Source organism: Sinohyriopsis cumingii, chromosome 3 (genome assembly GCF_028554795.1).
Source record: "Sinohyriopsis cumingii isolate HCF-2022 chromosome 3, ASM2855479v2, whole genome shotgun sequence".
Lineage (NCBI taxonomy): Eukaryota > Metazoa > Mollusca > Bivalvia > Unionida > Unionidae > Sinohyriopsis > Sinohyriopsis cumingii.
Window position 1 is genome coordinate 38,905,128 of NC_142963.1, and position 111,164 is coordinate 39,016,291.

General features: G+C 35.2%; 2 protein-coding genes across 2 annotated transcripts; one reads left to right on the top strand and one right to left on the bottom strand.

Annotated features, from left to right (window-relative positions):
* Positions 1 to 8,211: 8,211 nt before the first annotated feature.
* Positions 8,212 to 29,568, bottom strand: LOC149802727 (uncharacterized). The gene is made up of 6 exons (XM_089952133.1): positions 29,439 to 29,568; positions 24,507 to 24,605; positions 19,386 to 19,532; positions 15,122 to 15,288; positions 11,692 to 11,773; positions 8,212 to 8,809 (listed from the first exon to the last, which is right to left on the bottom strand). The coding sequence occupies exons 1-6, from the start codon at positions 29,535 to 29,537 to the stop codon at positions 8,729 to 8,731; spliced, it is 675 nt and encodes a 224-aa protein (XP_089808259.1). The 5' UTR covers positions 29,538 to 29,568; the 3' UTR covers positions 8,212 to 8,728.
* Positions 29,569 to 29,754: 186 nt separating this feature from the next.
* On the top strand, positions 29,755 to 62,744 carry LOC149802728 (uncharacterized). Its single transcript, XM_089952134.1, has 2 exons — positions 29,755 to 29,842; positions 44,617 to 62,744. Exon 2 carries the CDS (start codon positions 44,798 to 44,800, stop codon positions 48,161 to 48,163), a length of 3,366 nt encoding a protein of 1,121 aa, XP_089808260.1. The 5' UTR covers positions 29,755 to 29,842; positions 44,617 to 44,797; the 3' UTR covers positions 48,164 to 62,744.
* The last annotated feature ends 48,420 nt before the right edge of the window (positions 62,745 to 111,164 follow it).

Genomic DNA, 111,164 nt, shown 5'->3' on the forward strand with positions numbered 1-111,164 from the left:
ACTGTAGGTCTATATTGCATAGCAAATGAGACTCAATGACTGCTGTACTGTGTTTGATTGATAATCATTCCAAAGAAGTGGCCATTACAGTCATGCAATCTTTATGCACAAATATTGAGTTTCAACTAGAAGACACTCAAGAATTCCAAGATGACAAAATAATGTTAATACTACATTATTTGTATTTAGCATTGTCCAGCATCATTATAATGCATATACACACCTTCTTTTGAGAGCTTTTTAAATTTATTGATATATATATTTCTGAAATTGTCAAAATCTAAATAGTTTTATATCATGGTAACTTTGAATTTTCCAAGAACAACCATTAACAGTGCTCCTTCCAAAATATCTAAATAATGTCAGTTTCACTCATATCAAGAAACCCAATCAATAGGTCGTTTCGTTTCTCAAATGCTGGTCATTTCTTGGTCAATGTATGTACAGGTTGAAGCACATAAAGCATGATAATATCTTTGGGTATATTAAATGTATATGAACAGTAAATGGAAATAATATAAGGCTAAATGCACATTATAAGCAACATTGATGGAGACAATGGTCATTATTAGACTATATAATTTATTGAACATTCACAAAGGCATTTATCAAAGCAGTTTAATTACAAATATATAAAAGCTGACATAAACCTAGTGGAAAAAACATTCACACATCAATATGAATTTGAGAAAAGAAAATTGGTTCCATTGCAGCTGTCTTTGTTCCATATATGTTTCATCACTATGATGGCTACCATATTTTGAAACTGTTATGTGATAAGCCCTAAGAATGACCATCAGCATCTTCAAAAAGATCAAACAAATCAAAATGTCATCTGTATAAACAGTTAGCATCTCTTGATACTTTTCATTTGTGTCTAAATGAATTGATACAACTCTTTGTACTTCCGTATATGACATAAAGAAGCCAAAGTAATAAGTTTAGTAAATTCAATAATCAAAATAAATTTGTCTAACATAAAAAGTAAAAGAGCAAAATGAACACTTACCCTATTTTGAAATAAATCCCACCATAATCCAAAATGCTCTATCACAAGTCGAAGCAGAGAGCATAGAGAATGATCCGAATGAATTAAAATAATCCTGAATGTGATGGTGTACCATAAGTCTTGATGTATCATAATCCACTACATCTTTAAATGAATTCACAGTAAGTCCAAAAAGTCAATAAGCTTATTTAATTACAAAAAATGATATAATTCCTCTCAAAATATCTCTGTACATAACTATTAACTCCGATCTTTTATTATCAAAGACTCAAGGACTGATATTAAAAAGAGGAATAAAGACTTTGTTTTCAAAACCTGTATATACTGCTTTACTCGACCTAATTACACTGCAGAATTATCCAGCAAAATCATCTGGTCTCTATCTCAATTCGAAGTAAACATCTTTTCTAAAATGACAAACGACAGCTAGGACAAAACTCTGCTTGCAAGTACGGAGAAAGGTAAAAAATACTATAAATTAAATGTACAGAATAGATGGTTAAGAAGCTACACTTTGAGGATGCTGAATATTTCAGCTTTAGGTAATAATAACAAAACAATACTCAGACAGTCGATGGAATAATATAGTTTATTTATAACAAAGAAGCAGCTGGCAATGATGGTAATTTATATGAAATATCTGACTATGAATGTCAAAAAAAGAAAATGGTCATTATTTGAATTCTGAAAAGAGTTGGTCAAAGGGGTACAAGAACGAAGTCAATTGTTTGAAAATCTGTTAGCAAAATATTCTTTGGATGTATGCAAGAAATGGAATTAAGATTAATCCATAACGTAACCATCAACCGGGGATAATAAACAACAGATACATATAATGCATTAAATGATATACCTGAGCTTCAGTTTCAAAATAAATGTTTTGAGTATAAAAATGTGTTAAAATGAAGCAGGAAATACATATTGGCACCAAGGTTCGAAGTTACTACATAATGGTGAAACATGTGATGGCACATCTATGATAGTTTATCTCAATGAACACAAGCCACCATGTCCCTATCACACTTTTTTGCTAAAGGGTGTCTTCTCCCTGGTAAGAGTTGCCTTGCAGGACAGCTTGTAAAATCTGGAAAACTCGTGCCACATTTTATCTCCATTTAATCTTGGTCGGGTGGCCAAGATCTTCCAGAAGAATGCAGAATGCATGGCTCCATTTCATTTTCAATATTTTAAGAGGATAAACGTTGACATGTTGACCCTTTAGCTGTGAATCACTTTAAAACAATGATGCCTTACAAGTTTCTTTACTATTACAGTGTTTTTTGAAGCAATACTAATGAATAAAGGCAGCCCCAAGTGTTGATCATCAGATGATTTCTACACCTCAAAAGTGTCCTCTTTATATTGCCACTTAGAGTCAAAACTGAACAAAACAGAAATTACGTAGGACTCATAAAAGATATAACAAATTTGTTGTTCATCATCTACCATGTCATAACATCAGCTACCAATATAAGCCAAAGTCTGTAAAATGAACACAGATATCTCAAGAAAGCAGCTGTTCCAAAACTTGGTCAATTTCAAGCGGATTAATAAACAAGATCCACTATGCTATGTAAAAGCAAATGACATCACATCTACTGAACAGTCTCTACAGTTTTAGAGATTGCTATCTTGTATTTTTCATGATCAATTATGTGCCTATCATCAAAATAAAAAAAAGAGCTTCAACATAGAGAAAGAAAAAGAAATCAACTATGCACACTGCCTGTCACAAGTGAAGGCTGTAAAATAGAACTCTGAACATGTATTATTATGGCAACCTCCACTGTCTGAACAACAACAAAAAAAGGCATATGAAAAGAACCGCCACAATTGACGCGCGATCTGGAATGGGTGCTACAAATGATGACACCAGATAAAGAGTGTGCTTTTGCACGCTTTGAAAAGCAAACCATATGGGGCTTAAAAAGAACTAACTAAATATACGTGATTGGTATACCGGTCTACCGTTATAGCAGCGGTAAAAATGATGGCATAGAAAATGTTTTGTTTTTCATAAATGTCTGTGTATACCATGTTAGTGTTTCTACAACTGTCATGTATTCATTTGGTTCTACAATGCACATCCTTTGAAATTTTGTAAAATATAATTACATCATTCTAAGAGACCAAAACATTAGAAACCGGAAGGAGAAAGCACCATTTTAATGGATTGTTCCTAAAGCCATTTGAAATGTGGCTGGAAATTACATGAGGTAACATTACCTTTGCAGAAGCTTCATATGCATAAAAACGACACTCATCCTTAAGTTATAGACACCATCATCAATCGTGTGTCGCAAGGTCACTATGTGAACTGATAACCGAAGGTATACAGTAGATAGTACCAGACAGCAAGAATCCATCAGGTTCTCAGATTCATATTGATAGCAAATGGCCATTCAAAAGGGGGTGTCATATTACCATGGATACAAATTTTTTCGGCCTTGTCATAACAATGTATTTTAGAAATCCTTTGTGCGGCTTAACATATAGTCTTAGCTTTTTTTCTATGGCATTTAATCTCAATAGATACAATTTCTACTATACCACGTAAAATGTATATTTACAACATACATCATCTTAGATGTAATACTTCCATTCTCTTCCTTTATTCATTTTGTAAGATATTGTCCTTTTTGTAACAAATGAATGTAGAAGGTGTTATATTTGCACAGTTTTTGTTATCTTTCATACAACTTCAAAACGTCTGTATTATTTACTGCACATACATTATATAATTCGATCAGCAGACATTATATAGTCAAAGAGGCTTCAACATAATACCGAATGTATATAAAGATTTTATTTCCCAATATTGATTTCTTATAATTTTTTTCATAAGTTGTCAAATTTCATTGAGAAGGAAATCATTGTAAGATAAGCATCATTCGTTCTTTTCCTTTTATACCAGTGCTTGTGTATTATGTTTGCGTAATATTACGCAATAATCTGAAAGCAAGGACAAGTACAAAGAAAAGAGTTGTTGTTGTTTTTGTTGTTGTGGGGTTTAACACCATTTTTCAGCATACAAGAGGCGATGCATGGCGGCCAGTATTAATGGTGGAGGAAGAACCCAGGAAAACAACAGGAAGAACCACCGGCCCACGAGAAGCTACTGGCAAGCTTTCTCACATACCCACATCAGCCAAATCCTAGACTCGAACCCACGCAGACAGAGGTGAGATGGCAGTGATCTGTAACGGAGAGTGCTTTAGACCACTCGGCCACTCGGGGCCCCCAAAGAAGAGGGATGTGTATCAATATAAGACGTTTTTTTATTCATTCGAAAGAATGGACTCTTCTGTTTGATGATAAAGTAATCATTAATTCAGCAGTCGTTTGTCAATACATTCCATTGTGACAGACTCAGATCCACGTAGGCAAATCCTAAGCAAACATGTTTATGTCTCTATTGTTTAAATCGCAATCCACATTAGAGGATCAGGTTAGTTGTATTGTGCTCGTGCCAAAACTCTGCTCTCCATTATACAAAACTCTCTGAGGGATTAAACATACTTTATCGTAAATTGACCACTGTATAAACATGGGTTCATTGTTATCTAAAAATCATGTTTTATATTCCACCTTAAAATTCCGTCGAAACCCTACATGGACACCCTTCACTCACTAAATGTTGGAACATCTAATACAATATATAACTGTTGTTTCTGGTTATATTGATCAAATTAGTTGCAATATCAACTTGTGGTTCAACGTAAGGTAAAATTACTCTTTAATTTGCTAAGGAGATGAAATACTTGACATTACTCAGAAGTAAGACTATACAGTATAATGATGCACAAGACCTTTCTTTTTCCTGTATTTTGTATCAGCAATGTGTTATCTTAGACTGAAGCATAGGGTCATTCAGAACCCTCTACCAGCCGACTCCCTACAATCAAATGATTCTACTACGCTGGTGAATGATTCCTTGTTTTTACTCCTTAAATGTAGATATCGCTATCCGTTTAAAGGCAAAATGTGTGCAACTATTTCCTTTCAAGATAAGATGTTGCAGAAAAGCTAAGAGGCTAAAGATTATATATATATATATATATATATATATAGAGAGAGAGAGAGAGAGAGAGAGAGCAATCAGGGATAGAACCCACGACCTCGCGCATCTGAGGCGAAAGCTCTATAGTAAAGAGGAAGTAGAGAGAAGGCAAGCATTAAATAGAATGCAACTGGCACAGCTCAAAGAAAAAAGACAACTAGAAGGTCAAGAGCATCAGTTTAGCACATGATAATCATTAAAAGTCAACTAATTCACTTACATGGGCTGAAAATTAAGAAATAAAGTGAATGGAAAATAAATCCACCAGCAAACCCGTCTGAACCAAAGGACGGAAATATTAGAGGAAAAAAACATCTACATTATGCTGCAAGAAAGGCAGAGTTGCAGTCAGAAGATTGGTACACTCAAATGCCAATTATACCATCTCTGGGAAAATGTCATTTACAGTCCCAATTATCTCCAAGTGCAATAAAGCAGCAATCATATAGACCCAAGAAAGCTCTACTAAGATCCCCTGGAAAGTTCACAGGCAATTTAACTAAAATCTGAACATCAAAATATTTGGCAGATTTGAAACGCTCCCTTGCATCACATGCAACCAAGTGATGCCTAAGATGAGACAAGTGCCTCATATGCAAGACGGCAAAAGCTGCGGGCAGATTTTGTTGTTGTTGGGTTTAACGCCATTTTTCAGCACAAGATAGGCTATACATGGCGGCCAGTATAAATGGTGGAGGAAGAACCCTGGAAAACTCAGGGAAGAACCACCAACCCACGAGAAGCTACTGGCAGGCTTTCCCACGTACCCACGCTAGCCGAGCCTTGGACTCGAACCCACGCAGACAGAGGTGAGATGGCAGTGATCCGGAACGGTGAGCGCTTTAGACCACTCGGCCACTCGGGGCCCGCTGCGGGCAGAAACGCACTGGAGTGTAAGAAGGTATTGTTTGAACCAGTTTCAAAACTATGTGACACTTGAAGAAACCATGTAGTGCTCAGCATTAAGTGGTTAGTATTGGGACTGGTTGGCCCCTGGTGTCATGATAATGTGACTGAATGGAACATGATGCTACATGTCTGCAGCATGATGACCCATTGCTAGACATCACTATAAACTGCCACACTGTAGACATCGTAACAATGATTAAAACTGTTAATGCTATGTTAAAAATCTAACTCACATACACACACAGGAAGAGATTCCCTGGTGTCAGCATCTCTGAGCCAAAGTTTCCACAAATGGACGTCCAAAGTTATGCAAAAAATCTCAGCATCAAGCAACACTGAAAATGGCAGTATTTGTTTTGTTCAACATACCACCGTCATCAAGAAAACATACTGGAAATTGTCAGAAAATTTGTTGTTGATATGTCTTCACAAATAAGCATTACAGATATAGCCCAAACATGAAAAATAAAAGCGTAATACAATATAAAACTAATGGTGATTAATGTATATCAAAGTTGAATAATAAACGTAATTCCAAATTGCTGCATATCAAGATATAAAAACACGTATCCCAACTGCTCTGAAGAAAATAATATATTACTTCAGCTTGTTCTCAATAGAGATGTCATCCTTCTCTTGCTCTGGTGGAGAGTGAGTTCAATCTTTCACAACGACAAAGGGATGCAACTGGATGCTTGAAGAGAAATTATTTATTTTTCTCTTTGTGACACTATCCAAAAAGTTAATATGCCAACTATGACAGCTGTTGGATCAAGGCTGTACTGCACACTTTAATACCAATCAATGGACTACTGAAGGTCCTGAAATGTTCCTAAATTTTGTTATGATTGATAATTCATTTATTAGTGAAATGTTAATTTACTTATGCACTTATTTAATAACATATTTATGAGACCTTTTCCGAATCCTGGTCCATCTATGCTACTATACTCAAGTGTCAAAATCATAAGCAGGTCTATATTTTGAATTCGTTCTCAAAAATGCATCATTTGCAATAGCTGAAATGAGTTTTGCAGGTAAAACCATGTCAAACCATAATGCCCATCACACTATTTGTCTCTTAAAAACATTTTAATTATTTCCTCAAGAGAAACAATCTTCTCCACATAGTTCCATTGGATTATTTTACTTCTGATAAAGGCTCTTTTCATGTGAGTATTAAACAGTGAATGAGAAACATACCTTCAAGTCAAAGAGCAGAAATCTATTATTTTTTCTTCATTTTTAATGCTGACATTGAACCTATTTATGTCTCCTCTCTGCAATTGATTGTTTGGACTATTTACAGAATATAAAATAAAATTGCCATAATTTTTTTAAAAACTGGCAATGACTCAAGCCAAATGTCATTTTTGTTTTAGAAGTATTGATCCGATTAATATAGTTTTAGGTTTAACATATCCCCACAAAATGAACCTGATGCAGCGGGTGTCGGTACAGATCTCGGATTACTAAATTCTAGCAGTTAGGAGCTCTGATGAGCACTTGTGTTTTGAACACTCATGTCAATATTTTCTTCGGTGTCATTATAAGCAATCATTCCCTCTTGACTTGGTTCCTGTGCATCTTAATGCATACAGTCAATCTGTAATTTTAATCCCGACTATGCAGTATGAACAAAATTAAACAATTTAAATCTGAACTGTTCTATACGCAAAAGGTGCATATGAATGGACACTTTACAGCACATGTCAATAAATAAAGAGAAACCATAAGGGTCTTTACCTTCATTACTGCACAGTGGTAGTGACTGTGTTATGACAATGGCACTGTATCTCATCTGTATTAAAATTTATACAACAGCAGAGACATTGCCATCAAATATTGAAAATGCAATTTCAGCCATTCGACAGCCTTACCAAGATCTGTTGATAACATCCTTTCTTATAACTAAATATTAAATGGAAGTAGAACTTTGCAGAACTGCAAAAGGCCACATAATAAACACAACTATGGCAATTGATTGAGAAGTCATGCACAGAGATTATGAGATAGAGTTTGCTAATATGAATGAATAATACAAGTTTCCTGATGCTCACATTACATTGCATGTAAATTCATTTTAAAGGGTAGCGGGATTCAATAACTTAGTGATGACTGGTGCATTTGCTTGACTGGCAAACAAAAGCTGTTACACAAAAAATTCAATAAGAAATGTCAGGTGAAAATAGTCTCTGCCTATTGCATAAAAGTAACATAATGACAAGCAGAATAAAGTTTTAAAACCTTTAATTAACAGAAATTAGAAATGTTTAATGAACTTGTTTAAGTATAGTTTTTACTTTATTTAAAGCAGTAAATGTCAAGAACATGCCATTCTAAGACTTTTGGAATTGCCAACCATTTTCAGCAAACTAGAGGAAGCAAACTTACACAATATTTATTTGGCTCATCATAAAAGAGATTACTTTTCAAAATAATGAGCAGTCGTTGTAAAGAAAACATACAAATTCCTGCTATATTTTGTTTTTGATACAGCAATTTAAAATGCAGTAAAACAGTAACATCTTCTTGGAAGAATCCATTAATTCTGTAAATTCTGTTTTGAGAAACATATCTTGGAATGACACTTGAATTCAGTATCAGATATAACCTTTGTTCTGAGACTGGAAAGATTAAAGAATCCTTGCCATATCTGAGTTAACTGCCATGGAAGGATCTGAATTATCTTTGGCAAAATGAAAACCTGCTTAGTAGTAAACCAGCAGCCCATCTGCACCAAAAGAGTGTCATCTCCCTGCTCTTTCACTAATTGTCTCCAGGGCCTGCTTAAGTCCTAGGGGAGCTAAATCAAGGGGTGTCTTCTCATCCTGAAAAAAATGAAAAGCCATTCTTAATTTAATTTAATTTTATTAAATTTAATTGACTTCATTTCATTTCATTAATCAAATGTTATTTCCTATGTTTTTAACTCCAGCTTGAATGAGTTTGAATGGAGATTCCAACTATCAGGAATAATATGTTGAATGTACAGTAAAGTCAGCCAACTATGAAGTCTTACCTAAATGGGTGCCAATAACCTTTGAGTTTCTTCATGAGAAAAGTCCATGAGTTTGTTAGCAAAACAATATTTCAAATAAGCATGTTTAAGAGTCAGCTAGATTGGGTCATGACAGTAAAAATAGCAACAGCTAAACAGAGCAAGAATCAAGTAAAATATCACAATTAAAAAAAATGAAAAGGCAATGAAATGAAGTCTTATTCATAAGAAAAGAATTTCTAATCAATTGTTAAATATCAGTACAAAACACTGTTAAAATACCTAAAACCTGACTTTTTCTCCATCTTTCAATGAAAAGAAATAACACATATCTAAATATTTAACTGATAATGGTTGTAAAATGATAACTAAAGTTACTAACAAAGCAATCAACACAGTGTATACCTGTCAACTTTCCAGGCAGTGATGTGTGCGTCTGTGTGGAAGACGTGGTAGTTAGGGACAAAACAAGTGTTTTGTTGTCCCAGTGGGGTAGAGTGTGCACAATCAATAGAAGTGACATTGCACAATTGAGAATATATCTACTATATATCTATCAACAGAAGTGACATTGTACAATTGAGAATATATCTACTCATATGTGCCTCAAGAAAATGACCCAAATTCAATTCCAATACAGAAAATCAAATGATTTATATGGGGCATTTTATGCTGTCCCCCCAAAAAGCTGGTGGACTATGCACACACACAAAAACATGAAAATTGGGTCACAATGACCTAGTTTCTGCACAAGTTACTGTTATTAACATATATCCACATGGCAATTTACATATGTACATGAACAAGGGTTCAGGATATTGTGGATGCGAGTAACATGTTGGTGAAAACACAAAGTCGTTCATGCGTAGAACGTTTGTCACACTGACCTAGTTTTTGTATGGAAGATTGCCTTACAGACTGCTAGAGGTGAAATGATACTCCTCTGCCATGTATCAATATGATTCAAGATATTTAGCCTACAAAATGATACATTATCAAGACACGTATCAACTATATGGCTTTTTCATCTTTAGAAGGTCTGCCAGTGGTAGGCTGGTGTCATTTTACATATTGGCGTATTTCCAGTGTGCACATTACAGACAAATGTATCATCTGTTTATATACTATTCTCAACCCTGACAAGTTAACAAAAATACCTCCAAACAGACTACCTGTTAATTGTCAGTGATATTAAGTCAACCTTTCTGGTCATTTCAGGCAGTCCCATTTAATCAGATGCATGACTCATCATGGTCACTATGCCATTTGCTTTGTGTGAATGCTTACAAATATCTTATAACCTATTTCAAAACAGAAGAAAACAAATGCATAATTTTCAGCTGACAAATAATAATTTGTTTTCAAGTCATGTAATTTAAAGTCAGACGCTTCTAGTTCTGGGTCTGATTCTTGGAAGTTTGCCTTGGGGATCCCTGACTCCCTGTTCTGAATTATGACCAAAGGTACTGCTCTGGGATACATTCTGATACCATTTTTTCATCATTCAAAGTTAGAAAGGGATCCAAGATATTCAAAGCATAACGAATGACTAAACAAACATACAAAAAATTATACCATTTGAAATAGATAATTGAACCAGACACAGAATGCTCTCCTTTCAACTTCATTGGTTTTGGGATAATAACACTTCTTTACTGAGTACACTTCATTTTACTACCCTTGCTCTGTGTGTGTGTGTGTGTGTGTGTGTTTGCACATGTGCGCATAGGGTTTAACTGCACCTCAGCACAATCCCTGCTATACAGTGCTGATTAAAACAAGTTTAAAAATGTAATAATAACAATGCAATAAACTTGAAGAAGATAACCCTTTCCAAATAAATGCAAACATTTAGTCCTACAAAACATAAAGATGTAAAGAAGTTTTAAAATATATAAAAATAGGATAAAGATGAAAAATATAAAATCCTTAAAACAATGACTTGAAATTTGTCACAAAAACCAAATTCATTCTTTTAAAAATATAATGTCCAAAATAGTGATCTTAAATTTATAAAATCATTTTCTCTTGCTAAACAACAAATCATTTATCTGAATGAGAATCATATAAAAATTTCAAGCAAAAATTTACAATTTATTATTTATCCATAGGATATCCTGCACAAAGTCAATTTGTCCTGCAAATGTCAGGGGCCTTTTCAAACTACATCAATGAAAGCGAAGTTATTTCTAAAGCTCAAATGTTAATATGACCAATTTAGTAACATGCATTTTGGGCCCTGCAAATCTTTCTGGGAATAAATATACATGGTAACCCCTTATATGTCATCACCAATTTTATATCCATGGACTTCAGATGATCCTCATACATTCTAGTAAAATATTGTATACTTTACATCTTTATTTTATTCAATCTGATTAAACATACAATAAAATATTCGTTATCAGCAATAGTCCTAATGTTCAACTGCCACATCCAACAGATATTCAGTTTGTAGGAAACTTAATGATTTATTACGTTTTACAAAACATTTTAACTTTGTATCTTGTGGTTATGAGTTCAGTTGTGTTTTAGGCATGTGCAAATGCAAGTAGTTACCAATAAAATGGTCTGGAGTGTCCTCACAATCATCTGGTAACCATTACCTCAGTGCATAACTTATGCCAACGTCTGAGTTGTCACGAGTGCATTATGAAAATTATGCAAAATGAACAGACAATAAATTACATTTTAAAACTGTATACTACTTACTTTGTTGAGCGTTGCTATGCAGGCGCCATGTTCTACTAAAAGACGGGCAGCTTCTGCTCGTTCCTCCTCACACGCCAAGTGTCTGTATGATACAATAGCTTCAGTTATGTATTGTAAAGCACATATGTCTAAAAATACAGTATTTTATTTTAAATAAGTGGCATTCATGCAATGTACATTAACGTTCAATAAAATACCATCACTCCATCAAAATCAGGTTTATTGCTGTGCACAAACTTAATAAGGTCATTAACATGAAATGAAGATGAAAGTTTCAAAATGATTCATTTACAAACCAAATCATAATGCACCAGACTTGCTCCTGTATAACACACATATTGCAATGAAAAATTGTGAATGCAGATCATAGTGAAGCAGTGGAAATGAAGCATCAATAAAATAAAGTTTTAAAAGACTTAACATAATATGCTCTTTTGGAAATCTGCCACAGTTTTGCAATCGACCACTTTTTTTTAATTCAGTGGAAATTAAGTGGACCAAAGGAAATTTTGGTATAAGAAATGCAAACGAGGTTATTCAGCCATACATGTGTGGCACATTGTTTCTGAGTGACTGTACCTGAGAAATCTTGGGATGAACTAAGAGAGCAACTTGGTAGTCCATACACATGGTATTACTGTTTATCACCCATGAGTACCTGTGCTACAATTTCCTTGTTTCACATCAATATGCACAAACTTGCGTAATCAAAGACTGTCAGCACAAGTCAAATTTTCTTGCCACTGTGACCCAATATGACTTTTCATGCTGTTAAAATTAGCCAATCAAAGTTTCTCTTTCAGAATCACCTTTCGATTGATACAACAGGTGCTCCCACTGATGTCCAGAAGATTGTTACATTGTGCAATTGATGACATATTTTTGTTTATGCATACTCATACAAAATACAAAGAAACCTAAGCACAGGCAGCCATGGGTGATACAGGAATGTAGCAGATTGTCACCCATCCTTATGATAATGTATTTGAAAGAATCTTTTGAAACTATTTCTTACCACAAAGAAAACTTTTAGTAATTTGTAAGTTTTTCTTTCAAATAAACACAACTGTACAAAATATTTTTTAAGTACTGTATACAAACATAATATGTGTACTGTGTGCCTGAACAATTATTATTTTGGGGCAAATTCTGTGAAATTAATATAATTACACCCACACAGTGTCATAAACAATGGCGCAGTCATATGAACATATTAAAGAGTTTGCTCCCTTTGACTATAGTGTATAAGGAGCTCTCATCATTAGAGATACATTCTCTCCCTCCTGATACAGTTGTGCTAAACAAAGCACGTGTAAGATAAATTTTTGGCTAATTTAGTCCACCAAGTTAAGTGGCGATGAGACAAGGCATAATAATAAGTACCATGAAAACCATGTTTTGTATAGGTTGTAACAGTATCTGCGTTCTTTGTGCCAGTGATCAAGACACAAGTTAAAGATGACACTTTTATTGTAAGTGCTCAACAACATGAGAATGCATTTATTAATGTATGTACAGGTATTATATACAATACATTAGTTGACTTTTATTATTTGTGAAAAGGAACTTACTACACTGTTACCCAAGAGATGCCATCTCCAGTCCCCTAAGGTATGTGAGACAGCTTCTAGGTGAGATGACTGGAGAAGACTCCATCTGGGGAGCTTCAAAAAGCTTACTTTACTTGTTGAAGAGCCAGAAGCAAATTATTTCAGGTATAGATGCCTGATGTGGCATAATGTGTTGATATGTACACCACTGTGTGAAGATTTTCCCTTGACCTTCTTGCCCGAGTGATTCTCTCCAGGACTGCTTGACAGAAATGACAACCTATAGGATGCTACTGGCAAGTTTTTTCACAAACCCACATTGGCCAAGACTTGAAACCACATGGACAAAGATGATATGGCAGTGGTTGCTCAAGTCGAGAACTTTGGACCACTCAGCCACCTGAGGACCGGTCCAGGTATGTGACAAAACTAATGTTATTGTGGGAAACCATTTTCTTGTTAGAGTGACTCTGATGTTAAAATTTGAACTTTTGACACTGATTCATGTGGTAGGCAAACAATCAATTGTACAAAGCAAGCAGCCATAGTTAACTGAATATGGAAGTCTCCTGTGGCACTGAACATGTGTCTAATTCACAGCTAGATCACTGCGAAAAATTAATGCTTTGCTAGCTAGGGCTTTGATTCCAACATGCACTGACAGATAACTCAGGAAATGTTGCTAACAAAATAGGTCTGGGTTATGAAAGAGGCAAATACAATTCAAGTCAAAACTTTGATTGCCTTTAACACAAAAATTATTTATATCAAACACAAAGTATAATACAAAAATACGGGTTATTTTGGCTAAAATGAAAATCAAAGCAATACACTAACTAGTGAATATATTATTTTTGCAGTTGTCTTTCTTATTTTCATTTCTTTCCTTTGTTGCTCAGTATGTTTTCTATTCACCTGTCAAGTATAGAACTTGATTAGTTGCAGGAAAATGATTACCCTTAATCTACTACACATAATACCAACAACAAGGATAACCTTGTTTCGCTTATGATTCCCTTTGAATTTACTAGGCCATACCAACATTTTCATGTATTGTTTAGTGATATAAAATTGGAGATCATGACTGGTATTTACAGATATTAATGTTAATTGTCTTTAATCAAAACCATCAGTGTCACATCTAACAGCAACAATATCTACAAACACAATCAATCAAATCTTTGTTAACTGAGTAAAGCTATTAAAGAAATGATAAATAATCTTCCCAAAAATTTATATATAAAAAAATACAATAAAATTCAGCACAATAACATGTGCACTGAAAATTTCCTAACATTGTCATGCATTTACAATCACAAAATAAACATACACATATATAATCCCTGTAAAAGACCTCTTTACATGGAGATGTAGCAGTCTACACAAATTGGTAACTGATATAAAAAGACAATTGGGCCAATTTTTCATGACAAGTAACACAAAAGGCTTAAAATTATTGTTATTGTAAGGTTCATTATCATAATAAATATTTTATGCTAAGTAAGCAAAATTTCTGAAATAATAATAATGTTCAGGTGTTATTGAATCAGCCTTTCCACAAATAATGTGCTTGAAAAGTAACCTGCATATAAAAAATGACATTGTCAAAAGGTGTCAGAAAATATTTTCTGCCACAAGATGTCACAATTGATTGACATTTCTGTAAAGTATGGAGATCTGGAGTTTGTGTCTGTGGGGTGGGGCAATGAGTTGAAAAGCTTTGACTAGTCTGTTGAACTACAAAAATTATAGCACCCACTAGTCCAGTGCGAAATTTACTATGATCTCAGATTAACTGACTGCCTTGTTGCTCTAAATGTGATATCTTACTGATCTAGGAATTTTTCTAGCATTAATGGCAAATCTTCAGGCAATCTTACAGTGGTGTATTGCCAACTGAGTCCTTATGGTTGACATCAACATTGTACTGCAACAAAAGCTTTATAAATTTGACATGTCCTAGGGATGCCGCTCTGTGTAATGGTGTGTTCTCCATCCAGTCTCCAATATTTGGGTCTGCTCCCATCTGCAACAATACTTCTGCTATCTGATTTTAAAAAAATCATAAAAACGTAAGCAATTACAACTTGATGATACAACTTTTATCCTTTAAATGCTAAAACTACAAGAACACAAACAGATAAAGAAACATATGCATTAAAAGTTTCCTTACATATCTGCACAAGAACTATTTTAAATCCCCCTGAATATTTAAGATTCTTTTCCATTATGATCACAAAATTCATCCAAACTTTAAGTATTTTTTACCTTTATCTTTTGTTTTAACAGTTTGTAAATTACTGTTATCCTTATATCTTGTTGGACAACAGTAAAACCTGTATATAATGGACATTCAAGAGACATGATAAAACTGTCCTTTAAATACTGATGTCCTCTATATGCAGCACTAGTATTCTCAACATTTTACAGCTCATACAGCTCTAAGTGTTGGATAAAAGCAGAGATTCTTTGGGATAATAAGATTCCTTCTGAAACAAAAGTGCCTTTAATGACACATAATACACTCACCTTATATTTAATTCTCCTCTAAGTATACCTATTAATTCAGAAACCATTTTCTTGTTTCAGTCACAGTGACCTTATCTTTGGCCCAAAGAGCAATAGACTTCACTCTCACCATAAGTGCAAACCATCTACAAAGTACAGTCCAGATATGTTATTGTGCAGAAACCTTATGTATTGTTTTAGCCAGTGATCTTGATCTTTGAATTCTGACCCCAAATCAATAGGCTTCTTCCTAACTGCAAGTCATCCACAAAGTTGGGTCCAGGTATATGATGATTTACTAATGCAATTGTGCAGAAACTATTTTTATTCCCTCAGTCACATGGACCCTGACCTTTGAACTCGACAGCATTTTTCATTAAATTGTGCAAGCCATTCACAATCAGTAACCATATATGATGGAATAGAAGTCATTGTATGGATACTATTTTTCTTTTTTTCAGTCAGAGTGACCTTCAACAATGACCTTTCCAGCCTGAAATTAACAGGGTTCTCTGCCTTGTCCCCAGCGCAAGCAATCCACAAAGTTTGGTAAACAATGATGATGGAAAAGTAAAGTAATTGTGCAGAAATAATTTTGTTTTGTTTCAGACTGTGTGATGTTTGACATTTTGAGGCCATACTAAGATCACAAGCCATCCAAAGTATGGTAAATGTAGATGGAAAACTTCTCTTCTTCCAGACATGGTGACCTTGAACCTTTAAGGTTTTGACACAAAGATTGAAGGGGATCTTCCTTACCAAACCATCCATAAAAGTTTGACGACTGTAGATGGTTGACAACAAGAGTCATTATATGGAAATGAAATTGATAACAGACATATGGATGGATGAATGGACAGACAGACAGACAGGCATCATCATAAGATAATACATTCTGCCTTATGTTAGGCTTATACAAAATTACTGTCCTATACATTCAGCAAGAACATGAATGAAAATCGATCAAATGTCAGAATCAAGCAGAAGCATCATCATTTTCAATTACATGCTCTTTTTTGTAACCTAAATTCTTCCGCTGTTAAGCTAAGATTACAACCATAGACCTAATGCTAATTGATCTGATTAAAAAAAACACTAGCTTGTATGCGTTAATGACCATTAAAAGTTTTCCTCACTAAAGTAAAATCAATGTTGCAACTATGTCTCATGTTCCAAAATCCCCAGACAGTGGTCACCATGGTGTCTATATTACATCCATCATCCATTTATCAATATCTGTTTTATGTCTTCAAATGTTTTATATGGCTGTAACTCTGGTTTGCATTACTAAAATGTCACATGACAGTACAATACAGCCTCATCATATAATCATATTTCAAATATCATAATAGTACAGCCAGCGATTAATGAATATAAAGTTTCTGGTTAATTAACATTATAAGGCCTATATTTTCTATCCTCATGCTATCTCAGCTTCACAAAGAAAAATTTATTACATGTATACAAATGTTACATGCTATCTAATTGGTCAAACATTATCTGAAGCAGTAACATCCACAATACATTGTTGGAAAAGTTTTGGTATTGCAAGTTATGGATGTAATGATGGCTGTAATGTTGTAAATATGTTTTAAAGAATCCACTGATGTGTTGCTTGAAAAACTCAATCTGGTTCCAATTCAAACACACATAACTCAAAGCTAAACAATCTGGACCAGAACAGCAATATTCCTAATACCTGGCAAAATGTTCTCTAAACAATGAATAGAAGGACATTGGAATGGACAATGGACAACAAGCCATCCCATATGACTAGTAGAGCTAAAACTGGTCATAATTTCATAGATTTGTATAATAGGAAATACTGCCATAATGTCATAGAGCATGATCACATGGGGAGTTCCGGAGTCTGGTTGGCAAAATGACCATAGGCCTAATCCACATTTGACAGAATATGCTTGTTTACCAAAAGTTTCATATATATATATATATATATATATATATATATATATATATATATATATATATATAACACTGTTTAACAGTGAAATTTATTTGCAGTAACCATTGATCATGATAGGTCTTTATACAAAGACATACAAATAAAGCACTTCAAAACCAATACACATTTAAAAGAAACAAAAAAGTTTCCACGATGGAACCACAATAAAATGTATTGGTTTGTCATTGACAATCAGTAAAACAACAGTAAACAATTCTGTCTCAAGCTCTTCATGCACATAATCTTTTATAAACCAAAAAAATGTAAAGTTCAATTATAAAACCTGGCAACAAATTGCATCACCTTCTCATTATGCTGCACGATGAGGAACGGATAATTGTTTATAGCTATTACACACTGTCTTTCCGATGAAACTGTCATGGCAGACAAATTTGTATTATGAAAATTAATATGTATCAAATAGCGCTCTCTCTCTCTCTCTCTCTATATATATATATGTGTAATATGCTGTATCTATGATACACTATGAGATTTTAAAAAATTCATTCACAGGAAGCGAGGCTTGGCAAGTTTCCTCTTGAGAAAAAATGTATGTGAGTGGCATATCAATCATACAGCATACATACTATACATATATTTTATTTATATCACATGCTAAAACACATATTTGCCCTTTGAATGGAAAGCAGAATGGATTGCGATGAAATTGTGTATCATGTTAAATTCATTTAGAAAATAGGGATGATTTATAATTGTTATCATTCTTCTCATACTCAATAATGATTAATGAGTGGGAAATAATGCATTATTAATCTATAGACCTAGAATTAACAGCACACAGTTCCAATGTTTATATCACTGCACATGGGCGGATCACAATTTGATATACCAATAGTATACCAAATTGCTTTACACCAAAACTTTAAAAGCCACGTTATTTTTACAAAAAAAAAAATATATATATATATATATATATATATATATATATATATATAAGGAAAGTGACAGTCTTAATTCCCTATATATAAAATACCCAGGGGCCCCGAGTGACCGATTGGTCTAAAGCGCTCTCCGTTATGGATCACTACCATCTCACCTGTCTGCGTGGGTTCAAGTCTCAGATTCGGCCAATGGGGGTATGTGAGAAAGCTTGCCAGTAGCTTCTTGAGGGTCGGTGGTTCTTTCCCGTGATTTTCTGGGTTCTTCCTCCACCAATAATACTGGCTGCCATGTATAGCCTATCGTGTGCTGAAAAATGGCGTTAAATGCTACAACAACATTAAATACCCAACAATAATATGGGGTATACAATTAGCACTGCTGATTCAATGGCTTAAGCTGACCATCTTCCTTCATTGCCATGGCGGTTCTGCCAACCAGAGCTTTGCCAATGCCAAATTGTGACATCATACAGGGAATCTCTCATGTTCACTATACCCTGGTAATATTACCTATACAAAGTTGACAGGAAAATTGTAATGTTGAGCGAAGTGGCCTCTAAATAAATTATATCAGTTTTTAGACATATATTTCATTGTATGGTTTAAATTTGACAATTACAAATCTGAAACTATGCATCACAAGAATGCTGTAGATAGAAAGATAAATCAATAAATATGCCGCTATAGTAATGTTGAGAAAAAAAATGATCCTGCAAGCCCAAAATTAACAAGGTGGGCAAATACAGTCTTGAAAATACAAGAAAACTGTACCTCATATCTGTTCTTTGAGGCAGCATAATGGAGTGGACATTGCCCTGTCTTGTTTACAGCATTAACTTGAGCTCCCTTTGCTATTAAGTCTGCCACTATTTGACTGCGTCCTGCTGACACAGCAATCATCAATGGGGTCCAATTAGACTAAAAGTTAGAATGAAAAAAAAATAATAGAAAATAAGTAATATAGCGATCATTAATCGGGTCTAATTGGACTGAAAATAAGAAAATAAGTGGAGGTAATGCATGCCTTCAGTTTCTTGTATCAACTAAAAATACATGTAAAAAAAGAATTGCATCTGTATGTTCATGAATCAGAATAGGTATGTTGCCTGAATAAATATTTGATAGATGATATCCTAAGCTGCTTTAACAATTTTTCAGTTATATCGCTACGATGTCTGCAGTGTGGCAGTTTATTAGTGATGTTAGCACTGGGGCATCATGCCGCAGACAAGTGGGATGATGTTCCACCCAGTCACATTATCCTGACACCAGGTCGACCAGAGTCCTAACACTAACCTCTTGATGCTGAGCACCAAGCGAGGCTGCTGTTGTACCATTTTTATAAGACTTTGGTATGACTCAGCCATGGATCGAACCCATGACTTCCCATATCTGAAGCGGAAACTGTAACCACTAGGCCACCGGAGCGGTTTTGATACATGTGAAATATCATCATGATAAATATGCCTATAAAAGCACAAGATAGGATACAGGCTGACGTATTCTCAAACTGTATTCATATGAAACTGATAGAGATAAAAGATGTCACCCTCTCTTCCTTAAATATGTATTTAACTGTATCCAAGATCTCTTTTAATAAAGGTGAGTAACATTTAAAAAGCCATTGGTTTTCTCCACCACTGTGGTACCTATTTTGGCACATTACAGACAAGATGGATAAAAAGCCACTATCAAACTGATGGCTGGACTAGATGCATCTTATAGCAAACAAAATACAATAGCACATTTATCTATAAAACTTAATTTTTGTTTGAAACATTGTTCCAATGATGTGTATATTTCCACTGAGTGGCAGAGTGGTCTAAAGCGCTCTCCGTTACGGATCATTGCCATCTCACCTCTGTCTGTGTGGGTTCGAGTCTTGGATTCAGCCATTGTGGGTATGTGAGAAAGCTTGCCAGTAGCTTCTCATGGGTTGGTGGTTCTTTCCAGGGTTTTCCCAGGTTCTTCCTCCACCATTAATACTGGCCGCCATGTATAGCCAGCCTATCATGTGCTGATAAATGGCGTTAAACCATACAACAACAACAACAATTTCCACTGAGTACAGCTAAATACTGATACCATTTGTTTTCATTAAAATAGTTTGCACATTTTATGTTTAGCACTGACTTGTGTATCAAGATATTACAAGAATTGCCCCCAAAAGACAATTTGTGTATTTCTTAAGCAGGGATGGTCCTGGCTTTTAAAAAGTTGTCGCCAAAAAAATCGCCAACCTCAATATTTTGTCGCCAATTTTCAAAAAGTGTCGCCAGAACAAGTAGTGTACATTTTTTCAAGTGTTAATTTGGTCTATTAATGTAACAGGCAATGAAAATTACAAAAGATGGGTTAGTTAATACTCTAATTACAACAAGCATTAACAAAATGTTACAAAGTGTTACATGAAGATCCGTCGCAATTTTAGGGCTGCCCACTTGTTGAATGTAGTTTCAAAGTCTAAATTTTCACATCTGTACATGCTGATTCTCATTAAATTCTCAAGAGATGAGATGCAGAGTTTATTTCTGATGTCAGTTTTTATGAGGTTCATCTTACTGAATCCACGTTCACAGTCTACAGTGCTGACAGGTGACACCAGTAGTCTCTCAGCAGCCCCCCCCCCCCCCGGCTAGCTTCACAAAACTTGTAGTGAATTGCTTCCTAAATCCCAAGAATGATCACTGAATGCTGTATAAATTTTCTCGACAAGCAAAACAGGATCTCCATTCCCACGAATGAAACTTACACGAGTCAACACCTGGCAATATTGGACCATATATATAAGCATAAATTCACACCCAATTTAGGGATTCTCTCACTCCTGTATTTTGAGAAATAAATAATTATTATTAATTATGCCAAACCTTTTTTTTTTTTTTTGCTGTTTCTTGTTGCGGAGTTTAAGTCTCTGCAGTTGTAACATAGATTGATGGCAAAAGGAAAAGATCAATGAGTAAAATGCTGTACTGGCGACAGATATAATTGTGATTGAGATTTTTTCCATTTGCTTTGTATTTATACACAGTAGTCGGTACTTCAAAGGTTATCAGTTTTCTATGAAGGTTCAGCAAAACTATTGTATTGGTATATGTAAAAAAAACAAAAAAAAAACAAAAAAACAGAAGGATTAGCCATTCAGTTAATTGTATCTGTTCTATTCGCGTCTTCAGAAGTCGTTCAGTTGTAGGCATAGTTCGGTAGCATGATTGACTGTATCACAGCATACAGTACTCAGCCCAGATGTCAGCATAAGCAGATTATGATGTAACAATGCACTGTAAAGATGGGGTTGTCAATACGAACAAAAGGATCGTTTGTGTAACAGATTGATTCCAATGCATTGCTTAGTCAAGCCTGTGGCTTCCTTTCATTCTCCCTTTTAATTTATCCAGTCCAAATCCATGATTGTATGTACAAATTAAATAACCAAAAAGTATGTCGCCAAAAAAATCGCCAGATGGGATATTTTTGTCGCCAATAAGGAAAAAAAATCGCGACATTGGCAAAGCCCAGGACGATCCCTGTTAAGTATTTTCTTTACAAAAAACAAAATAAAACAACAAATTCAGACCTTTTGTACAACAGAAATAGTCACATATATCGCGACAGTGTATAGTGAAGAAAGAAGTCAGTGACCTAAGCTGTTTTGTGTATGTATCACAAACAAAACAGCTTAATCAATTTTATTAAGAATTCAATAAAATTATTCCTTATTTTGATGTCATAATTTTAAGCAAGTTTTAAAGGGGAGAGAGTAAAATATCTGCAAAGCATAAGGTATTTGAGGCACTTAATCAACATGTGTATCACAGAATGGTTTTGTTACTACACCAACTGAAGACAACAGTTCTGATATATTCATTGTCAAAAGGACAAGCCCTTAGATCATTGATTTCTAAATTTTTGAAATAACATATTAAGACTAATTAATACAAATTTATCCATTTTAGTGCTCACTCTCCCTCCCCTCCATGATTTTATCATCTAACCAATTAGAAACCAACATCATCTCCTCACAGAAAATACAAGGTATTTATTCCAGTAAAAAGCTCCTCTACGTTCAGTAGTCAATGTAATCATGCAAAAGCACCAGATTTTATTTTTTCAGGAATTTTTTGTCATTACATACATTTTATATTCAATTTTTGCAACTATACGTTAGAGGACTTGGAAATTAAGGATTATCAATGGTGAACATCTGGGTATAACCACAGCAATTTCTCTTTGTAGCATGTAGTTTCAATATTGCTATACCCTCGAGTTTCCAGCAGAAATGGCTTATTGGCACTGAATTTCACACTGCCATGGTAGGATTTGTCATCTTAAAAACATTTGAACAAAGCCCTGGTGTGGTGTACATCACTTTTAATAATGTTTGACATGTATACTCTGAATCTTGGGATAACATAACTTTATTTTAAAAGGGCAGCTTACCCTGGGATTAAGAGAAGTTTGTACCTAAGCTGAGGTAGACAATCAGTCTATTCCTTTATAATTTGATTTAAAAAAAGAAATGAATCAGCTGTGGTTGACAAGGTTGCCCAGTTATAATGAGCATTCAGTTTGTGTGCACAGCTACATGGGCAATTGTGCAAGCCATTATTTTTGTATGGAGACCACTCTTTTTTCCAAATGCCCATCTTATCCTACTTTTTGCAAAGGCTCATCTGTCTGCTTGCAGTTCATACTGGTTTGCCTTAGATCTGAGACCAAAAAGTCTAAAATCGACACAAAATCTGATTCCGACCACGGGCAAATTTTGGGTAGAAAAAAGTCGGGTAAAAAATGAGGTTTTTTATCTGTATTTTTTAGTGCAACTAGATATTCCAGATTATTTGGTATCATTGTAGAGCTACATCTGTCTACCTTTCTATAATACCACCCACTTTAGTGTATCATGCATGACCATGACGCTACAGAGCTCGGCAGTAGGCTACTACCTCCTGTCCCGTTAAGTCGTCGCTATCAGAAGAACATGTCACCTTTATTCAAACAGAAAACTGTTCAAATCACACTCTTCATGTTAAAAGTGTTGTTTAACACTTGTATAATGAATAATACCATATTACAAAATAAAAACCTAGCACAAAACAGATTCTCATTCCTTGTGTTTAATGTCATGTACTGGTATGAATGTACAAAATAGGATTTGTTCAATGGTTCTGAATGTAACATTTAAAACTAACTTTCTACTCTTGGACCCATTACTGAAATACACAAGTGCTTGAAATATCTGTAAAATCAGAGTCAAAATTTGTCCAGTTGCATCCATTTTCATGTTTTAATTCAGTGATGAACCCTGCAACAACTGTGAATTAATTTCTGCACATATTCATGAATAGCTGATGAAGGTAACATAAAAACATGGCAGATTTGTTTGGTTCATGTGTGATGATGTTTTCTAATATCACTGCATTTTCTTCTGGACTAAAATAAACTAGACAAAACTAGGCAAGTCACAACAGCTCTAATTAATTAATATACAAAGAAAGTGTGATTGCTTTGCAAAACATGCAAAAAATATGGCATTCATCAAATCTGCACCTCTAATTTTTCTGTCTAATTTGATATTTTTTGTTTAGACAAATTTGCCCAATAGGCCTGTTGATTTTGCTCTGATGAATGCACAGAAAAACTCTTCAGGGCAAGAATAGTTTTACAATGATCAAGTGAGTCTTCAAATGCTGATTGCTCGTTACCAGTGTATGTAAAAACAAATGTTCTGGATCACAGTTCACTAGAAAAGGTACAAAGCTACATCCCTATCTAAATGCTTTCTATACATTATCATAAACCAGAACTGACAGGTCAATAATCCCTGTAAGTCTTGTAGTCTTCATAAGATGCTCATTTTGCAGTCAAAACCTATGAATTGCAACAACTTACCTCATCTCTGGCATCAATTGGCACATTTAATGTCAGTAAGAACTCTGCTATCGCTGTGTGACCAGCAGAAGCTGCCCAATGTAATGGCATCCTTAGACTCTGAAAAATTGAAAATTTACTTCAACATAAACCAAGATAATATGCTAAAATTTCCATTGCAAGTCCAAGTGATAATCAGTATCTAACACCTGGGCACCTCCACACAAGAAATTATTCTTCAGCTCTCTGAACTGTTAAAACTGTGTAGCAGAAGCAATAGTCAAGCAATAAATTGGTCTGCCACTCCCATACAAGGGTTTTTCAATATAAAGCCCTAAGTAACACTTCTATCATGTAGTATTGGTATGCCACTCATATGAAGGTAATGCTGGTATTCTTCTCCTATGAAGGTAATGTTGTTATTCTCCTCCTATGAAGGTAATGCTGGTATTCTTCTCCTATGAAGGTAATGCTGTTATTCTCCTCCTATGAAGGTAATGCTTGTATGCCCTCCTATGAAGGTAATGCTGGTATGTCCCTTTTATGAAGGTAATGCTGGTATTATCCTCATATGATGGTAATACTGTTATGCCCCTCCCATGAAGGTAATGCTGGTATTTCCCTCCTACGAAGGTGATGCTGGTAATACATTGGATAGCAGAAAGATTACAGTCCTTACCCTCCTTGATTTGTCTGCAGCATTTGACACAATAGACCATGATATATTACTTCACCGTCTCCAGCATATATTTGGCATTCAAGATACAGCCTTACTGTGGTTCAAGTCCTACTTGGTCAACAGAACACAAATTGTATCTGCAAATGGAATACACTCCAGCCCAGTTGATCTAAGTTGTGGTGTTCCACAGGGGTCTGTTCTTGGACATGTTCTCTTCATTCTGTACACTCAATGGCTCTCAAGTGTCATAGATCATCATCCAGTGTCTCACCAACTGTATGCTGATGACACCCAAATTTACAAATCTAGCCACCCAATTGAAGTTGATGCTACCAGCCAAGGTGTAGAGAGGTACATTTCTGATGTGAAATCATGGATGACTTGTAACAAGCTGCAGATGAATGATGATAAAACTGAGGCCATTCTGATCACAACACAAAGACTTTCTCATTCACATCCTTTACCTCAAACAATAAATATCAACAACAACAGCATTAAATTCACACAACCAGTATGAAACCTAGGTGTTACTCTGGACAGTACTCTCACACTGCACCAACATGTCATGAACATATGCAAGGCTGCATATCTTGAGCTGAGACTCATCAGCTCATTTCGCAAATATGTTTCAGTTGATGCCACTAAAACACTTGTGTGTTCATTAGTACTTTCAAGACTGGACTATTATAGCTCAATTCTGTCTGGATCATCTCAATATCTACTCCAGAAACTTCAAAAAGTTCAAAACACAGCTGCTCGGATCATACTTAGAGTACTATGATCAGAGCACACCTCCCCGCTGCTCTGTACTCTACACTGGCTATCCATTTGATCCAGAATCAAACACAAAATTTGTTCTCTGTGCTACATTTCACTGTCGGACTCTAGTCCAACATACCTATCTGACCTCACCCATGTGTGCACACCAGCAAGATACTTATGCATCTCTTCTGACAATCGAATTATCATTATTCCCACTATGAAAACAAAGTCATATAGACAGCGTTCTTTTGCATACCAGGGCCCAGCAACATGAAATGAATTGACCACTGAACTTAGGCACAAACACACTGTGATCACATTCAAGAGGGCTCTCAAAACTCAATTATTTTGACTGCAAGAACAAACTTAAAGACCTAATAATGTTTCCTATCTGAAATATTCTCAGCATGTTTTTTATTTTTTAATGTTTTTCTAATTTTGTGTTGGTTTTTTTTGTAATAGTAATATTATATTTCTTATCTTATAGATGTTGTCTAATGTTGTAAAGCGCTTAGACCTTCTAAAGATTAGGCGCTATACAAAGTCCTCATTATTATTATTATTATTATCCTCCTATGATGATAATAATGGTATTATCTTCCTATGATGGCAATGCTGTTATTATCCTCTTATGATGGCAATGCTGGTATTATCCTGCTATGATGGTAATGCTGGTATGCCCCTCTAAGATGGTAATACTGGTATACCCCTCCTATGAAGGTAATGCTGGTATTCTCCTCATATGATGGTAATGCTGGTATGCCCCTCCTATGAAGGTTATGCTGGTATGCCCCTCCAATGAAGGTAATGATGGTAATAACCTCATATGATGGTAATGCTGGTATTATCCTCCTATGATGATAATGCTGGTATGCCCCTCCTATGAAGTTAATGCTTGTATTCCCCTTCTATGAAGGTAATGCTTTTATTCCCCTTCTATGAAGGTAATGTTGGTATTACCTCCTATGAAGGGAATGATGGTATGCCCTCCAATGAAATTAATGCTTGCATTCCCCTTGTATGAAGGTAATGCTGGTATGTCCCTTTTATGAAGGTAATGGTGGTATTATCCTCCTATGATGGTAATGCTGGTATGCCTCTCTTATGAAGGTAATGCTGGTATTCCCCACCACATTAGTTACAATGTGCTCTTTCATATACATTTACACGCTTCGAGCAACAAAGATTTTTAATAGGAATAGAAAGAAGGAATGTTAAAGAAACTTTAAAATTATAATTAAGCAGCAATAGTTAAACAGTTTTAATATGTTCTCATAATAGCATAATGTACCGTGACAATTCAGTAGCAACAGGGGACGCCAGTAGAGGGCACTGGCGATCAAGATTAACGTTTTCTCAAAATGTCAACCTCATTACACCCAGTACTTTCTCCGCTTTAATATGTAAAAATCTGAAATTATTACATCCGAATGTATTCATGGTTGAAAGGTCAAATGTCTATATTTAGCATATACGACACTGGGCCATTTCTACAACTTATTCAGCAGGAAAAAAACTGAAAAATGAATTTTTCAAAACACTGAAAAATTTAATAAACGAACATATACGCACACCTATGCCTACTTTTTAAATACTTTGGAGTTCTTTTTACGAGAATAATGGTAAAATGTGTGCGAATATTTGTGGAAAACCCACGAATTACGTATTTTGCAAAGGTCACCTATGCCATCAAGAGCAGTAACTCTTCCCGGCACATGGGTACGTATAAATGTAAACAATGACAACAATACAACATAATTTGGGTTAAAAAACACAAGAAAACTTGACTGTACAAAAAGGCAGACGTTTATAGCAAGGAATCGTATTATACAGACGTACTGCCATTCATTATACCAAACTTATTACAAAATATTTGTACAATTTTTGCTGTGTAATATATTTTTGAGGTTACAGACTCAACGGGAGTATCACTCACTGACTCAATGATACTAGATGTATTGACAATATGTATGTGATTGTGATCACTGAGATATTATCAATGTCAGGTCATCTATTCTACATATGATTCTTATCTAGAGACATTGGTATTAAAATTAAAATGTTAATGTTTAGAAGGGACGGAAAAGAGGTAAAACTATTTTTCAAAAGTCTGAAGAATGAAAACAAATTCATTTAAAATTGTCATGCCATTTTTTGTGAATATCAATATGAATATTGTCATCATAAGCCAAGGAATAGAGAACAGATCTGTAGTATTTCTCCATTTAAACAAATACATAATCATAAATATTTCTTGAGAACCAACTCAGTGCCAGTTTCTTCTCTATCTCTGATACCACAGTTGTCTTTACTTCATGAACTATGTAATATTGCTCAAAACAATGGTCAGAATTATTATGACAATATCGCAAATTTAGGACATCCAAAATTTAATGTTGCACCATCCTAAGCTGATACTATAGAAATCCTGACTTACTGTAATGAAAACTTACTGGAAAACCTTTTGTCATTAATTTTATTTTATAGATATGAAAACTGACCAAATATATTTTAAGATAACTAAATTCTAAAATAGCAATTGTTATTTACTAAATCGTGATTTCAGATAAATGTATATATGTATAAGAACCTGTAATGAATATGCACTATTGGTTTTAAGAGTAACATACAATTTCAACTTGGTATGACTCATGATTATGCTATTTCATACAAAAATGTTAGGGGGCGTGTGATAAAAAGGCACAGAAAGTCTTCAGAAGTACCTGAACATAGAAAAAGAAAATTTATTCTGGAAGCTGAATGTTCACAACACATTTATATATAACCATATGTAAAAAATATGCGACTTTCAGCATGAAGTAACATGAGGTCAAGAATTTTCAAAAAGTGACCAAAGACCAATATTAAAAATGGTGGACGGTACATGTGTTTGAATGCTTCCTGTGAACTTATTTGAAAAGATATAATAAAGATGGGATCATTTTTTAAATCTGGACACTCAAATTAAGCAGAAAACATCCCATTTTAAAAGCAACATATAGTTTCAACTTGTGTGTGAATCAAAATTATAGCGTTTCATGCAAACAAGTTTTGTTTGGGGGGGGGGATAAAAAGGCACAGGTGGGCTTCTTATTTACCTGGAACATATAAAAATTCAATTTACTCTTAAAGCTGAATGTTCACAAAACGTTTCTATATAAAATATAAGTAAGAAATACGCAAATTTCAGCTTGAAACAACATGAGGTCAAGAATTTTCAAAAATTGCCAAAGACCAATATTAAAAATGGTGGATGGTACATGTGTTTGAATGCTTCCTGTGAATTTATTTGAAAAGATATCATAAGATGGGTTCAGATTTGAAATATGCACACTCAAATTATGCAGAAAACATTATATTTTTATATATTCTGTAATTATGAAAAAAATCATCCCCTGTTGCTTAATACAGCGTTCCATGTTACTGAAATAATAGGCTATGAACGCCTACATGACCTGTATGACTTTTACTGTAAACATTTACATTGTGAATCATAATTTGACTTTTCTTACATCATCGGATATGGTTGCCAACTGAGGATTCTCCTTTAAACGCAACTTGATAAGTTCGAAGTTCCCTTCGTACGCCAATTTACACACGTTGTCGGCCATTGTTTCGATTATCCAGACACTTGGAGCAAAAAAAAATGATAAACGAAATAGGTTTACTAAGCGTTCATAGAATGTTGATCGTGTCAGTTGGATACCTTTCGGAGTCTACCAACTCTTTATATAGAATATTGAAAATTATGATAAGAAAGTAACTGTGATTAGTCAATCTTCATATATTTAACCAATGGAATATCTTGATTCATATATCGCACATGTTGTTTGCATCTGAACAGCGATGGAGAACAATATTTAATCGAAGTTGAAGTTTGAAACATAATTAAGCTAATTTACATTTATTTACTTATGTAAGTACATTATTACAGATTAATTTGCAAACAGAAATATTCGATTGGTGTTGAAGTTAATGTAGAAGATATTCCTATGCAAAATATCATAGTAGAACCTACAATGTAACACTCATTCCCTGATATTTTGTGTTTAGGGCGATCTAAAAATATGAAAATGTCAGGGAATGCGTCTGACGTTGTTGGTATGCGCCTTTACTTTATTATCACACCCTTCCGTTTGTTTGCCCGCACCCCCGCCCCCCACTTTTAAAAACGTTTCGAACCGAATGGAGGCTTTCGATGTAAACAAACTTCTTGGTCCTCTTCTGAATTCATTTCAGTAAAATCTGTCGTATACAATCCAATATTTGCACTGTCTAGTTTTAATAATGTGGTAAGAAAGGAACAAATAAAACGGTTCAGATTGTTAGTACATGTGTTCAAGTAGATGTAACTATAAACTTGACATAATTATTGAGATTATGAAAGACAATGAGCTACAGGGCATCTGCTTGAAAACGCTCGCCCATACAAATATGGTGACCAAGTAGACCAGCAAGTTGTTTTCGACCTTTTTTCTTTTTCTTTGACTGGCGGCAGAGACCAATGTTATTATGCACTACTCGTGCAGAAGCCTTTCGCACTATGTATCTTCGGATCATCGGACTGCACGCTATTAATTAATAAATTTATTTAGACTAACCTTTGTATCCACATGGTAAGTATAATCCCTCTTCTAATGATCCACGGTGTTAAATCCTTTAGAACACACACTTTTTTAGTATAAATTCCTGTCAGAACAGAACACCTGTGTATTCATCGGCTGTTGACCTCAGATTTGAATTACCCACGCATGCGTGTAAAGCAGCATCACCGCATGTTAAGAGTAACATTGAAAACCATCTTGCAAGGCATATATCATTGGGAACTTGCTGATGCTTGAATGGGAGAAATGTGTCGTTATGGCAGAGATTTAGGAGAGAGACAGAGAGAGACGTCATGTCAAAAATGTGAGGTAGAGTGAATGATAAATAAATTGTAAAAAGACCACAAACTGTATTCAGATGTGAAAATAAGCTACACAATAATAATAATAATAAAAATATTAATTTATTATTATTACTAGTGGTAGTACCTTCAATCATATTTAATAACATTTACAATGGTAATAATGGATTTTATGACATACATACATATCTACATATTAATACTTTACATTACTTATAAGAAGAACATGATTATTATGATGAACATTATTAATAACATTTACAATGGTATTTATGAATACATACATACATGTTAATACTTAACATTACTTATAACATGATTAGTATGATGAACTTTATTAATAATATTTACAGTGGTATTTATGAATACAAACATACATGCATACATACATATATATGTATGTTATAAAAAAAATTTCTCAACATTCCTATAGCAGCGGTCTGATCATCTGAAGATACATAGTGCAGACAGCTTCAGCACGAGCAGTGCATAATAACGTTGGTCTCCGCCGCCTGTCAAACAAAAAAAAGAAAAGGTGGAGAACAACTTGCTGGTCTAGGTGACCAAGTTACTAAAGAAACTCCTGTTAAATTGGAAATGCCAACAAGTTGATAGAGTCTGGGACCTCCTGGCGAAAATCAGGTTAGAAGTTATAAATTGATGAATGAAATGACTCTTTTGTGCATTAAAAAAAAAGACTGTCTTTTGTGCATTTTTTTATATCATTGATGCATTTTCTTTTTAAAATCAATTGGGGTGTGAGTGTAAACAAACAGAAGGGTGTGCAAAATACTATAGTATAGAGGTATGCATTTGTTAAACTAAAGATACCTACTACAAAATAGCAAGAAGCAGCTATAATATTCAAGATAATACATATTTAAGTAATACTTGCTAACACATTAAACAAGAGGTGCATATTATATAGGTATAAAACAAGACATGTTCAATAAATTCTTAAGAGAACAAAAAAGTAGTATTGCAAAAATAAAATCATTACATTAGAGTACTTGCATTGCTGATTTTGGAAAATCCATTTGGTAGAAATTAATCCATCCACAGAGGTCTCATAAATGCTTAATCACGAGTATTTGGATGCAGCTTTTTGTCTGGGATGCAGAAAATCACTTACTCAGGAGTCCTCTATATGCAAGCAATGGCTGGGTGGCAAATTCAAAGGCTTGCCAGTCCTGCTATAACCACCTTATCAGTGGGAAAATAAGTTGATCAATTAATCATTTAGCTGTGCTGAATTTAGTAGCTTTATGGCCCCCAGATGTACATTTTGTCCTTATAAAAGTACTTCAAAGAACTTGATGCAGTAATAGCTGAATGGCTAGTTAAAAGACTTCAACTAGCTGTGGAGTGGTGGGGAAAATGTACTGATATTTTTAATGGCTGAATTCAGGGACAGAAGACCTAGATGTCTTTATAAGAGTACATGAAAAGAATATGACAACAACTGGTGGTGGGGGCCCCAAGTGGCCAAGTTGTCTAAAGTGCTCACCGTTACAGATCACTGCCATATCATCTCTGCATCAGTTCGAGTCTCGGCTAATGTAGGTATGTGAGAAAGCTTGCCTGTAACTTCTCGTAGGTCGCTGGTTCTTTCCAGGGTTTTCCCAGGTTCTTCCTCCACCATCAATACTGGCCACCATGTATAGGCTATCTTGTGCTGAAAAATGACGTTAAACCCCAGTACAACAACAACAACTGGCTGATGAGTGGTGGGGAAATGTACTGATATTTGCAATGACAGAATTCAGAGAAAGAAATACTCAGAGATGTACATGTGGTCATTATAAGAGTACTGTATGAAGAACTTTTAGCTTTTATTATTCCTATTGTAGCTGAATACGATTTGAGTTTGACCTCAAAATCAAGCCATGTTGAGACTTACACAAAATGCTGTTTGTATTAGAGTAGAAGTGGTACTTTTCCTTTCTTTAAAGGAGACTAGAAATCAAAATGTTCCTTTTACGTATGTAATTCTCTACAGATTTTAATTCGACTGCAATGTTTATAAATTAAATATCATAAGCGGGTAGTGATTATATTGTGTGGAAGATACCACGATTCCGTAAATTGCCGAGTTTTTCCGAGTTTTGATGAGACGACAGATCACGTGGTACCGTGACGCTATACTAGCCAGTCCTCGAATACAAACATAAACATTGGCGAGCGAGGCAGACAGGAGACCACATTTGGGTTGCACATTCAAAAGTTGAATCTGCAGTCTGATATAATAGTTTATGTACTGTACTGGTAAGTGCTAAAAGAAATTTGTTAGGCACAGGCCCGGGCTGGTGACTTAAATAAACTAAAGTCCTGAATGAAATTCCACAAGCCCGGACAGTTCATACCTGTCAACTCTCAAGCCAGGAGAAAAACCTCCCGATTTTGGGGGTATTTCCTCATTTACATCCCGAACTCATAATATCTCTCAATTTTGCGCAGCGAAGTCCCGATTATTACATTATGTCTGTCAATTTTCATTTGTCAGAAGAAAAAAACCCAACCCAAACCATTTTTAAACATAATGTATGCAATCCACAGTCTAAACTGCCACACTGCTGACATCGTAGCGATATGACTGAAAAATTGTTAAAGCTACGTTAAAAATTCAAATCACACGCACACACGTCTAAACCCGGCACTGGACGAAATAATTAATATCATACAACAGTTTTTTTCTTCTTTTTTTTCTTCTTCAGTAAATAGAACTTGAAGATTAAACATTATTCAAGTAAATTTCAGATTTTTTAAACAACTACAACAGTACTATATTAAAAAAATAATTAAAAGAATAAAATTGTCACCAATTAGCTTAAATGAATGATCACGTTGAAATTTTCTCTGCAAACAAAATCGCATCTCCATTTCCGCCAAAGAAACTCGGCCAGTTAACACCTGACATTCCTCTACCGTATATGAAAAGTTTAATTACCATGATTAAATTACAAGGAATAAAACAAAATATACCATGCAGTATATGTGGCCCTAAAGAACTAATTCTGATTAAATATTTTATTCAGCAAACAGTGTTACATGCATTAAGACTTAAACCTAAGGAAAAAAAGTGGGGCATAAAACTGAGAAAAACAGTTGCCACATGTACGGTAACTTGTGACTGCAAATTTGAACTGTTAAAATGAAGTCCATGGCATCGTAAGTAACAACAAAATAGGCATCGTTTATTTGGTATTGCTGATTGCTGATGCTTACACATACACACACTGTCGAACATGGTTTCTTTGAAGTATGTCCGATCACAAGATCAATGCAAGGATAAGGAGTATGTTCATTAGTCACACCGGCTGTATTGTTTGCGTACTTAAATCAAAACTTTAGCTATCTTGCAATTTAGCCAGAACTGACCAGAATATGCAAAAGGGGCTTGTCATGGGGGAATAATAAGGCGTATCACAGCGAGAAAAGGCACGTCAAATGGGCGGTCACACATTGGGGCAAGGGGGGGGGGCATAGCCCCCCCCCCCCGTTCTATTGTCAGACAGTTAATGTGAAACTTTGACCTTTTTTTTTAATCGCTGCTTTTTAAACTGCCCAAGGAATAGTTTTATATCAGTTCCAATTAATACAGATTACCGTTTATGCAAACTACATGTATACAATGCATTTTTTTAAAATTATTTTTTATAAGATTACTGAAAATTGTGTTTTCTCGAAACACGACAGGTTTAGAATCTTTTTTTTAGCAAAGCTTCCATTTGATTAAAATCAAATCTAAATTTTCACCTAGGACAGTGGTGATTTGATTTAGATTGTGCCGTGTTAAGGCATGTATGTCAACATCTTGAAAATACATTTACTCATTTCACCAGCGCGATCAAAGTTTCCTCAGGCAAACAATTTTTGTTTCGACAAGCCTGACGGGCACCTCACTTTGAATACAGGATGGGCCGGAACTAAAACCAGAAGGGGCCCAGGGTGTCGGGCTATCAGATTTGTTTTTAGCACTGCTGTTTTAGATAAAAGATATGTGGATTGATTGTTGCATTTTGTGGTCACTTACTCGTCTTTCTGCCTATTTTCGTAACTCACACGTTTAACTCTTTTCCCAGGATTTAAAGTGTCCAAAGGTATGTCTGGAACAGCGCCAACTTTTAGTCTAGGCCTAGCATTTACGTATCTTTGAGCTGCTATTTTTTCATGATCCCTCTTGTAACATTCCTTTGAGAAATGTAACGAGCACATAGTGCTGTATGGTGTTGCTTTGAAATCGACTCGTTTGTAATAATGCACCTATTCTTTCATGATGCCTTTATCTTTCGGAAAAGAAAAAACAAATATGTCCACAGGCTTTTCTTAATGTTCCATTACACCCGTAAGCAACGCAAAACGTTATTGTCTTTTACTCTGGCAACTTCCACTTGGGCTGCTGGAGTCGCTACTATGACGTCACATCCCGAAAGTAACCGAATAGGCGTGGAAATTTTGCATACGAGGTCACGGAAATTCAGCTCCTAGAAGATAGGCCAATATTTAAATATTGGCATTACGGTCGCAGATGATACTTCAGAATAAGGTTTTCTGCTATAGTACTTTTATTATTATTCTATATTTCCATTGGTTTCTGGTCTCCTTTAACTTTGTTTTGGGGTTAAACTTTAAATTGATGAAGATTGTAATGAGATTCAGAAGTGTGTTGAAGTTTGAAGTTTTTGCTAGAACTGATAGTTTTGATGGAACAGTTGCCAAGTGTAAGTGTGTGATGTCTGGCTTAGTATTTGGAATAAGTTCTTTCCTTGAATTTACAAAATTCACTCTGACTTTAATGGACAAACAAGAGCTATATGTCAGTGGTGTAAAGAATTTGGAAAATTAAACTCTATGACAACCACTGGTTCTTCTCATCTGGACATTTAGCCACTTCAGATATGTCCAGTATACATATTGGTACTGCAACTTTTCCTGGTGGGAGTCCTGAACTCCTAGTTTTAAAATCCTAGTGAGACCTCTGATCCAGTGTGTTTTTCCATAATGGATAGGAATAGTGGTCATCACTGATGTAATTCATAGTAGACAGTTTAAGTTCTATTTTCCCAATAATAAAGTCACAGCAATCAGTGTATCCCCTTGGGGTGCAAGATTGGAGTTCAAATTCCCATTGTTGACAGAAATGGGGGTCAGACTGAGTGAAAAACACAAACTTTGATATCAAAACTTGGGGTCAAATAAAAAATGTGGGTATCTTTTGAAGCGCAAATGAGTGTAAAGGGAAACACTGGCAATGTAATAATGTAATGGTTTATATCCACTGCATTGTGTGGAACTCAACCTGCCAGGATAGCCACAGTAGCAAAGATGCTACCAGGACATGCTGTTGTGTGAATCATGCAAAATTTGTATGAATTCATGCACTTTGAAAGCAGTGATGCGAGAGAACTCAAACAAATTAGTTTAGAATTCGCACATATAAAACTGTACTCTGTGCATTATACAACTCTTTTTAACTGTTTATCCTTAAAGTGATTGTCATAACACAAATCACACAACATTAGCCTTTTTTCAGTTAGGCAAATGTTTACATACCTGGGTTATTGAGCTTGATATGAATGGCTGTTAAGCTAAATTTGATTGGCACATAGGGCCCATTCTATCGTGGTTTGAACTTTGCACCATGTAAGTTATACAAATTTGCATTTAAAATATAGGCTACCTAATAAAAAAAACTGGCTGATTCGCAGTGTGGTTCACACAGAGTGACCCTGATTAGAGGTGCCAAACGTTCAGGAAACTTCTTTTGGGTACCCATCGATCCTAGCGATCAGTTACCCGGGTACCCAGTCAAAGGGAATTTGTATTAAATGTAAACCTGAACTGCTTTGTTATAGGTTCACATGTGCCAACCCACAAGAGAAGTATAAGCATAATTATTATTAATTTAAGTGGCAAAAAATGTCTTATATGAGAATAAAAAGAACAGTCTATATCTTACATGCCATAATTACAGAAAACTATATAAAAGCTTGCATTTATTTTTGCTACATACCCAGATATGCAATTATAACATGTGTCACGAATTGGCTAAATCCATGTGGATTATTAGTTATTACAATAGTAGGCAAATTGTAAAATTATTTAATATGCATAACACTCACTTTAACTAGTCAAAATGTCTACAGTAATTTTTGCAAATAGTCATAAAGTCTACAAATGATAACTGTTATATTACATCCCCGTCAAATTCTTATTTCAAAATCTTTAAAGTGCTATTGATTTGTCCTTTTCCAGATGCAGATGTAGCCAGTTCTTAAGTTAAACAAAAGCTCTCCCTCCTGACATTTTTAAGTCATATTACATCCATCAGTCACATCAATAAACCCTGTTTAAAACAATATCTGGTGCTATTTATTTTCACTTTAGACTGGCCTGCTACATAAACCACTGCCTCCTGCCCTGATAACTTGCAAACCCACTTATGATGCTGGGTTTTTCGTGGATGCCATTAATTTTTTTACTACAAAATACTAAAACTTGGACTTTATTTGTTAAACATGAAGAAAATTGCAGTCAAAATTGGTAACTGAAACCTTTATATATTGCTCATTTTATAATCGTAAACAGTTGATATGACCTGGAAATTTGAATCAACATTATAAAAATACCAACTTTTAATAAGAAGTAATATATTTTATTAAAATTCTTTCCAAACAATATTCTTGGTACACCATAAATAATAGTATGAAACGAAATTTTGATCAATGAAATTGTCACTAACACCTAGTTGAGGCAGTACTTTAATAAATAAGTACCTATTAAATAGTTTCTTTTTATCAAGTGCAATGCTTGTTTTAGTCATATCTTTTAGTGTGGTTTAATTATAATGATCATAAATATAATTTTCCCTGTTTTATTAAAACGTGAAATATGTCAGCCTGCCATAACAACTATGTGCGCGAGCATTTATGTGAGAACCTAATTAAGTGCCGACGGTGTTTTGATGCCTAATTTGCATAAGTAATTGTTGTATTGTTGCACTGATTTAAATGCTGTCTTCTCCTTTTATTACTGCATTAATTACGTCTTTTGTATCGAGGGCCCCGAGTGGTTTAAAACACTGTCTGTTATGGATCACTGCCATCTCACCTCTGTCTGCGTGGGTTCGAGTCTTGGATTTGGCCAATGTGGGTATGTGAGAAAGCTTGCCAGTAGCTTATCGAGGGTCGGTGGTTCTTTCCGGGGATATCCAGGGTTCTTACTCCACCAATAATACTGGCTGCCATGTATAGCCTATCATGTGCTGAAAAATGGTGTTAAACCCTACAACAACAACGTCTTTTGTATCAAATAAAGCAGGTTGACTAATTGAACAGTTAAAAGGCATGCAAATCCAACCTCTGGAGGAGCTATATAGTTTCAATGTTTGTAGTTAATTTGTGATTTCTGAATTGGCACTTGGAGATTTCTCATGGATGAGTTGAAGTTTCACTTCTACTTGCAGTGAAATCATGGCATCAGTATTTCATTACAGAACAATGAAAAATATTGACTTTTGATGATGACGACTGTTTCACAAACTAAACATTCCCTTTATTGAGGAATTTAATAATTTCTAACATGATTTTAAAATGAGTATTCAGCAATTGAACAGATCAGTTTGCTCATCACTTCCCTATGGTTTTCTCAATGTCATGCAAGGATGGTATCATTTCATAATGTTATTAAGGTCACTCGATAACTTACACCCTCATTATTGTGCGGTATATGTTTTTGGACCCATTTGTGCACAAGTTGTCAAGGAGAGATGTATCTGGTAACAAAATATAATGAATCGATGACATGGTTTCACATTCAAGAAACCTTTCTGGGGTTTTTTAAAACTGTTTCATATACATAATATAAATAGAAAATAAGGAATTTTTATAAAAAATTTAATGATCATTCATATATTTAATATATAATAAAACAAAATTAAGTAAATGGGTGTAGTATTCCATTTATCTGGTTGCATGTCACATATTAAGCGGGTGCAATCATGTCAGTCAGTAGCAGTTGCAGCAATATGTGACAAATAATGTCTAAAAGGGAAATTTTAGGCATATAGTAGTCCAGGCATGTGGAATTTCCTTCAGGGCTTGTGACTTTTTGAAAGTCACCAGCCTTGGGCCTGTGTCTAAAAATTTCTTTGAGAAATGGCGGTGTGAAGTGGTAGAATGGGAAATGGTCTAGCTCTCCTTAAAGGTATAATAGTAAGCTAAACTTTCGATAGGCACACATAGTAGAATGCCTAAACTAAGCATCGGTACCAAATTTATTAGATGCAAAATCTAGCTTGCAATATCAGCATTGATTCACAAATCAGTCATGAGAGTAAGGAGAGAAGTGTCATTCCTTTTATTGTTATATATAGTACATGTATGATAAGTAAACTGTAAGCAACAATACAAGCCCTGTGACGATGAAAAAAATCACAAATGACACAAGCCTTGAACTGTAATTGTTATTCTTTTTCTCAGTCTGAACTTGGAAACATTCTTTTTAAGGTGTGCTAGGTTATCCATTTTATTACCCAGGTTACTATCAGCGGATGAGTATTTGGGTACCCATTGGTATCTTTAATCCTGATATGGTATTCTTGATTATATCATGAATTTGGATATAACACAATTGTGGCATGACTCCCGAAATGTCGTGTAATTGTTTTCTTTGACATGGAAAAGTATTTGTCTTCTTTAAGTACAAAAAATAGCTTGTAAAAAGTTTATCCTTCTGGAGAAGAGATCATAATGAATTTGAATATAAGATGATCATGGAGTCGCTTCTGAAACTTTATACACATGTTTCTCATACATGAAAAAATATCTTTTTCTTTGTAAATGTACAAAAAATAAAGTGCAAAAAAAGTTTATTATTATTTTTGGGCATAGATGGCATATGAATATGAATATAAAACAATTGTGGCTTGGCTCCTGAAATTTTAAAATTGCACCAATGAATGTTTTGTGCCAAAATAAACATTAGAAATATGAGTATCTGAACAAATGGTGGGTCCTTTTGAGAACTTTGATCTTAGTTTATTGTTGAAATATGTAAGCTCATAAGTGTTAATCTTATTACTGTTCCATGAACAATAAAGACATTAGGTCTTTTTATTAGTCTTCAACGCATTCTCTATTAGTCATTGCACAAATAATATCTGACATGTTTGTTCTTTAAAGGAGATACACAGCCAAGCAACAAACAGTGTGTTGGCTGATGACAGATTCTCACCTAAATTTATAAATCAGTTAATTTGAGTAAATTGCTAATCATCAGTGCCATTTGCAGAGGAGCTACAAATTTTTCAAATTATTAGCCAATGATTTATGAAATTTATGAAACATAAAAATAAAAAAATGTCACCAACATGTACATGTGGCTGGGCAGTGTTGTTGGACACAATCAATTGACCAGTGAATAATGTCATCCATTCCCTATAAAAATGACCCCATTGTTTATTGATGCTGCAGTCATTAAGACAAAAAGGTGTAAAAGTGTTAATTTGAGTTCATTTATGTTGGACATCTATACAAAGAAACAAGAAACTTTTTCCGTTAAAGTGAAGATTGAAGCCTTTGATGGGATTAAGTCCAATGTTAAACAATCTCATTTAGGTAGAGAAGCAGTCCAAAGCTTAGAGTATGCTTTACAATTGACAAAGATGCAAGATAGTGACTGTGTTCAAATTCTTCAGTTGAGGAATATGACTGACTTTGCCAGAAGCAATTGTGACAATAACAGGGGTCCATAAAACCTGATCATGCTATAGATTGAACTGTGTTATAACCAAGCAAGTCAGTTAGCTGAAGAAAATTATGCATTTAATTTAAATACGGCAGGAGGGTGGGAGTAACAAAAATATATGCTTTTGATTAAATGAAGATATACTTGTCTGAAAAAGAATTATATATTGACAGCTTATATGTATGTTGTAGTACAATCCATAATCTGTTAAGTACTGTATTTGTATATAATAAATCCATGAATTCAACTATAGGTCACATGTTATAAACAAGGTTCCCATGCTATCGGAGAAAAAGTCGAGAGAAATTACAATTTTTCACGATTATGAAAATTTTGAAAATAATGACAAAAGTCGGGAAAACACTAAGAATTTTTCTCCACAACTTGATGCTCAAATTAATTACGTAAATGAATCGTAACTGAGCTGATCATGATATAATTTTATCGAGTTCTAACCAGAATATTAGGATGTTGCAGTATGGCTCATTTGGGTGCTTGCCATAAATATATTTGTTGAAACAATCCAAACGCGCAGTGGATTAGATTCATCTAATGTATGTTTTGTTTCACCAACAGCTCGAAATCCATATTTTTTTATTATATGGAAAGTATTAAAACCAGTCTAGCATCACAAGAGGCCAATATGTTGGCATTAAAGCATAGCTGCTTAGCAGATGGGCTGGCAAACTTAAATGTTGTTAATTTGAGTTATACCTGCATGAAATCGATATGAAAATTATTTCTTCAGAAATTGCTAGTATTAAAATCGTTATGTCTTTAATCTGTTGAAAGACGATAAAACTAATGCATTGATGAAATCGGAGCTGGTTTGGCACTTGTACTGAATTCAACTTTTTGCTAAAAATAGACCATGAGATCACTGACAAAGCACCGAGAGATGCTTAGAAACATGTCATAATTTATGAAATATAGGCAGATATAAAGTTGGTTTTATTTGCTCTTCCCTCACTATGTAATGTTTTTGTATTCTGCTATAATATATGAGTGTGTACAATAATAATTTTGTACATTTTATTACTTTGTCATTCTTTTGCATTGTTTTCAAATCTACGTCGAGTAAAGCTGTTGTGTGTACACATTAAAGTTATACATATATGTATGTGTCCCAAATGAATGTGTTCAAAGGATTAATATTCATTTATATCTACTTTGTTTCCTTTTCAGCTAGTATTTGTGTGTAAAATGTGTATCATTTTAAGGGTGGCTGTCATCATTAGTGACAGCAGTTTTTTTATTGCTGTTTTCATCAATACATACATACAAGTTTACTTCCTGACAAAATGTAATTGTATATAATTTTTAATTAAGGAAATGTATTATCCATGTAGTATAAATATAATCAACCAGTGATGCTCTTTTCAAAACCATAATTCTTAAAAATATAATGCATTCTTTTATCTTCTAAACTGTCATTCAAAATTATGATTTGTTTGTAAATCAGACATAGAAATAAACATAAATGTTCTCTCCTTATTTTCTTAATTTTATTACCGATTACTGTACCAGTAACACATAAGAATCAGGACTGTTTAATAAAATCACTAATGCATAATACAAAAAAAAACACAAACATTAATGCATTGTTTTTAAACTTATGGAATATGTATGCAACATTTCTAGGTTCTACATGCATAATATCACAACAACTAAACAGAGCGTAATTTTATGTGCTAAACAAAATATAAAAAATAGTCACTTTCCTACATGTATACATCCCTCTCTATTTATATGTTAAAGCATGAATCACATATAAAAATACCTCATCAACAATATTTAAGAGGGGAGACGGGCAGTTTCTTTGGAATTTTCATCTCAAAATATACAGGGTATATCTATCGGTGATGAAATACAAGGAATTTGTGTATTATACTGTTCTAGAAGATCCATCGAATTGGATTATATGATTTATACAGTCTGCAGGCTTAACCAGCAATGTAACCAAATATTGGAATGCACATCTATATTCAGTTGAACAAATTTAATGCCTGGTACTTGGTTTTGAGTAAGAACAATAATAAGAATAATAACACAGAAAAGAAGACTGAATGCCATTACGCTGGTTTGCCTTGTCCGAATGGCTATTTTTAGAAACTGATATCACTGTTGTGACATTTCACAGAGATAAAAAGTACAAGCGCCATAAGTGATTTTGATTGCAGTCGCACAAGAACACAATCTCACAACCGTCATTTTCAAATATTATAGAAAAAAATTAAATAAAATTTGTATACTGGTTGTAATAAAAATACAAAAACGAAAGAGCACAAAATTTTCTATATTTATTCTGAGGCCAACTTCTGGAGTTTTGTTGTATCATGTGATTACCACTTTGACATGTGCTCTCTCACGCATGGAGCATACAAAGCTGGAAACCAGACTACTCTGCTTGATGAATCAGGCTGGCCAAGTTTCTTGTAGTTGTTCTTGAAATAAATATGTTGAGAATTATAGGTTCTTTCTGGTTTTTACAAAAGGTATCAGACTTTAATTTAAAATAATTTATATTTTGCACAACAACACTGAAAAGGAGATTGTTGTTGATATCACATGACTATTGGACTTAACAAACTTTTTACATATTACTTTTTGTACTTTTAAGAAAAAGAATGTCATGTAAGGGAAAAGTACATATATGCAAAATTTCGGGACCCATGCCACAATTGTATTATATTCAAATCTGTGCTTTAAAAAAGTGTTATGGCAGGATCACAACATATATGTTCCTTCAGACACAGTACATGTACATTCAGCCTCATGACTGGGTCATTGCTTTTCAAGGACTAAATACATGGTTAGCATTTAAGTGTAAATTCAGTGTTTTGGTGGGGGGAGGTTGTTTTTTTCTTCTTTTAAAACAGAAGTAGCTGTAATCTGGAATAAAAAGTACATATACCTCAGAGGATTACTTTTCATGTTTAATTAGTAGAATAACTATGCACTATTTAAAAGAAGATCAACAATGTCTCGTCAAGTCTGTGCATAAGTTTTTTTAAAGATTTCTTTGAATAAAGTTAAAGCATAAACTTGCTGCAGAGTGTGTTAATCAGCCTTTTGTAAATGAAAAAAGAACAGTATTATTAGTGCAGTTTTTGAAGCATTACGACTATGCTAATATTATCTAACATTTGATTTTTGACGTCATATCTATTATGTAGTCATCATTAAAACTAGGAAAGTGTTTATAATGATCTGATAATGATGTAGATAAATTGGCATCTCTCTCTCTTTTATCTAAAGAGCATGGTTGCATGGTTCATACACAGTAAGCCACACCCATTTAATAAAGACCATGCCCACTCTGCAGTGGTTATCCCCAATGACTCTGCGAGAAAGCACGGTTTGCAAAGCAACTCCATCAGGATGCTTGAGGAGATGGTGGAGTTTTTTTCTTCATAATCCTATCCGCTTTCTCTCTGACACCACTGTTTTTCATGGGGTTCTGAAAATACACGAGTTGTACTGTATATGATGTTTCATTGTCAAATGAGGCCTCAATGATTATTTCCAACTGTCTGACTAGTTAAAGAGAATTACCTTCTTATGGGTACCTGAGCAGAATTGTGAATACTGTTTTTACTAGTTACATTTACCAAGAATCATAGAGATATGATTACTTGTTGTTGCCTTACTTTGCAGGTCATCTACTTTCTGATTTTCTTCTGCTTAAAATCAGTTGTAATTCTCTTCTGCTTCTTTCTTAAGTTAAGACTTGATTATAGTCCCTTTGTAAGCTCGATGTTGTAGAATAAGCTTGATGTACCTTCATGCTGTGGTGGCTTTGTGGTTAGCATGCCGGACTCATTGCTTAATGTATGCAGACTAAAATCATTACACTGGATCAAGTCGGGTCAGCTACCATTGTGCACAACTGGGCAGGGTACATTACTTCAATTTTGTTAGCACTAAATAACCTGGTTATGTGGCTGTGCCTTAAACATCAAATGAAACCAAAGTTGATTGTAAGAGAACAACATTGTCTCCTAACAGTTCCTTATCATATTCTTTTCTATTTACAGACTGAAAACACAATGACAGCTGAGGATGAACGTTTATCTTGTGGGGCCAGATACCATTGGATTTGTTAAAATGTAGACCTTTGATGCATCTAAATGGCAATTATGGGTTGAAATTCAGGATCTATGAACATTTATTTGTTAGCTTCACTTGGTGTTATTTCCAATTTCAAAAGGCATCAGAATGTCTCTCAGCGTGCAACTTATGTTTAAATTTCCACATCATATTGTCATGTCAATGGCAGCAGTGATGGCAGCATTTGGAATTGCCAGTATCACACTGGCCATCATGTCTCTCACTTTTGGAGTCTGGGGAAATTATTGGGGCACTGGCATCTGGTGTGGGACAGTGGTTTTCATCGGTGGACTTAATGGTGTGGTGGCAACTCATTTTAGAAATTCCTGCTGTATCAAGAGTTATCTCATCCTGTCGATAATTGGGGCAGTTACCTCCCTTGCCATGTTGGCCCTTTCAGCGGGTGGTCTTGATTACAATAGTGGATTCTATAAGATTCATCATTATGATCATTCACATTATGATTTGAGGACAAAAGTAATATATGGCTGCTCTTTAGGTTGTGCAATTGTGCAGCTTGTGTTATGTGTAGCATCAACAGGTGTTTGCACCTATTTCATTTTCATTGATAAGGAGACTGTGTCTTTTCCAATTGTTAAGAAGCAGAAGAATGGACATCATAAACGAAAGACAGGCATCAGAAATAGTCAGGGAAGTATTAGCAGTCATTCACCCCTAGTCAGTAAAAATAGTAAAAGTGAGGCAAAAAATGTCAGAAAGTCAAACAGAACATGTGTAGACATAACAGAGAATAGAAATGAAGTAAACTTAGTTTCACACGGCAGACATTCTCAAAGAAGGACAAGTCGTCGGTCTAATACTGGTGAGAGAAATCAACCTGATGTGAATGACAGATCATGTGGAAGGCCACCAACTTTCTCAACCTTTGGCCATATGCCAGAAGATGAAGATGCAAGAAATGGTACAAATACAGCTGAAGTTATTGCATCTGTGCCCGAGGAATCTCAAGCCATCCAAGCCCAGGCTCCAGAGTCCAGTAGAATTAACTCATTGGAGTGTCTCTGGGAACCTACTCTGCCTATTGAAGAGGATGAAGAGCTACCTCCATATGAAGTATTGAAAGCTGAGGATCATTGTGGCTTGTATGCTGACAGTCAGCCTCAGAGTGAAGATCATGAATTAAGCTCCTCATCCAGTGAATCCAATATCTCCCCTTTACATCGGACACATAAACCTTCACTAAGTCAAAAAGCGCAAGATGAATTTACTCACACAGATTTAAAAGAAAATTCAAACAAACAACACAGCTATAGATGCAAAATCATTGATGGCAGAATGACAATAAATGGTTTGGAACATGATGAAAATATCGGACACTGTGGCATTCATGTGCCATCACCAAGTTCTCAAGGGTCCAAAGACGCACCTGGACAGCTACAAAGTTCTGTAACTCTTAACTCACCATATATCCATAGACATGACAAACAACCTGTTCCTTATCTCCATCCACTGGGAGCATCATTTCATGGCTTTAAAAGAGATGAAGATCAGATAGGTTTTGAAGAAAGTAGAAAAGCTCCTGTTCGAAGTCGGAGCCTCAGGCTGCCATTAGAACATCATCATCATTATTTCAAAGTCCCATCAGAACAGAATTTGGACAACATTTCTGAAGTCAATGCCAGCAATTCTGTTCCTGCTCAAGATCTTGAATCTATTTGTGCAACCCAAGTTTCATGGAAAATTGCCAGTGATGACCCTTTCCCTCAAAAACATTCTGCAAAACAAGCTTTAATAGAGGTGCCTTTGCATAGTAGTTCATTGCTTACTTTTAAGTATCCATTGCCAGTAAAAACTGATGTTTCACCAAAGCCTCCAAGACTGAATCCCTTATCAAGATGCACTGCTATAATTAAACGTGCTGTGCCACAGGATGTGAACCTTGAAGAGTCAGATCAGTCTAAGAAACACCATCTTCCTTTGAATATTGTTGGGAAATCATTGTCACAAAATATTGATAAGGTTTTTAAGCAGAACACTGCAGAACTGCAGGAAAACAAGATTGAGAAGGATTACAACAATTGTGACAACTATTACAAAGCAAAAGAAACCAACAAGATGGGCATTTTCAACAAAGATAAAAGTAAAGATATTGATGAAACACAAGAAGCAATGCATCAGATGGATCCTTCTAGGTCTGTTATCAACAACAAGCCTTCCCAGATACAAACTAAAGACAATTCTAAGAGTGATCATATCCACATAAACTCCAAACAAGGTGGAATCAAGCAGGTTTCTCTTGACCAAACACTTCCCAGATCAAGTCCTGTATCACCTATCCTGCCATCCATACCAAAGGCATGTGTTACATTACCAAGGCATAGCAGTACTAGTTTGTTCAAACCAGTCCATCAACACAGTCATCAGGAGGTTATATCACCCATTCCCACACAATTTCATTGTATGCCCATATCTGTGGCTCAAGAATCAGGAAGGAAATCTAATCATGGCATGTCCGCCACTTCCCAGACACTGATTGCTTCATTGGCAGATGCTGATAAAGCTTTAGATAGTGATGTTTTTGAGAAAGATTCTTCACACCAAAAACTTAAGCAACACTGTAACATGGAACATGTTGGAAGCAAGGAAAGTAGGGTACAAGAGAAAATAAGTCATCCAGAGAAGGATCAGAGACCAGAGAGAATCCAAAGTTTTCAAAATGTTGTCTATGAATCAAGCAATGTATCTCCACCATCAGGTTCATCAGCATCATGCAGCACATCCTACAGTCATGAGGACAGCAATGACATAAATGATTTTCCAACAGCTGGTTTGAGTCCATGGTTAAGAGAATCAGCTGGTCCACACGAAGTAAGGAACTTCAATGGTGCAAGACCTAAAACCTCCAGAACCACTAATTCAAAAGATTTGCCTGTCCAAGTCCAGGCTGGGAAATCATATTTTTCCAGAAACACGAGGACTAATCAAAAAGATGATGTAACTGAGAATACATTTGTACTTCCTCAAGAAAATCTCAGTGCTCATGTTGTCATAGGAAGGCCTTTGTCCAGGGAGGAATTTCTGTCCAGTCAGTCTCAGCAGGGAGATTTAAATGTCAGGCTTCCTGTGCATTGTGAAGGAAGGATCTCTGCACCTCCTTCTGTTGTGAGACGAAATTCCACACCACTTGATAGACCTAGGGAACCAAAACAGAATTCAGGATCATCCCAGTTCAATATTGGGTTAAGTGACAGGTTTGGTACTCGTGTTTTTGCAGGTGCTCATAACCCTACACAGGGTGTTCTTCTCCTTCGTCGACAACAATCTTACCAGGAGTCTGTAAACAGGCAGCATGACAATGTAGGACACGTTAGTAGTATATATCCAGCACATACTGTTGTGGCAGGCAGAATTATGCAACATCCACATCAAGGACCACCACACCAACAACAACAACAGCCACCACCAGTTCAACAGCATAATGGAAGACAACCCCTGTACTCTGTCCTTTTGTAATCTAGCATAGTTATGTCATCAAATCACCTGTTGCTTTTACTATACTAATATATTGTTCTAGTCTGCAAGAGAAGCCAAACTGAGAGGAGGCTAGACTAAGGACTGATTTCAGTCGATGTACATTCCAATTACTTTTGATTAATTTTACTACAATATTCAGTGTTTCCCTTTACCCACATTTGAGCTTCAGAGACCCCCAAGTTTTTAATTTGAACCCTAGTTTTGATACCAAAGTTTTTTTGTTTTTGTTTTACTTGGTCTGACCCCCAGTTTCACACCAAGGAGATTTTTTGTTCTCTTGTACTCCTAGGGGATATGCTGATACAGTATGCATGCCTTGGTCTAACATTCCTTGATTCAATAGTGTTCTCTCTGTAGCTTCTTAATTTTTAAAAAAAATTCTCCCTCACTATATTATGTGGAGGGGATAGAGCTATGTTTGTCTGTCTTTCCATCATCTGTTTGTCTGTAAATAAACATTTTCACTTCCAAGGCATAGCTCTCAGACTGTTCAGATTATCTCCTTGTAACTTGGTACACATTGGACTGATGGTCCAGATTATCTCTTTGTAACTTGGTACACACATTTGACTGATGGTGCAGATTATCTCTCTAACTTGGTACACATTGGACTGATGGTCCAGATTATCTCTTTGTAACTTGGTACACACATTGGACTGATGGTCCAGATTATCTCTTTGTAACTTGGTACACACATTTGACTGATGGTGCAGATTATCTCTCTGTAACTTGGTACACATTGGACTGATGGTCCAGGTTATCTCTTTGTAACTTGGTACAGACATTGGACTGATGGTCCAGGTTATCTCTTTGTAACTTGATACACACATTGGACTAATGGTCCAGGTTATCTCTTTGTAACTTGATACACACATTGGACTGATGGTCCAGGTTATCTCTTTGTAACTTGGTACAGACATTGGACTGATCGTCCAGGTTATCTCCTTGTAACTTGGTACACACGTTGGACTGATGGTCCAGATTATCTCTTTGTAACTTGGTACACACGTTGGACTGATGGTGCAGATTATCTCTCTGTAACTTGGTACACACATTGGACTGATGGTCCAGGTTATCTCTAATAACTTGGTACACACATTGGACTGATGGTCCAGGTTATCTCTGTGTAACTTGGTACACACATTTGACTGATGGTCCAGGTTATCTCTATGTAACTTGGTACACACAGTGGACTGATGGTCCAGATTATCTCTTTGTAACTTGGTACACACATTGGACTGATGGTCCAGATGAGCCTTTTGCTATTCACAGTTATTTGGTGTCAGATTAATTTTTTAAAATAATTTTTGGGGTCAATAAATCAATCCATTGCCCACGTTTTGTTACAGTGCAAAACTGCAGAACCATTTAAGATGTGATATACATATTATACTAGCCCATCCATCACTTCCTTTTGTTTCTGGAGTATAACTCCAGAACCATTTAACATATCTTAGTGAAAGTTGGTACACATCAGACTAGTTTGCCTCTTGCCATTCACAATTCTTTGCTTTCATTATGTTAAGTGTTATTATCTGTCAGTCTGTCCATCGATCTACACTTTTCATTTCTGTGGCTCAGACCACTCCAGTGGTCTAAGTGGTTAGAGCGTCTGCCTCAATTGTGGGAGGTTGTGGGTTTGAACTCCGGCCAATTCATACCAAAGACTTGTAAAAATGGTACTTCAGTCTAACAGCTGCCTTGCTTGGTGCTCATCATTAAGAGGTTAGTGCTTGAACTTGTCAGCCTGGTGTTAGGATAATGTGACTGGGTAGGACATGATGGTATATATCTGCAGCATGATGCCCCAGTGCTAGATATCACTATAAACCTAAAATTGTTAAAGATTAAAAATCCAAATCAGATGCACATACAAACACACGCGCGCACAAATTTCTGTGTCTCAGCTATAACCCTTTTTATGATACATTTGGTAAGCATTTTAAACCATTAATGTAGATGTACATTTTTCTATTCATTGTTCTTCAGTTTCAACTTTTTGTGCTGATCCATTTCATTGTCAATCCATCCATTATGCATACTTTAGTTTCTATGGCATAACTCCAGAAAAAATTAAAATATCTTTATGAAATTTGGTATACTTATTTGACTAGTGATGTAGATTTGAATTTTTCCTTTTTTTCATTTCTTCATTTTCATTATTTAACAGTGTCATTCATCCATCATTCACTTTATGACTGCTCCGGTGGCCTAGTGGTTAGAGCATCCACCTTGGAAGCGGGAGATCATGGATTCAAACCCTGGCCGAGTCATACCAAAGATGTACAAAAATGGTACTGACAGCTGCCTCACTAGGTGCTTAGCATTAAGAGGTTAGTGTTAGGACTGGTTGGCCTGGTGTCAGGTTAATGTGACTGGGTGGGACATCATGCTAAATGTCTGCGGCATGATGCCCCTGTGCTAGACATCACCATAAACTGCCACACTGCAGACATCATAGCGTTATGACTGAAAAATTGTTAAAGCTACTTTAAAATAACTAATCAAACACATACACATTCACTTTATTTTTGGAGTTAGCTCCAAGACTGAAATACATATTGAATCTGAGTACACGAACAAGATTTATGTGCCTTTTGCTGTTCACAATTCTTCTGTTTCCATATTTCAGTTGTTTTTATATATGTTTGCCTCTTTCCAACCATTGCCACAATTTGTTTTCAAAGACATTGGTTAGAACTTTTCAAGATATGTCACTGAGATTTGGTACACATATTCCGGTAGCTCAGAATCAAAATTTGTTATATTGTGGCCAAAGGGAGACAAGTCTTATATTTTCACATAAATAAACCAATGAAGTGCTTTCCAAAATTACCTGTACAGGTTTGATCCCTTAGTGTTGCTGCATTTTTGATGTTTTTGTCAATTTGTTCATCATTCATCGACCATTCAGTTTTATTTCTAGAGCAAAACTTATGTTGCCTATCACTTGCCTTTACTGTATTTTACCCACACCTTTTTGCATGATCAGTCTGTTTCAGCTCCATGGCAACTTTTAGATGTTTGTTACAGCTTCCTACTACTGCTGCAGCTTTGTCAACATTTAGTTGCAGCTTCTTGCCTCAGCTACAGCTTTATGTCAGCTTTTAGATGTTGTATACAGCTTCCAACCTCTGCTACAGCTCCATGTCAACTTTTGTTTTTGTTACAGCTTCCTAATACTAGTACCATGGCTTTGTCAACTTTCAGAGACAGCTTCTTACCCCTGCTTCAGCTTTGTCAGCTTCCTACCCTGCTGTAGCTCCATTTCAACTTTTCAATTGTTTGTTACAGCTTGTTAAAACTTTTCATTGTTTGTTACAGCTTTGTCAACTGTTAAATACAGCTTCCTATCCCTACTACTGCAACATCTTTGTCGATTTTTGATGTTTGTTACAGCTTCCGGCCATTGCTGTAGCTTTATATCAGCTTTTAGTTATTTGATACAGCTTCCTACTACTCCTACAGCTCCATGTCAATTTTTAGATGTTTGATACAGCTTTCTACCCTTGATACAGCTTTCTACCCCTGCTACAACTCCATTTCCACTTCAGATGCTTGATACAACTTCATACCCACCACAACAGATTTTTGTCAACGTTTAGATATTTGATACACTACTCTACAGATACATGTCAGCTTTTAGATAGTTGATAGTTTACTGCCCCTTCTACAGCCTTATGATAAGAGATACTTGTTGATAAAAATTCATAAGCTGATTTAAGCATATCAAAAAACCCTCTTTGGTAAGTACTGGGTTCAGTTTCCATACCAGTTGCCATGTTGTGTCTTTAGGAGGAAAGATGCTTTACTCTCATTGCCATTACAACAAAAACAAATTAAAGTCATTATAATTGAAAACATATGTATTGCACACAATCACACGGATACATTTGAACCTAAAATCACATTTCACTTACTCCCACAAGTTCAAAAATTTAAGGGGAAAACCCTGCGGTGTACAGTTCCACCTAGATAGATGAACACCCCAACCTGTCCCTAACATGGCCCACTTCTGCCCCCACTGTGTTGAACTGCAGAAGTTGTGAAGCCATAAACAGTCATTTTCAACATGACTTATTAGTTGAACTGGATGTTTTTAATTGCTTTTCACACTTGAATCACGTGCTTAATTGATTGCAGATCACATCTACTCTGATTAACAACAAGAAAAGGGAAATATGGCTATCACTATGTCACTCCTGTCTGTCTGTCTGCCCATAAACATTTTTGCATATAGAGCTTAATTCCCAAACCATTCAAGATATTTCAGCCATAATTTATACACTTCATATATTGTTTGCACAACAGTGTTTACAGATGACTTTGCTTCCAATATTCTGATTATCGTCATTAATTCAATAGCATGATCACACCACAGAATATCATAATAGTTACATTTAGTAGAGACTCCAGGCACCCCAAATGTTTCATTAATGTTTTATAACATTACTGTAACCCAACAATGATATTATGATAATTATACCAATGCTTGAATTAGAAAAAGTGAAGCATGAAATCTTTCATACTGAAAAACCTAATATTAATATTTTAATAGTTTAATTTTTACAGGTTTAACGATGGTCAGTATATAAATTGCAAGGAAACTGTAAACAAAGCTCTGTAATCCGGCATTGTTTTTTTTGCAATGTATGATTGGATTTTTATGTCATATAGCATGGGTGAATTACACATATTTTGTGATTTCGTGTGTTCAGGATATATCTATCAACAGTTGTTCTTAGATGTTATTTTATTTTCTGTAGAATGACATATCATCTTTTAAGACTGAATTTGGAGGTTGTGATTATATTTGTTTTGTATCATTAGCATTTATAATGTACATGTATGAGCTTTTGTTCTTATTTTTATTCTGGTTGTTGTGTATATTTACAGTACCTTGTTGCATTATAAGTGTGGGATTGCTTTCCTGCAAGTTTTGGCACCATGTCCCTCAAAATAATGACCTCCTCTACTCCCATTTGACTGTTAAAATATGTCTGTTTGTATGTATGTATGTAAACATTAACATACCTTGACACATAAGAGTGAGAGGTAACTAGTATGCATGAAATTTTATATTTTCATCAATGATATTTTGTTTTTTCTTGCTTACCATTATTTGTTGTTTATGAAGAGCAGTGTCTTGTATCCGGATTCCAGTCAGTTATTATCTTGTCCATTTCAGAGTTTGTCCTTTCTATTCATATTAGCACTTCAGCATTAAGACAGTTACTGCAGCTTAAGATTAGCCAGGATCGTCAACTTGTATTACCAGTTGAATCATTCTAGATCCATATATTTGAGCCTGACATATTGTTTATGGAGAAAACTTGTGTCTGTGTGTGTGATATTCTATGCACTCAGTTAGTACATTATCCCATTACCTTTAATTCTTGCAGATGTTCCTTGAAATAAAAGTGAAATCAGGGTACCAGTGTTCAGAAGCATAGAGCATTAAGATTGCCCATCTGTCAGCTCATTGTATTGTTACAATTCATGTGTGTATAACTACTTCATCATCTTTCCATGGACTATTTTTTATATTAAACTTGACAGACATTATTAAAATGAGACCAGGATGCACATAATATTCTGTCATTACCTTTGATTCCACCTTTTATGTCTTTAGTCCATTTTGCTGTTAAAGGTTTTTGAAAAAAAGCAATGACATTTTACAGACATTAGTGACATCAGAAATGTTTTGTTGTCATACTCCATTGATTTTATAGAGTTGTTTCATTTGTATCTGTTATAAGTGTCCTTTTTGAAAACATGTACATGCATAAATTCTGTGCAATTGTTCTCCAGTTTGTACCACCAAATCAAGTAATGGATGGTGCTTGGGCATCCATGTTCTGTGGACACATTTATAGTTAATAACTAGAATTACAGTCAGACCTTCCATAAAGATTACCAGTATTTTATTGTCACGTGCTTTGCATCTTCACTAGCCAAGATTTCGATATGTGAACCCTATCTATACCTTGGTGGATCAAGCAGATATTTTAATGCTTTGTTCTAATGACATTGTTGGATTTCACAAGTTGTCTCCCTTAGTATGTAATGCCAGCTAACACCGAAAATGGTGGAGGTGGTTGATTACAAAAGGATACTTTGTAAGTTTAACATTGAAAGTATGATTACATACCTTAGAAAAGCCCTTACTGGTACATGTGAGTGAAAGGTATTTGAACAAACATGGACCAGCAGTGGAAAATAGCTTATTGATGAGTCTATTCAGGTTTTTTTGCTTTGTTGCCTTGATCTTGCATGAACATTGTTCATATTTTAACAACTTAATTTTGATTGGATGCGGTGGCTTGCTGCCGCATCCGATGAAATTCACAGACCTGAAGTACAGAAATATCTGCTTGATCCACCAAGGTTGTTGTTGTAGGGTTTAACGCAATTTTTCAGCACATGATGGGCTATACATGGCGGCCAGTATAAATGGTGGAGGAAGAACCCTGGAAAACCCCAAAAGAACGACTGACCCACGAGAAGCTACTGGCAGGTTGTCTCACATACCCATGTTAGCCAAGCCTGAGACTTGAACCCATGCAGACAGAGGTGAGATGGCAGTGATCCATATCAGTTAGCGCTTTAGACCACTTGACCACTCTGGGCACCGATCCACCAAGGTTTAGATAGGGCTAACATATCAGAACCTTGGTTAGCGAAGATGCATGCATTGAAGAATCAATTTTCGTAGATCTAGTAAAGCTAAATTACTTGTGATATTAAACCTCTGTAAAGAAAATCGCCCATCTTCAGCAGGTGATTGTATCATTTACCAGAAGTTATTGTTTAGTATTGCCCCCATTTTTATCTCAAGTGGGACTGCATCTGCTACTGTCCTACCATCACTGTAACTTTAATGCCATTTGAGTGAAATTGAAAACTGAGTGTGGTCCTGTCTTCTGGGTCAGGTCAAGTGGTTTCAGTTTTTCATTTTAGCCCTTAATTCTAATATAGCTGTGCAAGACAGGAGGATGAAACTTGAAATATTAATTTTCAACAAGAAGTTATGTGAGATATTAGGATTGGGTCATGTCTGTATGGTCAAGATCGTTAAGTAAAGTACTGTTTGTGTTGTGCTTCCTGAACACCATGTCAGGTACATAAATTCACTGCATTTGCTTGTTTCCAATGGAAATCAGCACTCTCATATAAATAGAAGTTTACACAGTTTGATTTTATTGTCAATAGGCCAGTTCACTTGTATATTTCTTGTACTCATTAAATAGTGTTTATCTTTACAAAGTGATTAATTAAAAGTTTGCAGAGGGTGAGAGATGTAATTCAGGTTAGTTGTTTTAATTATATGAATGAGCTTATCCAAATGCCCTTGACATGTCCAAATGCACTGCGCAGATACAGATCTGCCATTGCATAATGTGCTAGCAGATCTGGATCTGTACAGTTTGTTAGGAGTAATCAGTAGAAAAAAATCATAGACCCTGACCTGCTTGTGTATTATGCTATGGCACATAAAGATATTTGTTATTGCAGTTTGAATAGGACTGCTCTGCTGGCCTAGTAATTAGAGCAGATGCATGAGGTCGTGGGTTCGATCCCTGGCCTAGTCATACCAAAGACTAATAAAAATGGGCGGTCTAGTGTCAGGATAACATGACTGGGTGGAACATCATGCCACATGTCTGTATCATAATGCCTCAGTGCTAGACATTACTATAAACTGCCACACTGCAGACATTATAGCGATATGACTGAAAAATTGTACAAAGCTACGTTAAAGATCTAACTCAAACACACACACAGTTTGACTTGACTTATAAGCAAGTACTTACGATAAGTACAAATTTCAGACACAGTTACTTATTAATTAACCATTTTTAATCACTGGAATAAAGTTGTAACCATTGCTTTTTATCTGATCTGAATTATATGTTTTCGTTGCTGTTAAATTCATAGTATTTGCCTTTGTCAGAGTTTTGAATATGAAATTCAGAGGTGCCTAGCTTGATGTAAATTGTTTTCTTTATTTTACTATGGAACTTTACAATAACATAGATATTTGTGCGATGTTCAGTTTATAGATATTTTTTTCATATTACTTACTGGTGGTAGTTGTGATCATACAGCCGATATTTTAGAGACCAATTTTGGATACCTTTTACAGTTGCCAGTGCTAAGTGTTGTACAGTTTTATTATAAGGAAAGCAATGTTGTCTTCTTCATATATTTTTCATGTGTTATAAAGAAATTTTTATCATTGTTATTATGGAATTTTGATTGTTCAAGAATTGTTCCAGTATGTACAAGATAGGATAAGCAGCCAAAGTCTTTTGAGTTTTCTGTATACATCTTTTCCCATCTCATCATTGTTAGACATATTTTCCCATCTCATCATTATGATACAATGTGTCCCATCATCATTGTAACAAATAATCATTTTCCATGTGCATGTATTGTTATTTTCTGCTAGCCTGAATATAATACTTCCAAATGAGAATTTAAAAAGTTGTCCGAATACACAAACCTAGATCAACTATATGATCCAAAAGTACTGATATCTGTTTCAGTAATCATTTGAAAAGTTGCATGTCATCACCCATGCAAGTATGCCCAGACTTTGAAAAGCATAGGAATGCCAACATCAAATACTGGTGTACAGGCAAGCGTGTTAATTATCTGACACTTCTTGTTTTCATTTTTATTCCCTCAACACACCGTATATTACAGAATTTGTATATGGATATAAGTTTGTAAATCAGCACATTTTAAAAGGAATAAAAATAAAAATATATTTCGTTTATTTTTAAACCATAGTTTATGTTTAGTTTGAGTGCTTGAACTTAGCCACACTTTTACAGTTTCAAAAAATGTTGCAGTTTTTACATATGTATATTTTTGCTACTCGTGCATTTGTTTTGAAACAGCTGTTACTTTTGAAACACATGCCATAAGGCTGAGTGTATTATGACATTCTCTGGTCACATGTCCATCCATATGTCACTTCCTACTTAGTTCTGCAAAACAACTTTTCTCCACCATCTACAGTTTCCAAATTTTGTAAATTGCTGCATTTGGGGTGAGGAATAAGTCTTGCAATTTCTTGCTCAAAAGTCAGGATAACTATGAATTGAAAATTTAAAATGACTTCTACGCAATAACTTCAGTTTTGCATCACAGACATGGACCACATTTTGTGAATGCATGGTGCAAGCTAGAATCCTGTTGGTTTGGGGGTCAAATGGTCAAAATCACCATGACTGATTGAAGCCTGTTGATTTTGGGGTCAAATGGTCAAAATTGCCATGACTGAAGAAAAAGGGTTTCTGAGCAAAAATATTAATTATATGTCCATCACGGGTCTGGAATAAACATTGTGGATGGTTTGAAATTTTGGGTGAGGGAAAGCTTTTAGATTTGGGGTAAGTAGGTCAAAAGTCAAAGTTCCTTTGACTGAAAGAAGATTTTGGTTTTTGTAAATTAACTTTAGTTCTGAATTACAGGTCTGGGCTAAATATTTTGGCTGGCTTACAGTTAAAGTTTTAAACCTAATGATTTTGGTGTTAAAGACTCACATGTTAAGGTTACTGGCTGGAAAATTGTTTCTGCACAAAGACTCTTTCACCAAAGTTTATAGATGGCTTACTCATTAGATAAAAAAAGAAGCCTGCCAAGTTTGCGATCAGAAAGTCAAAACTGAAGATCACAGACTGGAAGTTATGTGTATATTTTAGCATAATGACTTGAATTTCAGCAGTATGCCTTGATCTACGCGGAGGGGGGGGGCTTGCACTTAGGTTATGGAAGAGACCTATTGATTTTGTGGTCAGCAGGTAAAATGTCATTATGACTTGAATAAAAATGGGTCTTTGCATAATAGCCTTTGTGAATTTTGGGTTGAAGGTCATGGTACACGCAAGACTTAGTTTCTGCAGAGTATGTTTAGTCAAAACCACATCCCTTCACCAAATGTGTAGATTGTCGAGAGCTGTTAGTAATTAATCCCCAGTGTCATCCATACCCAGGTAGTGCCTACATAGAGGATTATTAAAGACAGGATGGTCATGTAATGTACTATTCACTGTACTCTTGCTATGATGCTATGTATGCATGCATATCATATTACTTCTTATAATTGTATATATAATTATTGTAGTTGACAACGCTGATGATTTTTCATTTTGCTATTATATTGTTATGAAACTTGTAAAACTGTTGTTACAGATTTATTATCTTTGTTAAGATCTTGGTACAAATATTCCAAATTTGTATACAGTGCAACTTTTTCCCAGAATAAGCGGACAGCTGAAACAATCGCTTATCTGTATCATTTACTGTATATAACATATTGAATCCTAGTTTATAATTTGACCACATCACAGTTAGTAAGAACCTGAATTTCTCAAACATATGCTAATGAATATTTAAATAAATATTCCTGCATTCAAGTGTCACTGCAGTAAAAACACATTTTTAGTCACAACCTGAAAATTATAGAACATTTTGCATGAAATTCTCAAATGCTGAAATAAAATGAAATTAAAAACCATAAATTTAATGGATGTTACAGAGCTGGCTGAAAGATAGCTAAGGCTGTGAATGAGACATTTTATCAAGTCTGCCTTGACAGAAGTTCTAAATAGTGGTCACTTTGGTGTCCATGTCAGCCTGTTAACAAGTTTTTATAGTCATTAACATGGTAAGATTCTCAGGTACTGTTGGCTACAGTTAATTAGTACATGAATACAGATTGATGTGTGCGACACTAATTTACCGAATGTTTGAGGATGGACTTGACTTGCAGGCAAAGGCCAGCTTCTTGTTATGGAGGAAAGTAGCCATAACTGAACATTTCACACACAAACACGCATAACATGTTCACAAGTGGATCTAATTTTGAACTGAATACTGACTGAGCTTATGTAGATGTTCTAACATGTACCATTATGTCTGATGGAGAGGGGAAACAGCTTTTGTCTTGACCTACCAATCTGATTGTACGGTAGAACCTGTCTTAAAAGACCACCCCTTCTGCCATAAAATTATGGTCTCACATAACAGGTCATGACACTGTATAATGATTAAATTTGTTTATTGAGAATGTAGTCTCTCAAGACAGGTTGTTTCACATAACAGTGGTCTTTGAAGACCAGTTTTACTGTACCTGTGATCAATATCTTTGGAGATGATCCACTTCAAAATTTAAGGTAAAGTCTTTCTTTCAGTCTCAAAGGTGGAATTGAGTTTAAGGCTATGTGTCTTATGTTAACTTTTGATTTAATGCAAACTGGAAACTTTTATTTATTAAGATACATGGATTTTTACATAGGTTTTAACTTTTACTACATGAGTTTCCACTCAGTGAAAAAATAATCTATTCAAAGCATATAAAATATACCATTTATAATGGATGAGTCAACTATTATTTTAATTACCGGTACATCAAATGCTAATCTACTTCAACCCAGAAACAGAACAGCTTAATATTTCTTATTTATTTCTTAGCAATCCTTGTTCATACCTGGTTGGCTGAATGGTCAAAAGTGCTCACCTTTACTGATCACTGCCATCTCACCTCTGTCCATGTGGGTTTGAGTCTTGGGCTCCGCCAATGTGGGTATGTGAGAAAGCTTGCCTGTGGGTTGGTGGGACTTACTGGGCTTTTCCCGGGGTCTTTCTCCGCCAGTTATACTAGTTGTATGGCCTATAATGTGCTTAATAATGATGTTATACCCACAACAACATCATCATTCCCCATCACAAATGTAACAGTATATAGTGTTACCCCTGTCAATACATCTGTCTTCACAGTGAAGTTTTGCACCTTAACCAGTTTTAAGGAATTGTGGTGGGGCATGTGCTTATGTTTTTTTTCTTCAGATTTCTAGTCTTTTTTATTTAATGGTAATACAATTGTTGTGAAAGTTTATTACTGAAATATTTGAATGGAACGTTGAGTCTGGGTACACACAATGATGCTTTGTCTCATCCACTACCTTGCTGTCAAGTTACTCTTCTTTATATTTAATATAAAAGAGGAGATGAAAGGCACTGCCTAAATGAAGGTCACATTTAACTTTTTGAAATATAGTTAAATGAGTGCATGATATTTTTATTAGCTTTCGGTCTGAAACAAGCCCCATCGGAGTTTGCGTGAGGCCCATGCCACTTTGAGAGTTTGAGGCCCCTAGGCCTTGGTTATATTGAAATTTGTAAATGATGCCAGAACAAGCCTGTATAATTTACTATATAAAGATTTAAAAGACAACTAAGTACACAATGAAGTAAATTTATCATTTTCAGAATTGTTTATTGAAAAGAAATACTTTTTGATGCTCTTAAGTTGTTGAGTGTCGCCCCCGCCCCCGATTGGGCCTGGTCTGATAATAACACAGTAAACTCAGCTCATGATGCTAATTTAGATTGTTGATCACGTCCATTCTTTTAATGCTGTTTAGCAGAGGTTGCACTGCATACACAATTTGTGTGCTTTTTTCTGTACTTGTGCAAGAAATTGTTAAAGATCCATTCATATATGTGCCGTCCTTGTATCTCAAGAAATCATCATTTTGTTCAACGATTAATGTAACTGATATGTCAAACTGTATTTTGATACTGATATTACTTCATTATTTTTATAATTTAGTTCATTAGACCAAATCACACACGTTTTTTTCTTCTTTGTTTTTTTGTAGATAATCTGTTGACTTGCAGTTTGGAACGTTTATATTTATAAATATGTTTTTAAATGTGAATGAAACCTTTAAAGACCAAGAACTTACATAATAATGAAACCTTTAAAGACCAAGAACTTACATAATCAAAATCCTCTTGAAATCGAAACATTTTTCTGGTCCTCAGTTTAATTCTTGAACTTCAGTAAATTGACTCATTAAACCAAAACCCTTTTCTCTGAAAACTGAAACAAATATTAGGTTCCAGATTTTGTTTTTACACTGAAATTAACCATACAAAACTCAACTTTGCCCAAAAGGTGGCTAGGCAGCTGCCTGTATCCAGTTATGAGATCAGCTAGTCCCCTGAACATAGCCATGAGCCATGCGTAAGTAAAACAAAGCCAAGCACACATACTGGCACAAATTATGTTCAATATAAAATAGTGAGCAAATCAGTTATTCTTATACCGGCATTAGTGACAGCCTTAAAAGTTATTAACGTGAATTCAGTTGTCAACTGCACAGACTCTAATCGACTGTAGCACAAAGCACTGGCAGATCTGTGTCAATGCATTTTGTCAGGAATAATCAGTAGAATATGCAGCATAGATCCAGATCTGCCGGTGCATTATGCGATTGCAGTTCAGGGGCTATGCTGTTTGCAGTTGGACTATAGTTATAAGTGAGTATCCATGGTAATTATTTCTTATACAGAGCAAGTAGTTGTGCCAATCAAAGAAGAATATTTTTGTTGATCATCTGTGTCCGATACTGTACACTTAAATAGCCCTCAATCAGCTGGAGTTTGAACTTAAAACTTGTGTGCTAACCTTTTCACATTTTTGTTCTTAACAAAGACCATCAAAAGAACAATTGTGTAAATGACCTCATATTTACCCGCTGGTGACATTTAATAGACTATGTAAATTTAAATCAAAGTACAAATGCATGTGCTGAAACAAAATTAGTGTAACGCTCAGTAAAAATATCAGTAAAAATTTAGGCACGATTAGAGTCTCTCGGATAATCTGAAAGCAAGTCAAATCCTAAAGTTTTACTTGTTGCCATGGAAATTTGGTCTTGAGAGGATTCACGGTATGATTTCAAAATATATGTTGCCTCTGTGATTTTATTTCCATAGTCATCGAAAATAACTAAACAAGTGTTGTAATCAGGTACTTTATTTGGCAAAAATTGCATGCACGCGATTTTGGCAAAGCTATGATTGTGGAAAATTCAGCATGCTTTTTTTGGCAGTTTTGTACCAATTGTTTTCCTCTCTAAGTTTATACTTGGTAATATTTTAATTTTTATATTTGATAACTAAAACTAGTGACAGAAAAATCACCCAGACGTTTCCTCATGTACAGTGTACTGTACTTGAGATGACAAGTTTGTTTCCTTAAATTTTCCGAATTCAAATTCTTATCAGCTTAAATTTGGATTGCATTTGAGGATGAAAAGTCAAGGCCACCAAATATGAGATAGCAAAAACATGCACATTTTACGTGTGTTATAGTTATATTCCATTGGTTGAGGTTAGGGGTGGCAGCCATTCTTCTGTTCGCTTTTAAAACAAATAGACATCTTTTCCAAGTAGAGGCTTCATATAGGCAAATTCTCACTGAACATTGTCACTCTTGTTGGAAAGTATTCATTTCTGTTTAAGAACTGAAGTTTCTAATTGTTATTCCCATTTATGAATTACAGTGATATATCCCATATATATTTAATGTGTCTTTCTCCATTCTGGTGTGATTTTTAGTGTAAATCTACTGTATGCCTTAATTAACTTCAACACAGATGCATCTCTGTACTTTCTAGAGGTATTTTATATTACATAGAAGCTGTATAAATATTGTATGCTCGACAAGCTGTTAAATAAATTTTTTATTTCGAGCTTATTTAAGTTCGCATTTTTTACTTACAAGGTCAATACACAAATGAGTTTATGGCATAGCCCCGTGTCTACCGTGTGTTATGCATTGTGTACACACGTGTCCAGCATCTTCTACATTTGTGACATATTGTGTACTGCAGAGCCAAATTGAATCCATCTTTATCAAATGTTTTTCTATGACATGTTATGTTTTTCTATGACATGTTATGTTGGTGTGTGCGTGTGTGTTCCCTTGCAGTTATTTGATTTATTTGGAAACTAGGTTGGAAATGTACTACTTAATAAACTGTTTCAATTATGCTCGATATGAATGTTTTCTCGGACATGTTCTAGCAAAGTTGTATTGGTGTCTTCCTTGCAACTGGGTGGCTTACATAGCAATCAGGTAGAAAGTGGTTTATTTCTTTAATCCACTACAAAACTCCTTAGCCAATTTCTATTAGACTTTGTTGGATTGTTTCACTGGACTTGTAGATAAATAAGATAAATAGAACTAAATTATATGCAATTTAATCTAAATATCTCGATTTCAATATAGCTCACACACACACATTGAGTAATTAGTACAATGAATATTCAGACAATAATCCTATATTGTGTATCACTGGAAATCTGTTGTTTAATTTTATTTTTTACGCAGCTTAGTCACAGATTTCCAATGAAAAAAGCCAGGTTTATCAAAACTCTTAAACTTAGATCGAGAACACAAGACTGCTCAGTATGTTCTTATTTGTATGCTTTAACTAATCCACATATTCCAGACACTTCAAGAAATCTTCGTTGCAAATCACTAAATTGTTCTGTAGATACATTGATGAATAAGCTGAACGTCTATTAAAATGAACATTGAACAGAATAATTTCTTGTGTTTTGTAGCAACTAGTTATTCTTCTTATTGCCTCAGTTTTTATTTTCAGAAAGTTTCTGATTTCGTAGCCTTATTCTTGTCGTACAACTGTTATGTATGTCTGTATATATTATGTATATTCATTTTATAATAATGAATTTAGTAAGGGCCATTTAGTTAATGTAATGGCATTTGTAAAGCTTGTATTCTAACATTGTATTCTGCACTTTTTATTTCATTCCTAAGTTTCAAGAGTAAGTAGAATTCGATGAAGAAAACATGACATGGTCCTGAATGGACATGTGTTCATATGAATGGAGGTCGTGCGTTTTTCTGCAATGGATATTGACTCATTTTCACGTTGGTTAGATTGGAAAAGCTGGCTTGTTTACTGAATTTAAATGTCTGAATACTTAGTGATTCATTTTAAAGCTCCGTATTATACTATATTACTACTGCATATTATCTTATTTTAGCTGATTTGTTATCATAATTTACTATTCTTGACACTATATACTGGACATAGAAGATATACACTGAGATTTATTTATTTATTTATTTATTTATTTATTTGACTCGTATCGTTTGTTGGAACTATAGTGCTGTACCATTTATGCAAGATATTCGGATATTAATAGCCGTACGAGTTTATTGTGAAACATTCATGGACATTTGGATTTAAAATATGTGATGTTGGTACATAAGGGTATCACAGTTTTCATTCGGAATACATTTGGAACGTGTTCGGGTTAATATAATCAATTCGAATCAATAGAACTTTAAGTAATTGATTAACTATTTTAAGGGGGGGGGGGCATTCTTATACTTTGTATTTTAGGGAAAATATATTAATATTTTAAATTATACAAATCTTGTTGGTTATCTCTCTGTTGTATTATATAGTTTAAGCCACTAGGTCGTAACACTAATGTAAATGCAATGAAAAAACAATATTATTGCAAGTCTGTCAGTACCTCTCTTATTTGAGAATTAGGTATACTTTTAAACATATGCTGTGGATGAAAACGATTTTTATGTGACAATTGATGTGTGTCAGTTCAATTCAAATGTACCCTAGTGTCCACAGTATTCCCCGCTGCATCTTAAATCACTTGTATATTGTTACATCAATAGTCTACACTTGCCATACTTTGGTTTTAATTATAATTTGATGACTGGTGGTTATTCACCAAGTTAAGAAACTCTTTCAGGTTTTTTTCTTCTGAATGGATCAATTGTCAGTCTAATACGAAAAATCGTAGCTTTTGTGCTTTTGCAGGTATGTCTTTCAGCCATTCAGCTACATAAATGTTTGCATTAAATGTAGGAAACCTATTCCCCATAACTACGCCTTTTTTAAACTCTACTGGTCGTAGACAAGAAGGGCTTATGGGATGGGATGTTTTCCATTGTCTCTCGTCCATCAATCCATTAGTACAAAGATTGTTATCGCCACTTTTCCTAACCAACTTGGGGGATTGCCATGAAACTTTACAAACACATTTATCCCATGGACTAGTTGGTCCTAAATGAAAATGGTGCTGTTCAAGCAATCAATGAAGATCATGCTATGCTACTTCTGAACGGAATGTCATATTGACATGGGTTTTTCACTACAAAATTTATTGCTATGTCTATTTGGTCCTAAAAGAAAAGAATGCCAGACTCATAAACAATGTGGCAATCACAGTGGCCATCTTGAAATTTTTTATATTGCTAATCCTGGATTTCTTTTTGAATTTTTTTATTCACGAGGATGCTTACATGTTTTTGGTTCTTGTTTGTGGAGGGGGGGGGGGGGCAAATAGGTGGAACGAATTTTTTTATCGGCAAACACTTTTCAAAATCTTTATATTTTCATTGACAGTATTAAATTTAGACCTTTGAAAGTAATATGTGCTCCGCGGAAGCGAGAACGTCACATTTGGAGAGATTTACCACTAAACTTTTGAGGAATTGTAAACCTATAAAATAAAATTAAAAAAGTTCACCAGTGCTGAGTGAAGTGTCGAGTCTAGTTCATCCAGTGTTAGTCTTATACCGTAATATTGTATGTTGTTAAGGTGTAACGTCTTCCAGTACAAACAATTTTGTGAAGAGTGTTACCCAGAAGAATAATGGGAGCTGGTGGCAAAATGTTCAAGTATATTTTACAGACCTGGCAGCCAAAATTGACACTGTTCCGCAGATTAAAGCCTCGGTTACATCATTTCAACCAACTGTAATTTATGTACACGAAACTTAAAAATGTGCCCACTTGCTTGTGTCTGAATTTGATTCCAGCAGGGAAAAGACATCAAATTAAGTTGTTTTGGGTTTAACTCCATTTTTCAGAGCATGATAGGCTGTACATGGTGGTCTGTATAACTGGTGGAGGAAGAACCAGGGAAAAGTCTGGTAAAAATCACCGACCCGAAGGAAGCTACTGGCAAGCTTTTTCACATACCCGCAATGGCCGAGCCCAAGACTCGAACCCACGCGATCTGGGTCTATGCTGTTTGCTAGAACTAATCAGTAAAACAAACAATATAGACTCTGGTATGCTTGCGCGTTATGCTACGGCAGATATATATATATATATATATATATATATATATATATATATATATATATATATATATATATATATATCCTGGTTGCAATTGAACTTGACTTGTAAACCGAGTATATTCAGTACATACAGATAGGCACAAGCAAAATTTGTAATAAGGGCACTTTGGATAAGATTTCCAGTGATTAGGACTAATTTTATCTTATCCGCTAGAAATTAACTCTATGGAAAAAAAACCTATTTAAATGGCATACAATGCCAATGGAGCATTAAGATCCATGGTATTAATTCTGTGTTGCAGTCGTCTTTTTAAGTAGCAAAATCTATCAATATTCATTAATACAAAAGCTTCATATTCACCGAAGGTCCATTAATCTTCTTTATGATCAGTTGATTGCTAGAGTCGGGTGATTTATAATTCTTAATGCCAATAAAATGTTTATTATTAAGCCATCTTTAAGTGAAATTTACTTTAGAAACCCAATTTTGCCACTTTATGCTCTTCGCGCTGTCGTGTATAGGCATAAAATAGGTACATAACATTCTTGGTATACACGCTGCCATGCCACTACGCCTCTTTCAAATCAGCTACCCTTCAAATGGGAAAATTGTGGATTTTTCAAGTACGACAATGTAAGGCATAGTGCATATTTAAGTAAAATTCATATTTTACACTCATCAAAAATTGGGAAGATTGGCATGTTTGAATAAGTTAGGCAAGGTATTTGAAAGTAAAATGCATTCAATTATACCTGTATAAAAATTAATGTAAATCAAACACCATGCCTAAATGTGGTTGAAATAATAAAAATAAATGGTTACACCCATGTACTTTATTCACGAGTATATCTCCATTAAAAAATATTTCGTGAAATAATGTACATGATGGCAAAATCATTTGTGACAGTACATTTCATTATAAACAGTCATCGTCAGACTAATCTTACACGATCGAAGCCAAACGGTCAAACTAAGCAAGTCTCTTTACAACCAAAAATGGCATCTGCAAGGAGGGTTAATAAGCTATGTCTTTACATATACAGTGTCAGTGTCCGTTAAAATGACTCCGGGGGCTTTACCGCCGGACAGAAGAAAGTTGTTAAAGTTGCTATAATTATATATATATATATATATATATAAGCATGACGATACATGAAAGTCGACAGAAACAGAAAATATTAAAATGTTATCAAATGTTAAGGTGACAGTTTAATGCCTAGCAAGTAAAAGTTCAACCCATCTGCCCTTGCTGCCCAAGAACGAAAGTTCAGACTAAAGCAAACCTTTCAAAAATTGTATACCAGTACTGTACGCAATATCATCAACCAAGACAGGTAGCTAAAAAAACGCGGGTAATGGAAACAGCCCAAGACTAAAAGAAATGTTTGTCTCGGGCGAAGTGAGAAATTTCGTACTTTGGTGTAAACGCCTTCGTCCCGCCTGATCGCGAAGGGTAGACTATATATCAGGGATGATGCATCACGAGGTATACTGTTTATCTCCCTGCTTTTACTTTTCCCGCATACAAACATATTTAATATTTACTTGAACGTAGACTTGTGGCTTCAATTATTGCAGCCACTTACAGATGAGTGCAATGAACATTATTCTTTTGTATAACTCACATTAAAATTACCACAAACCAGAGATTCAGTCTACTGGTTTATTAATGTACTTTTAACAAGCATGTCATACATTAAACATAAAAAGACATTGTTCATAATTCTTTGGCCAATATATCATTGGCTGAACTCAGGAATGAAGATATTTTTTTAATGATTTACAATTTTATAATACACAATCACTAGCAAAAGATATTGTGGTAAAATTGCAGAATCGTCCTCAATTTGCACTGTGTTGATACATGAAGAGGAAAAATGTTAAATATTATAATTTGTTTTTTTTACGAAAAGAATAAAATAAATTTTAATTGTTGAGTAAAATCAACAATATTCAGCATAAACTTGACAAACAAGGTAATGTAACTTCAAGTCATTTCTTTGCACTAGTCTAACTTCAAATCATTTCTATGTACTGGTCTAACTTCAAGTGATTTCTATGTACTGGTCTAACTTCAAATCATTTCTATGTACTGGTCTTACTTCAAGTGATTTCTGTGTACTGGTCTAACTTCAAGTGATTTCTATGTACTGGTCTAACTTAAAGTGATTTCTATGTACTGGTCTAACTTCAAGGCATTTGTATGCACTGGCTTAACTTGAAATCATTCTATGTACTGGTCTAATTTCAGGTCATCTCTATGCACTGGCTTAACTTGAAATCATTCTATGTACTGGTCTAATTTCAGGTCATCTCTATGCACTGATTAACTTTAAATCATTTCTATGTACTGGTCTAACTTCAATTAATTTCTATGCACAGGTTAACATTAAATCTTTTCTATGTAATGGTCTAACTTCAAGTCATTTCTATGCTCTGATATAACTTCAAAATCAATCTATGCACTGGATTACTTTAAACCATTTCCATGTACTGGTCTAACTTCAAGTCATTTATATGCACTGGTTAACTTTAAATCATTTTATGCACTGTTCTAACTTCGAGTCATTTTTATGTACTGTTCTAACTTTAAATCATTTATATGTACTTGTATAACTTCAAGTCCTTTCTATGCACCGATCTAACTTTAAATCATTGTATGTACTGATCTAACTTTAAATCATATCTGTACTTGTATAACTTCCAATCATTTCTATCTACTGGTCTAACTTTAAATTACTTCTATGCATTGATCTAACTTTAAATTACTTCTATGTATTGATCTAACTTTAAATCATTGATATGTATTGAACTAATTTTAAATCATTGATATGTATTGAACTAACTTTAAATCATTGATATGTATTGATCTAACTTTAAATCATTGATATGTATTTATCTAACTTTAAATCATTGATATGCATTGATCTAACTTTAAATCATTGATATGTATTGATCTAACTTTAAATTACTTCTATGCATTGATCTAACTTTAAATTACTTCTATGTATTGATCTAACTTTAAATCATTGATATGTATTGATCTAACTTTAAATCATTGATATGTATTGATCTAACTTTAAATCATTGATATGTATTGATCTAACTTTAAATCATTGATATGTATTGAACTAACTTTAAATTATTGATATGCATTGATCTAACTTTAAATCATTGATATGTATTGATCTAACTTTAAATCATTGATATGTATTGAACTAACTTTAAATTACTTCTATGCATTGATCTAACTTTAAATCATTGATATATATTGAACTAACTTTAAATCATTGATATGTTTTGAACTAACTTTAAATCATTGATATGTATTGATCTAACTTTAAATTACTTCTATGCATTGATCTAACTTTAAATCATTGATATGTATTGATCTAACTTTAAATCATTGATATGTATTGATCTAACTTTAAATCATTGTTATGTATTGAACTAACTTTAAATCATTGATATGCATTGATCTAACTTTAAATCATTGATATGTATTGATCTAACTTTAAATTACTTCTATGCATTGATCTAACTTTAAATCATTGATATGTATTGATCTAACTTTAAATCATTGATATGTATTGAACTAACTTTAAATCATTTCTATGCATTGATCTAACTTTAAATCATTGATATGCATTGATCTAACTTTAAATCATTGATATGTATTGAACTAACTTTAAATCATTGATATGTATTGAACTAACTTTAAATCATTGATATGTATTGAACTAACTTTAAATCATTGATATGCATTGATCTAACTTTAAATCATTTCTATGCATTGATCTAACTTTAAATCATTGATATGTATTGATCTAACTTTAAATTACTTCTATGTATTGATCTAACTTTAAATCATTGATATGTATTGAACTAACTTTAAATCATTTCTATGCATTGATCTAACTTTAAATCATTTCTATGCATTGATCTAACTTTAAATCATTTCTATGTATTGATCTAACTTTAAATCATTTCTATGCATTGATCTAACTTTAAATCATTTCTATGCATTGATCTAACTTTAAATCATTGATTTGTATTGATCTAACTTTAAATTACTTCTATGTATTGATCTAATTTTAAATCATTGATATGTATTGAACTAACTTTAAATCATTGATATGTATTGATCTAACTTTAAATCATTGATATGCATTGATCTAACTTTAAATTACTTCTATGTATTGATCTAACTTTAAATCATTGATATGTATTGAACTAACTTTAAATTACTTCTATGTATTGATCTAACTTTAAATCATTGATATGTATTGATCTAACTTTAAATTACTTCTATGTATTGATTTAACTTTAAATCATTGATATGTATTGATCTAACTTTAAATCATTGATATATATTGAACTAACTTTAAATTACTTCTATGCATTGATCTAACTTTAAATCATTGATATGTATTGATCTAACTTTAAATCATTGATATATATTGAACTAACTTTAAATTACTTCTATGCATTGATCTAACTTTAAATCATTGATATGTATTGATCTAACTTTAAATCATTGATATGTATTGATCTAACTTTAAATCATTGATATGTATTGATCTAACTTTAAATCATTGATATATATTGATCTAACTTTAAATTACTTCTATGTATTGATCTAACTTTAAATCATTGATATGTATTGATCTAACTTTAAATCATTGATATGTATTGATCTAACTTTAAATCATTGATATGTATTGAACTAACTTTAAATTACTTCTATGTATTGATCTAACTTTAAATCATTGATATGTATTGATCTAACTTTAAATTGCTTCTATGTATTGATCTAACTTTAAATCATTGATATGTATTGATCTAACTTTAAATCATTGATATATATTGAACTAACTTTAAATTACTTCTATGCATTGATCTAACTTTAAATCATTGATATGTATTGATCTAACTTTAAATCATTGATATGTATTGATCTAACTTTAAATCATTGATATGTATTGAACTAACTTTAAATCATTGACATGCATTGATCTAACTTTAAATCATTGATATGTATTGATCTAACTTTAAATTACTTCTATGTATTGATCTAACTTTAAATCATTGATATGTATTGATCTAACTTTAAATCATTGATATGTATTGATCTAACTTTAAATCATTGATATGTATTGAACTAACTTTAAATTACTTCTATGTATTGATCTAACTTTAAATCATTGATATGTATTGATCTAACTTTAAATCATTGATATGTATTGATCTAACTTTAAATTACTTCTATGTATTGATCTAACTTTAAATCATTGATATGTATTGATCTAACTTTAAATCATTGATATATATTGAACTAACTTTAAATTACTTCTATGCATTGATCTAACTTTAAATCATTGATATGTATTGATCTAACTTTAAATCATTGATATGTATTGATCTAACTTTAAATCATTGATATGCATTGATCTAACTTTAAATTACTTCTATGTATTGATCTAACTTTAAATCATTGATATGTATTGATCTAACTTTAAATCATTGATATGTATTGATCTAACTTTAAATCATTGATATGTATTGAACTAACTTTAAATTACTTCTATGTATTGATCTAACTTTAAATCATTGATATGTATTGATCTAACTTTAAATTACTTCTATGTATTGATCTAACTTTAAATCATTGATATGTATTGATCTAACTTTAAATCATGGATATATATTGAACTAACTTTAAATTACTTCTATGCATTGATCTAACTTTAAATCATTGATATGTATTGATCTAACTTTAAATCATTGATATGTATTGATCTAACTTTAAATCATTGATATGTATTGAACTAACTTTAAATCATTGATATGCATTGATCTAACTTTAAATCATTGATATGTATTGATCTAACTTTGAATTACTTCTATGTATTGATCTAACTTTAAATCATTGATATGCATTGATCTAACTTTAAATCATTGATATGTATTGATCTAACTTTAAATCATTGATATGTATTGAACTAACTTTAAATCATTGATATGTATTGATCTAACTTTAAATTACTTCTATGCATTGATCTAACTTTAAATCATTGATATGTATTGAACTAACTTTAAATCATTGATATGTATTGAACTAACTTTAAATCATTTCTATGCATTGATCTAACTTTAAATCATTGATATGCATTGAACTAACTTTAAATCATTGATATGTATTGAACTAACTTTAAATCATTGATATGTATTGAACTAACTTTAAATCATTGATATGCATTGATCTAACTTTAAATCATTGATATGTATTGAACTAACTTTAAATCATTGATATGTATTGATCTAACTTTAACTTACTTCTATGTATTGATCTAACTTTAAATCATTGATATGTATTGAACTAACTTTAAATCATTGATATGTATTGAACTAACTTTAAATCATTTCTATGCATTGATCTAACTTTAAATCATTGATATGCATTGAACTAACTTTAAATCATTGATATGTATTGAACTAACTTTAAATCATTTCTATGCATTGATCTAACTTTAAATCAATGATATGTATTGATCTAACTTTAAATTACTTCTATGTATTGATCTAACTTTAAATCATATTATGTATTGAACTAACTTTAAATCATTTCTATGCATTGATCTAACTTTAAATCATTTCTATGCATTGATCTAACTTTAAATCATTTCTATGTATTGATCTAACTTTAAATCATTTCTATGCATTGATCTAACTTTAAATCATTGATATGCATTAATCTAACTTTAAATCATTGATATGCATTGATCTAACTTTAAATCATTGATATGTATTGATCTAACTTTAAATCATTGATATGTATTGAACTAACTTTAAATCATTGATATGTATTGATCTAACTTTAAATTACTTCTATGCATTGAACTAACTTTAAATCATTGATATGTATTGAACTAACTTTAAATCATTGATATGTATTGAACTAACTTTAAATCATTTCTATGCATTGATCTAACTTTAAATCATTGATATGCATTGAACTAACTTTAAATCATTGATATGTATTGAACTAACTTTAAATCATTGATATGTATTGAACTAACTTTAAATCATTGATATGCATTGATCTAACTTTAAATCATTGATATGCATTGAACTAACTTTAAATCATTGATATGTATTGATCTAACTTTAAATTACTTCTATGTATTGATCTAACTTTAAATCATTGATATGCATTGATCTAACTTTAAATCATTGATATGTATTGATCTAACTTTAAATCATTGATATGTATTGATCTAACTTTAAATCATTGATATGTATTGAACTAACTTTAAATCATTGATATGTATTGATCTAACTTTAAATTACTTCTATGTATTGATCTAACTTTAAATCATTGATATGTATTGAACTAACTTTAAATCATTGATATGTATTGATCTAACTTTAAATCATTGATATGTATTGATCTAACTTTAAATCATTGATATGTATTGATCTAACTTTAAATCATTGATATATATTGATCTAACTTTAAATTACTTCTATGTATTGATCTAACTTTAAATCATTGATATGTATTGATCTAACTTTAAATCATTGATATGTATTGATCTAACTTTAAATCATTGATATGTATTGAACTAACTTTAAATCATTGATATGTATTGATCTAACTTTAAATCATTGATATGTATTGAACTAACTTTAAATCATTGATATGTATTGAACTAACTTTAAATCATTTCTATGCATTGATCTAACTTTAAATCATTGATATGCATTGAACTAACTTTAAATCATTGATATGCATTGAACTAACTTTAAATCATTGATATGTATTGAACTAACTTTAAATCATTGATATGTATTGAACTAACTTTAAATCATTGATATGCATTGATCTAACTTTAAATCATTGATATGCATTGAACTAACTTTAAATCATTGATATGTATTGAACTAACTTTAAATCATTGATATGTATTGAACTAACTTTAAATCATTGATATGCATTGATCTAACTTTAAATCATTGATATGTATTGAACTAACTTTAAATCATTGATATGTATTGAACTAACTTTAAATCATTGATATGCATTGATCTAACTTTAAATCATTGATATGTATTGAACTAACTTTAAATCATTGATATGTATTGAACTAACTTTAAATCATTGATATGCATTGATCTAACTTTAAATCATTGATATGTATTGAACTAACTTTAAATCATTGATATGTATTGATCTAACTTTAAATTACTTCTATGTATTGATCTAACTTTAAATCATTGATATGTATTGAACTAACTTTAAATCATTGATATGTATTGAACTAACTTTAAATCATTTCTATGCATTGATCTAACTTTAAATCATTGATATGTATTGATCTAACTTTAAATTACTTCTATGTATTGATCTAACTTTAAATCATTGATATGTATTGAACTAACTTTAAATCATTTATATGCATTGATCTAACTTTAAATCATTTCTATGCATTGATCTAACTTTAAATCATTTCTATGTATTGATCTAACTTTAAATCATTTCTATGCATTGATCTAACTTTAAATCATTGATATGCATTGATCTAACTTTAAATCATTGATATGCATTGATCTAACTTTAAATCATTGATATGCATTGATCTAACTTGAAATCATTGATATGTATTGATCTAACTTTAAATCATTGATATGTATTGAACTAACTTTAAATCATTTATATGCATTGATCTAACTTTAAATCATTTCTATGCATTGATCTAACTTTAAATCATTTCTATGTATTGATCTAACTTTAAATCATTTCTATGCATTGATCTAACTTTAAATCATTGATATGCATTGATCTAACTTTAAATCATTGATATGCATTGATCTAACTTTAAATCATTGATATGTATTGATCTAACTTTAAATCATTGATATGTATTGAACTAACTTTAAATCATTGATATGTATTGAACTAACTTTAAATCATTGATATGTATTGATCTAACTTTAAATCATTGATATGTATTGATCTAACTTTAAATTACTTCTGTGTATTGATCTAACTTTAAATCATTGATATGTATTGAACTAACTTTAAATCATTGATATGTATTGAACTAACTTTAAATCATTTCTATGCATTGATCTAACTTTAAATCAATGATATGTATTGATCTAACTTTAAATTACTTCTATGTATTGATCTAACTTTAAATCATTGATATGTATTGAACTAACTTTAAATCATTTCTATGCATTGATCTAACTTTAAATCATTGATATGCATTGATCTAACTTTAAATCATTTCTATGTATTGATCTAACTTTAAATTTGTAATATGTATTGATCGAACTTTAAATTTGTTATATGTATTGATCTAATTTTAAATTTTTTATATGTATTGATCTAACTTTAATTTTTTTATATGTATTGATCTAACTTTAAATTTTTTCTTTGTACTAGTGAAACTTTTAATTATTTATATAAGTACTGATCTAACCTTAAATCATTTCTATGTATTGATCTAACTACAATTGTTTTGTTGTTGTACGGGTCTAACTTTAAATCATTTCAATGTGTTTGTATAACTTGAAATTATTTCTATGCACAGGTCTAATTTTAAACCATTGCTATGTATTTATCTGACTTTAAGTCATTTATGTGTACTGGTCTACTTTTCAAATTATGTCTGTGCTTTGATCTAACGTTAAACCATTTCTATGTATTGATCTAATTTTAAATCATTTCTATGTATTTGCCTAACTTCAAGCCATTTCTATAAACTGGTCTAACTTAAAGTCATTTCTATACACTGGTCTAACTTTAAATTATTTCTATGTACTGGTCTAACTTTAAATCATTTCTGTGCACTGGTCTAACGTTAAAGTCATTTCTGTGCACTGGTCTAATTTTAAATCATTGCTAAGTATTCGTCTAACTTCAAGCCAGTTCTATGTACTGGTCTGTCTTTAAATAATTGTACGTATTACACTAACTTTAAATCATTTATATGTACTGAATCTACTGTAAATCGTTTCTATATACTGATCTAACTTTAAATCACTTGTATGTGCCAATGTAACTTTAAATCATTTCTATGTACTGAAGTAACTTTAAATCATTATTATATACTGGTCAAACTGTAAATCATTTTTATGTATTGATCTAACTTTAAAACATTAATATTTATTTATCTAACATTAAATCATTTCTATGTACGAGTCAAACTTCAGATCATATGTGAACATATGCAAGGCTACATATCTTGAGCTGAGACGCATCAGCTCAATTCGCAAATATCTTTCAGTTGATGCCACTAAAACACTTGTGTGTTCATTAGTACTTTCAAGATTGGACTATTGTAACTCAATTCTGTCTAGTTCATCTCAATATCTGCTCCAGAAACTTCAAAAAGTTCAAAACACAGCTGCTTGGATCATACTTAGAGTACCACGATCAGAGCACACCTCCCCGCTGCTCTGTACCCTACACTGGCTATCCATTCGATTGGGAGTGCAGTACATCCATCCAACAAAACGGGTTCATATTTTCCTATACTAATGCAGTAATCTTTTTATTATATGCTCATTTTCTTATTCTACCAAAGGCTTAGTTATGTAAACGAAAATACACTACACGTAACAATGTAACTGAATGTATGCTGTAGTCCAAACTAACTACACAAGCGCAGATTCATCATCATACAGCAACAACATTATTAATGCGCACATAACTCCACCCAGATAAATTTGAACTTAGTCGCGCGCTCGATATAACTTTCGGAAGAAAATGGCTTTTTGGTCTACTTAACATTGAAATTTGGAGCCATATTATGAATGAATGCGCATTGCAACAACTTTTCCATTTGATATGGAATGAATAATATATTTTGGTATTTGTGCCTTTTCTACGAATTTTCGTGATTATGGACTGGACTTATGTGACACTTCTACGTGAAGTACATCGGATTTCAGCGGCGACGGAGCAGCGTGTCGACATCTGCATGTCTGCTTCTGTTCTGCCATTGAATGTTTGAAATCATAATGTGGGGAAAATATGAGGTCATTCAATTTCAATTGCCAAAAAAGACGTTATGGAATATAATGTTTATTTCATTTTTAGTGCAGTAAGGAGGATGTAATTACACTTGGAATATAGTCAAAATTACAGTACAATGTCGAAATGTGTAATCAAGCTTGAGGATCCATGACATGGCTCATGTAATTCAGATTTGCAGAACTAACAAAGTATATTTTGAGGAAATTCAGGATGTAAAACTGTAAGTATACTTTTTGCCATTCTTATCACCAGCTAAAGGAGACAGTTTATGCCTTGTCACTTGCATTTTATTTGTAGGTACGCAGCAATTTTATGAAATCTGGCGTCTATCTCCAGAATCCGAAACATTGTATCAAAAACGTTAACGCGGAATGTAGCAAATCAGCTGGTATGGGGCAGTCCACGAAACATCTGCTTAAGTTCATTCAGAATCAAATTTAATCATCCAAAACGTAAAGCGTCTGCTACACGAGTATACATGATTTGCTTACAAAGTAGTTCCTAATACACTATTGGGCACACGTGTCCTGAACGTAAGTGCAATATGAAGATGTGCACTATTGTAAGATACTGAAAGATTCTGACAATGTAAAGTTAATGGAGAAAACAATGAGCATTTTTCACAGATTCGTCATTTATCTGTTTATCCATAAACTATTCACAAAATTTAAAATGACAGTGTATTATTATTATTTTGTTGGTATAAAACCTCATTAAGTAAGGTTTGAATTAGCTGGATAACAATTTATGAATAATTCTGACGAAAAACGTTAAAATTTTGAACCGTTGAAATTCTGCTCAAACATAAGACGACTCTTTATAAAATTAAAAAATGTATCTTTTTAAAATGTGTTTAATATTGTTGATATGATTTTTTGTACCGAACATAATGTTCAAAGTTTTTGTCCAGATTAGAAACAGAGTATGCACAAATGCAGGAGTTTAATATTTGGCCTTCACTGAAACTTTGTTTAATCCCTCCATTTCATTTGATGACCCTTCCCTTCAGTTTTATCACAATCCTGTTAACAATGATCGTGTAGGTGAGATTCATAATGGTGTCATAAATATATGTGAAAGAGACTTCATTTGAAAGGCGACAGGATCTTCAGTTGATTCTGCTAGATTGCTTATGGATTTTTACTTTTACTTAGACAGCAGCAAATTGTGGTAGGCTTATTCTATACACCTCCAACTGCAAACAATGCGTATAATTCAGTGACAAAAAACTCCATACACCTTCTGCTGATGTGAGGATTACAGATATAATTGTAACAGGCAACTTTAACGTCAATATGCTAAACCCACTCTCCGCTAAAATAAATGAATCAGCCCACTCATTCACTGCAAACTCTCCAACCCTGTTAGATCTGTTACATGTAATGAATAATGAAAGTTTAATTCTCAGCGGGGTTGCAGACCATATTCTTACATCTAGATGTTAGAGAGCAATGCCCCATTTATAGGATATTTAACTACGGAAAACCACTACCGACTGTTCTTGCTTAAAATGTGACGATATTGGCAAATATGCAACAAAATCTCATTGACTACATAGGCGCGATACATGGCCAATGTATTCCAGTCATAATTGTAAGTCAAACCAACAGAACCTCCATGGATCAGAACGGCAATCAAAATGTCTATACCCAAACTAAGACAGCGTATCGAAAAGCCAAGAATTTAACATATCTCACTTGACTAAATTTCGTTCCCTGCAAAACAAAAGGATCTTTATGAATCGAGAAGCCAAACAGCAACAGACTGACAAATTAGCACAAAAGATAAAATCGTTCATTACATCATCCCAAAAATCGTATGGTCAGTTCTTAAGGTAGTCATCAGCCCTCGTCGTGCACATTCTTTTCCATACCTTCAACATGACAGTTAAATAATTACTAAATAATTATTAATGAAGTTGACAAAGCTAAAGTATTTAACGACCTTTTAGAGAAGAAACTGAACTCGATGAAATAAATTTTAACCTTCTGTACATACCTTTACCGATGAAAACTTAAGTTCTATTGAACTAACACCTGACGATGAACAAAATAATGTTCTTAAATGCCATCCTCTTGGTACATTTTCTTGTCCCCATGGTCTAAATAACCGTAGTCTGTATAATTAACTATCAAAATCCGCTTTGTTAACTTTTTAACCAGTCTATTAGAGTATCAACCTTTCCAGACATTTGAAAAGAACAAACGCTTGTCCGGTTGTGAAGAAGGGCGACCCTTCAATCGTATATAATTACCTACAAGTATCGTTTCTCAATACCGTTGGCAAAGTTATTGAAAGACTGGTTTTTGAACATATATTTCATTTCTTTAGTGAAAATAACATTCTTACACATTTCCAGTCTATTTGTTTCCCGGTTGATCCTACATTTAACCAATCAGCATACCTCTATGATACGTTCTGCAAAGCAATAGATTCCAGTAAGGAAATTAGACTTGTATTTTTGCCCCATATGTAAAGCTTTTCATCCAGTGTGGCATAAAGGACTCGTTCACAAACTGAAAGCTACTGGTGTCACAGGAATCCTTATAAAATGGTTCACTAGCTATCTCAAAAGCAGAAGACAAATAGAGATATTTCGGGTTTTGTTTTTAAAGTGAAGGTGTTTTAAAGCTGGATTAGCCCACGGGATCAGTTTATGTCCCTTACTTTTCTTGATATAAATAAATGATATTGTTTGTATGCAGATGATACTAATCTCTTTCTAATAGTAACCGCTCATAACCTCAACTCTTACCTGGAAAAATCCTCAGTGGCCAAATAATTAGCTTGAATCTCAAAAACCTTATAAACCTGAATCATTGAAAATTTCTAAGAAAACTAACAAACCCCTCCAACCACCAGCAATTATATTCAAGCAAAGAACAAAGGAAGCTGACGCGCACAAACATCTTGGAGTCTTTTTTCTCTCTCAAATGACAGCTTATGACACAAACAAACAGACCACATAAAGGAAAGGCATGGGCAAGAGTGAATGTAATGCCTAAACCCAAATTCCAACTTGACAGTCACAATGACAGGAAATCTTTAGAAGTTATATTTACGTATTTTATAAATCCTATTATGGAATGTGTTAATATGGTCTTACTAAACTGTCAATACTCTAGAAAAGAGCACTCAAAAATACAAAATGTGACTGCCAGAATTATGACTGGAGCAGCAGAATTAGTATCTACTGAGAAATGCATTGGGAAATACGATGGAGAAGTCTCGAATCCAGACATAACATTTCTTTATATCTACTCAAAAAACGTAGATATCCTTTATGCAGCTTACCTTGAACATGTCTCCATCCCATCACTTTTTTCCTTTCATCGCTCCAGACTATCATTCTCATAGATAATTTGGAGGATGGGGCAGTTGTTTAACTTAGGAACTGCAATAACGAGTTTACACAGACTTTGTTAATTCAAACGAAATGCAAAGAACGTACTCAATAACAATGAATAACCATTTTTTGTCTGAGTAGTATACGAAGACTGGTTCTCGGTAAAGAATATGACAAAAGCAAACTTCTACGTGGGTATTAGCCTCTCGATGCCAATACCTTTGCGATTTTGGCGCCGCATAAAATTTTTGCAAATGTAGTTTAGAACAGCACTTTCAGAATCTACCTCCTAAGATGCTAGAAAGCATTCACAGAAAATTTGTACAGATTCAAGTGAAAAGCAATTACCTATTTCACTGTTTACTTTGGGACTTTGTTCTTAGCGATAGGTATCTGAATACTATAAAAAGACACAATTAAAGAAGCCAGAATAAAAATTTATTTATGTTTCGTGACAACCAGATTAAAAGGCTCTTCTGCGTACTCGTTATAAAGCTTGTCATAGCACGACTTCTGTCATCCACGTTCCGCTAAATTCCGTGGGAGAAGTCAATGAACACTGTTCAAGATTAGTGGATTACCGAATACTTTTCAAAGAACTCATTCTTCAAGACAAGACTTTTTTTTTCATTTGACGTGTCGTGTGCGTGATAGTGACTTTATTGCCTGGATTTCGTTTACAGGCGGATATTTGTACGATAAATTTATGAACATTGCATGCAAAACCATGAGGATCGCACAAAACAATCCGTGTGTTATAAGTGCTGCGAATAGTGACAATCCCGACTTCTATACCCCCTATAAGTGTGTATAGCTAGTTGGATACACAAACAGATTTATGACTGGAAGGATGTACGTGACTGGAAAAGTGTTCGACTCCACTCTTAGAAGCAAGAGATGCCCGGATATGCCAAAGACATTGTTGCTTGAAATGAATCATTTTGGTTTTATCATGAAAGGCTCAAAGTTGATCAAATGCATTGTGTTCTTTGTGATTATTCCAGAATTGTTCAAACTACTCGAGAGTTATAAGCTGTGAAGGGTCAGTTTTTTAAATTGAGAAGCACTTCATATTTGCCATCCCTTTCATTTGCTAAGTGATCGAACACAAATCACTTTTGTTCCATCGTCCTCCACAACGTATCGTGCGGTATTACAAGGACTGGCAATCCGATCACAACTTATTCAAAAAAAAGCCGAGTGTCACGATGTGTGGGGAAATTTGCTAACGATTCCGGCCTCAAGTTTACGAGTTCTTACGATAGAATTCGTAATTCAAAGTACTTTGGGTAATGTCAATACGGGTTATATATTCTTACGACTGTAGACAAATTCTGAAACAAAGAAACTAACTGTCCATGACTTAGCCATTGCGTCACAGTCAAATTCGCGGTTAATTCCAAGAGAACCTTGCCTTGGTGGTGAAAAACACTTTTTTACAATCAGCCAGTGATATCATCGGTCGGCATAGGCTTAGAGACCGGAAAACCGGATATTATAACGTGTCAGTGCTACTGCCCCAGGCAGTTTTCAAAGTGACCACCGGTATCCAGTCAGAACTAAGATAATCAAATTGTGGGCGGGTTTCTCACGCAGACAGAAATTATTCTGTTAAATTCATTTTGGAAGAATCAGTACAGGTTTCTACGTGACTAAAGCAACATCATGGTTCTCCGAGAGCACATTGTGCACTCTTAAAAAAGAGAGAGAAAATGAGTTCTATGAAATTCCGACGAGATTTGGAACAAAGGCTTCTGAGGTAAAATATCTTCATCCGAATCTTTTTCACTTTCCTAACTAGGTATCGTAAGATTTATATGTTATTATGTACATTTAATTTTGTAGAAATTTAATCTTAAGTTTAATGTATAGCTGGATTATCAACATGTCGAAATGTAGAGTATAGCGAATTAGTAATACTCAAGATTAACGTATGTAGGTTGTTAGGATAGAATCGAAGTGGATGGTGTAATCTACTGCGATGTTGCATTGTCGTTCATAACTGAATTGAATAGTGAGTTGTGTTAGAACTTGTACTTGTTTGTATTTGAATATATAGTTGTGGATTATGCAGAGTTAGGTACTGTTAGCCTTGTGCACGTATAATTAGGCATTTCTATATTTATATGTGTCTTTTATAATTTGTGAAGTAGGAAATGCGTGGGAATATTATTGATGTTGATAGTTTACTATATCGAGAATTAGGAATATGTGTGTATATATCAGAAGTCGTGATATTAATGTTGTTAGTATAGCCTTTATTACAGAACAAGCGTGTATGGAATATTTAGATGTGAGTGTGTGAATTGACCTAATTATTTAATTGCCATTATGCTGATGAAACGTCTGTGATAGTGTGTTAATTCTCGTGTGACTGACAAAAGAGACACAATTTTACGTCCCTTCTAATCCACATGAAGCTTTCTAGATGAGATAGGGCGCCAACAGAAGATTAGAGAGAGAAGAAGACATGGAGAACACGTGGAAATAGGCAGTTGTGCGACGGCGCATGGGCCAGGAGAATAGGCAGTTGTGCGAAGGCGCAGGGCAGTGAGAACTGAAACAAGTGTACCTAAAGTACCGAAACGGGATACAAGGCGGAAATTGCAGGTGAGTAACATAGAAGGGACACGGAAAGGAAACACTCTCACCTTTAATTTCGCATTATGAAATAACTTGCAATTTGACAAGGTCTTTGTACTGATTGAAAGAAATTGCGTGGAAAAATTGTCCTGTAATCGTTGAATACCGTGATTTTGTTTATTAAATTGTTATAACTTTCATCTTATTGTTTTTATACTTTATACACATAGATCGTCGGCCTTGCTGACTGGGGGCTCGGAACTATTTAATCTTTTAATTTTCCATCCTTCTCCGGTGTTAGTAATTATACCGTAGGTGGCACGTGACACCAATGAGAATCCATTTATTTTGTAGAGAAAATGTTTGCGAAGACAATGCAATCGTTTCTGACTCTAGTCAAGCACATCTCGTTATCATCGATGGCCTGATTGGAGAAGACACATAATAAATTAAACTTTCCTCAACAATCATGGGTACGACAGTATTATTGAAAATACACAAAATTTATTTTCACAAAGCAAAGCTCTTTGCACGGTCAGTCTCCATGCTCATTATATCATGAATTTTAAAAGTCCAAGACATACATTTCAGACTTAAGCTTCCGTTGAACAGTTAGGAACAACATGGTGGAACATTGCTTATGATGACTTCATTCCATATGTGTTCACTCACCGATTTAACAATTCTGCTCCTGATTATTTGAGATTTCGTACGGATTTGATTCGCAATTGATTTCCAGGACTATGCCGAGTTATTTACACGTCGCCTTCTTCGGTTTCCTGTGCCGAAAAAAATTAAAACCATCATTCACTCCCTTCTTTTCCGACAGTATTAAACAGGACTTCCTTTCACCCTCATCCTGCTGTAAAAGTGATGCGTGCGCTGTATGCCATCAGTAGCGAAATAAAAGTGCGTTCTTACATGCCTCATCAAACACTAATATTTCTTGATACACATAAAGTAGCTTTGACAGTAGTGACCTATCCATGAACCGATACTCAAACCAAAATATACAAATCATGTTGAAACCAGATGCAAATGAATATATACGAAGTGTCATTATTCGTTTGCTATTACGATGAGATCCTAATGCCAAGTTAAAAAAAAACAAACAAACAGAATAACCTAAATACAGAAAACAAACATAAGGGAGAGGTACAACAAGTGTGCAGTCTACATCTCGCATTAAATACTGGAAAGAACAAAAAGGAAAAGGAGGCCTTCAAGAAGAGCAATACTGCAGCAAGGATACGCACGTACTCAAGAAAACCTCATAATGTGACCATATTTCCTTCCATTTCTCTTCCGTTATTGATGATGCCTGATGCACTTCATTTAAGACAAGTGTTTGTACATTTTATTAAAATACGGAAACCCATAGCTAAAGAACCTTTCCGTCAACGTCTTAATCTGATCCAGATGCTACTGCTGAAGCCAAAATTATGACAAATCTAGGACAAACGTACAAGACAGAACGGATATATTACAAAGTTTACTGGATTTATATGAGAACAACAGTCAGGATTCGGTCCCTTGAGAACATCGCTAGTACCTAAAGTTAACTTGGTACGATGACCTGAGCATCAGTATCGTGTGCAAATATTTGAATGTCTTGAACGAAACGGTTCCTTTGACCTAGATACAGAAACAGAGACTGAGACCACATCGTCACTTTATTCTACAAATGGTGAAACATAACATGCCAATCAGTCAAAATAATATAATTGTTCATTCAAATAGGAAAACGTCTACCTATCACTTACCTTTGAATCCTATTCTAGCCGAGATGTCACGCTTACAACAAGAGTTACCAATAGATAGAACATATTTGTCAGAAACAGAAAAATCGCATCGGTATGGACAATTATTGTAATATCTTCAGTGGTTTCTTCAGAAAGCATTGAATGAAACTTCTCGTAAAGAAAAATAAAAGTACCAGCAGCAAAGATAATGACAGACACAGCCACAGGGACAGAAGTAAAAGAGAAATAAAAGACTTTAATGAGTTTTAAACTCAGCTGCTGAAATACCGAAGTTGACATCTACATCCAGAACTGTCTACACCCTTGCTAGCAGACAGAAAATAAAAACAGTTGAAGAAAGAAGTCAAACAAGAATCGATCACTCCTGTTCAGGTATCGTTATCATTATTACCATCGTCATTGTCTCCTATTGCAAGCAGGATACGTAAAGCACCGAAGTCCGTATACAAAGTAGCACACGAAGAACATATCATCGGTAGTTGGTTGACTTAGTGTGCAGTAACAACAATATGGATACACTTTTAGCCAGCATTTATTACAATCTACTCATACCACTAGCTACGCAGGATTCAGAATTGTATCATGCATCCAAAACCACACTCAGCAGCCAAGCGAAACCTTAAAAGGAGGTTTTTGTTTCATCAATGATTTGAAACGTCGAAGACCAGGCCAAAAATGAAGAGTTAAACAACTGCACGGTTCACAAAGGACTATTTACCCAATATTAATACTACAAAATTGTTTTGGTTCACATGACAAGTGCGTCTACATCATCCTTCTGTCTATAAACTGTAAAATTATGAAGAAAGTGTAAAGGGATCTTTTCACTTTTCTGAGTCACCAAGAAAGACGACAACGCGTACGACATCGAAAGCATTCTCGATCGAAGAAAACGTCAAGTGGGAAAATGTTGCGTACAAAAAGTCAAAATTCGTTGTAAATGATATCCATCCAAATTTGAGTCTTTACTCAATCTTTCTTTAATCCTTCATGAGAAACAAATGGCTGGGCGAGAAAGTTAACTACGCGTGTGCTAGTATAATGTCGTTTTATTTCGCGGGAATTATTTTGGAAAAAATGTTACTTTGTTTCGGAAGAAGCATCTTCGCAAGGGTAAGGTGAGAGACCAAACCCTGTCCTGAATAACAGGAGGGGTTCATACATGTTGATCATTCAACTTAAAATTTATAGAGATTATGATCGTATTTGTTGCGCCAACTACCAGTATTGAGAAAAGATACGATGGTGTTCACACTCCAGAGTTATCTGCTAAACGTTATACATTGTCTAGCCACAAATCCACAAAACAGGAAACACTCTGCAATTCGGATAATCTGTATATATCTGGTCAGACTCATAGATTTCCTGCAATATAACATACATGTCAGATGTCCATTTTTTTTGTCATTCTTAAGTACATTTCATTGTACTTTCTCTCTCTCTCTCTCTCTCTCTCTCTCTCTCTCTCTCTCTCTCTCTCTCTCATTGGCATAGTTCTACATTAAATCTCGCACACTGGTATACAATCCCTTTTTCTATCAATATCGACAATTCGTTGTTGTTGTGCGCTTAACGCCATTTTTCATCACATGGTAAGCAATTATACATTGCGACCAATATAACTGCTGGAGGAAGAATCCAGCAAGTACAACTGACCCACGGGAAGCTACAGGCAAGCTTTCTTACAAATCCACATTGGCTGAAACCGAGGTGATGTCAGTGATCAGTCAGTAAAGGCGAGCGCTTTAGTTCATTTCTTATGTTACGTGTTTAGGCTCTAATAAACAGTAACAAAGAAAAAGTGAAAACAACAAGTTCTGTTAAATTAAACAAATAATTTATTTCCCTAAAGAAAATTTAAACATGAAAAAATAATAAAAGCTTACAGTTAAATTTTAGAAGTCCTTGTTATGAAATGTTCTAAAGAATTCAAGTTCGAGTCCCAACGAAAAATCCAAAATGGAAGGTGATGATGTAAACTGTAGCCTTTATAGTACAGATGTGTCAACAGTTCTTTGCTGATTCACAAACAATATTCCGGTGTTTGAATTTCCGAATAAAATTTCAAGAAATATCTTTATCAAAGAATTATGTATGAGCACTCAAATACTTCAGGAAAAAGAATTAACAATTCCAAAAATTAAATTTAGACTCATCTGGTCACAACGAAAAATCTTTCAATATCCAAGGTAAAGAGCCCAACTGACTAAATTCTCTATAGACAGAGGTTATACAGTCAAAAAAGACGCAAAATAGAGACCCATATGAGGGTCACGTGATCAACTTCCAGAACAGTTTAGAAGCTATTTACATGTATAAGGTCACGTATTCCAGTACAACCTCTATCTCACTCTATGTATCCCACAATAAAAATAAATAATAAAAAAGAAGTTGTTTACTTAATTCTCAATCAAGGTCAGGAACTAGGTCAGCAAAATAACACAAAGTTCTATGTTTAGGTGTTTTCGACTAAACAGTCAGGTCAAACTAATTTCTGGAAAGTATCAAATTCCAGTAAACAAAATTACAATACTTAACATGTTATGAAATAAAAATAAAAAGATCTTTAAACTTTCAAACAATTAAATTAAATCAAATATAAATTAAATCAAATATACATAACACCATTTATATCAATAATATGTATTTAAAATATCTTCCGCAAATTTCTTATATTAAGGTTCTTCTTATAATCAGTGAACAATATCATAAACCTTTTGCTGATATTTCTTCGAGTGAAGATCCCTAGGAAATTAAAGTGTCTGAGATTTTCAAGAACAAAAGTCTTGCCTATAAAGTTAGCTACAAAAAAAATCTTTCAAATCAATCCGTGACAATATCCACTAGAAGATATATATATATATATATATATATATATATATATATATATATATATATATATATATATATATATATATATATATATATATACATACATACACACACACACACACACACACACATATATATATATATATATATATATATATATATATATATATATATATATACACACACACACACATATATATATATATACATACATATATATACATATACATATATATACATATATATATATATATATATATATATATATATATATATATATATATATATATATATATATATATATATATATACACATACATACATATAGATATACATATATACATACATATACATATATATATATATATATATATATATATATATATATATATATATATATATATATATATATATATATATATATATATATATACATTAAAATAACATGGTGTTTAAGGTGTTGGTATAAAGCAATTTGATATACCGATACTATTGGCATCTCAAATTGTGATCCGCCCATGGCGCAATAATCCGTATATATAAACATTCTAGCGAACGTATGCAGCTGACTCTAGATCAATGATACATTTTCACACATTAATCATTAGTGACGTATGAAAATAACTACAAAAAGTATTAATAATCCTCGTTTTCTAAATGAATTTAATATGGTACACATTTTCATCACAATCCTTTCTGATTTCTGTTCCCCCTCCCCTCTCATGCACAACGGACAAACTACGCAGAAATGGTGAGTGAGAGAGAAAAGGAATTTAGGCTGGATTTAAACCTTGAAATAGAAATTACACCAAGTAACCTACAAGAATATGGTTCGTCGTAACGGTACGTTTGCATTTTCCTTGGTAATTGGTAATTCATTCATTGCATTTTCAGAAGCTGGCAATGTATTATCTGGCAACATTCGCTTTCCCTATTTTAAAAACTGATAAAGATAGTCTCCTTAGGACTATTTCAGGATAAACTTTGGAGCATATTTGAGCAATCATTTGGGTTAACTATGTGATTCGATCATTTACAATTTCCATAAGTACAATATCCAAAAGAAATTCAGTATATGAAGGTAACATAGAGGTATGCCAACATTACCTCCTCTGTGCATGTTACAAATGCAACTTCACCTTTCACCTGTCGCTCTCAGAAGTTTATAATATCTTGAGCGCCCCATATAAGCGTTGATGTTGATTTTACAAAAAGGAACTACCTTAGGTTCGAATTCAGATTTAAGTTTGACGTAAGACAAACGGGTATAATTAACCTTTGTAAAGTATATTTAATTTAATTATCTCTGACTTAATATATATATATATATTTCAATTTAATTGTTTGTCAGTTTTAAGCTTTTTTAATTTTTCATACATAATATTGTAATGTAAATTTATTCACTAGAGATGATACTTTTTCAGAAAATAGTTTGACCCTGACTGTTAGTTTATAAACACTAGGTGTTGATCTAAATCCTGACCTTGTTTCAAAATTTGTAGCATCCACGTAAACAAGTTCTATTTTATTTTAAAATGATTGGTTGTTGTCGAGGTCATGATGGGATTTCGGGTTTAAGATGTAGACAAATATTTTCTTTATTTCACAGAGTAAAATGACTGGTTTTCGTCAGGGTCACACTGGTTAGACGTGATCTTTAGCAAGTATTAATTTCTATAAACTTCTAGAACATGATCATGTGACCCCCTTGTTTACGTTTAGAAGATATATAACCTATGTTTTAGAGAATTATTCTCAGTAGAAGCTGGGCTGTTAAACTGGAAGTTGTATGTTGTACTGTTTGGAGTTATTTCAAATTAATTGGTTTGGAGTTATTTCAAATTACTTGGATTCAAAAGGATTAATCGTGTCATTTTTCTGGAAAATACGTGTGCTCATGTAAAATTGTTGAACAAGGACAGTTTTGATAAAAATTCATTCAGCTATCAGAAGCCGGGGTGATAATTCCTGTTTTTACAAGGAACTGTAGAATTCAACACTACAGATTTCACCATACGTCATCCTCTTCCATCTTGGATTCTTCGTCGGGATTCGAAATCGAAGTCAATAGAACATTTTGTTATTATGACTTCAAAAAATTTATTCTTGGATTATTTTGGCTTTGATTCTATAAAACCGTAAGTTCATATTTTTTTAATTTTTACGGAATTTTTCCAAGGAAACAAATTATTGTATGTTTTCAAAGTTTGCTGTTTTCACTCTTTCTTGTGTTACTGTTTATTCGAGCCTAAATACGTGACATAAGACCTAATCGTCTGATCTCTGTAAAACATGTTTATTATAGCGCATTAAATGCATGAAAAGTGTCAAAGACGACTATATCAATTATTCCGTAATAAACTGGCTAGCTGATATTGAAAACGTGAAACGTCTACAACAAATTCTATTCAGATAAAACATTCCTTAATACTTTCTCTAGATAGATAGATAGATAGATAGATAGATAGATAGACCAGTGACGAGATTTGTTTGCTGGCGAAGGAAACAGAGATACCGATTTACAGACTACATAAAGATATTCACCTGGCTGAGTATCTAAGAATTGTGCAAATTATCAGTTGTTATTCGTCCTGAGCATGATAAAAAAATCGATTATCTTATCCTCTCAGAGAGTTAAAACAGTATCGCAGAGAATCGGTTGTTGCACGATTATCGTGCATTCCTTATTATTTGCAGCCTGGTTATGTTTTTGTTTTAGCAGGCCAACCTCCTGCACAAAGCAACATGGAAATAAAAGGAATGTTTTTCTCTGGTACCATCTGAAACACTGCAAAGAATAAAAAATTATTAAACATGGTGTGTCAACTGGTGCAGATATTCAAGCGCTTTCCCGATAATTATATAAGTGACCTGTCATATTTCAGGAGAATTACTAATTCATCTTAAATCGGGTTATCTCTCTGGAACAATACCATGAATATTGACATAATGAATTATAGATGTAAAAATGTTCATAAAAATTAGAAGAAAACGTTACGTGGAGTTACAAAGATCTGAAACCTTACATATTGTATTGCAAGAATTGTCTAGGTGACCGGATAGATTGGACAAACTATTTCCCGACCACCAATCTCTACGTGAAAATGTCCAACTTGGTAAAAAAAAAGTACACCTGGATGTTTGGTCAGTTTGGCAGCAGTTGTTTGGAATTTTTGATTTTCGTTTGCTGATTTAGTTGTTCCGCCCATTTGAGAAACCACTTCTAAATCACTTATGAAGTATTGAACTGTACAGACATAGATGGTTTGTGGTTTCTTATTAAGTCGACGACGATTGCGGTTGAAATACTCATCAAAACAACACATTCACACTTAAAACGTACCCCAACCGCAAGACTGAACAACAATCAGAATATAAAACGACATGGCAATGTTCTCTAAAATCATAAGGAAAGCAACGTGTCTTTCACATACATATTTTATGTTGCACTCCGACCAACAAATCTCTAACCCAAAACCCTAAACATAAGCTAGAATTTTATAAGTTATGAAGATGTATCAATTTATGTTGCTTTTTTAAGTTTCCATTATTCAGTTAAAACAGGTAGGAATTATAACTAAAAATGTATGATGCAAGACTTAGTATTTATCATACGGCTACGTTGACGGTTCGTGCAATTTTCATAATGTAAAATGTGTCTGTCGATAGACGAGAATACAAAAGGACTATTTCCGAGTCGGGTGTGGTCATATCTTTTTTCCCAAGCCGTATTGAAAACTTGATTGGCAGGTTGCACAAGAAGACTTTTGCTGTTGGTTTTCGAGACACTTTTAACAGATTATCGGCTATATCACGCCAAGGAAATCGGAGTTTAATGCATTTCTCAAGGATACAGAAATGTAGTAAGCCTGGTAGGTATTGAACCCGCAATCCCTGGATTACGAGTCTGACGCTCTACCAATTTGGGCTACTGCGGTTTGCTCATAAGAAAATAAAGAAGAACCCTTGGTGGCATTCATTACCGCCAGTGAAACTGATTAAAAAGACGTGTTTCTGGGTGCCACAATAAGATGTATCGATTTCTTATAGCAAATTCGTTTGAATTGTGCACAGTCTCTGCAGTACCTGTGATCAAGCTAACATTATGGATTGACATTTGTACAATCCCACTCCCTTTGTTTTGTTTCGCGGGGCTTATCTTCATCCACATTCGCTGTCTTGCTATTTCCATTCCACCTGCACCAATTATGAGGAATGGATCTAAACACCGTGACTACTCAAAATCAACACAAAAGCCACACAAATCCAAATATCTAGTTCTTTCTCCAATTTTAGGTACTTTGAAAGAATTTACTGTACGTGAAACTGGGTATCATTGGCGCATACTTTTCAGTCTACATGTAATTTATATGTAAATATGAACTTTTGAAATATTTGAATTCTCTGATGGAGGGCGCATAGCAAATTTGGTAAAGTTTAAGTAAATCCACAAATGGCAGTATGATCTTTATAAAGACTCTATGGTCTGACTAATAAATAGAAAAGAGCAAAAACCCACAAGTCTTGTAAGATTCAACAAATAATTTATGATGCATGACAGTAACATAATCCAAAATGTCGTTGTCTGAATTCGCTATAATTCCAATATTAATGCTTTAGTCCAGGAATATTATTAAGCGCTTCGTAATTCCAGTGAATGATAATTTCAGTAAATAAATACACAAAATTTAAAATTTGGGCCCAACTATAAGATTGATTTTACTCGAATATTAAGGCAACGATAAATAATCTTAATTAAACAAGTTTATATATCCCTCCACTTGACTTAGGTCATTATTACCATTTTTCTGGAAATACTCTGTCAACTTAATCGCAAATTTCCTTTCTGGAAGTTTCAAAGGTCAGAATGAATGCTATATTTTAACTCAGACTAAAGAAAACCAGTTTGCAATAATGATCTGAATATTTATTATACTCAAAGAAGAATATTAGGTATATATTATGTTTGGTTACAAAATAAATATCACTTGTCAGGTACACCATTAACTTGATTTTGGACAATGGTTAAGTTCAAAAAACAATTATATGCGTAACAATCATGATGAAAAGCCAACAGACAGTACAAATTAAATATACATAACACAATAAAAGAATGTGCAAAATGGCCGAATCAACATCAAAACAGTAAAGTCCGCATTTTACAGATAGTGCCCTTATGCACATGTTTGGCGCAAATTGAAATTTAAATACTACGATCATTTTAAGCATGGATATAGCGATACATTTCAATACATTCAATTCTAGTGCCGTCAAGATGTACACTGTCATGATTTCTAACGCACTAGAACAATATATTTTCACAATAAAACACTCGAATGGGGATAGGGGAATATAAAAGGTCTGAACCAAAATTGACGTGCTGATTTGCAGTTTAAATGCGGAATGAAACTATAACTGTCTCAAATCGTGCATGGTTTTATATATATATATATATATATATATATATATATATATATATATATATATATATATATATATATATATATATATATATATATATATATATCAAGAGACACAAAGTCACAGTATTTCTGGAATGTAATAGTTCTTATTAAGTTAAACAGTTTCCTTCTTTTCCTCTGTCTTCACTTTGATTTCTAGCTGCCCTATGTACAGTTGGTTTCGGCCATGACTCTTTTTGCAAATGACACAACCGGTACCAATAAACAACTGAAAGTTTGATATAGACTGCGTTCCCAGCACACATTTCCCACTTTTAGCTATTCTGCTTTTTATTATCCTTGAGAGATGATAACGCAGTTGTTGTTCAATCTCCTCTTCCGTATGTTTGTCATTTTTCCGTCTTTCTTCTGCACGTGAAACTGAAGTCGATCTACATGAAATTTCAAGTGCTAAAATCATCCATTTCGTAAGGGTATTTACTTTCAACAGTTTGCGTTAAATTTAATATGGCACTTGTTAAAAGAGGACGACAAAGATAATAACTAGGCATAACTATTTTGGTAAGGAAATACAATGTAATTAAATTTAATAATATTTTGTATATTAATCATCACACAACGGACCGCTCCGGTGGCCTAAGAGGTTGGAGCGTCCGTCTCGGATGCAGGAGATCGCGGGTTCGAACCCCGGCCGAGTCATACCAAAGACTTATAAAAATGGTACTAGCTGTGTCGCTTGGTGGTCAACATCAAGAGGTTAGTGTTAGCACTGGTCGGCCTGATGTCAGGATAATGTGACTGGGTGTGACATCATGCCCCAGCTCTAGACATCACTATAAACTGCCACATTCCAGATATCTTAGCGATATGACTAATAAATTGTTAAAGCTACTTTAAAATTTCAAATCACACACACACACACACACACACACACACTATTACCTAATGTTAATCATTTTCAAAGAATGTCACCAATTGTCATAGAATGTTACTGTTACCAAAAGGCACCAACTGTCCATGCGATAGTACATATGTATGCCTAGACGCAAGCTTACTGTCTTAGTTACTGTACACAGAAACCGACAGAGTAATCAAGTTGTAGGTTGCAAAGTTCTTTCTCTCTGTTTACTGAGGAGTTTTTCTACCTACATTATACCAATGGAAGAATTGATTTTACAGCTTTGATTGTGTAGGACGTTGCTACCATTCGAGCTGAGGCAAATACACTTTTGTCCCTATTTATATAGATGATGTACATTGCTTTGCACAAATTTCACTTTTGTCCCCATTTATGTAGATTATGTACATTAGTAGTTAAGTGGGATACCCTAGGGACAATGGGACTTACCATTAAAAAGACCCCTGGGACACTCTAGGGACAATGGAAATTTAACATGGAGAAAAATCGTGGGTCACTCTAGGGACAATGGGAATTTAACATAGAGAAAAATCGTGGGTCACTCTAGGGACAATGGGAATTTAACATGGAGAAAAATCGTGGGTCACTCTAGGGACAAGGGGAATTGAACATGGGGAATAGAGTTTGGACTTGTCTAGGGACAAGGGGAATTGAATATGGGATTTTTTTTTTTTTTTAAATTTTTTTAAAAAAAAAGGGGGTAGGCAATTGAAAGGCTATCTCTTTTCGAGAAATATGGCTGGCCCTGAAAAGGGCCTTTGGCTTTCTTCTGCTTCTTCTTCTATTTCCTCCATTTCCTCATCCATCCCCTAATCTTTCCCCAAATTCCTTTGTTCTTCCTTTTTTCTTTTTCAGGTAACCAGTCTGGGTGACCCATAGCCCTGAACTTCTCTTGTATCTTGATCCAATTGTTGTTGAGTTTGTCAAAGGTCTCTTTTTCCTTTAAGTTTTCCTTATCCTTTCGTTCTTTATTCCACTTGTCTTTGATCTTTTTCACTTCTTCCTCCATTACTTTTCTCATAAGTTGTTCCGATTTCTTAAGCTGGTCTAGGCCTTTTTTGACAAAGGACCACTCTGTCCATTCCATTACGTCTTCCAAAAAGCACCTGACTTCTATCACATTATCCATGGCTTCCTTTAAGTGACCAATCTTTACATACTCTGGATCTGTAAAGCCTCTTAGTCTTTTTACTTCTTCTTCTATCATCTCTTTCATCAGATCCATAGATAATTTTAGGTTGGTCACTTGTCTTCTGACAAAATCTCGGGTAAGTTCATGCTTCCATTCTCGTTCAATCCTTTCCACTGCATAAGCTCCATCCACCATCCAATACCAAATGTCTTTCAACTGGTTAAACAATTCTGTTACAGCTACCATCTTCCTTGTCTTTATTCCGTAGAATGGTTCCAACGACGAACGTGGTGGGTTTTTATAGTGAAAGCGCGGACATGATGGAAAACATCCCCCTAAAACATAAAATTGATCTTACCTAGATCATGACCAAACATCGCGCGGACGTGAAGGAAAACATCCCCCACTTTTCTCATTTCATATAATCAAACCCAAACTATACTCTCCACATACGCTAAGAAACAATAAACAAAATCCATAATCTACTATCCACACAATCGTACGTGAGCGGATACAAAACCCAAACTATACTCTCCACATACGCTAAGAAACAATAAACAAAATCCATAATCTATTATCCACACAATCGTACGTGAGCGGTTACAAAACCCAAACTATACTCTCCACATACGCTAAGAAACAATAAACAAAATCCATAATCTACTATCCACACAATCGTACGTGAGCGGTTACAAAACCCAAACTATACTCTCCACATACGCTAAGAAACAATAAACAAAATCCATAATCTACTATCCACACAATCGTATGTGAGCAGTTACAAACACAAGCACACAAACACATACCCTCGCACTATGAAAAAAGAGTTAGTGTTTATAATCACACTACTCTACCTACCTACACACACACACACACACACACACACACACACACACACACATTGGCAAATTAATAGTTATTTCTTTTCTAGAGTATTGGGTAGCCCTTAAAAGGACTGTTTTTTTTAAAACTCCAGATGCACCTATCTAATGGTTGCACCTTCCTGGCCTGGCGCCACACACGCATCTTCTTCCCCAGTCTCCTTTCACCTTTCTTCTGGGGAGCGCAGAGGGAGGATGATTCGCTTCAACACCCCAATCCTCTGTCTCGGGAATATTGTACGACATCCTCTCTTCTAGTTTCTTTTCCTCCTCTTCCCTCTGTCTTCTCTCCTCCTCTTCGTTCTTCATTCTTTCCTCTTCTACTATAGCCTCCGCGGCCAGTTCATTTAACAGGCGCCTGACAAATTCCAGATGTATCTGGAGTTCAAGAAGTTTGCTTATTCTGCTATTCATTCTTGTGTTGATCAATCAACAAGGGTAGCTAGACTGCCCAGCGAGTTTCAATTTATAGTGAAAGCGCGGACGTGATGGAAAACATCCCCCTAAAAAACATAAAATTGATCTTACCTAGATCAAAACCAAAAAAACAGCAACGCGCGGACCTAAAAGAAACACTCACTCACTTTGTTATGCTACCCATCACTATTTTAAAATTTTTTTATAAATCACTTCAATAGACTATCCACATACACAAAGCAATCCAATCTAACTCCTAATCTACACCTCAAACACCAAAAAAAAAGACATCATTTTAATCTACTATCCATACCAACCTACTTAACCACTTACAAACACAAATACACAATCACATACCCTCACATTTTTTAAAAAAAGAGTTAGTGTTTATTTTCACACTACTCTACCTACACACATTGGCAAATCGATCGTTATTTCTTTTCTAGAGTATTTGGGTAGCCCTGAAAAGGGCTGTTTTTTTGTTTGCTATGGCATTTTTTCTTTTTTAGTTTCTAAGAATGCGATGTCCTCTGAGGATAGACTTTCTGGCGATAGGTCTGCTTCTTCGGAAAGAGAAGAAGAACTCTTTGGTGTCGATACGACAATCGACAAAGCCTCTGTCAGCTTCAGGTTGCTGCTGTTGCTGTTGTTGCTGCTGTTGCTGCTGTTGTTGCTGTCTCTGAAGTCTGTACTTCTCTGTCCATTCTTCTTTCTCCCTGTTCACTTCTTCTCTGAAGAGCTCTTCTATCAGGTCTTCAGTGATTTTTAGCATTCTCACATTCTCTATTTCTTCTGGCTTCGGTATCAGACTGTGTCTGACCCTATGCAAATTCACGTAGGCTTCGTTGAGCTTAGCTAGTTTGGAGCACATCTTCGTAGGAGGATGAGTCGACAATGGATGGTTAGACTGGAAACAACCTGGTTCTTAAAGTCAAAGCGCGGACGTGAAGGAAAACATCCCCCACACGGTTTTTGAGTCGCAACGTTTAGTGAGTGTCATGAGAGGGATAGTAAGAAATGAAAGAGCATCAATCCAACATTCTTATAGCTAAACAAAAGACAAAGGCATTTTTTTCAAAACACAACATTTTTTATTCAAAAATCACTTAACACTAAACAACAACTCTAACATTTTTAACAATAATCCAACAATATAACATCAAACAATTTTTTCAAAACACAACATTTTTTATTCAAAAATCACTTAACACTAAACAACAACAACTCTAACATTTTTTAACAATAATCCAACACTAAAAGTTTCTCCACTAGGTAAAGAGGGATAACAGTCTTCCATGGTTTCTAGTAATCTAGGATGACTTCTCTCAAACTGTTGATTTCTATGGTATTATCGAATTCTGCATACAGGATGACGTTCATCGTTTCATCAGGGTCTCGGTCTTTAAACTGAATTTCCACACGAATCTGGCCGGATTTTATAGGGTGGAAATGTCCCTCGTCGCTGCCTTGGTCTGGAGTGAAATCGAAAGCCCACAAAGCGTAGCCTCCTGCATAATCCTCGTACGTAATACTGTGACTGGTATTGGTTCCTAACTGTCCGGTGGCTTCGTACAGGGACAAGTACGATCTCAAGTAATTCTTCTTGGTAAAGTCAGGTTCGAAAGGTCGGGTACACAAGGTCTTGCCATCGCGACTGACTTCGATTTTGGACACGCCAAAGTGTTGAAAGTAGAAAGGATTTTTTTCGGCAGCTCCGTTGAAGGCTGTATTCTCGACGATACCAACGATCAAACGTTTGGGTAACTGTCCTTGGAACAGATGATCTTCGATCATGGATCGCTGTCCCTTGGGAATGGTGAAGGTTTTCACTTCCACGCGTCGTATGGGATACTTGGCGGTCGTTCTGCTCAACGTCTGACTGATGTCGTTTCCCACTTTAGGTAACACTTCCACACGGCGTACGTAGAGTCTGGCTTCTTGGATTTTGGTTTTGTAACCGTCACTATCAGCCAATAAATGGAAAGCGGTACTGCTACGATTCAGTCTCAGGCGGACATCCACCCCGTTCAGCAAATACTTTTCTTGCAACCACATGTCCAAATGCAAACGATCCATCAGTTCTAAACTTGTGTCGGACACAAGGTTCCCGTGGTTCCCGTTCGAGGTGAATTTCAGGGAGGGATTAGGAAGCAGGTAACCGATGCAACTGCTCAATAAAATGGTCCACAATTGTTTGTCTCCTTGTTGCAAACTCAAATTGGCGATGGCTGCCCCGATGACACAATACACCACGAAGATTTGGCAGAAAAAGACGATTTGCGTTTTAGGCACACGTTCTACACACCACACCCACAAGGGTTGTTTTCGTAAATCTTGCACAGAAGAACTAGGTGAAGGAGGAGTGGTCGACGTAGCTGCGTCTGTGTGAAAAGGCATGATGGTCACGTCTTTTTATAGTCGATGACTTGCGAAGCGTCGATCCAAGAATCAAAACTGGGTGGATATCCTTTCCAACGTACTTTGACTTCTTTGACACGTCGTTTGCCCACTTTACGGGTTCTGCGTTCGAGAATGCTTTCGATGTCGTACACGTCGTCTTCTTTTTTGGTGACACGTTGTAACTCGGGCAAATAAAACGTTCCTTTGAGCACTTCTCCGTTCATGTCTTCCAGTTTATAGACGGCAGGATGACGGCCATGCACTCGTCCAGTGACGCGAAACAATTCGGTCGTCCAGTTAGGTAAGTAACCTTTGTCGAAAGTGCGTTTGGTTTTGCCAATGCGCACCCAATCTCCTACGGCCAACATTCCACTTTTCTTGGGGACAGCCCTCGTCGGGGACGTACCAAACAGGCGCTCAAACACCAACACTTCGTTGTCGGGAGTCACGTCTTGCGGGGCACGTCCGATGCTTCGATGGTAAGATTGGTTGTACGCTTGCACCAGGTGCGGCAAGATGTCGATGTGCTTCAGAGTGTGGTGATGCGTAAAATATTTCCACATGCGTTCTTTCAAAGTGCGTTGAAAACGTTCCACGATGCTGGCTTTGGTTTCGGGATTCTCGGTGGTAAAAAAATGAATGTCACGTTTCTTTAATTCTTTTTGGAAAGCTTGGTTCAGAAATTCGGTGCCTTTGTCCGTTTGCCATCGAAGAGGGTGACGACCGCTTTGTTTCAACACTCGTTGCAGGGCTCGCACTAACTCGCTGCTCGATTTGGAAGTCAAGGGCACGATCCAGGCAAATTCGGAAAAGACGTCGATGACACAAAACAAATATTTGTAGCCACGATTGTAGCTGGCCAAATGAGAGACATCGGCTAAATCGGCTTGCCATTGATGATCGATGCCTTCCACTCGGGTGCGACTTCTGGCAAACTTGCGTCGAATGGGTTTGTGTAAAGTGTAGGTAGCTTGTTCTTGTAACCATCGTTGCACTTGAGGTAAACGGAGACTTTTCAGTCGCGTTTTGGCAGCACGATACAATGTTTGAACTCCTGCGTAACCTGCAGGATGGGAGGGATCGTAGTAAATGCTGGCTAAGACTTTTTCCATTTTTTTTGTGTTGGTTGGTGTGTTAATAAGGCACCCACTCTTGGAGGATGCTACTCTTTTTCTCTTGGGGTATTTTCTTGGATTGCAATGCTTTGCGTGTGCGACCGGCAATAGGTGTTGAAGAGGAGGAGGATGTCTGAGCGGGGGATATCGGTTCTTGTTTCACTTCTGTCTTCACTTCTGTCTTCACTTTCTTTTTCTCTTGTGATGAAGAAGGGGTGGCCATCATCTTTTTAATCCATCCAATTCTGGAGGTAGGTGGTGTTGTTAACTTGCGTACTTTTTCTGGTGGAGTTTGAAACCCTTCTTCTTCTTCTTCTTTTCCTTTTCTGTCTTGGTCACTGGTACTGGTACTGGTACTGGTACTGGTGATGGTGCTGGACTTTTCATCAAGGTCTTAAAATCTTTCAGAGTGGGTAGAGCTGTTTCGTCTAAAGCTTTCTGGTGAAAGAGTTGCAGTCGTTGCAAGAGTTGACCGTACTTTCGCGATTTTTCTGTTTCGGACAAATCTTGGCGATCCATCAAGGACTGCAATTCGTGTTGTAACTGGGACATCTCGCTCAAATGGGGATTGGGAGGTAAATGCGGGGTGTGTTGTTCTTGCCACCGATGGTATTCCATCCATCGTTTGTAAGGCACTAAAGCTAGTTTTCGTCCTTCCATGGGGTTGTCAGGGGTCGATTCTGAGATCTTGGAACTTCCGAGGCCTTTTTATCTTGCTCCCACCAGTCCTCCCAACATGGTTCCCAAGACTCCTTTCAGTATGGGGCCTAACAAGAGAGGTAAAATACCTCCACGTTGCACTAACATCTTCTTCTTTTGACGAATGGGAATTTTCTTTTGAACCATTTGGCGAAGAACGTGACGATGTTTGCCTAAGCATTGTTTCTGGTGTTTGGACAAAGGGATCGTGCCTTTCAAAACGTTCAAACAACATTCGCACACGGTATCGATGACCTCTTTGGAGGCTGTTTGAATGAGTTTTTTTCGTAGGGGTGGAGAAGCTTTGGACAGGACAGATAACATGTCCCCATGTTTGGCTAAACGTGGTGGCAGTCCTTTCCTTTTCTTTCCTTGGGGTTTTCTGGAGGGTGACATCTTTGAGTCTTCAGGAGCACCAAAAAACACTGATACCCGACTTGGTCACAGGCCTTTTTTATACTGGAACGCGTCGCCACTGATTGTCTTTACGTCGTATTAGTTTGAGGACAGGCATGACACGTCGTGCAGGGGTACGTAACGGACTAAATCGAGCCAGTTCTTGTTTGGACAAATCCAGTAAACTTTGTAACATGCCCGATCTTTCTTGGACTTTGATTTTGGGAGAAGGTACTTTGTGAGCAGCAGCCACTGCCACTAAATTGGAAGGTCCTGCCACTGGGGAAGTTCTTTTGGGGGTCATCAACGGAGAAGTTCTTGGTGTGATCAACGTCTCCAAGTACTCTTCAGTTCTGGGTGTCATTAACGGAGAAGTGGACAAACGTGAGGATGCCGGAGACGCAGTCACTGCCGTGGTGGCAGATCGTGGTTTGCGAGTGTAAGGCTGTGACCTGGCCGAAGTGCCTCTCTTGCGACTAGTTTTCTTCTGTGGACTTTTCTTTTTCTGGGGACTTTTTTTCTGTTTCTTTTTCTGGGGGCTTCTTTTCTTTTACAGGGGTGGTAGTGGTGTCTGGTCAGAGGAGGGTCCTGCCACTGGAGAAGTTCTTCTCTTTGGGGACCTGGTCTTTTTCTTCTTCTTGGGACTTCGTTGGACTTTTGTCTTGGGGATAACTTTGGGGGCATTAGGATCCCATCTTAAAAGTGAGCGAATGATGACCCCTCCTAGAGTACCGCTCCCTCCAGGTTTCAAAATGATTTGTTTTTTGGTTTGAGTGTCGATGCGGGGATCGGCCAGTTGGACCAAAGCGACTTTGTTTCGATCGAAAAAGCGTTTGGTTTGATGAGGAATCTGAATGATTCCTTGGAGTAATTGACGTGCCGTCACCGTGAACCATCGTAAGACTTCTTTGAGACTAGCTTCTAAGACACGAGCTCGTGTTTGTGGATTTTTTTCTCGACTGATGCCATACAAGGCACGAATCAATTTGACGGGAAGATGCGACTGAAGGGACGTCATGTTCACACTGTGTGAGACAGACGAAAAAGGGTCTGAGGTTTTTATAGATTTTTTGATGGGGAGTGAAATGAAGTCGAGGACGGAGACGTGTACAGGACAGGCCCTCCGTCTTGGCACCAGTGGTGAAACAAGTGGGTACGAAATCGCAAATCCTCGGGGGTCGTAGGTTTCAAATCGACGAGTAAATAGGCGTGTGGCGTTTGAGTGGCATCGTCGTACGCCTGAGTCAGCCAAGGCGTTCCTAACTGTTTGGCTAAGACTTGCACTTGCGATTTATCTCGAGGGCTTTTAAACAAGACCACGTAATGCGCATTGAGACTGATGGTGCGATGGGCTTTACTTTGTTGAAACAAATTTTGGGTGATGTAAACGACACTGGCATTACGGTGATGCCCTTTGCGCGTGAACCACAGTTTAATTTCTTCTTCGTCTTCTCCTAACATGTCGTCGAAAATGACCAAATGGGTTTGACAGGAGTCAGAGACGATGCCGTCGTCTTCTTTAGGAATGCCTTCCACAAACACGATGGAATCGCCTTGACTTTCTCGCAAGAGGCTGTACGCCGATTGCCACTCTTTGTAACACCACACGATCCGTTGAGGTGGCCGATCGATCAAATGATGTTTATGTTCGATCAAACGTTTGACGAATTCGGTTTTGCCTGAACCGCTAGGTCCAGCAATGAGCATGTTAAAGGGATGGCGAAGATACAGAGCCTCCCAACTGGCACGATCTAAGTGTTCGTCGATGACTTTGACAGTAGAGGAAGAGGGAGCAGAGACATCAGAGGTAGCCATTGTGTGAGAAATGTCACTTGTGACACGAAAAACAAACAAGACAAGAGTTTATATACTTTTTCAGAACACGTTTATTGAATGTTTTTTTTCAAACATGAATACGAAAGACAAAAATACATAAAAGCCAAAGGCTTAAGTACAAGAATAAAGGCACATGATAACCATCAACGTGGAATAAACACAAGTGTCTGTACAACATGTTTTGGGTAAAGTTCTAACCAGTTCTATAGTAGGGGGTAAGGTCACACAAGTGTCCTCCCGAAAGGGTCTTTCAGGCCTGTCCACGACAGTCCTGTCATGGGTGACGGGTTAATCTGGCACCGTCACTAACACGGGTTGAAAAGTAACTTTTTTCCTTGAATAACTCTCGTGCATACTGGGCCACCTCTTGGGTCCAAGCCAAACCAATCTGGTTTCTTCTTCGTCAACGACATGGTAAGTTACTTCAATGAACAATGAACTATCGATCTTGCCTAGGGTTCCTTTTTATATACAGACCAATACCGACATGACCGTACGGCAACGTAAAGTGATTGGGAAGTCGCACTCACTTCTGGTATACAATTTGATAGACATTTTCCAAGGGTCGACTGACGATGTGGTGAGTGGATAAACGTACAATCTTGTTCGGTTGATAGGTGGTCACTTTAAAGTTTCCATCCTCTCCCGATTGCAAGGCTTCTTTCAATACCCCAAAGTTGACCACTCGACTGGTACGATGATTCAGAGTCAGTCCTTTCACTTTGCACGTCGTGTGCACTTCTCCTTGTTTGTCCCGGTATTCGTAGCCGTAATTTTTGGGGCCGCCACTGACGAAACTTAGAATCTTGTCGTCGGGATGCTCGTCTGTCCAGGCTCCTAAACGGTCTCCTTCGATGTCAGGGTGATGTTGAATCGGGTGATGGATGTAAATGCAACTGTCCGTGTCAAAGTACAGGACGCGTTCCCCTAACAGTTCTAAAGCTTCGTACAATTTTAAGCGAGCATGGGCTGTCACGTAAGCCGCAATGATGACATTTCCAAAAGGGTCGTCTTGTACAAAGTCCAGATCTTCTTCGTAATTGACCAAGATCAAATCCTCTCGAACGACGTCCACGTGTTTCATGTATTTGGTTTTGTCGTGAATCATCTGGAAGTAGCGGGAAGGTTCTGTCAAATATTCCGTCTTGGGTAAACACGGTCGTTGTGCCATTTTACCCCACAAGCAATTTAACATCACTTTGGCAAATGATCGCCTGCCTTCGTTTTTCTCGATGTGGTCTAAAGAGATGCCTTCTTGTTCGTAGTATTTCTCTTTGAATTGTATTTGGTCTTCGGGAGTGTGACACCAGGAAGGATAGCCGCTGGCTTCTTGCTTCAGTTTCAAAAAGGCATCCACGTAGTCAGCGAAAATGCCTTTTTGAGTAGGGTCACCCTTGTGGTACTGTTGTGTCTTGGGAAAGTGGCAAATTTCGTACACTTCTAACAATTGGTATCCCATGTCCAGAGCTTTGAACAATTCTACGCTGACCCAGGTTCCCGTCAAGGCCCGTTCTTCCTGGCTGTGATGACAAGGCTGATCTTGGTTGCACGTTTCGGCACAAGTACGGCACAAGGGAAACATCAGTTTGCCTTGACAATGGTGAGGTAAGACGGGATGGTATAGGTTCGTGGGAGGTAAAACTTTGCACTTGATCAAGCCTTCGTATTGTCGAATGTTTTTCAGGTCGATGTGTTCCGTCAGCAATTGCGGGTGCCCTACAGGAAAGCGACAATATTTGCACACGTAGGGATACAGCGAACACACGTCCAAGTATTTGATTTCTTCTCCTTTCTCTTCGTCGGCTTGGTACAGAAAACAGGTGGCATTGTTCCTTCCTCCGTACAAACTATCCCTCGGGTTCAGTGGGTCCATGAACTGGTAACTTTCCACGAGGCGTTTAAACTCGGGATCGGTTTTCATACGGTGATCGTATTTGTGTTCCCACATTTCCACCACTTGGTATCCTTGCTGTTCTAACTTTAGGCGCCGCTGACAAGTGTCCTGGTACAAGTCTTCCATGGTCCGTTGTAAAAACTGATTTTTAGTGTCACGGTCAGGGTAGCAGACGGGACATCCGTGAAATAAGCAACCGTTAAACTCGTACACGATCTTGGGGTTTTCTAAGTCCCAGCCATCGACCGAATACGTTCCGATGGTCTTTTCGCCTCCTCCGTTGCGGGCATGCTGAATCCACTTGTCTTCCTTGTCGCACAAGTAATGTAACCAACGTAGGGCTTTGACCGAGTATTGACGCTTGACATAGTTTGTCGTTTGAGGACTGATGACAGCCACGGTGTTTTCAGGCATGAATCGTTGGCGGTACACTAAGGAACACGCTTTGGCAATGGTGCAAGCTTCTTTCAAAGGATCGACCCCTCCGTGTTCCATGAACAGTTCTCGAAATTTTCCACAGCAACGTCGTAAAATGTCCACGTCGGAACGACAATACTTTAACATTTCTTCCTGAAAGTCGAAAGGGTCAGAGGCGTGAGCCTGGTACCAAGCGTAGAAAGCTTCTCGTTGTTCGGTACGCATGTTGTCGGGGTCGTAATAGTGAGCCTCAGGTAAATGGGGTAGAACGGCGTGTTGATTGGCTTCTGTATTGAAAAAGTGAGGAAAGTACCCTTTAGCCATTTCTGTCATTCCAAACGTTTTAGGCATTCGACTCAAAGGCATGGCCAAGTAACTCATCGAATCTTTAAACTGCACTTGTCCCACTTGCATGAAAATGATTTTGGCTCCGTTCAAAATCACTTTAGGACGTTCGGTGCCATGTTCCGTATAGTACCTCAAAAGAAACTGTCCATCGTATCCGGAGAAATTGTGAGCCATCACCGTGGCATGACGATGACAATCTCCGTAACGTTCGATGTCCTCTTGGCTCCACGTCTTGTCGATGGGGTCTAAGACCCATTGGGCAAAATCGGCTAACGTGTTTGGTCCCCGAAAGATTTTTTCACGCCCTCCGGGAATCTTGCTGCAGTGAGGGCAATGACTGAAGATAGGTTCTTGAATGCACTTCTCGCACGCTCGATGAGCCACGCAGAAATTAGGAATGTGAATGCCGGTCTCTTGCATGCATTCGAAATCGAAAAAGATGAAATTGCCTTTCTTCTTGTGACCGTCCTCTTTCTCTGGTGGGGGTTGGTATTTTTGCACGTAGCATTGGTGTTCCAAGTCCACGATGCGGTGACAAATGTGACATTTTTTCTTTCCTCGACATACGTGTGCCTTGGCATTATTGGTAAGTATGCCTTGTCCACAGGTAGGGCACAGTCTCAGGAGTTGACAAGCACATTTCTTCTGTGAACCTTGCGTCTTCAAATGTTGTTGGTAACAGGTAGGGCTGACAAACGTGCGCAAACAAGTTGAACAAGGCACTGGTTCTTCGCTCAGACAGGGTGGAGAGGCCAAACATCCTGGGCATTTCCATCCACAATGCTTGTGTTGCTCTCGATTGTTATAACCATAATCACATTTCTCACAATAATAACCGTATCGCAGGAATGCAGTGATACTGGTAATGGTATCCAAATGGTCATCGTGATGATAAAGGTGAATGTATTTTCCGTCCTTAAAATCTTGGCCTCGAAACAACAGAGACCCACGCATTTCTTGAGGGTGCACTTTCAAGGTGTAGCGTGGAGCTAGGGCATCTTGCAATTTTTGCATCTCAGGAATGCCACAGGGTGTGTCTTTGGACAGACCAGTTTGTTGCAACAGGAGTCCTGCTTCGTTTCGTTGTTTGGCTCGGTTCGATTTTCGAATGTTCTCCCAGGTTCTTTTCCATTCTGTCGTGTCGTTCTTGTTGGCATAGGTTCGTCCCACCACGATGGCTCGGGCTAAACACATCTGGTCATGAGGGTTGTTAATTCGGACGAGACTTGTTTTGGTGTTGCGAAGGTCGTCCACCAATAACATCTTTTTGCGTCCAGTCCCTTGAGGAAGAGAGACGTGAGCCATTTTCAGTGTGGCTTTACCATCGGTGATGTCAAACTGGTCATTAGATTGTTGTACGTGTTGAATCTTGTCCATGACTTTGGAAGGGGTTAGTTCTGCGGGTCTGCTAAACTCGATCCAAACAGGGGATTTCAAACCGTCGTGATCTATGGATAGTGTCAAGCGATCGTCTTGTTTGGATTGACATTGTCGCTTGAGTGCGGTGAGCAAAGAATCCCACATCTCGGTGATAAACCCTTCTGCTTTCTCCAAGGGTACGTCGGCCTTGAAATCTTTAAACTTCACCGTGTAGGTGTAAGCCGTGGTTCTAAATTTTCTAGAGGAGCGCTTTTCCGTCTCTCGAATGGAATAGTATTTTTCAGGGTTGACTAAGGGTGACGAACTTGGTTTAGAGGTTTCAAATTCTGGTTCACTCATGTCCTCTTCAAAATCACTGGCATGAATTTGTGCCAAGATTTCAGCTCTGGTACGAGGCGATAGATCACGTTTCTGCCTCTTACTTTCTTCTTCTTTCTTCTCGAATGAATGGGATCGTTTCATATTGAGTGCAAAACGTCAAATGACTCAAGTTTAAACACCATAGACTAATTTATAGTCATGGCAAACCAGCGTATATAAAAAGGGTGTGTGTCTTGTCCTTTCACTATTCATTTCACTCTCAAGCCGAGCACAACGATGGAAGAGACTACCCAGATGGAACGTTTCGTCAGAGCTTTGCGAGGGGTCATTAGAAAATTCTCTTCAGACCAGCCCACGGACTACTCTCCTTCCTTTCGAGATAAAAGTCAAGATACTTGCTATATCTGTCAGAAGAAAGGGCATTGGTCTTCAGAGTGTCCAGACCGTCAAAAAAGAAAAAAAACAGGGGCTAAAAAAGACAAAAGTCAAGATACCTGTTATTATTGTAAAGAAAAAGGACATTGGTCTCCAGATTGCCCAAAAAAGAAACAAGAGGAGTCAGAAGAAAAGAAGGATTCTTCAGAAGAAGAGAGGGATTCTTGGAAGAAGAGAGGGATTCTTGGAAAGAAGAGAGGGATTCTTGAGAGGAAGAAGAGGAAGAAAGAAGACAATTCTATTTAAAAGAAGCAAAGAAACAGGAGAAGAAAAGAAGAAGGGAAGAAAATGAGGAAAAAACGGTGAAGAAATTCAAAAAACAGAGAGACTAAACAAGGAGAAAGAAGAAGTCAATGAACTTTTAATTAAAGTATTCTGTGGTGAATTGTGAATTGGATTGTAAAAAATGGATAAAAGAATACATGAATGATATAAGGTAAGTGTCTTTGAGTTTTGATTTTAAAATAAGAAGCTACACTCACGCACTCATACAAAAAAGACACGTACTATAAGGGTAAAATGGTTTGGTTTTTTTTTTTTGTTGATTTTTGAGTTATTGGCAAATTGAAAGACTATCTCTTTTCGAGAAATGTGGGTGGCCCTGAAAAGGGCCTTTTTATTTTGGTGTAGGGGTGAGTTTAACCAATCAACTTTAACTGCCTTAAGCCTTTGCCACGGCCGAGGCATACTTCTGATGATTGGGTTGAAATCACTAAGGGTGGTACGATAGGCTTAGTCACAGGGTTGGCGTGTTTAGCTCGGGAAGGTCGTATTCTCTTCGGTCGTGATAAAGAAGTCTGATACATTTGTTTCAGACTTCTTAACTCCGCTAAAATGTCCAACAGTACCGTAGCCGTTTGATTTTCACCCTCTTGTTTCTTTGCTGCTACTTCTTCTTGTTGTTGTTTTTTTCTTACCTCTTCTTGTTGCTGTTGCTGTTGCTGTAGGAGAAAAGCTTGTTCCGCTTCCTTTTGTCGTTGCATAAATTTCTCCAATTCTTCTTTCTGTCTCTGTCTAAAATTCTCCACTTGCGGTAATGAAGAAGGTAACGAAGGTTCCGGAACAAATTCTTGCGAGGTAAGAAAATCCACAAAATTCCAATGTACCTCTTCTGAAAGTAAGTCCGGGTTCCCTTGGGCAGTCTCCCCTGTTGGTGCACCCCAATGGATCGTTTTCTGAGTTTCCGTCATGCTGAATCACTGTCGCATAGATTGACTGCACACAAGCGCTAACGAATCTATATAGACCACGTGACGTCACAGACTGCTCTCTTCGGATTGGATGCGAGCTGACTGAATTTTGTAACGCGTGTTCGGATTGGTGAATGAATTCAATCCGTTTCAATCCTTCCTGTACCTATAAATAAGCGCAGTTCACTGCATTGATTCACCTATTCTCGTCGCTTCAAGATGTGGACCACAGTTGAGTCATCCACCCTTGTGTCTTCCATGATGTTTAGGACGGACATGCTCATGTATGTCAGGTCCAAGTGGACTGTTGTTGATAGGACAGATACTAGTCCATGGATGAGGAGAGTTTACATAGAAAGACAAGGATGTCTCAAGAGGGTACTTGTGTATGGACCGGCAGTTAGAAGGAGTTTAAGAAGAAGAAGAAGAAGATGTGACAGATGCCATCTATGTTAATATTAATATTAACATAAACCCAAAGGCCCTTTTCAGGGCCAGCCATATTTCTCGAAAAGAGAATGACTTTCACTTGGCTAGCACATTTTTTAAACTTTAAAAAAAAAAAAATCCCATGTTCAATTCCCCTTGTCCCTAGACAGACCCAAACTCTATTCTCCATGTTCAATTCCCCTTGTCCCTAGAGTGACCCACGATTTTTCTCCATGTTAAATTCCCATTGTCCCTAGAGTGACCCACGATTTTTCTCTATGTTAAATTCCCATTGTCCCTAGAGTGACCCACGATTTTTCTCCATGTTAAATTTCCATTGTCCCTAGAGTGTCCCAGGGGTCTTTTTAATGCTAAGTCCCATTGTCCCTAGGGTATCCCACTTAACTACTTACATTGCTTTGCACAAATTTCAGCTTTGTCCGCATTTATATAGATGATGTACATTGCTTTGCACAAATTTCACTTTTGTCCCCATTTATATAGATGATGGACATTGCTTTGCACAAATTTCAGTTTTGTCCCCATGTATGTAGATTATGTACATAGCTTTGCACAAATTTCACTTTTGTCCCCATTTATATAGATGATGTACATTGCTTTGCACAAATTTCAGTTTTGTCCCCATTTATGTAGATTATGTACATTGCTTTGCACACATTTCAGTTATGTCCCCATTTATGTAGATTATGTACATTGCTTTGCACAAATTTCATGTTTGTTCCCATTTCTGTGGATTATGTACATTGCTTCTTATATTAGTTTAAATATTTAACTTAAGTGTGAATATACATTAATGTGTGCTTTACACGTTCATGCCATCGTTTTCTGAGCCGAAAGCACGAATATGCGTCTAGGATCCGTTAAATCCAGAAATACGCCACTGTCGAGCTCCTTTATCTACAAATATTTTCTTCATAACCGCAACGTTTCAAACCGCAAACCTTGGTATCTGTATTACAATAATTCCCTCCTGTAACATGCTGTCGTGCTTACTAGGCCACGTTTGTTCGTCCGTCAAATCCTATAACATTTTAATGACTGTAATCCTATCTGACTGCATTAGGGATTATAATACGAATTTGTACGTGGGCGTATCCCGACTGCGCAAATAATTTATAAATTTGAGTTTTAATTTGCTTTTATGATTACAAAAAGTGTATTAGTGTGAATGTTTTACTGTGCAAATACTCAAGTAATTTAAGTAATGAACACATTGGTAGTGATGGAATTTGCATTTTTCGATGTATCAACGCGATACTGATGTTACTAAGCTGTCTCTAGGCGTCAAACTATACGTACATACGCTACTTTTCAGGAAACAACAAGAAAAGTTACAAAGTGTTGATTGGCTGGGTTTTGTGTCGAATGCCATTTTACACCGTATGACAGGCTTTACGTGGCGGCCAGAATATCTGTTAGAGAAAGAACGTGTTTCAACATGTTGGGTTGCTAGTAAATCCGACGTTCTATTTATCAGAGGTAATTTACTGCTCGGATGCAAGAAACACCATAATGTTCTTTAGGCTACGCCATTTAGCCAGTGTATGAAGCTCAAATGAAAATGGGGACAACCTATGATTGATCATGTATTTTGATTGTACTCTGAGAATAGTCATCATATCTGCAGTAGTTTGCCCCCAGTGAGTACCGGATATTACACCAAGAAGATGAGTAATTATTTGCTGTTTCAAAATTTTGGTGTTAGGGATGCAGTTATTTTATTCTTAGCGCATGCGTTGATGAGCAGACATAATCACATGATCACATAATCATATCCCTCTTCCCCATCGCTTTTTCTTGAA

Excerpts from the sequence above, each read along its gene's own strand:
- LOC149802727 (XM_089952133.1), bottom strand. The coding sequence starts at position 29,537 with ATGGCCGACAACGTGTGTAAATTGGCGTACGAAGGGAACTTCGAACTT. Across the intron at positions 15,289-19,385 it reads CCTCAAAGAACAGATATGAG|ATAGCAGAAGTATTGTTGCA; the intron begins GTACAGTTTTCT and ends TTTTAAAATCAG. Across the intron at positions 11,774-15,121 it reads TCAGTTGGCAATACACCACT|ACACTTGGCGTGTGAGGAGG; the intron begins GTAAGATTGCCT and ends TGTATCATACAG.
- LOC149802728 (XM_089952134.1), top strand. The coding sequence starts at position 44,798 with ATGTCTCTCAGCGTGCAACTTATGTTTAAATTTCCACATCATATTGTC.